Here is a 106,147-nt window from a genome sequence, read left to right on the forward strand (position 1 = left end):
GTCCTACCCCGCTCTCCCTGGATGGCCTGGGCGGCCTTCCCGGGGATGGGCGCTCTGCTGCCGGCCTTGGCGCCTTCGGCAGCTCGGGGAGGCGGCGGGGCTGGGCTTTGCTGAGGAGGGGCCGGCCTAGGAGCCGCTCACAGCACAGCTGGGTGGACTTGGGCTCGGCTGTTTTGGAGTCTGGCTGCTTTTCTTGCCTTACTGACTGGTTAAGTGTTAACATAATTAAAAAACTCCCAGTGATATGTTTGTACTTGAGGAGTCTAAACCTTTGCTGCTTCTTCTAGCTACCTTTATTTCCCCCTATAAAATGAAAACAATAAAAGATGCGTCGCAAAATACCGTAAGTAGTTATGTTATAATGAGGGTGTGTGGTTGAGGTGCTACCGTTAGAATTTGGGTATCAGTACTAGTTTTAAACTTCAGTAGTTACCGGGCCCTTGATACATCTTTAAGCTTTGCTTATGCTCCACATAATCAATGACATTTGTGTTAGCTCAGTAAGCAAAGGATCTGTCCTTCAGTCTTGTCTCTGATTCCTTGGGAAGTGTTTCTAATTTAAGATTGGTGTGAGGCAGGAACTTGGAACTGATCGGATTTGAAGCCCAGTGTTAGCAGTGATGCTATTCTATTCTATGGGAGTAACTCGCTTGCCACATCTGCGTTCTGATGTTATTATCAGTGCCTGTTCCTCAGTGTTTTGAGGTTGGCACACGAATGTTTGCAGATGAGCATTGCCTTCAGCCTGTGGAGCTGCTTCTGCCTGTGGCCTGATAGTAATGGAGTTTGTAGAATTTCTCACAAGGCTCTAAAACTCTGGAGGGTGAAGTTTCCATAACACAAGGTGCAGTCTCATATCTGTGTTATGTAGGGTGGTCAGTGCTTTAATCTTGTTTTGCATATTTATTAATATTATTTGTGGTTCTTAGTGGGTTTAGGATAAGTGTCATTTAAGGTCTGCAGCCTTTATATGTCTGGCTGAATTAACTGTGGATTAACTTTGCCTCTGTTGGAGGAAGAGTAGAAAATTAAGTAACAACACAATTATGTGGCATATGAGGGTGAGACGGTTGTTTTTTTCAGTATTCACACAGTTTATAGCACACATACTGAATTAATACATTGTTCCTTTAATACCTCAAACTCACTATGTTACTCCCGTCTTTGGATTTAACTTACTGTAGTACTCAGCAGAACCCAGTGTGAGACAGTGAAATACAGGAGCTGCATAGAGCACTGCTGGTCATAAAGGTCTGTCAGTATAGCACACTGGACACGCTCTGGTTTCTTGCCAAATTAAACAGTGGTTATGCTCTTAGGAAGTACCAGCCTCTAGATAAGATACAATTTTCCTGGCCAGCATTAGTTCTCCCACTATACATGCAGGATTGTTGCTGATAAGCACCAAAAGGACAGTAAGAAAGGCTGTTCATAAGAATTGTTGCAAAGCGCCTGATGACAGATTTTGTGAAGTGTTTCTACTAACCAGCTGCAATCTCTGTTTCTTTGGAGCACAGCCTTCTACAGCGCTGCAGCCCCTGTGTAGGCAGTAAGTCCTCACTTAGCCACAGTGGTTCTGTAGTTTACCAAACACAGAACAAGTATTTACTGAGGGCACAACAATATAGTGATGTATGGCAGGGTGATAGGCAGACCTGAGCTGAAAGTTTTATAACTGACCCAAAATCTGAACTGTTTTTATTGTAGACTGTCTGTGAGATCACAGGATACATCCAGGATAAAATGAATTCCAAATTCAGTGCTGAAATGGCAGAACTCTTTTGCTGTGTCATCAGTAATGCCCGAATACCCATGCATGCAGATGTACTGTATTAGGCTGAAAGGAGAATAACTCTGAATTTAAGACTATTGTTTCCAACTTGTCTCCCTCCAACTCCAAAAGATATATAGAAAAAGCTTACTAAATATTTGTAACTAGTATAGAGTACAGACTAAGGCTTTTTGCCAATGATTTACTCAGCAAGAACGTTCCTCTTGAGTGTATTCAAATGGCATCTTCTGCTAGTAATGGAGATCATCATCAGAGAAATAAATAGTGATCTTGTGGTCACCCCAGGAGCAAGGAAGTCCCAGCTGCAGGTGCTTGGTGCAGGTGCTTGGATGAGGCTCTTCTCAGATCAGCTCTAGCCCCTACAGGGAAACTAAAGCACAGTGCAACAGGTTTCATCAGAGGGTTGGGTAAATGCAGAAGTTGTGGCAAAAGAATTGCTGTTTTGCATGCTATGGTTGGTGAAACTGAGAATAGCTTGTTTTGAGTTTGAACAAGAAATTGAAATTAGTGAAGACATTAAAAGTGAGGCAGTAGTTGAAGACAGCGAAGAACAACAGCGATGAAATTATGATGGGGGATGTGAGGTGTAAAATCCAGAAGGCAATAGAAGTAAAGCATAAGAGATGACGCTAACTTTAGGAGATCATTAGTGAAAAGTATGTATCTGTACTGCATGTTCAGTACAGGTAAGTCATAAAAAAATTCTTATATACAGTGTTTCTGGGAGGGAGGGGAGAACTGTTCAGTATTTAAGGTCATTTTGGGTTTGGGTTAAATCTGTGAGTTCAGCTTACCATTATTGTTAGGGCTAACACTAAAATAGGTTATCTGGCAGGTCTAAAAGTCTGAGATCTTAAATGGCAGCATTAAGAGAAGTGCAGAGTTCCTTGGGCTGTCCATTCCCTGTCCCTACCAGCCCTGCGGCCGCAGTCAGAGCTGTCACCCGTTGCAGTGTGCTGGTGTTCAGCAGCCACAAGTAGGTCACGCACAGATGGTCCTGCTGCCAGGGACATGCGGAGTCTGCGGTGCCCTTTGAGGCTATTCCCTGTTTGCGTTCTCTCCCTTTCACGCAGTTAAGTTAGAGACAGTGCAATGAATTCTGATTGCTGCCAACTATTTGATCTTGTGGTCAGTGAGGCTGGAAGCATAAAACAGAGCTGGTATAAATACTGGGGTGAAAGTAATGATGGGGTGGTTAGAAGGGAGGCTGGACTGCTGCTTTATGAAATAGGGCATCACTGTAGGAGGGGTTTTCGTGTGCTAGATGTCTACACCCAGACTGACAGAGGCCCTGCTTCCTGTGGAGCTTGAGCTCTAAGAACAAAACCAGGGTTGATGTTGTCACTACACGCAGGGCATTAATTAGTTCTTGTAGCATCATAGCACCCTCCATTCTTCATGTATTTATCCACAGACTGGGAGGTACAGTTGTGCTGATCTGAGTTAATGTTATGTGTCCCATTTAAAATTTCTTCCTAAATATAATGGCTGACATAACACATCCACTCTCCACCAGCACACTGCCATCTCCTCATTTATTTCCCCATCTCCTGCCTCATCCTTCCTCTCTCGTTAGCATCTCCAGTAGCTGCAGAGCACCAGCAGCTCACCAGAAACTGTCTGGGTAAATACAGCATGACATCTGCCTGCCCTGTTACCTGAGCACTTTTATTTATGGCATTTCATTGCTTTTTACGTTTTCATTAAGTACGTTTAAAAGTTGGGGGTTTTTAATGCTGTCACACGAAATTATAAGAAGCGTGCTGTCTTAGTCTGCAATTAGGAAATTCATAGTGCTAGAAGTGAGGCAAGTCACAGACCATAGTGACAGAGTAGCTGGAAAGATTAATTCCAGCTTTTGCTACCAGGATACTCTAGTATATATTTACAATTTTTTTCTATAAGCACCTGAAAATACTTAAAAGAGTGGATTTAGATCACTGCAATTTTAAGCCAGAGAAGCTTTATGATTTTTATGCATGTGTTAAATTGTAAGTTGTCCAGTGCTTTACTGGACAGGTGACAAGAAAAGGATTCAGGAAAAGTGACCTGTTAGTCCTACTCTTCCGATCCTTGGATGCTTAAGACTAACCATGTAATTGACATTTCCCTTTGTTGTTTTGTTTTTTTAAAGCACATAATAGAGAACGAGTGTCCAGTACAGTACAAGACCAGACGTGTGGTTACAGCTTCAGGCAGTAGAGGGAGCATGGGCACCTGTGTTGAAATCCACATAGGGTCACTCGCGACAGCCAAGAGAATAGACTTTCTCCTAGAATTCCTCCTTTGTCTGCAAAAAAAGGAAAATTCTTTAAGCATACGTTTACCCTGATGTCGAAACGCAGCTGTTGGCTACTAGCACTGTTGAAGCTGGAAGTGCAGGAGAGGGGAATGATCCTTTGTGCCTGCCGAGCTTTTCTCCTTGCAGCAGTCACCTTGGGGGCGCTTGGCTGCTCTCACCTGCAGGCCGGGATTGGCGTGGAGTGGTATCTTTACTCCCCCATGTCTGTGGAGGAGTCTCGTGTCACTGTGGCGGGGTTCTGTTTGCACTAACGCCTGCCTCTGGGGAGGGCACAGGCTCCCTCTTTTCGCTGAGGAAGCCATTGCGTGCACAACTTCATTTGCCAAATGTAGATGTTGCAAAGAGCATCCCGCAGCAGCAAGGGCCTTGCTAGGGCTCCCTTGTGTATGAGGAAGGATCTTGATAAACAAAGAACCTGATGGCTCTGTGAGCCTTCAGCCCTGAGCTGGTGCAAAAACCGAGGAGTGATTTAAGGGGTGTGTCAGCTAAGCTCTGATGAACAGTACCATCCAATAGTTTGAAAAGGAGGTAGACGGTCTGGGTTCATCCATTCTTTTACCAGTGTGCCACTTAGTTTGTGTTTTCAGATATAACACTTTGCCTCCGTGGTGTCCGTTTCCCATTAGAAAGGGAATGTGGACTGACTTGATTGCCGTTTATTAGAAACTTCAAAAGAAATTTATAATGAAGTTGATACTAAGTAGATTTTATTTTTTTAATAGTTACAGTATTGCTTGACTTTTGGTGAGGCACAGTGCTGCCATGATATAGCACGGTACTGTTTAGTGCATCTGGCATTTGTACTTTCTTATGTTCGTTCCTTACGTCAGCGCTCTGGTAATATTCTCCACTGACTGCTCCTAATTGGTACTGCATGACACTGTGTAATCCATTTCAGCTGTATCCAGTCTCTTAAATGCTGGGCAAAACTTGATCCGAGACCTTGTTTGGCTGAATGCAACAAAATAAATCTTAAATAACATTAATTTACACTTATTTTTTGTATGTAAAAGGTGAAAATGCAATAGTAGTTGTCTATCAGGAGCCCAGGAATTACTATTTTCTAACACCCTGGATTCCTTCAAGTCTGCAGAGCATGGATTTAGAAATATTGGAAGGAAGAGCTGCAGTATGCCAAACCAATAAGTTCCTAAAGCATGATGGAGGAATTTAGCAAAAGATTAAGGTAAGGTTTGAGTCTGGATTGACTGTAGAGTGCTCAAGGAAGTGACAAAATAAAAGTGTGGTTGTTATCCTCAGGGATACACTCTGTGTATGGGTGAGTTTTACTACAAATGTTTCGTGTGGTTTTGCCTCAATATGCAATAAAAAAATAGGACTTGTGCTCTTAAAATTTGTTTTAGTGGCTGCATATCAATTTGGGAGTTGAATGATGACTTGGTATATTAAGTCTAGTAATACCAAAATATGCACTTCAGACTTTGTTTGTTCCAAGAGAAAATGGCTTGTGAACCTTCTCTTAGTCTGGCAGAAAAGGAAAGGAAACATTCCTGCATTACTGGGTGAAGGTGTGTTCTGTTTTATGGGGCTAAAGGCTGGCAAGACTCAGGTGCTGCACTGGCTGGCACCATACAGTGAGAATTGGCCACAGGCCAGCATGGTGCCAGGTCAGCCCTAGAGCTCCAGGCAGCATCTTTCAAATTAGATGTGCCAGGACACTCCTGTGGAGGTAAACCTTTGGATGGTAACCCTGCAATCCAGGCTCCATTCCACCTGGGCTAACTCCCTAAATTTCAGGCTGCCTCCCTAAATTTCCCTTGCCTTAATCAGGTTCAGTATATCCTCTGATTAAAGACATTTTGGTTTTGTTCATAGTGCTACAGTGCTGAAGTTATTACAGAAGCCTGAAAAATGGGAGTGAGGAGTGAAAAAGTTTCTCTTTCCTGTGTTGGTCATCTGGGTTTTGCCCCTTGTGAGCAAACAGGTCCCATCAGAGCATGCCTTATTGAGACTCACCTGCCGGTTTGAACATAGGCTGGAGTATCGCCTGGTGTTTAGTGACTTCCTTGAAAGTACCTGATTTCCCTGCAGCTGGGTTGGTCTTTTTCTACTGACCCATTGAAAGGTGGTGATCCTCTGAAACACCAATTCAAAAGGAAAGGGCAGTAAGTTCCAGTGTTGAGAGAGTTCCGGTGTCAAGAGAGATCCATTTAAGCAGCAGAGTAATTTGTCATTTCATTGATATGGCATTTAAGCACTACGCAGGAACAGGATATTTAAAAAAAAAAAAAAAAAGACAGTTGGCCTACCTTGTGTAGTGTCCAGTAAATCTTGCTTTAACGGTGAGTCAAAGTAACAGAGTTAATCTAATCAGTTAAAGTTAAACATTAGCCCATATATCCCTTCTTTTGTAGGTGTTGGGTTTTGGGGTTTTTTTACCTGCAGTTCCTCAAAGCAGCTTTAACTGTAGCAGGAAGGGAGAATTCTAGCATGTCTCCTTTGTTTCATGCACACAAATCATTTAAGAGCACTTCAGCTGCACAAAAGCTGTGCTTGATCAACTTCCTTGGTTGTTCCTATGGCTTTCATACTGCACGTCACAGGATAAAAAGTTTCTGTCAAAGTTGGCTTGGAGAAGCCTGAAATCACTTCTTACATATGGATTGTTTATTATATTTTGGTTGGTAAATTGACAGGCTGTCTTTAGGATATATCCAGATACTTATAAAGATATGCTTATACATTTGCAGGTTTGGTGTCAGCTTTTTGTAAAATGCTTTTGGGCTCCCTCTGGATAAGTGTAAGACCACTATAATCGTTACTAGTCTTACAGAGGCTAGACAGATGCCACGGTACAGCATACCTAGCATAAACATTCGTGATGTGAGGATTTTGCTCACCTTTTATTTAAATGTTTATTTTCTTAATAGTTCAATTTATAGTAAAGCTTTTAAAGAGCTTTGAATTCTAAAAAAATTCTGTTTTGAGTTGGCTTCTGGTTAGAGCACTTAAACTATTACTTTATTCTGAGAGTTTTTAAAGTGGGTTTGGCTTGGGGTTTTGGTTTTGGTGTTTTTTCTTTTTTGTAATCTCTGTTGTAGATATTTGTGGCTAAGTATTGTTGAGGGTGAAATTGGGGTGCATGCATTGGTAAGGGAGAAACTGTCAGTAACTGCGGAGCAGAGAAGCATCCCAGCTCTGAAGGCTGAGGTTTCTGATAGCAGCCCAGAATTTGCCTGCCTAAAGTTCAGTTTCCAGTGGGCTTTGTGCATTTGCATGCTGGAGGCAGCTGGATGTATGTGAGTGGGATTTTCAGAATAAGCTAACTAATAAGAAGTGAATGTAGTCCTAGTCCTATGGCAGTGCAGGGAAAAACTCCCACGGATTTGAGTAAAACCAGGATTTAATTTAGGGGTGGTCTTTAGGGGGTTTTGTTGTTCTTAAAATTTCTTTCTACATCAGTAATCTTAGGTGATGCTTGCACTGATAGAGAATTATTCCTTCTTCCCCTCATGCTCTATACCATAAAAAGCATCTTAAATATTAATTTATTTTTTATTTAATCCCACCACATGCCTTATTAATCCATATTAATCCAGCACCCAGGAAAGCTTTGCAGATAAAATGTTCACATTATTAAATGAATGTTGGCTGCTGCATCCTAGGGTGCATTTTTCTGCTTCTCCTGATGTGTGGGGGTTTTTATTGTCTTGTTTTTTCCCTTTCTTTCATTCTGACTGCCCTGCTATGACTTGTTTCTCACTTGCTCAGCCCTGCAGGGGAGATATTCTGAGGGCTAATATTCATTAGATGGTAATTAAAACAATGAAGGATACGTGTTAATGTAAAATGCTATATTTCTGTTGTAATTTTCAAGAAATAAATCTTCCCCTGTACGTATCCTTTTATAGAAATCTGTCAGAAAGTAGTAGGTAACTTCTTTCTTGCCCTTCAGATTCCACAGATCTGCAAGGAGGAGTTCAGGCTTCTCAGAAAGGTCGTCTTACAGTGTCCTGTGCAAAATAATTAGAGTTCAGAAACAGTCAACCCTGATGGTAAGGCTTATGAAATTAGGAACAGCCAGTGCTGTGTGTTAGATCTGAGCTGCGAGGGGACTGATGGTTGTTCCTTTGCACACAGAGTTCACAGGACACTTCTGTGTCTCCAGTTAGTGGCCAACACATGACATCTGCAGCTCCACATCAGTCTTCTCAGGAAAATGAAGGACTACAGGAGATTGTTTTCTCTAGCGATATTAAGGAGACACAAGGAAGTGGAAGAGGGTTGTCTGGCTATGTGGGAAGACAAGATCTCTTTTCCCACAAAGATGCTTATTCTGAGCTCAGGTGTTCTCCTATTCTGAAGGCACATGGAAAACAGCCTTTAGGGTGATGTAGTTTTAGGACATGAGAGAAGTGTAGCAAAGTGGGGAGAGAGATGACCTGGAGAACTCAAAGCAACAGTTTATGCAAATAGCTGGGGTAATGTGGTGGTGCTATTCCTCCTCTCACCTCTCCCTGCTTGGCTGCTTGGTGGAATTCCAACTGCTCTCCTAGCCACACACCAGCCCAGGGCAGTCTGGATTGCAAATGGCAGCAGACCAGAGCATTAAGGCTCCCCCTTGACACGCCTGGCTCCTGCTCTGCCTATCGCTTGGGAGTGGTGATAACAATCCATCACCTCCCGACAGCCTGGCACTTCTGTGCCTGGGATGTGGCTGAGTGCGGGCAATAACAGAACCCACGTATCGGCCTCTCCAAAGCAACCCTTGGAGGGATCCCATCCCTCACAGACAAGGCATTACACACCCCTCTGCCAGGCAGTGACTCCCTGCAGGACCCCCGCTACAGGACAGCGGCTGTGTGTTCCCTGCTGCACTGGGTCAGCACCCAGGACATGCAGGGTGCAGTTTGCCCTTTGGGATCCTCCCTCCTACTGTCCCAGGAAGGCCGGTGGGCAGGGAGCCTTCATCCTTCCACCCCCTGCCTCTCCTTCTTGATGTCCTGGACACTTGCCAGCTTGTGACCAAGTGCCCCCAAGAAATATTTACTTCCTGTTTTTTTGCTTAGACCTCCAGAGGTCTCATTTTTCATGAATAAAATATGAGCTGTTCTCCTGGAGCCATGAAGGGAGGAAACCAATGCCAGCTGGTGTGGCCACCTCTTTTTATTGCTGTGGTTGCTGATGCCTCCGCCCTCTCGCAGGCAGGGAGACCAGAGAAGAGGGGAAACAGCCACAGGGTTTAGTCTAGTGACTCCAGTGTGAATTGTGCTGTCTGGAGCCAAGGCTTGCTTTGTGATACCTTGTTTCAAGCAGTTTGAACTGAGGATTTTAAATATTTTAGTTTGAACTGAAATTATCCCTCATTTATCTTTTGCTTAGAGCGCATCACTGGCTTTAGTTTAGTTTTCAGTCTGTTGTAACCAGTGGATATTTCTCTAGTGTTCACTGCTCACCACCCTCTTTTTAAAAAATTTTTTGTATTTGTCCATCTGAATGTAGAGTTGTACAATCACTTGTCTTAGCTGAATCATATCTTGTATTTTCCGTTTCCATAGTTTATCAAGATTGTTTTGCACTAGCTTCGCTTTTCAGCTTTTCTTGCAGCTCCTCTTTTATTGGCATCTTGTTTGGATTTAATAGACATAATATGCAAATAATAACGTTAAGTAATAGCATTTATCCCCTTGGTGACTGTGCTTGTGCTCCCATTCTTTGAAGACAGAACTTAATGGATGAGGGGAAGGGGTGTCAAATGCCACTTTCTTACCTATATGAGTAAATAGCAATGCGTTGTCATACCCACAGCACTATATAGTATGTTCTTTCTGGGCTTTGGGAACTATTATCTCCCTAACCGTCATTTGTCCTTGAGATTTCCAGGCTGCCAAGCAAAGCTTTACATGCAGGTATTGCTTTTGACTATTCAACAGGTATCAGAGCTGAGAACAGAGACTGATTTCTACACCGTTACTGGTTCCCTCTCTTGATCATTCTCTTAACATAGTTCCTGAATTCAGTGCTCATATCAGCTGAGAACAGGCCAGTTTGCACGATAGAAGTATATTTTTATAATCGTTTCCGACTCTACTCTGGGATTTAGCTTTCCAGATCTGCATGTATACTTGCTCGTAATATTTTGATAGAATCTTTAACTGAATGGCTAAAAACTTCATTCATCCGGGCAGCACACTTGCTGGAAAAATGATACTGCCAATATACAGATGGCGAAACTGAAACAGGAAAGCTTGAAATGTCTTGCCTAAGAAGAGACAGTTTTGGCCTAGAGTGTGGCCTTTGTCCACTATATTGAGTAGAATTTACTTTTTCCTTTAATTACTTACACAATTACATTTGTGCAGGTTTTGCACATGTTAATAAACATGTCTATATGCAAATATTTACATGTTTGTATATGCGGGGCATTTGTGTATGACACTGTATAAGTTGACTTGGTTAAATACCAATTGACCAGTAGCTCAGAAAAAGGTCTTAGACGTTGAAAACCACTTTTATCACCTAACCATGAAACATCAATTCCCCCACCCCTACAATGGTTATTTGGTGAATTATTTGGTTATTTCACCCACTTCTCTGGGTGCTAAAATAAAACAAATGTAGTTGTTCAAGTTATTTGTTCAGTATTTGAGTTGTCATTAATGTAAGACACTGTTTACTGCTGCACTATAGGAGGACTCTTAATCAGGTAAGTTGCTTCCTGAGCAGACAGGACTATACAGATTGAGTGTGCCATAAGTCCTCTGTGACTATTCTGTTCTTCGGAGACATCGCTCTTTGTCTGATCAATGAATTCCTAGTTAACAGCCTCCTGAAATGCATGCTGACGTCAGATGATAAAGGTGCTGAAAGACTAGAAAATCTTACATACTGTCATTAGGGTGAATATGAGCTGGGCTTGAGCTGTTGGCTTTCTCTGCCTCTCAGGGGTTCATCTCATGTAGACAGATGATACAGTATTACAGATGCCACCTGCACTGAATTACTTCAGCTTAGGAGATGTGTTAGAGTGGAATAGAGAAAGACAGAGCTGCACTCACAATATTTGTTGTAAAATGGATATATAGCAACTATATGAAGGGGTTTGACTGCACGGCTTATCCATCAGCCACTTCATTGGGTTTAACTGTTAGTGGATGTGAAGGTTTGATACACTACAACCAGAATACAGCAAAATGCTCTTTATGAACATCCCTTGTTTCAGAGCATTGTAATATATACAACTGTGCTTAGTAAATCTCTTCTCAGAATAGAAATATTATTATTACTTATTGGAAATAACCTCATGATAAAGGTGCTACAGGATGTAGGGTGCATACACATGCACACTGAGTGAGAGCAGTACAGATAAACTAGACATACCTCATCTGGCAGGATTGTAGGTTATAAATCTGTTTATTAGAACTGGAATTTTATGGAAATGAATGAATGAAAAGACATCTCAGCTGCCAGAAATAGTCTTTATTTCCCCAGTACATCAGTCAGTGTAACCTTGAGCAAGGCATTTGACTTCCTTATGCAGCTGTAAAACAGGGTAAAAGGCAGGAATATAATTGGAAAATCAAATGCTGCAGCAAAGTGGATCTTTATTGAAGAAGTAAAGGATTTACAAACTAAAAGCTTAGTGCTGTCTCTAATGGCATCCCACTGTACCTGTGTTCTGCTGCCTCAAAGCCATATAGTGCAGGGAAAGGCCTCATCCTGATAGGGGGCTGTGCACCCCCAAGCCACTGTACAACAGTGCGTATTTGGTATGGAGCTGACTTTCATGCTGTGTCTAATCTAATTATTTTCACAGGGATTGCTCCTACATGTGAAGTTAAACCTGTACTTAACGACTTTTGCTAAACTGGGGCCTCAGTTCCCTGTTGAAACCAGCAGCATGACGTGCTTCCCAGCACTGGGGGCTTGGGTGCGATTTCCTTACAATGGATGACGAAAACATCTTTCTCATTGATACAATCATATAACCTGCTGTAGGCCAGGGGGTTGTGGAAATGGAAAAAGATGGCAAATAATCTTCTGCTGAAGAGATCAGAGACTGACTTCCAGTGGAGTTGGGTGGGAGCACATCCTAGCTAAATCCATGGCTTTGGCAGTCTGCAGGCACAGTTCCCATGAAAACAAATGTTAAAATTGTTGTGGGATAGCTCTTGTTTTGTGTTGGGAATGGCACCCACCTCCTGAAAGCCTACTCTGGTATGGGAGAAGTATTTCACCTTTCTGTCTGCTTCTGTGATACAGAATTACAATAATTTTTATGCACTCCACAACTCTCAAAACAATAGAGTCTCAAGGCAGCAATGATGGAATGAATCCAACAACGTTCTAGTTTCTTTTCATCTGCTGCCAGATTGACTCGTTTACATACTTTTAGATCTACCAGGTACATGAACTGATCTTTAAATATAGTGATACTGGTGTTTTGCAATGTGGGGAAAGGGAGAGTGAAACTGCCTTGGAAGTTTGAAGTGCTGTTTACAACTAATATTCTCTTTATTTTCTATGGAAACAACTGCAGGGCAGAGCTCTGCATTACAAATCTCCTTGGCTGTTCTTCTGCAGATCAGTCACATCATCGCTGTGAAGGGGGATCTTCATGAGCTGGGGATTATAAGTGGGGAAATTGTCAGACTACAGCTTCTTGACTGTTAGGACCTGAAGGTCACTGCAGTATGTATTTTCAAGGCAATTTTCTCTGGAATTGCAATATGGCCATGGATTTGTTTTATGACCTTGATGTCACAAAGTATTAATAATGTCTTAAAACAAGCCCACTTGCAAAAAAGACCCCAGTGAGATTTGATAATTTGTTAGGTTTTTTGGTCAGTATTTATAGTCTGCTTAAATATCAATAGCTTTTGGTGTGATACATAGGTATGGATGTGAGTGGGTGGGTTTCTCTACCATACTTGCCTGTATACAACAAGGAAATGCATTTTCAGTCTGTTGAGAGGGCAGCTGTTTCCATGACATTTTAAGACCAGTTTGAAAATATCTTAATCTCTTTTCTTTAGCTATGCATATAATTTGCATGCCAGATGTGTGTGACATAACTTAATTTGTATTTTAAAGTGTTTTTCACACAAAATAGGCTATTAATTTCTTCCTTCCTTCCTTTCTTCAATAAATATCTTGGATAGTAATCTGCTATTTCTGTTCTTTTGCCACAAGCATTCTTAGATGTATTGCAAAGAATATAAAATGAAAGGTACAGGTGAATTAACTACTAGAACAGACCAGAAGCCCGTTCAAGCGAACATCCCCTCTGAGAAGCTGACTGTTACCACAGGCTTAAAGAAGAGAGGCAAACAATCAATTATAGAATCTGTTCAGAGTTTAAATTTCATCAAGAGTTAAGGATTGTCTCATACTTTTTTTATTCTAATCCAAAGCAACATAGCTACTGCTGCAATATAATTATCTTAATTACATTTAATATATTCTGGCATTGAGTTCCACAGGTTAACTTGCCTTAATTGCATTTTTCCACTTGTTAACTTTTTATTTGTTGCCACTCTCCTCAGAGTCTGATTCTTCTAGAGGGGATAAAAGAACACAAAATTTACCTCCTTTCCTTTCATTCTTTTCTATATTCACAGCTAACAAGTTGGCATTTTTCACCAGCCAAATCTGAGATGTGTGTAGTGCATTTGTGTTGTCTGAAGCCAAGACTGCCAAGCACACTGGCGTGACTGAGCTCTGACATTTGCAGAGAGGGACAGTAGCTCAGTCTTGTCAGGAAAATTGGGCATAATCACTGGGCCCCTGTTTCTAAACACAGTTCTTGCGTGTCTGCGTGCCTTTCGTTATGAAATGGAGTAAGCGTGTGTTTTACGGGTACTGTGAGGACTGTCAGGTCAGTGGCTGTAGTGCACAGTGAAGATCCAGGCTAGTCAGTTCTGATGGGGCTGAGAAGAACTGAGCATTTGCAGCATTCATTGAGCGCATTCTGTGAGTATTTAGGACTGAGACAAATATTAGAGTAGGCAGCATAAGCTATTTTAATGTGTACCTTCCACGTCTAGTATTTTAGAGATCTTTAGAAGTACTTTAGAGATCAGGTTGTTGTAGGATAGACTGGTTTGGGTTCGAAAGGACCTTAAAGATCATCCAGTTCCAAGCCCCTGCCACAGGCAGGGACACCTTCCACCAGCCCAGGTTGCCCAAAGCCCCGTCCAACCTGGCCTTGAACCCTTCCAGGGAGGGGGCAGCCACAGCTTCTCTGGGCAACCTGTGCCAGGGCCTCACCCCCCTCACAGGGAAGAATTTCCTTATATCAAACCTAAATGTGCTCACTTTCAGTTTAAAACTGTTCCCCCTGTCCTATCCTTATAGGACCAAGCGTCACTCCCCCCTTTCCTGCAGCCCCTTTCAGCCCTGGGAGGCCGCTCTAAGGTCTCCCTGGAGCCTTCTCTTCTCCAGCTGAACCCCCCAACTCTCTCAGCCTGTCCTCACGGGGGGGGGGGGCTCCAGCCCCCTGAGCATCTTTGTGGCCTCCTCTGGAGGTCCATGTCCTTCTGATGTTGGTGCCCCCAGAGCTGGACCCAGCACTGCAGGGGGGTCTCACAGAGCTGAGCAGAGTGGGAGAATCCCCCCTCACCCTGCTGCCCACACTGCTCTGGGTGCAACCCAGCACACGGGGGGCTTTCTGGGCTGCCAGCACACATTGCTGGCTCACAGTCAGTTTTCCACCCACTAACACCCCCAAGTCCTCCTCCTCAGGGCTGCTCTCAATCTTTGTCCAGTTTGTATCTGTGCTGGGGATTGCCCCGACCCATGGGCAGGACCTTGCACTTGGCCTTGGTGAACTCCATGAGGTTCACATGTTCCCACCTCTGCAGCCTGTCCAGGTCCCTCTGGATGGCACATCCCTTCCCTCCAGTGTGTGACTGCACCACACAGCTCGGTGTCATCAGGGAACTTGCTGAGGGTGCCTCAATCCCACTGTCCATGTCCCCAACAAAGATGTTAAACAGCACCAGTCCCAACCCCTGAGGACACCACTCATCACTGCTCTCCACTCGGACATCGAGCTATTGACCACAACTCTGAGTGTGACCATCCAACCAATTCCTTATCCACTGAGTGGTCCATCCATCAAACTCATGTCTCTCCAATTTAGAGACAAGGATGTCACGCAGGACAGTGTCAAAAGCTTTGCACAAGTCCAGGTAGATGATGGCATTTGCTCTTCCCTTATCCACCTGTGCTGTAATGCCATTGTAGAAGGCCACCAAATTTGTCAGGTCCAATTTGCCCTTAGTGAAGCCACGTTGGCTGTCACCAGTCACCTCCTTATTTTCCATGTGCCTTTGCATACTTTCCAGGAGGATCCATTCCATGATTTTGGCAGGCACAGAGGTGAGACTGACTGGCCTATAGTTCTAGTCAGCAGGAACTTCCATGGACTCCAGCAATGACCACGCTGACCGAGAAGGCAACTGCCCCTCCTCATCTCCCCTGCCTGTTCTTCCTGAAGAGCCTGTATCCTTCCAAGCCAACACACCAGTCATAGTGGCCATCCCACCACATCCCCGTGGTGCCCTGCAGCCGCACACATGTCTCTAGCTCCCCTTGTGTATTCCCCATGCTACCTGTGATTGCATAGAGACAGCTAACTTGGGCCCCATGAGGCTGCAATTCCTCTGTGCTGCTCTCCAGGTGCTCTCCTGCTGCCTTGTGACCCCTCTCCAGGCTCTGGGCAGATATTGCTGGCACTGGCATTGATCTGATAGGAGTAGGATGGGTTAAGGGTTCCCTCCCTCAGCAACTTTAGTTTAAAGTCCCCTTCCCCAGCTTGGCAAGATGCAGATGCTCTTCCCCTTCTCTGACAGATGGACCCCACCAGTCCCCAGTAGGCCAGGCTTCTCAAAGTGAGTCCCATGGTCTAAGTAGGTGAATCCTCAGCTGTGGCACCAGTCCTGTAACCAACTGTTGATTTACTAAACTCAACTGGCCCTCTCAAGCCCCTTCCCTTTGACCAGGAGGACTGATGAAAATAACTACCTGTGCTCCAGAGTCCCTCAGCGCTGCTCCCAGGGCTCTGTAGTGCTTCTTGATACTCCTCAGACTGCTCCTGGCTGGATCACTGGTGCCCATGTGAAACAACAGCAGCAGATAACAGTCAGTGGCCTGCACGAGGCTCAGCAGTCTCTCAGCAGTATCATTGTTCCTCTTTCACCGTTAGTCAAAACAGTTGTTGAGATGGAGGGAGTTTCCATTTTACACCAGCAGAAAAATCAGAAACGAGATAAGTCCAATTGTCATGTACAGTGCTCTATAGAAAGCCACACTGGCAGCATTCGCGCAGTGATTCTTCCTTATTGGAACATGTACTACAATTTATGTAGTGCAATTAATAAAACTAAATTGACAGGAGACTGAAGACGTGTGTGTAAGTTCCTGGATCTGGGTTTTATCATGGCACTTGACAGACAAAATCCACATTATAAAGGACTTCCTGTAATAAATATTCTAAAATGAAAACGAACATCTGGTAAAAGATCAGGCTTTCTCAACCTTTCTATATGGGTTTTGGTAAGACTGGGATTTTTGGGAGTCAAGACTGCCCTTTCTGCCTGGCAGTCACTGCAGCCATATTCAGCTGGTGAGTGAGGTTCTTTGGGACATCTTGCTACTCTGCTGTCATAAGACATATTATTTCTGTGTAAGTAAATAATCTCATTTTTATAAAGATACCACACTGATCCTTTAAACCTTTTATTGTCATACTGAAAAATGACAGCTAGGAGGATGGTTGAATGGGTTGATGGTGGAAACACACTATGGTGGGAAAACTGAAATTCTAACATACAGTAGATAGCTCCCCCGTAGCAGAGCAGCATGCTTCTGTTGCAGTGGACATTTCTGTGAAAAGAAAACAAAATGCATTTTAATTACCATCCAGTGCTCTCCTGGAGACAGGACAGCAGCCACTGCCCCGCATCAGTGCTGAAACGAGATGTGCTGTGGGTTTTGGGCTGTGTATTTATGCTGTGCTCCTTACTGCGGTATTTAAGTTAGGTCAGTCAAGGTCTTGGGTTGAAACCTCTCCTTAATTAAAAACATACACGTGTTTGCAGGAAGTAGAGGGCAGCTAGTTGTACTGTCAATGGCCTCCTACCTTTTCCATATTCCTTGCCTGACACAAGAAAATTGCTAATATTCCATGCCTTGCTATGGAGCCAGCACAGCTCTGGCAGAGCTCATTAATGCAGGGTTACATCTCATCCAGTATGCAAAGCTGGCTGGGAACAACTAGCTTATGGGCGACTTTAATGACTGGAAATTAGTGGAATGTAGGTGATCCTGCATGGGACTGTAAGGCATGCAACTGTCTTTTATGCTTCAGTTTTCTCATCTGCAGATTGTTACAAAGACTGTTTCTTGTGTGCTTTGGGATCTTCTGGGAAAGTGTGCCTGCTGTTAAATTACAGTGTCAGTGCCTTTTTGGGGAGAGCCTTGCTTTTCTGGAGAATTAAAGGCTAAGAAACTGAAGTGGCAGGACTGCATGTTTCAGTGGTCAGTGCCCACATACAGGCCAGCTGTCCAAACCACCTCCATGTATTGCCTGCTGAGGACATTTTAAAAGTCTAGCTTTTATCTAAGTGTCAAAATTGGAGCTCGTTTCTTTCCTCTTCCCCAATAAACACAGCTTTGATTGTAGGTACTGAAATTGTTTTTCAAGTTCTAGGCACAGTTAGGAAGCTTTTTTGTCCTGGCTCCCGTCCCTCATCTTTGATCTAACACACTCCAGTTCATGCAAAGGAAACAGGACTCTTTTGCCTCTCACAGGCGCTGCACATTCTGTTACTCTGTTAGAAAACATCTGGCGCTTCTATTTGGTCTGAAATAGTGTTTGTGTCAAGGCCCAAACAACAGGGAAATAGATTGCTTTTTTTTTCATAAAGTACAGGCTGGCTCCAATTTGTTACAGACCCTGTTTGACCAGGTCAGAGAAAATAATAGATCTTCACACCCCTGGCAACAATGAGAGAGGTCTGGTGGCACGTACTTGGAGCAGCAGCAGAAGAGGGGAATAATTTTTTGACATACAGAAATAGTAACCAAGCCAAAAGGGATTTTGATTTGCAATGCACAGAGAGAGTGCTTGGATGGTTTGCAAATGGCTGGTGCTGGTATACATGATGCTTTAGCAAATGGGAAAACGCAGAGTTGCCCCATTTTGAGTGATCTTTGTCTCCCTGTATTTTCCTGAGGATACACTACAGAGAGGTATACAGAGAATTACCAGAGGCTTGATAAAATAGGCTGCAGCTTCGCCTAATGAATAGAGTATAAGAGACCGTGCTGGGAGCTTTAAGGCTGGCTTTCTTCTGTGCCTTGAATGTGTATAAAAAGAAATGCATGAACGGAATGAAGTACAACATGATAATGCCCAGAGTCTGGCCACCTAGGTTCTGCACCCAGCTGTGCTGCTGCTTTAGAATGGGTCTTGGGAAGATAAACTAATCCCTCCCAATTTCAATTTCCATGTCTACAAAATATAGGCGATGCTTGCTCACCTTTGAGGTCAGTAGGCATAAAAGTCCCTTTATTTGTGCAAGCCTGGCTAAGTGCAACTGTTAATTGTTCTGATCTTTAAAAAATGGACTAAGCAAAGGACAGCCTGCTCTTTAGTCTCAATTCAGACGAGCAACAAGCTTTTGGGCAACAACAAAGGAAATGAAAATAAATACGTGGTACTGTGCTGGAACAGGAGGGCTGCTTAAAATGGCTTACCCACTATTTAACCACTGATCCTTTGCCACCCCCACCCCCCACTCATGAATATGATGTTGTACTCATTAGTGCCAAATCTCCCTTCAATCTCTCCATGATCTTCCTGTATTACTTTCTTTTGGTCACACTTAGTTGTAGGTGTTCCACACTGAAAGGTAGATGTTGACAACCATATTTCTTTCTGTTTCAGCTGGATGATCACAGATATGTTATTTTTAATCTCCATGACTCATTTACTTAGTCTGGAAAGAGAAGCTTCATCTTCAGATAAAAGATTGGCAATAATATACTGACTTTAAAAAAAAAGAGGTATTTCAAATTTTCCCCTACCAGTGTGATCTTGTATAGGTCATTTGGACAAACATTGTATCAGAGGACAGAAGGCCTCCACTTAATGGATGCTGAATTTCTCTGAAAATCCACTTGCCTTTGGGCTCATGGATAGGAAACAGTCTTAGTGATAAAAATTACACTATTTCTTCAATCATGCAGTGTGGTCTATTTTATTGTTTTGCATTTGTGCTGTCCCACATTCCTCAGAATCATTGCTACTGCCACAAGGTAGTTTACTTTAAAAATGTAGAACAACAGGAACCAGAGTGTGTTAATGATTGAATTATACTGATGGTTGAAGTTTAAGTAACAGTTAATGCACTAATTTCAGTATAGGAAATACACTAAAAAAGCAGTAAGAGCTCCTCTTAATCTTCATAATTAATGAGAACTGCCATGATGCTTCAACATATTTCCACCCACACTTTCTTTTATGTTAGCAAGTGTGTAGGAATGCACAGCAGTCAGCCAAGCAGAAAGCCTTCTTTCAGAGCACATTCCATCACACTGTGCAAGCCACGTGCGCTCCCCTGAAGGGTCCTGGACCCAGATCTTGCCCGTGTTGAATCCCAGCCAACAGTCTAATTTCTTTCAGTGAAAAGAACAAAGTCAGGCCTTCAGACAAGAACGTACCTGACACCCATGTCTGATCTACATGCACCCAAATAAGCATCATCAGCTGTGCTGAGCATTTCTGGAAGGAAGACGAGTGGAATTCATATCTTAACTTTAGACATCTAATTTGGCTAATTCTTGACTACCCCTATAATTCACGGATGGAAGTGAGCATGGTTAGAGAGCAATTAATCCATTTTAGGTTTCTGCAATATTGGGAATAATAATAAGGGGAATTGCACCCCAGTGCCTGTTTCTCTGCACTCATTATGTAGGAAGTCTAGACAGTTGGCTCAGATATAGATGTCTGAAAATAGATGAGAAGTTTCTTTCACCTAAGCAGGTACAACAGAATCTGCTGGATATGAGAGGCTTTGCAGTGGCTCTTGGTTGGATATCAAATGCCTGAAAACATGGTGCCACTTGGCTGAATTGTTGCAACTGTGCAAGATCTTAATGGTTTAAAAACTGTTTACAAGAAGTTTCTGAACTTTAGTCTTGGCCTAGAATGGGTAAGGCCTAAAGCAGTCACTGATCTTTAAGATAAGTTATTTCAGCAGCTCTATAATCAAAGGAAAAAAACAGCTTTTCCTTAAATCGCTGCTTTAATCTTGTTTCTCCCACCAATGCTGGAATTTTGTGCTCTGCCATCAAATGCAGCAGGGTATTTATAGTATCAGCTTGAATGAATAGTAAGAACTTAGGCTTCTGTTGTGGCTGCATCTTTGAGACGATGGAAATCACATAACTGTAAATTGACAGTAATGAAGTTGCACAGTATTTTCAAATATAGTTGTTTCTGCCATCACTCAGTTCCCACAGTACATTGGCAGGGTAAAGGGATATATTTGGTAGGAATTTATAGGCAAGTGGTAGGGAAAAGTCTGAAAGGATTCAACTCTAGCACTTTTGCTGACTTCTGGGGTCCTGATGTCACACTTCATGTGGCCTGTATATGGTCTCTGCAGCCTTTAGAAGGTAGCTGTCTTTGGGGAACAAGTGCAGGATCAGGGCTTTAGGAAGGGTAACCTACTGGTACGTGACAAATCAAGTGTCTCATCAGCTCTTTGCAGAGGTGCTTCATCTGCTGCTGGGTAATAAAATGGAAAGATACTTGAACACATTGGCCATTTCTTATCTGCTGTCTTTATTCAAACAACATAGATAACAGCAAAACACAAAATGTTTGTTCTTTTTGTTTCCCTAGATGCTTGTATGAATATTTCCTTGGGTTTTACCTTACTTTGTCTGTGTAATGCTTCAGGATAATTTAAAAGAAAACAGCTGTGAAGCTTTTTAGTGATCCCAATAGCTAATGCAAATACTTACCAAATCAGAATAATGGATCAGTCAAGTGGAGACAGTTTTGGCTATCTGTAAGAAGCCACTTTTTGAAACAAGATGTGCATCATACCACATAAAATAGGAGGGCACTACACAGCAAGAGGTTTATCAGGCAAATACGATAGCCCAGAAATGTCAGAGATTTCATACCAGCTTTCTACACGTAATGGTTTAATTGAAAGTCATGGCTTTGCTCACCTGTGTAAAATTAACAAGTCCTCATACATTCATAGGTTTAAACTTAAGTGTCTCCTGTGCTTCTTTGTGTCTGGGATCATCAGTGCAGGGTTGTTTGTCTGCATGCAAATAAATAAATAAATACATACATGGTTATGGGGAAATAGTAGTGGCACTTTGCGCAATGATGGGATTTCAACATTTCTTTCTACCCCAAAGCTTTGTTTGTGAAAAGCAGGTAGAACAAAAGCTGAGGGATAGCTTTGTGGGAGAGCTCTTGATGGCAAAGACACAAATTCATGTCTATGGGTACTTCAGCCATCTCACTGCGAGAGCTCTGACTCCAGATGATCTCTCCTTCTTTCCCTGGAAATTCCCTTGAGAAAGTTTAGTCAGAGAGGCAGATTTGTTGAAAGGATTCAAGGAAATAACTTAAGAGCTGTGAAATTTTTCTAGCTTCATCTTACTGAAGCCAGTGGGCTCGATTCTCCTCTTGGTTTTGCACCAGATTGAAGAATGCAGGAGTGTGAGGGAAACCTGGCCCTGTGGTGTGCAGGTCTGCCTCTTCTTCAGGGAGTGTGCAGTGCCTGGCACAATGGTCTCGGGTTGCAGGATGCCTTGAGTCACTACTGGAACATAAAATATAATAGTCATTACAATATATGACTATTTGCACACAGAGCCCTTGGGACAACTGAGTTCTAAAGAAGAAAACAAAAGCACTTGTAAAATTCAAGACTTCTGCTGCTGAAATGGAGACGCAATGAGAAAACGTGCCAGCTTGCAACATAGTGTGTCAGTCCTGGGGCCCCATCCTGCAACAATTCAAGACTGAAGCCGGGAAATTGTGTTGAGGTGCTGTGTGTACCACAGACTATTGGCAAGCAAAATATAACCCCAGACTTGCAGACCTTCTTTGTCGTAATGCAGGCATAGGGCTGTAAATTAAATGTTTATATGGAAGTCTTTTTAAGGAGAACAAATTAGTGTATATAAGATACAGCATAAAGTTGTGCAGTTGATCAAAAATGAGGTTTAAGTTCTGAGCAATACCAGATTTGAAATCCTACCCTGAAGCACCTGAAAACATTAAAGAGGGGTTTTTTTTTTTACAAAACATCTTTAAATTTACACTCCTTCTTACAAAATGCATGGCTGCATGTAACACTTCTTATTAATCTGTCTGGAACTTGCAAAGGGAGGTCAGCATCGTTGCTCCATCACCATTTTGATAAGGAAAAAAACTTGGACCTAAGGATACAAACTGGCAGAGCTGGCAAACCAGGTGTGGGGGAGCGCGGCGGCTGCACCCCCGCGGTCGGGCGACCCGCACCCGCCGGGGCACGGCTGGGGCTGGGAGCGGCTGGAGGGGCAGGGCCCGATGCTGGGAAGATGGAGATCGGAGGGGCTGTCAGCATCGATCGCGCCGTGCCGGGCGAGTTCGGCTTTTGGAACGGGAGGAGAATTTTCTTTTGTCTCTGGGAAGCTGGACTGCTTGCTGGGCTTAGTCGCCTCTCAAGATTTTTGTTCTTTAATGATCCAGATATCGATGTTAACCACATACTGCGGGATTTGATGGGTTTTGGTGGGGTTTTTTTTGTCTGTAGCAAGGAGATGTGCTGCTGAGGAAGGCCCCGCTGGGTCGGGCTGCGGGCGCCCGTGTACAGCTCAGGCTGGGAATGGCAGGGCAGAGCCAGCGGGTCTCTGCCCCTTACATCTCCTCGTACAAAACAGCAAACGCTCTGTTTGGGGAAGCATCCAGGGATGGAGGCAGAGGCACGCGTTGTTATTTCCAGGGTGTCGAGGCAGGCTGCAACAGCGTTTGGGAAGTGCTGGGAGACAAAGCACTGTGTCAGCACTGACTGTTATTCGTGGCTCTGCTGAGCATCAGTCTTTACAGGCCTACAAACCTTGTCTCAGGAACTCATCCTGCTGGACTGGATGTCAAGTTTCACCAGCCCATCTGTTACTGTTGGCTAGAAGCATTTCCTTGAGGGTGACTTGCAATTTGAGGAGAATTGCCCTGTGTGTGGACAGAAACATATTTGGGCTGCCTGACCAGCCTTGTAGGCATTAGCTTCTGCCCTGCCACAGTTCCTCTACGCAGTGATGCTCTTTGAGAGCCCCTTTAATCAGCACAGGTTAGTCCTGACCCATCACTGTCGGGGAGGTGATGCTTTAAACATGGTGCAGCTGCCCATTCTTAAACATGGGGCTGGGATCTGGCATTTTAAGAGATTACCTGCCCGCTATTATAGCATGCCAGGGCTAGGAAGGAGAGAGTCTGCATCAAACAGCTGTGTGCTCATGAAAAGATGTTGCTGTGCCTGCCAGAAATCACTGAGAGTACAGGACTTCAAAGGCTCAGCTCTGAGAGTTAAAATATTAGCATCAGCCATTACAGGCATGTTAGAGAGAAGCTGTGCTGGAACCAGTCTGTCATCTCAGGAGTGCTCATGTGTAGGGCCTGCCTTCAGTTAAGGGAAAACCTGTGTGTTTCAGGAGATGCTCTTAGGATAAGTATGGACTAGATTGTGTACTGAGGCCAAGGGTTGGTACGTGCTCCTCTTCTGCTTGGCTTTCTGCCACCTCTAGCCTTAGCTGATTTACTCCAGCAAGTAGCAGTTCCTGGTTTGTTTCCTCTTTCTCTCCACTTGTGCTTTTGCTGTGGCAGAAGAAACGCAGAGGAACCCAAAGGGGGATTTTCCAGTGCCAAGGCATGCGGCCATGTTAACGTGTGCCACTGCTGCTTCCCTTCTGTGGCTGGGTAGTTAAAATGGGTAAGGGCATGGGTTCCACCTCCTCATCAAAATGCCTCCTCTATCCATGAAACTAGGGGAAATGAATAAATTTTCTTGGGGGTGGAAGGATGTGTGGGGGTGTGTGATAACTCTGCTGAGGACAAGAAGCAATATATAAAGCAAGTTCTAACCCTCAGATACGTGGTGTCGGTACCACTTTGTGGAGTGTGTACAGTGCGTGGCAAGGTTGATGTACTTTCAAAGCTCTGGCAAAGCCCAAGTACAGGTAGCTAGACCTGAACATGACCTGTTGCTAACCTATGTTAGACACTGGTATGCATTTCTTTATAGAGATAGCTATAGGTGTTTATAGAGAGATCTATTTTTTCATAAATACCTTTTATAAATACCTTATGACCTATTTCTCCCTCCATCTCCTAAGGGGTCTGGGCACAAGAATGACCAAGGAAGCTGCTGATGTGGGGTGAGAAAGCCTATTTTCTGCTGCCTGTAGTTGAGTTTAAAGACAGCCAGCAACCCCTGGCTATTCTTTTACTGCTGTTCTTGTGATATTTACTGTAGGTTTTGTTTGCTTGGGAGAGCACCTTGGCTGATAGTACTGGTGATGTCAGAACCCAGCAAGAGTGGGGCTTTGTTTTACTTGTTGCTTTTCTAAAACAACCAAATTAGGTAAACTGCCAAACAAAGACAACAAACTGTCCAAGGTCACTCCAGAAGCCCAGGTTAGAGAAAGAAATTGAACTTGGTCTTCTTGAGTCCTGCTCTAATCCTGCTTTTTCCATGCAGCCGTCCTCCCTGTCCTGCCTGAAAGCTCTTGTCTCTGTGCCTGATGCTGACAGAGAAACACAGAATTCTGTTAGTGCGCCGATGTACAAAGTCTCTTTCTGCAGTACCACTGTGCTCTCAGAGCATTTCATCCTGCTCTGCTGAGAGGACCCTGTGTGCTGTGTTTGTCGCTTGTACTTTGCTGAACTGTGATGCTAGACAGGACAAAGCAAATTCACTTTCCTCATAGTTGTATTTAATTTCTTTCTCTTAGATTATTGTGCAGTAGTTCTTGCTGTAGCTACCAGTGGAAAAATGACTTCATTGCATGTGACTCTGAGTCTGGCACCTTAAACTGATACTTATTGCTATTCCTGAAAAAAAATCCCAAAGAAACCTATTTAAACCAAAACAAAAACCCCACAGTATTCCTGCATCATGCTTTTGGAAATCATTCCTACGTGGTGGCATGGGTTTTGTTACCTCCTTCTAAATGACTGAAACTGTGTATATGAAATAGCCATTGTTGTTTCAGATGCAGCATAAGCAAAGAAAGGTGTGTGAAGAAATAAAACCAAGCATTGTCATATTGTTGCAGTTTAAATTTTTTTTTACTTCAGTATGATGGAATAAAAAATGATGCTGGCTTGAACTGGCACTGAAATTAGGTGGTACTTCCCTTTCAGTGGTTTATTTTTATTATGCTAATGTTTACCTACGTGGATAGTTGCAGAGGAGTGTGGCACAGACTGGTGAAATGCCCTGCTGCAGATTCTGAGCCAGCAGTGAAGTTCCCATCTCCCCATCTCTGTCTGTACTGAAGCACATAGGGAATCTGGAGTTTGTTTGGTTTATTTTGAGAGTTGATGTTCTGAACTCTGATGTTGACTCCCTTGATAACTCCTTTTGTGCCTGGGAAAGCCAAATGATTATTTTTGAAAAGTATTTATATTCTGTGTCTATAAACACTTCAGAAAGATTTCCCATGTCCTTTGATGTGTTGGATATTCAGAGAGATAGTAGTGCCTAATTCTGTCTCTGGCAACTATTAATCTCTGAGGCTGTTTTTTGAGTAATCTTAGGAAAAAGATTTTCCTCTCTCTTCTGTTTCTCCCAGGTACAAAATGGGTGATGCAGTTCTGACCTCCTTTGAGGTCTGTCAATGAAATGCTCTATGGATGTTGGATATCTGGGTCTTGGAACTCTTTAATCACTTTTTGATGATTTTTAATCCCTCTACTGTGGTCCTTCACACTGTTCCTTTGAAAAGATAATGCAATTAAAATTGTATTGCTTGTGCCAGAGCTCTTGGTCAAAATTAATCCTATTTTATTTTGGTAAATAACCTGCCTTGTGTAATAAAGGTTACATAGATATTGGTTACACTGAGAGGACTTCACAAAAATTTTGGAGTGGCAGAAACCTCAAGAGGTCATCTGATCCACCTGCCTGTTCCAAGCTAAGTCTGTCTTCATCTCTGCCATTCAAGGCAGAGGTTTGAAGATCTTGGGTTTTGTCTTTTAAAGGATAGTATGGGCAGTGGGGGAGTTTCTACATCCTCTCTGGACAGACTATCTCAGTTTGAACTAATGTAGTTATAACTTCATAGTATGTGTCTTCCCCATTGTTTTGTTGTCATTGTCACCCTGTGTGTCTGCCTGTTACTGTATAAAGGTGTTTCATTGACAAAATCAGCAAAATTTCTTTTGCAGCGTGAACTTCCTTTGCAGCACATCCTCTGGAGAGCCAGTGGAAGGTTTCCAAACCAAGGCACCAGCTTCTGGCATAGTCACTAACAAAGGCTTTCTCTGGCTGGTCTGTTCTTTTTCTTCCTTTGACATATTCCTCCCCCCCTTTATTTATTGCATCATGCTCTGAAAAATTCTGTGTCCGCCAATTAGTGCTGGAAACTTTTCAGTAATCCTGACAGGAGCAAAAAGCAGCTGGCTGTCGAAACAAACAGCACTTTCCCATCCTTTGCAAGTACACCCTCCCATTCATGGCCTGCAAGTGTATCCACTGGATGCAGAGGCAGTCCCAGCCGGGGAACAAACCTCCCTAGAAAGAGGCCTCTTTTGGAAGATGTGGAGAGGCACTTATGTCATGAGATGTATTTAGTGGACTTTTTAGCCTCAGATTTGGCTGTCATATTTATTGTGTATTATACTACCTCACTGGCTCCTGTTAGCTCTTCTGCGTGAAGCCTATCCTGGTGATTAAAGTTTGCTCCTTAGCTATTATTAGCATATAGCCATTTTGTTTTATAACTGAGAACCTTACTATGCAAACTGGAGTAGGTCAGTCTGCAACCTTGAATAAGTGATTTTTTTTTTCTTCTGGACTTCTGTTTCCCAGCTGGTACGTTTGGGAAGTTTTAGCTGATGACCAATCTGCCAGCCATTCCTGATGGAGATTTAATGATGGACAACATGGCACAAAAAGGCAGGCTTGTGTGGAATATGCTGCTGAGGCAGAGGAAGCTGTTTTGCCTTACCCAGTTCGTATTTTACACATTCATTTACATAGGCTTGGATCTACAAAGTAGCTTTCTGAACTTGCTAAATCTCTCCCCCATAGGAAAAATTTAAGTTTATATTTGTATATATATTTCTCATAAATGATACTGGCAGTAAGCAGTGCCACCTGTGAGCTTACTCTTGATGTCTCTGAAGCATCTGCAAGTTTTGTTTTTTTTTCTCTGAATCTCCACTCGAAGCACATTGGCTAGATGGTAGGAAGGTGTGGGAGCACTTCCAGCACATTGACATGGAAATGTCAAAGTCAAATGGTGCTTTTGGGAATCATATGGTTCAGGGTTGTGGAGTGCTATGATACATGCTGCCTTAGAGTGCCAGAAACATTGATTGCCATTGTTAGAAGTGACAACTTGGTTTTTGCTCTTCCTTTTTGGTTGAAATAAGACCAGTCTGCATTGACGACATCACGCCAGCACTCTGCATTGTAATGTGCTTGGGCTGCTGTTTGTAACCACTCTATACTTGGTTGGCTAGATTAGATTATATCTCGATCTCTACAAAAACATAATTGTGGTCTTGCCTGCATTGGAGGAGAGATTAACAACATTTGCAGTATAAAACCAACCCATTTCTGTGAGAAATAAAGGAGCAGCTAGGGACACGTGGTGGCTTTGTAAAGCTCTGACTAGAACATGTAGTGCTGTGATGCTTCATGAGAGTAGTGGGCTGATCCATCTGTCCTGCCTACCTGCATGCAGGCTGGATTCACCCCATCAGCATCACTCTTATCTCCAGAGATATGAAACGTTAAGTCCCATTTTTAGCACTGATCCATCTAGCCAAATCTGTTCCTTTTGGCTGCCAGCATCTATACGTCAAGCATTGCTGTATGTGTGCTTCCCAATGGCATGGTAGTGTATAGATAGAAATGCTGATTAAAACCAGGCTGTGGAGCAGTACAGCTCTTGCAAGGTCTCTGTTGCTGCTGGAGGAGGCAGGGATTGACAGCCTTTCCCAGATACGTGCAGCCTGTGCTGTGATAGCCTCTCTGGTTTTGGCCAGCCCAGCACGTGGTTTTGGTGGGAGCTGTGTAGGTATGTCGGTGTCAGCTGAGGTCTGGGGGAAGTTGCAGTGTTTGTGGAGGCTGGGGAGAAAGCAGCAATTAGTGCACGTAGCCCAGAGGTCAGCTGCTTAAGTGGGAGGCTGAGTGCAGGGTGGTGAATCCCTGGGGAGGAGGAGGAGGGTGCTCCAGGGAATAACTTCGTCCAGCATTGCTCTGCTGGCGCCAGCGCAGCGATGGGAAGCAGGATGCTTGTGTGTGGGTAGAGGGGATGGGGCTCACACGGTACCCTGGTGTTTCAGAGAGAGTGGGCTTGCTGCTTCCTCCCTAATATCTTTGGTTTGGTGATCTTGGACCTTTTCATAGATTCTGGTGGTGTAACCTTCCTGGTCTGCCACCCTTCTGTTAGCAATCTTGGTACCATCGTCATCCCTCTTTATGTGGCAAGGAGATTACCGGCTGCTGTGGGAGAAGAAAGCAGGAGTGCTGCCTGTCAGTGCATTCCCACTGTGAGATGATGGTCAGTATTTGCTGTTCAGTTTACCTCTTCTTGTATCTTGGCTTACTCTTGGCAGTCAGAGTCTGAAAGTGGGTTAGTTATTCTTCCAGCTTTTGGGAACAGTTGCTTTGTTTGAAGGAACGAGATGATGGTAGCTTACAGTATTTAGCATAGAGTTTGTTTAAAGCCTGGTGAGATCGCCTGGGATGCTGCATGCATTTTTGGATTGGCCATGTTTAAACAAGACTGAAATCAAGTGATGGAGGTTTAGAGAAGGTCTCCTAAGATCAACCAGGAAACGGTGAATCTTGTGTCTCAGGATCTCTCAAAGGAGACCACTGCTTGTTCAAAATGACATAGTGAAGGTGGAGAAAGGGCAAAGCTGTCTCATGGGGGCTGGCCACAATGGGAGAATGTCAGAGTTGTGTAAAGGGCAGAGTAGGGATGTGGGCAGAAGGCTGGCTTGAATAAATCTGGGCTGGCAACTGGTGGGGGGGTTGCCAGCCAGCAGAGGCTGAAACTAACACTGGTGGGCTGCAGGAATGAAAAATCTTGTAAGGTGGTTTTATAACTAAACAAAAGGATTGCATCGGTGCAGGGTGGGCCCTTCCTGTCCTGCATCCCTGCCTGAAGTTTCAGCAGCTTGTGGAGAGGCAGGGTCAATTTTTTCCTTAATGTGACATTGTTTGCATTGGGATTCTTCTGCACTCTATGCAACACCTACAGTACCAGTGGCCCAGGGCAAGGCTTTGCTCTTGTTCCTGCTGTAATGGCCAGGTCTCCACTGCATACTAAATTGTATTAAGTGTGTGACTGTTAATATGATGTCTTTTACAAGTGTGCTTGAAGGTGTGTGTAGCAGCATTAGTGGAGCACAGTGGGGGCTTCAGTGGCAAGCTCAGTGTGTCCCAAGGTATCTTCTGTTAAACCAGAAATGTTGCGTTGCATTCCATTCCTGTTTTCCTTGCTTTTAACCATATCAGCTGCAAGTTTAAACTGGTACAACTGCACTACCATCAGACAAGCTGTCATAACACTGCACTGAAAATGAAAACAAAATTTCTAGTTTCAAAAAACTTAAATGTGTAAAGAGAAAGAGAAAAAACTTGCAAGACCAGTTGTTTCCTATTTTCAGCTCTTTGTTGCTACAGCCTTTCAGTTACAGTATACAAACCAAGGCTGGCCTGCAAAGAATTCTTCATTGCAGGTGTAGGTTGTAAAAGGTGGGGAAGAAGTCAGGCTGGGAGGGACCTGGGTCATGTTTTTGTTTCATAATCGAAGTCCAGGGCAGAGGTTGGATTACATGAGTGCACAAATCAAAATCTATATGTTAACCTGAGCTCTAGTGAATAACATATAAAGTGCCATGTTGAACTTTAATGCTACATTAAAGCAAGCAGTCAAAAGCCAGGAAATTCCCAAAGTTCAGATTCTTCTGCAGCCCTGCACAGGGTGCGTAGTAGCATGGCTGAGTTATGGTATAGCTCATATTTAATTAAATTGTTTCTCTAATAGTAAAATACCAAACCATTATAATGGAATATGTTTATCAGATATCACTGTCTTCCCTGCACTTTGCCTGTTCTCTTCATGTTTCTTTTCCAGATACTGCTTATGACAAATAATACTTTCTGTGAATAGGAAACTTGGATTTTGTCAAAGCTCCTTGAATTGTAAAGAAACCTTTTGTGGAATTGAGTAACCATTGGATCAAGCCTGAACTGACCTGGAGGACAGCAGTTCTGATATCGGTGTATATTCTGATCCCTTCCCATCTGAGCCATGGAGTTGTGGTGTCATGCTCCTGTATATTTCTGTGCCCTGTTCCCTGGGCTTAACTCTGGAGAGCAGAAACCCATGTAGATCCAAGTCTATCCCAAGGATTTTTCCCACAAATTAGAGAAAGTTTTGCTCTGCAATTAGTGCAGAATTGTTGCTATCTACTGTGTCAGTCTTCAGTAGGCATTTTGCCAGCATGGGGAGTGTGAGCTCATCAGCAAGCCCATAATTATCTCCCCAGTTATGATGACTTCCTTGAATATCCTTTGGGTTTTTTTCCCTCATTTTGCCTCAGGTTTTGCATTGTGGTTTTTAGTTAGTGCAATGGCATGTTTTTACACATTCATCCTTTAGTAACCATTGTTTTGTAAGTAAATCACAGGGTGATTAGTCTGTCATGGTGGTAGCTAGAACTAAATTAAGAAGTATCTCAGTTCTTAAATGAAAGGCCTCTGGGCTTTTCCTTTGCATTCTGTGCTAATTATTACAAAACTTGAGTGAGAGAGAAGACTAAAGACAGGCTGTTTTAGAGAGCTAACAACCTTTCAGATGTGAGGGGGGCTACACAGTAACAACAGAGATTTATGGCTGAAGAACCTACTGAATTCCACAAGTGCAAGGGAGAAGAAACACGATGGCTGACAGAATATACCAGGATCCCCTGGTCTTCCCTGTGTGTATCCGAAGGCAATATTCTCCTTTATTTCATTCCTGTAGTACCCTACCTCTATTCCCTCTATGGGAAGAGGAAAGCTTTGCTTGGGAGAGTAGTCTGACCTTAATTAAGAATGTCTCATTTCCTCTGTACTTCAATTAAATGAAAGGATTTAATCCTAATCTGCCATGTCCTTCAGAAATGGATTTCTGATTGCTTGTCAGAAGGAGTAACTAATCGGAGAAGTGAGAAAGTGATGGTATGATTACCTTGGATTGTATGGAACATCTTAAGGAATTAAAAGATAAAATTGCCTTTTCTTCCCAGCATAATCTCTGCCTCTATTAGCAAAACTGCAGTTTGACTTTATCTGATCCTGTCTCTGTGTTGATCAGATTCATTTCCTGTCCCTTTCACAGACTGTAGTTTGAGTCTGGCCTTTGGATTTTGTTTTCAAGGCAAAATTCTGTTCTTAAAATCCCTAGCCTGTCTTCGCAATATGACCAGTGTTGTGGGGTTGTGAGCTTGGGGCACCAAATCTTTACCTGTCCTTGCCTCTGGCATGCAGTCAGTTGAGCAGTAATGTATCCTAGAGTAACGACTCTAGCAGATGGAGCTTTCTTGCTTGAAAATCTCATTTTCCCGGGGGTGGGGAAGGTGCAGAAAAACTTGGAAATATGAAGTGGATGCAACCAAATGCTCAGAAACAAGGAATGAAATAACTTTACATAACTTAAAAAATAAATAATAAAAAAAAAAATCAGTGTCTTTAGGCCAGTAAGGGATTTGTGTCAAGCCTAGTAAATGAGTAAGAGAGGTGGCACTGAAAGCTTTTTACCTTTATTCTGTATCCTTATTGTTGAAGCTCCTCCAGCGATCAGTGGACCAAAATCTTTTCTAGCAGTTTGTTTTCAGGGAGATGCTGGGCTTCAGGTATTGTTTTCAGCATTTACACTGGCTGACACTGAAGGTTTCTGCAAGCAGTAATGCTCTTTTCAGTGAGAGATTCTGCATGGGGAGTGTGACACGTGTGAGAATGAATTGCTGGAACAGTCAGTTGTGGGTCTCACAGGGAGTAGGGGTTGTTCTCGGGGTCTGCTAAGGCAGGTCCACTCTTGTGCAGAGTCCCAGGGGTTCTTGAATGACAGAGGCCGGCGGATCAAACCCAGAAACCTCTTCAAGGCTCTCTACTCTTTCTGAAATACAAAGACAGAACATGGGTAGGAAATTAAATTCCAACTTTTTATGTATAACCCTCCTGAACATGCATGCAAAGGATTTGTCAAAACCAAAATGCTGTTGGACTTTCCCCAGCTGCACATTGTGTGACAGCCTGTGGGATTGTTTCTCTTTCCTGTAGAGGGATGGGGATTTACCTTGCAGGCGTAAAATGTACTTTCCATTATTCCATATGGAGTCGCTGTTATTACATTGTCAGAGCAGCTGCAGGCAGAATTCCTGGTCTTTCCAAGCTGTGACTTTATTACTAATGCAAGAGCCTTTGTGCAGCTTCAGCCACACCACCACATCTTATGATAGCCTTGAAAATGGCTGAAACTGTGCTTGCAGCCAGACTGCCATAGAGCTGCTTCCCAGCCCCTGGTGTTCCTCATCCTTAGTATGAACTTGAGGAAAGCTGGCATAGTGTTTTAAATGATGGTACAATTGCTTCTCAAAAGATTTTCTTAAATGACAGTAGGTAAAAGCAGACTTTATTGTGCAAACCTCTCCCTGTCCAGATAGTTGTTTTTGAAGTCACTGATCATTTGCATGAGTCGATTGTTTAAAAAAAAAAAGTGTTTTACTGCTTCTCTGCATTGTCTTTGTGTATCATTAACCTTCAATAGAACATGGTAAACTCGATTTCCTTCAGTCTGATAACTAGATAGTGTTCTTCACCATTTTTTTGGGGCCTTTGTCCTGAAAAGGTCCATTCATGACTGACTGAAAACTTCAAATTTAATATCTTACATGTGGATTTCCAAATTCGGAAAACTAGAAACCTAAATTTTGGTATTTGCTTTTTTTTCGCTGTATATTTAATTTTAAGAAATAAGGAGTTATTTCCCCACAAAATACTGTATATACCCAACTGTTACAGCAGTGTTCAGCTGGTCTAAATTCCACTTGGGTCTGCATTCAGAACAAAATCCCTGTGCCTTGCCTAGGGTTTTATGTTGGGTAAACACCTCATGCATCTAGATCCATCCAGAAGGAAGCACCAGGTATAGGATGGGATTCAGGCCAACTCAATCTGGTGTTTGGAAACCTGTTCTTGTGTCTTGCAGTTGTTTCACTCAATATGTTGAGGTGAACAGAACCTTAGATTGGCATATACCCACGTGGGCTTTCTTCTGGGGAGGGTGCTGAATGTGGGAGTCTGTTTTGTTGCTTATGTCCATTTGAATGGGCTTTTGCTTCCAAACCTTGTTTTGTGTTATTCCTCTACCACATTTGAGAAATAACTGAAGTCGAAGCACCTACGATTGTTTCTCTGTTTTAATGTGTGCTGTTCTGATGCCTGGCCAGCATTGCAGATACTTGCGTATCCAGATATATTGCTCCTTGTGAAAGGTGTTTTTTGGATATACAAAAAATTAGTTGAGAAGTGTTCCCCTTTTTTGAATCTGATCTTAGGCAACTCAGATCCAGCTGTCCCCTTTTCTGATGAAAAGATGGAGAACAGAATATTTTGGTCATTTGAAGCAGGCTTTCATATTGTGCATTCCTGGGATGCTTTTCTTGGTTGTGGGAACAGACAAAACCATTCATCCCAGTATGAAAAGATTGCAGGAAGAATCTAGTGGAGATCTAGAAAATCCTTGTAATCTGTGTCATCTTGGAAAAGGAAGAAAAACAAAATAAACAGAGCTGGTGGCCCCAGAGTATCCACAGGGGCAGATGCTTTCTTTTGCAGTGTCTGGAGGAAAGTCACATTTCCATGAAGTTATGTGGGAAGACAAAGCTTATGGCTTGTGCAGGTACTGTAGGGAGTAGGAAAGAGAAAATAGCTCGTATTTCTTATGCCACATATGGCCTCATATTTGCCTGTGTTCAGCATCTACTGTTGGAAACAGATTTTTCAGAAGAGCTCTGTTAATAGAGCCTGTTGGGATGTGAGTGTACAAATACAGGAGCTCAGGGCAAGTTGTTGTCCCTAATGGAGCAGGGCAGTGCACTGTGGAGATACTGGCCTAGGTCCCAGGTTGAGTTGTTCTGGGTGATGAAGATGACCTTATGGTGTCATTCAGAAGAGCTCTGTGCTCTTCATTCATTCATTCATTCATTCTTCATTAGGAAGCATTCAGAGCTTCCTAAAAATCTGCTCATATATTTTTTATGTTGAAGTGCGGAATAAACTAGTGACAGAGGAGGAGTATCTGTCCCTAGCAGCAGGCATAGTGATACTTGTTTTGAAGTTTTTGAATCTGGTGTGTGGCGTGGAGACTCCGGTGAGCATGGCCATGACCAAGTCGTGGTGACTGTATTTCAGGATAAAAGAAGCTATCTGTTTCAGCGGGTAGCTCAATTAGTAGCCTGTGGAGTTCATTTGTTTTTCAGCATTAGTATGTTGAATGCAAATGTGTTTGCATAAAGGTTTCTGGCAGAAATCTGTATGCAATGGGAATGTGCTTCCTCTTATTTCTCTCCACTGCATAAAAATAAAATCCATTCATCCTGAGAAGGAGCAGAATATCACAATGTCCTGTGACTTGTGTGGCCAGCTGATCTTCAGGGGTAATGACTAGAGGAGGGAGAATGAAATGAAGTTCCCTCTCTTTTCATAGATGAGCAGCAAAACAGAGGAACAGACTAAACTCACTGTCTCCCCAAAGTTTATGTGGCTCTGACAGAGTTAGGGATCCAGGGACTCTCTGTAACAGAGGCCTGAAAAACTGTGAAATATTTTTATTCTTCTGGCACTCCTTCCTGCTTAAATTCTTCTCTACCACTGTTTTATCCTTTCCCTGTGTCCTTTTATCCTTCCCCCACCCACATTCCTGATTGTGGGTTCAAACAGCCATCATGTTCTGCCTGGAAGAACCAGCATCCCCAACTTGCTTAAGCACATGTATAGTATCGAACCTTGTAGCCAGAAGGTAGGGCCGGGCAATGAGATGTGTAGATCTAGGAGTAAGGGCATATTGTGAAGAGCACAAACCTTCAGGTTGAAGGTGATGGGGATGGGGTGGGATCTCTTGGTAGAGCACATCACCTGGCAGCAGAAGTGCTAGAAACCAAGTTGCTCTGTAAAATCAAAGCTAGCCCTGGGCAAAATGTGTTATATGAGATGGAGTGGGTGGGAGGGAGATGTCTGATATTTTGACAAGTAGGATGAACCAGGCTGATCAGTGTTTCTCACCTACAGATTCTGTTACTTGTCTCCCTATTTTATGCTAAATAGAGCAGGAAACTGCAGCCTCCTGTCCAGCTCTGTGACAGTGTGTGGTCTGGTGTCCGGTCCTTGCTGGCTTTGTCACAGGAAGGCTGTTTTCTCTCTTCCTTAACAAGAACTTCTTGCTCTTGTCCATTGTTCCTGGTGCTGGTGATGCAGTCTGAGCATCCCACTTCTCAAGCAGTCCTGACTCTGTAAACTAAACACTTCCCAGTTAGTGCTGTCTTCAGGTGTCTGAAGCCACCCCAGTGTTGAACACCCTTTGTGGGGTACACAGGGAAGAGAAGGGCCTTGATTTTTTGGATTGTCACTCAGGTTTTCACTTCCCTTCCCAGGCTGTCTCTGTTGATCCTTCCTTTGTCTTTCTAAGCCGGTGTGTGATGAGTGACTCTTACTGCTGAAACACTCTTTGGTGTCTTAGATATTTGTGAGCCCTCAGGAATACAGTTTTGGAATTCTCCTTGTGGTTTTTCCTCCTCTGTCTCTGCTTGCAGCTTTCCCTGGAGCCCTGCCAGCCCTCCCCTTGCTCTGACCCAGCCTGTGTTGAAATCCTTACTCATGCCTTAATCACTTCCCGTCCTTGCTATTGCAATTCCCCCTTCGAAGCATCTGTAAATCTTTGCTGTGTTAATTCTCCAGAGTGCTGCCTGCAGCAGGCTGCCTCCTTCCTTGGCCCAGGAAGCAGGTCTGGGTGTTCTCCTGCTTCTGGCTGATCCTTGGTTTGCTCTCCTTGTAATTCCCTTTGCTGTTATGTTGCTGTTGTTCCGGGCTCACTCTGCTGCCACCTTCTTCCCTCCGCATCCCAACCTCCTCAGTTAGCCAGCTTTAGCTTCCTTTTGGCTGATAATCTCAATTTTTTGACTTTTTTTTCTTTATCCATTGGGAATGTTTTTGCATTTTTTTAAAGTAACTTAGTAATTTCCTTTATTTTTCTTTTTTTGTCATAAAATTTTTTGCTCAAAGAGTTGTGTGCTTAATGCAACATCCTTGTAAGGAATCTGGAGGTTTTATTCCGTTTGCCTACTGAGAAGGGAATGGCATAGGGGAGGGTTATGTGACTTCACTAATGAGTAGCTGATAGTCATGCTTAGGTCTTGAAGCTTTTTTCAGTCTCCCTGCATATCCGTGGGCTCAGATGCTCTTTTTTCTGTAACCAGGTTTTGGATTTGTTCTTAAGGAAAGGAGCTGAAAGTCCCATCTTGAACACTGGCCTTCCTCTCAATTTGGAGACTGTCCTGAAGTCTTGTGAAAATGGGGGTCATGCACCAAAGGCCTGGTTCTGAGGGTCATTAGTGTGCCTTGGTAAGGGCTCTGGCCACAGAACTGGGTCTTGGCTGTTGCATGAACTGAGACTTTAGATGTTAAACCAGTCAACAATCTCAGTCACTCCAATTCCAAACTGAATTTAAATTCTTGTTTGTCAGCTTTGGTCTAGGACTCCAGGATTAAAGAGAGACTCTGAGACAGAGGAAAAGAATGTAACGTTAAGGTGGGAGTTGAAGGAAATGATCACCTTTGTTTTACAGGAGAAGAAATGAAAGATCCTGACTATCATGGGGATGTGAGGAGGGAGCTGGGCACTGCTTTCAGGGAGCCTGTTTGTGCTCTCCCACCATTCTCCGATTTCTTTGTGCTCTTCTCCCCCAGGTCTGTGACAATGGAAGAAGAGGTCCATCATCGAGAAGCCTGAACAGTAATACCAAGACAGCTCTTTGAGACACTGGCAATACGAGCCTGAGATACAGGAGGCAGCAAACATGCTGAAGCCAAGTGGACTTAAAATCCCCGGCAGGGCTGGGAAGCACTCCAGCCCGGTGGGACGGACATCAGGGACCACTGCAGCTGCTGTCACCACTGGTTCGAAAGAAGGTAAGGTCTTGATTTGCCAGGGGCACAAGCTGACCCAGGTAATTACCTGGCTTAAAGGCAAAGGTCTAGTGGTGCCAGTGTTCAGTAGGATGTGAAATTCACCCTCTGTACATAGATTGATTACGAGTATGGATCAAAACAAGTGTAATGGGCTGAGTAAAATGGTCTCCCTCTCCCAGCTAATGTACAGACTGGGCAGGTTGTGGAGTGGGTGGGAGACAGATGGATCCTCTGGTGTTAAGGGTGACAGAGGTGCTGCTTCCTGACTGACTTGTCCGTACAGTTATGCATATGCAAACACTAAAATTTGAAGATCTGGTAATAATTAGGCAGATGGGAATCTTGCCCATGACCTTCTTAAATACTGCCCTGTAGCCCTTGCTTCTTGCCTGTGATAATGCAAGAGTAAGAACCAGGCACTTAAGGGGATTTGTCCTGTGCTGATTACCTCAAATTAGTGCCTTTGTTTGAATAGAATAATTTCAAGCACTGGAATTTGAATGATGACTTACCTAGACATACATACAAAAAGCTTTGCTGTCTATTGATGTATATCCAGTGTATACATAAGTTATACAGACTGCCAGTGTGCAGTATAGTTAACATGCTTGAGTTGTGTTTTCTTAGGACTCATTTCTCTGAGTTCTTTGACTGCTGGGTTGTTTTTTTATTAGGTATAACTTAAATATTCAAGGTTCAAGTTCTGTACGTAGTATTTTTTACTTTGCTGTAAAAGGCTTTCCTCTTGGTTCTAGGAAAAACCATCAGGATGATGTATAACCTGTCAATCACTTGTGCATTCAGTATATTACACTTTCATTTGAGATTGTAACTGGTTGCTTCTCAAGATCTGTCAACCTCTTGTTCCATAATAGTTCAGGCCACTGCCCACATGCCTGGCTACTTTGCTATATGTTTCAATCACAAAAATACGTAATGTTTGGGAGAAGCAGGAAAGCCTTGTACCTGTCAGACAACGTTTTTAGCATGGGGATAATATTGGACAAAATTTGCTTTAGCATGCTATGGCAAAGTAGTCTGTGATGGTGATACTGCAAAAATGAGGGTCACCAGACAATGCTATCTCTTGTCAGAGTAATGCAGAAGTATTACTTATTTAAACAAAACAAACAAAAAACCTCATCTCTGAAGTTTCTGTTGTGCTGGGGCATGTGTCCTTGTCCCTTATCCACCCTCAGTTGTGAGGGTGGCTCAGGCACAACCTCTGCACAGGGCGTTCATACACAGACCCTACCTGCTCCTGAGTGACCCTGACTCTGCTCCATTACTGCACACCAGGGGCTCTGCCTTGCTCATGCATTTCTTCAGCTGAGCTTTCTCTTCTTCCAGTGACTGATAGTGTATGCATCATCTCCCCCACTCTGTAAATTCTTTCCTTGAACAGTATTGTGAAAGTCATAGTTTCAACGTGGTTTTTTGCACATGTGCAAGGTCTTGTTTAAGGGGCCAGTCACTGCATGAGATCATGGGCTGAGTTCCAGATCCTTCGGTGTAATACAGCACTGTAGGGAGTGGAGTGGCACCGTTCTTCCTCAGCTGAGGATTTAGCCCTAGATGTGGACATAAATGTTTGAATTGCACTTTTCAGTGTTTGGGTTTTAATATTAGAAAGACTGATTTCTTAATGTAGTATCCACATCAAAGATGCTGGAAGTCTCCTATCTGCTCACTAGAGGGAGGCCTGAATTGACAAAGGAAAATCTCAGGATAAGGTTTACAGACCTGGCTGTTTATTTTGAAGTATTCCCTAGACTTATTTCTGTATTTTCCCCCTTGTTTCTCCTAGCACCTAGCTGTGAGAAATGAACTTGAAGGACTCCAGTGAAGTGACTATTTAGCTACCAGTTGTGAATCTCTCAAGGTGATTTACGTTGGATTTATAATTGCAGTGTGGCATGGAATTATTTCCAGTTGATTTTTATCACTTAAACCCCAAACAAACAAAATGAGGGAAAAAATCCGAGGCCCGTCTTCCCCTCGCTGGCTTTGCACAGAGGCATCGGCAAACATAGTCAGCGCGTGTGTTGCGGTATGGAAGAGTTAGTCAGCGCCGAGGTCCAATGCAGCCTTTCAGCTGAATGCAGGGCTTGTTTGCTGGAACTTCTTTGTGCCTTGTTCAGCTATAGTCATCTGTCACTGTGATAGATGTGCAGGAAAGCTGGCTGAGCGTGGGCAAAATGGGCACCAAACTGAATTTGATATTTGCCCGAGAAGTTCCAAAATTAGTCTTAATCCTGCAAAAATGTGTGTATGGAGAAGGGGGAGCGCTTTTGGGATGGTGAGTTGGTACTGTGCAGCCATTGTGCTGTGAGCTGTTTTGCTGCTTCTCTGCCTCTCAGGATGGTGCAGGGGGCTTCTAGGAGTTGCAGAACTGCCGGGGCATTCACAGCATTGAGTTGTTCCTAGCTGGAAGGTGAGAACAGAGCACAAGGGAGCTGTTTACCCAGCACGTGCTAGGTGGATAGCTGTGATAAGGCTTGTAGCATCATCTTTGACGTCATCTGTAGCATCATCCTTTTGCTCTGAGTCCTGCACAAGAGCTACTGCTGTGTCTGTGCATGGTCTGTACCTGCTCTGCCTCCATCAAATCTCTGCAAAGGCCTGGCCAGCCCCTTGCTGCCTCCTGTTCCTCTCCTCTCCAATGATAATCTGAAGTGGTGAGCAAAGTGTACATTCCACAATCCTGATGACTTGCCTATCTGCCCCTCTCTGAGAGCGGCAGCATCTGTGCTGGCAGTGAGGCCCAGCTGCAGCACAATCATGAGATTCAGCCTTTGGTGGGGAAAAACTCCAAGAGAAAATATTTTTTTTTTTCCCTATCAAAGTGGTTTAATTCTATTTCAGAGCCAAGTGTTCACATCACTAAAATTCTGACCACAGCATTTTGAGGATGCCTGCAGCCAAAGGATCTGGTGCTAGATGGCTGTAGAGACTGGATTTCGTTGCCTTTCCTGGGATTAATCAGGTCTGGGCCACAGGAAGGTGACGGAGCTTTGCCCTGTCCTCCCTCTTCTGTCTTGCTAACCTGCATCACTCAACTTTTGGCCTCTAAGTACATCACTGCTGTTCAGTCACAGCAGTACTGATAACCCAGCTTTATCAAGAGGAGGTAACTCCTGCCAGCCTGAGGGATGTTAAAGATCTGGTAGTGTGCAGCCAGCACTGAGTGCTTTCCCCAGTGTCACAGCTTTGCAGCCCCTCTGATGTACAGAGAAACAATGGCAGAGATGGAGAGGCTGAAAACAATTTTCTTTTGTGTTTAGTATGAATACTGCAAAGGGCTTTTTCTGCTTTGCTTCCCTCTTCTGTCACTGTCCAGGAAAGTGCCTTCATGTGATATATAGTGTGTCTGCTGGGATGGAAAGATCTTCTAAAGATACCAAGCTTTACATCAGGTCTTAAAAAGTTGCATGAAGGAGGCTGTATGTGAGGTGTTTGGAAAGCCCTGCAGAAACCATGAGCTCTGCTCTGTGCCTCCTTTGGGTATTTGCATGAGCTCTGTGACCTGTCTGTGCACTGAGAGTGCTTCCTGGGAGACTGTCAGGGTTTGCCTGACTCCAGGGGGATCTGAGCCTATTGGATTTTTCTGAACTCATGTGTATCTCCACACTTATGTGCCTCTTGCTGGAAATGTCAAGATGGGCTTCTCTATTTTCTTGGGCATTTGGTGAATGGCCTGTACCCTGCAGCTTGATGGAAGAAAACCGGGGTGGTTTGGATTACAAAATACAGAGCTGCAACATTGATCTCTATGAATTTGCTACCTTGGAGGAAGACAGAAGTCTCAAAAGCTTGAAGTATAGTTTCAAAAAGAAAACATAGGTCCAATAAAGTGCAGAATTAAACTGTAACAATGTAGAGTCTGTTGGCTCTGAGCTGTCTCTTGGCTCTGGTAGCCTGGGGCTGGCGCAGAAAGACTCCACATCGAAGTTATATCTTCCAGACAGAATGTCAAAAGGAGGTGCTCATTCTCAGCTGTATCTGAGAGTTGTCAGAGGGCCTTTAGATGCAAATGAATTCTGAAAAACTTCACACGCTTTTTTCTTCCTACCTTCCCATAAGCTGATCAATCCTGTCTGCAAAAGTGTAAGTAGATATACTTTCCTTTATTCTTAGTCTGAAATACACGAAGATGCTTTGATTTCTTCTCTTCCCCAGCACTCTGTTCATATTATTTTGTAGAAAGTTGAGCATCTCTTTTCCTTTCCCAGGCAGTGGAAATGCACCCTGTTAAACGTTTCCATGTACTCTTGAAAACTTGCATTTTAAGTAACAGAGCAGAGGATTACTGCAAATGTAGGAGGCTGTATATGCATGTATATATGATTTCACAGTTCATGGCTGTAGGTTTCTATAGAGAACAAATAATGATGTGGTTGTAACGTGGAGTCAGCTTGTCACACATGCATCAGAGTTATTTTTCCTGAAAACTTGTTTGGAGCCCCTGTTTTCTACCAGGTTGTGGAGTTTCCTCTTTGAACTTTCCTAGACTGGAGAGTTACTGTGTCTCCTCCCTGAGCTGGCACTTTCAAAGACCCATGAGGTATAAGGGCTTTTTTTGGTGGTATTCTGGGTTAGGTGAATTGGCTTGTTGTGAGTAGGGGGTGCTTTTGTTTTTTGTGAAGGAGAGCTGTCATTTCCACTGAAAGTCAGTGGAGGACTGGCACCTGACATGGATCACTGGAAAAACTTAACCTCAGTGAGTGGTGTCCAAGCCAACTATGCCTCTCCCTTCTGTCCCATAAAGCTGGATCAATGGAAAAACTAAGTACTGCTGCTTTGTGGTAACTATTTTCCTTAAAACCAGACTGAAAATTCATCTTTAGCTGTCTCAGGAGAAGATTTCCCACAAGTGCATTGGCTTATTTCCCATGCTTCAAGTGAAGAAAGTTACTGCTCTTAACCCCATGTGCAAGAGAAGTTTCTGTGCCAAAGGTATGGGTCACTGATAAAGGGCTCAATATAATGCTTGGATTTTTTGTTACTTAAAAAGCTCACATGTTGGTTTCTTTCCCACCCTCCTCCTGGAAAAGCCTGCTTTTGCCTGGAGTTGCAAGATGAAGAGAGAATGGAAGCTGTGATGAATGGGTCCACACAGCCCTCCCAGCTGGTGGAACAGGTGAAAGCCACTGGGAAGGAAAGTGTTCACATTTCAGAGTGGTTTTTGTCTGCTCAGAGCAGTGTTAGAGGAGAAAGTCTTGACTTTCATACTGCATTTTCCTGTCAGCTGGCTCTAGCATTCATTTACAGTGTTTTTTATGCTTCTTAAATATCTTCTTCAATTAAATAATTCTGGCAAAAGGAGGAGGAAAAAAGGAAAATTAGTATTTGCAGATGGAGCTGGCCAACACTGGGACTTCAGCGCTAGAGGCAAAAAAGCCCAGACCTGTTAATCTTCTGTGAGACTTAAATGCATCCAGTCTGAATCCAACCTACATCTTGAATTTCAGATGGATCCTGTCTTTCTGAATGGGCAGGTGCAAGTATCTATGACTTCAATATCATATTTAGACATGGTTATGAGTATCAAAACAGTTTTTCAATGGGTGCTCAGTTTTATTGCCAAAAGCTGTAGCTTGATAGCTAAACTATACAGCATTGCCGGGAACCTGGGAATGCCTTCTCATTTTCATAAAAGTGTGAATACATTATTTTTAATGAAAAGTAAATGCACAGAACTATTAATATTTGCTGGCATAATGTCCGCCTTTACAAACACTGTATGAAGCTTGTTCACTAAAAATAAAAGTGAAGCAGACTGGAGTGCTCACAGGGCCATTGAAGAGCACTAGATTGCCTCCATTAGGGTAGTTAACTAAGTCGGTTGTAATGAGGGTTTTATAAGCCTGAGCTGTGCTAGTTATTGGAGCAGTTAGTTGCACTTGGTTTCTGGTTGCTAATCACAGAATCAGGTAGGTTGGAAAAGATCTTGAAGATCATCTAGTCCTTTAACCATTAACCTCACACTGACTGTTGAACTGTTAATGGGCTGAGGCTGGTTACATCCTGGGGGATGGTTGCTGCTGTGCTGAGGGAATGAGCTTCGTGTTGATCTGGCAGCGGCTGGGACGGGTTTGCTGGGTGCAGTTGCTGAGTTTTCATTAGGTGAGATGTGTGATCACAGTTGTCACCCCAACCTGAATGTGATAAATCACTCTTAGCATCAGAGAAGAGGCCAACAGAGGGTTGGACAGACTGGACTCCATCCCAGGTCCCTCTTTGCAGTTAAAGGAGGTTTCCTTTGAAAATTGCGTGGCATAATCTTTTTTGTCAGGGTTGAATCTGGTTTTGAGTCTCCTGGGGGGTAGGGAGGGAGTTAACTTTCTGATTTGTTTTCTAGAAATGCAGTTACCTTCTGATGGCTGCTTCTAGATTCCGAGACTCAACAATACTATATGGATGGATCTTTTTGCATACATCTAGGCCCCATCATTAATGAGCTGTATACCCACATGAGTTCTGCTGGAGGAGTCTAAATCTCACCACCACCTTAGCTCCTCTATAGGATTACTGCCTTGCTCTTACCTTCCTCAGTGGGTAAACTTCATGCCTTTTTATTTATCTGCAATAGGGTTACAGTTACATCTTGGTAAATTAACTTGGAAATTAGCCCCTCAAGTTTCTCAGGATATTGTTGGAGTAGATTGGCTGGATGCATAGCAATAAGAAGTAATTTCTGTTGCCTCTAGGATTATTTTGCAGTAAAACAGAGGAATGGAAGATGTCCTTGATGAGAAATTCATGCCTTGGTAATAAGAGAGCTTGGGCAGGTTATTCACAGGTAATCATTGATGGTTTGTCAGATCTTAACACAGGCTTTTTTATAAAGCTGCAAGAAAGAGTGCTGAGGCTGTCTGGTTTTGTATCAATCTATTAATTCTCATTCCCAAATAAATATGAAAGACACTAAACTACTGTTTTGCCTGAAACAAAAGAAATGGGATTGTAGTGTCCAGAGCAGCTGATTGACTGGCACAGACAGAGTGAGCTAATTCTTGTCTATTCAAAGGCTTTGTGGTTCTTGATTAGTATTAACTTGGGGTGTTGTGCGCTGGTGAATTGAAAGAAAAGGCCCCACATCGTGGGGCCAGAGGCTGCTATTATTTCTAGCAAACATTTGGTTTTGTTGTTTTGCTTCAGGCCTCATGGAGCAATCGGTATTGTCAGCTCTCATCTGATCACTGTCCTCAGTCAAAGCCATGCTGCAAGCGGGAATGGATATTCCTCCCTGGAAATGCGTCATCAGTGTCTGAAGTTTGATTAGGTCTTGCTTTATCTCAGTGGGTCTGTGTACACATCAACTTCAGTTCCTAGGGGAATTGGGAGGATGAAGTGCCAACGAGCATGTTTTAAGATCAAATATCTCTGACTACTACAGTATCAGCAGATTATCTATCAATTAGTAGTAAGAGCTACAGTATCCACCTACACACAGGCAGTTATTTGTTTGAGAAGTTAACGGATATCTGAAAGAAAACAAGAGTGTGTTTTCAAGGGCTGCACAGGAAAAGCTGCAAATGAGAATTGCTGCTTTGCTGATTTAGGATTGATGTACAGCTCGTACAGCTCAAATGGACAAGTGAGGCTGGCAGGGAAACCATAGCGGCTGATGGTCAGTACAGCTGAGGTGTAGGAACTGCGCCAACCACCCGAGAAGCTTTGCTGAGTGGTTGTTAGAGCTTGAGCGTGTTTATTCATCCTTACTGTGGGGTGACTGAAGTGCCCTGCATGTAGGTCATATCACTTTATACAAACCCACTCGCTCATGGACGCGGATGCTCTCGTGAGACCCTGCATATTTGCTTCTAATCCCCACGGCGTATCCAGAAGCCAAATGTTTTCTGGCATGGGTGTGGACCAACTGTTTGACTATTTGCATAGGGCTCCTATTCAGCTTACATGTCCCTTTCATGAGCCATGTGGTCTGCCAGCCTGCAGTCTGAAATATGTTTTGTATTGGGGTTTTTAGGGGCTTTTTGGAGGTGGTGGTTCCCCCCACCCCTGATTCTGGTTCCCCTCTTGAAGAGGGGAAGGACTTTTGTCAGCATTCCTCTCTCAAGGAGAAGTGGTTTGATGCATTCCAAGCAATATAAAAGAGCATTGAATCAATTTGATTTAATCAGCTTTATAGGTGACATCTAGGGACAACTGAGAGTCTGATTTTAATTGTCTTAATCATTAGATGCTCTTAGAAGGATTTGATATAGTTAATCCTTAATATTCAGCGCACTCATTGTAGAATGAGATGCAAGTGCACACTAAAGGCATATGGAGGTCAGACGCCCTCCTGCTCTCTCTGTAGTTCCTTGCAGAACAGCAGAGAAAGAAAATCTGCTTCCCACAGATGTTCAGTTTATGGTGGTTTGAATATAATGAACCGAATCCCATTCAGATGGGCTGGTGTAAGTCTGCAGTAACATTGGTACACTTGTGGTTACACCCATTTGAGTAAGGGTGAAGCTCCTGGGCAGAATCTGCTCCTGCATGTTCTGCCTTGAACAATTGAACTGATCCTGCAAGAGCAGATTAATCATTAGAGGCCTGAGCCAATATTCATTGAAATCAAAAGAAGGATTCCCTCTGGCATAGATGGATTTAGGATGAGAATCCATAGGATTACAGTGGCATCAGGCTGTTGTTACATAGTATTGGCTGTTGGTGGGATTTAACTATCACACCTTGACCTTGCACGGGAACATTCTCCTTGCAAGCAGTTAAGTAGGTGAATTGGTCTCCACAAAAAGCCTTAAAATATTTAGAATATATATTTTTCTTTAATTTTGTTTCAGTAGGATATTTACTATTTTAAATAAAGATGCTAGAAAGTAATATCCCTTTAAATATTTTTTTTTCAGTAGAGAGATCTGTAAGAAAACTCCATGTATTGTAATACTCCTTATTTTATAAGGAGTTGTCAAAATTGGGCTGTGATTTAAGCGGCTCCATTCAGAACACAGTTGATGGCCTCTCTACTACAAAATGTGACTGTTTCAGCAGTGCTGTTTTACAGCACAGTAAACGTGTGTGCTGTGAGTCGTGGATGGCCTAGACAATGCAGCAGAACGCTTTACTCACGTGGTCTTGTTTACAGATTTCTTTGTGAGAAAGGAAATATTTGTGCATGGGGATTTTAAATGGCTGTAGAAGAAGGCAGTGATGAACTTTGCCATGAGTATCTTAAAAAACAAACCTAAACTGAAAATTCAGAAATTAGTGTGAACTAGCACACTGCTGGTCCTTTAATTTGCAGGGCAGCATTACACAGGAGTGCTTCCAGGCTGCTTTATGACTTCCTACCAAGCACAAACTGCAAGTCCTTATCACTTCCTGTAATTATAAGCCCGCTATGCACATATGAAACTTCTCTGTTTAGACACTCCGAATGCTTCATCACTACCTGTGAAGCTGTGAGGTAGGTCAGTATTATCTGTGTTTCACACACAAGACAGCTTGGAGAACTAAGTATTGCCCTATGTCATCCTGTGTGTCAGAGGTGGAAGTGGAACAGTTATCCTGGCCAGCAGGTTTTTCTGTCCTTTTGCCCTCCTGGTCCTGGCACCAGGAGCAGCAGCTTCCCTCTCTTGACACTGCTTCATGTAGTCCTTTTCATTGACTGAAGTGCTGTGTCTGTAAACGTTAGTGCATTTGTAATTTGACTGCGGGTTTGCGGTCACTGAGCATATAGGGCGTCTCAGCCCTGCACTTGGGGTGTGCTTGTCTTATTTCACACTGAAACCTGTACAGTTGTTCAGGATTCACATCCCTGAAGGTGACAGGAGCCTTATGTGTTGCTGTACAATTTATTTAATAGAATTACTTATTGCAGGATGTTCTATTTGGAGGTATTTGCCCAAAGAAACCTGCCAGAAGTTAGAAGGGCTTGATGCAGACTTAGAGCAAAAAAATTTCAGATAAGGATCTTGAGAAAGTATCTAAAAAGGGCTTGGGGACATCATCCTCACTGATTGACTGCTGTCCTGGCCAGGTGTGTTCAGAGGATAAAAGCATAAAACTGATCATCTGATAAAGTTCTGAAGAAGTTGCATAAGAGAGAGGGATAGTTTGCATGCAAGTCTTTCAAACCAGTAAGGTGTACTGGGATTGGGAGCATACTGTGTGCTCAAAGGTAGTCAAGGTGCCTGTGGGACCATGTGCTGAGACTTTTGTACTGCTCAACTGGGCAACTTCCACAGCTTTGTCCTTGATCTCTCACTTCACGTTATGGATTTCACCACCACTGCTTCTCCCTTCACCCATCACCACCCCTGGAAAGCGTATAATGTGTCATTGCTGGTGATCACCGAGACTGCTGTTGGGTTTGAGATGCCTGCTATGGGTTTCTACATTCATATCATAGCTCAGATATTTGGGGGGGGGTCAGATCTGGATCATAATCATCTCTTTTTTTTTTCTCAAAAAAAAAAAGTTAGCTACTCACTGCAAATCATTGCTTTGGGTTTTCAGCAAATAATTCCTGTTTATGTACAGCTCATTGCCTTTTGAATTGGATACTTAGCTGTTCAAGACGGCTATTTGGAATAAAGTAGATGACTCAATGTTAATCTGCTCTCAAATATCCTTTTTATTAGATTAGGCAAAACAAAACCAGCCTGACGAACTCTGTGTTCTACGTAGTGTGGATCTGTGTACAATCAGGCTATTGTGTGACCTTTGCGGGAGATGTATAGTCTGTGTGATCTGCGCATGGATGTATGGCTGCAAAAGTAAATGGCTGATGAAGTAATGAATCGAAGCTGTGTTCCAGCACAAGCGCAGCCCTGGGGTTGTGTGCAAGTTTAGCTATTAAAAGATGTTGGATCTTTACCTTTCCTATAGTTCCCCTGGGATCCTGGGAATGCTGCAGACGGCCGCTGAAGTATCCCCCTTTCAGGCAAGTTGGATGGATGATTCGAAGGGATAGTATAATTGTATTGCTGTCATATTTCTGCTGAGAAGGGGAAAAAAAAACAGTGGCTTAACTCTGCTGTCTTCCAGGATAGCTGGTTATACTGGAAACAAGCCTCTTAGCATGCTGATAAGGAGCTAACCAAGCATCCTCCTTCATTGTGATGTCAGGTGTTAAATTTTTGTACTTTATCTCCCAGGACTAGCTGTAGACAGGGCATGAGAAAGTACATTTCATGGCTGCAGGCTGTGAGTTCTTGTAAAGAGCAATCACTGTGAAGATTAGCCCAACTCCTGCCAGAGGGAAGCAGAGCAAAGTAGTATTGGAAAGTCAGAGAAGAGCTTGTGCTTGTACCTAGGAAATGTTTCTGAGAATCAGCAGGTAAAAATGAGTTATCAGTCAAGAGAGAAAGAATAGGGAAGATCTTACTGATGTGGTCTGTTGCTCCATGTCTAGCCCTTCACATAGGGAACACCTCTCAGGTGCCAGCAGAACATGTGCTGCCTGAGTTCGTAATTTCCAGCTGCACAAATGCACCCCTGTCTTAAATTAAAGGATGCTTTAAGCTCGAGCTGGGCACATGCGGGACTCTGAAGTACTGCTGGTCCTGGGTGGAGCAGGAGCACAGGTATAAGTGGCATGGCTCATCAGCACTCATGCCAGGCAAAATGCTGTGCTACAGTAGAGCTGATCTGACTTGAATGGGGTAACCAGATCATCTGAGTAAGGATGTAATAGAGGGTTATAACGCTCATTATATAGCTGGAGTAAGTACTGTGCTCAAAGGCAGTCTATGCCAAAGTCACAGTCAAACTAGGCTCTTTCTTGGCCATTTAAACTTCCTTTCCTGTGGATTTATAGAGGTATGGCCACTCTGCTTGTGCATGGCTGCTCATGTTATATCCTGTGAGTAAATACCCCGAGTTACATGCACACAGCAACTTCTGCATCACATCCCCTGTACAGGATGTTCATGGAGCTGCTGATCCCCTGGTCTGGCTCCAGTCTGATCATAAGAGTAATAATTACACTCTTGATGGATCAAGCCAGGCTATTTAATTAGTACCTTCTCTTCTAAATTTTATTGGTAGTGAGCTAACTCTATCATTTATGAGCAAGTGGATGGCCTTTGTGTGTACCCCTGCTTGAGCAATGTACTGCTTGGCTGCTCATCTCTTAGTTAGTGCTGTAGCTGGTTAGGAACATCACCAGAGTCTATCTTAGTGGGTTTTATGTGGGAATGATGCCTGAGCAAAAATCCTACACTTAAAAAGGCTGTGAATTGATTGCTTTTCTGGTGGAGAGAAAGCACTATGGTTTGCTTGGCTGCTCTTTACAATGTTTGGTACTCAAGATAAATTTCTCCAGTTCAGAAGGTGTCCTGAGACTGCTCCTTTCTCTTTGCCATTGCCAGTGCTCTGCCTGGGAAATTGTTTATAAATGTCTCATTAAAGACCTGTGTCTGCCTCCTTTTCTTTCTTTTTGTCATGGGATCAGCTCACTGAGAGCAGCTGTCTTCACTTCCGTAATAGCAGCCCCAAAACCACGCTTGTGCCTTAAAAGTTCCCACAGCCTAAGAAACCACGGACAACTGTGCACATATGTATGTGCCGGCGTTTGCAGACATGGTGGGTTTAGACTGAGCTCGTTCCCAAGCTTTTCCGTGCTTCGTTGAAAAGAAAAGACTCAAAGAAGTTAGCTTTGTGCTAGATTGATAAAGAAGCTGAACATATGGTGTGACTACGGCTTTGCAACCAGAGGGCTGGGGCCGTGTCTGAGCGCGTACTGGTGATTCAGGGGAAGTTGTGTTACGTGGTACATCGCTTGGCTGCTGGAAGGAAGATCCCCGTGCCGGGTAGGAGCCATCCCTGTAAGTGCATCTGCCCCAGTTGGTGTTCTCGCTCTCGGAGTTGTCTCTTGGGCTACCTCACTTTCTAACTCTCCTTTCTGTCCTGAAGTCTTTTAGCAGTTGCAATGGTCTGGGTAAGTTAACCTGGTTTGGATATGGGGCGGGGGGGGAAGGACATAAAATCTTTACAGCTAAGTGCTTGTTTTAATGGAAAACTATATCCTCTAGTTAGAATAAGCTATAGTGAATAAAGCAAATAATGCTTCCAAGTGGAATATTCTCTATCTGAAATGATTGTACTTATTTATGGAAGAATGAAGCCTGTATTATTCTGTAATACACCAGGAGTTACTACAGCATAGTCCTAGTTTTTCAGATGTGTCTGACTTACTTCTAGAGGCAGGGGTGGCACAAGCTGGGGAGGAAGGCATGGGTGCTCTCTTCCTTTTGTCATACCTGAAGTACCCTTAAAATTATGGGATCTTTGTTTTCACTATTTTCTGGGGAAACAGGCTGCTGCTTCCAGAGGTGTGATAGATGGGTCCTGTGTTCAGACTGGAAAATGTTGAATAGTGTATTTAAACATGAGTGCTGAAAGAATATACTTATGGTTTTAAAAATAATAATTATGTAAAAATTAAGACTGTAATCTTGAAATTAATAGATCCATCCATATGCTGCGAGTTAATTATCCCTCAGTGAAAGAAACCTTGTGCATTTTCTACTAGTCACTTGCCTCTCTAGTGCCCTGTGCTGCCAAAACCTATCTGCTTTGCATATTTTGTTGAATACCATTGTTTATTAAAAAAACTTAAAATCCTCACGCATAACATACATCTTTGCTGTTTGTTCTTTTAAGAATTACACTGGATCTGACCTAGCATAGCTGGTAAGCCCCCGGCTCCTCCATCCCTCCCATCTCCAGTGGGCACGAAGAATGCACGTCTCGCCTGTGGCAGAGCAGATTTCGTACCAGTCAGCCTCTTTAATGAGACCTTTATAAGAAAACCTTTGTTCAGTATGTCTGTCTGAGGCTCAGTGCCCTTCCCAGCTGCCCTTCTGAAGACAAATATCTGCCTCAATGGGCATCTCCTTGCATTCAATGCAAAGCAACTTTGCAGTGGTACTCATTTGATTTTGCTTGCTCGTTCATAATTCTTGCTCCCTTACTTATTGTCCTCTTTTCCTTCCTCCTCATCACAGGTTTCTTTCAACATATGTCTCCTCCCTTCAAAGGAGGTAGAGCCAGTGATGCTGAAGTTGCATTGCGTGTTAATATCCATGCCATGGGGGTTATTCCAGGGAACAGCAGGGGCAATAGATTTCCAGGGTGCCAGATGCAGAGTCTCTGTGCCAGATTAAGCCTTAACTTTACAGCTTTGAACTTGCACAGCTTTCAGTTGTCGTTTCCAAGTCAGCCATAAATCTCTTGGGCTGTTTCCTCCCACAATGTGCTGCCCAGGCATTCGGCTATCACCTGCAAAGCATTGCTTTCTCTTGAAGTCACCTCTTCCCTCTTTATTTCTGCCTTATCCTGCAGCTTGAAAGGGCTGTGATAAATCTTGCAGAAAACAGCTGCTTCATTGCTGGGCTTGATAATTTAAATTTGGGTATGGCAGAGTGGGCTGGTTTTCACTTGATTGCCGACAACATCATGTTTATGTAATCCAAGCTGCTCTGAGAAGCTCCAATCCCTGTGTGGGAACCTAGAAATAACATGTGGTGAGGCCTCACCATCACAGAGCCAGCCCTTCTCCCATGGGAGACCCCGTCAGCCTGTGTAGCTGGTGCTGCCAAGCGAAGCCCCATCTCCTGCCTGTGCTGGTGGCAGCTCCTGGAGGTGCAGCAGACTGTACCTCCTCATCTCTTGCCTGGTAGATCAGCTACTGTGGTTGATAAGGACTGAGGCTTGAGTCTTTGGCAACAGATGCTCTGGACTGTCCTTCATTCCCTTCTCTCTAGAGGAAGCTCTAATCAGCTCTGCTCTCCGTTGGTTAGTGAATTTCTGTAGTGTTATGCTTGGAGATTAAATGGTATTTCAGACCCAGAGAAGCTTATAGGAATTGCAATGTAGAAGCAATAGGTAACAAACACAGCCAGGAGCTGATAGAGACTTGGTTTTAAAGACAACTCACTGCTATTCTATACCTTCAGCTTGTAGTAGAGAGTGGTGGTCTGTTGAATGGGAAAGTATCATTCACCACAAGTGTTCAGTGCCCTGAGTACAGGCTGCAGCTTGAACAGGGGCAGTGTCTGACGTCCCAGCTGTGGCCCCATCCCCATGTCATCACCTGAGCATTGAACCAAACAGCGAGCCAGGCTGCTCTAATGCCTCTTAGGCTCTTACCTAATCCTTGTGGCAGTAAAAACATCATTATTCCTTTTAGCTGGCACCCCTGTGGCCAGCAGTGGGGCTTTCCCGCTGACAAAATCTGTCAAATAAGCTTTATGGTTCCCTGGTCACGGGACTGTCTTGGAGCCCTGCCCAGGCTGGGAGGGAGTGGAGCTGGTACCAAAGTTTTTTTTGAATAGTTAGTTTGGATGCAAGGCTGCACGTTGAGAGATAGGAGCTGGGCAGAGGTTAGTGGTATCTACAGCATGGGCCAGTGACATGAGCATGTTGTGTCTTCAGGTCTTGTGACAGTGACACTTCTGCCTGGCTGGTACAGGTTTTCTTGGAGGCTAGTGAATGAGACGTTTATTGATTACCATGGAGAAGGAACGCAGCCCAGGAGTGGACAGGCAATTCTGTGCTGCATGTCAGGCTGTCTTGTGAAGTGGTGGGATTTGACGGTAAAAACCTCTGAAAAATAAAAGCGAGAAGGAAGAAGCCCTCTCCTAGGGGTACTCTTGCGAATATCATGTGTTTTCTCACTTTTCCCTCTCTTCCTGGCATGAAGTGCTACTCTGCTATATCTCTTTTTCTTTTTTTTCTTTTTAAATCTAATGTGCCTCCATTTTATCAATTAACTGCCTGTCTCCTAATTCCCATGGCAACACAACAGGCTGTTGCATTTCTGATTCCTTTGGCAGCTGGGGTGCCTGGCATGTGTCTTGGGAGCAGTATGATTACAAAAGGGTTCTGCAGGGAGTAGGAAATACATGGGCAATGCTCACTATGCACTGCTTCTCATGCTAAACTATTTTTCTCTTCATTTCCCTTCTCCCCTTTAGAAACAAGTTTCCTTTCCCCTTTTGTTTCAATTGCCTGGTGATAAGAAATGAGCAACTGTGGGAGGTCAAAAGATGTGGAGGGAGTGAGGGAATGCATGGTTTTGCTGGATGTGGATGGCACTTAAACATAACATGAGGTTGAGCATCTCATCAGGGGTCCTGCAAAGAAGGTTTTTCCAGCTGATGCAGCAGAGCAAGCGCTCAGTTCCTCCTGCTTTAAAACTTTAAACTTCCAGAGCTTGCTTGAAGAGTGGTTTCTTACCCTTGTACTATATGAAGCTGTCTCTTTACCCCTTCCTACAGCAGATGTTTTCAAGAGCTGGAAGGGTCCATCCCACATTTGCAGCAGTCCTTGTGCTTGCAGGGATTTTGGATACGTGGCTTTCATTAACACGTTAACAAGAGCCATGTGAACAGGCTGAAGCCTCAGTTAAAACCTTTAACCTTTCCAGCTCTTAGCTGATAGGAATTTGACTCCTGAAGTATTGGTGCCTTATCCGTGTGGGGTACCCTGTCACTGATGGCCCCTAAAACATGTGGGATGAGTCTCCAAAAAGGGCCCTCTGCACCAGGTCTGCCATGGTGGTTATTAATGCATCATGTGTGGGCTTTACTAAAGCTAAAGGGAAAACAGAGATTTAGAGCTGGATAAGATGTGTATGTAGCGGGTGCTGTGTATGACTTTGATTTATAAGTTGTTGTTCAGCCCTGAAAGCTGTGACCTACAGGAAGACCATTTAAATTGAAAAGAATGAGCTGGCTAATGAACACAATAGGGTTGTAAAGTTGGAAAGCCCAAGTGGAAGAGAGCCTGCTTACTGCTTGTTGTGTCTTGAAGCCTGGTCCTGGTGAGAGGGAGGGAGGGAGGGAGGAGCTGCTGCCGCAGTCCTGTCTTGCAAGCGAGGTTTGTGTTGGGCAGAACAGCAGTGGAATATCCTCCTGGACCAAGGAAGAAAGAGTTTTCCCTATCTCTGGCTTCCAGGTGAGCTGCTGAGTTAAATGCTGAATAGTGACATGCAAAGAGTTCCTGTGGCTTCTTGACTGGCATCACTAGATAACAGCAGGGTTGGAGTAGGAAATAGTCTACATTTTGTTGGGTTTGCTTCTCTTGTGTAACTCTGTTCACGATTTCGTACCTGAAATCTGTACCTTCACTTTGCTGTTAGCGAGTTTCTTGGAACTTCTTGGTGTTTAATCGGGGAGTCTGACTAGAACAAGACGATTTTTCTTTTCCAGAAACAGCAAATCTAAATGACGCAGGCATAGACCAGTTTAGTTTGCCTGTAGGCTGGAGAAAGCGCAGGGATTCTGGACACTTGGTTGACTTTCCCCAAAGCTGTAAGAGCTGCTTGGAGAGTGGATACTTCCCTATGTCAGGTCATAGAGTAGTGCTGTCAGCTGCTCTCTGGTTTGGGCTATCCTCAGATACTCATGGGGTTGAAGACAAGTTGTTCATCGCTGCCTTTTGCTTTCTGAAGGGCTGGTGACTAGATACCTATCTGGGAGGGTCAGAGCTTAGTCTACTTGGACTATTCTGGATGTTGTCTGGCCATCTAGTTAATGGGTCCATCAGACCTGAAGGCAAGAAGAATGAGTTTAGCTTGATCATAGTAACTCATGGCTTTTCTGAAAACAGTGCACAAAAAGCCTGTTAGCTGCACTGTAGAAGGTGCCTTAGTTACTATTTTATATGTGGGTAATTAAGGTCATGTAAAACACCAAGTTTCTATAACATGGCTGTAGTAAAGAAGGTGAACCTTCTGGCAGTTCCTCACTTAAATCCTATCTTTTTGAATAATTCACCACATGCTAAAGAATAATAATCTGACTGCACTGCTCTGTTTGGGAGCTTGTAATTAGATTGCTTCCCTGAGATGCTATAATTACTGTAGTTTGGTAGCCCTGCCTGTCAGACAGGCACCTAAAAACAAATGGAATGTATGAAGTCCTACAAGTTTTGGCTGTTTGGGGAACACAATGTTGTACGAAGAGTCCAATGAACTTTTTTTTTTCTGGTTCAAGTCAGTTTTTGAAGGTGTTTGCTCTTGCAGTGAAATATAGTGTGTCTAGACATGGTTTTAAATCTTGCTGCGTTGTTTGTTCAGCTTTGGGCAGCTTTCCTGCCTTTCTTTGCTTGAGCTTCACTGCTGAAGGGTTCGCTTTATCCCAGCTGTGTTGCAGAGGTGTTAGAGAGCTAACACAACCTGTATCTTGATCGTTAACTAACAGCCATAATAAAGACTGCTAGTGTGCTGAAACTCAGGCTCCAGTAGGACTAGAAAAACAGCTTTCATCTTTTGTGAATACAGATGCAGGACCCCCCCCCCCCAAAATTTCTGTGCTTACAGTTCCCTCTACAGCAGAGTTGAATTCAGTATTCTGTGTGGTGCGTTGTGTATGTGTGTGGCAAACACGAGATCTGTGTGTTATGGCACTCTGTGGAGCATGAAACCAGGATGTAAATTGTGTTTCTAATTTTATTTATCCTCGTACCCATGAAAGGAGACAGATACATACCACAGATGTTGATGATAAACTCCTGTAGCCACCCCTTTTTAAAATGCAGCTTGCTGGTTCCTAATCTGGCTGCTTTACTATCTTGTGCTATTAAGCATTAAAATGAAAATGGTGGCCTTATTTTCTGCTTATAACTGTTTTTATGGTTCACGTGGATGGAGCCCTGTTTCCTTACCACTCATTTTTATATAAAGTGCATTTTAAAGGACAAAACTCTGACCATCCTTATAGTCTTTGTTTTTCAGTTTTTAAGGTGAAACTGGTTCTTGGATTTAATGCCATCCTTCTAATGGAGCACACTTTGATGTACTGTCTTTTATAAGACTGAGGGTAACACGGGCTTGAATGTCAAATATTTGCCCCCCAAAAAAGTTAATGAATAACAGGTGAGGTTGAGGAAACTTTCAGAGCAGGGTCCAAAGGCCAAGAGAAGATTTCTCCCAGGGAGCTGGCTGAGCTCTGCCAAGAGCACTGCAGTCTCGGTTGCCACTAACCTTTTCAGCTGGGAACAGTATTTATGGCACTGTCCTTCCTGTGCCCATCATGGGATGGACCTCTTGAACATGCCCTGTGTGTTGTCCTGTGCATGCCTCGTTTGGCTGATTTTCTCAAGAGTTGTTCCAGCTCCAGCCCACCAAGCCTAGTGAGCTGAGCAGATTGGAGTCAATTCTGTTCGTAAGAGGAGTTTGTATGATTGTGTTTTAACTGCTGCTTTATCCTTCAGATCAGGTTCAGACCAGCCAGAGGTACTGCTGGCTTTCAGGAGCTACAACCTAAGTGGTGCAATTGTGCCATAGAGATTTGTCAAGAGTGTTGACTCAGGAGCCTAAGAACTAAAGTGTCAGTATTAATCCCTCTTAACACAGCTGGTTTAGCAGGAACTGTACATTTTTCATGCGAGTGCTGAAGCACTGGTGCTCTTTTCTTTCCCCTGACATTAGACCTTTAGCAAAGCTTTGAAGTATCTTGGTTTGAGAGCTTTTATGTTCTTCAGTTTTTCTAGGAGCTGAGCCTGAACTGTCAGGCCCATTACTTCTGAAAGCTGTAGAAATGGTGCAGGCTGAGCCATAGTGATGGCTGAGGCTGAACAAGTTTCACAGTTCACTGCAGATAAGCGCTCAAGTTTGGCTTTTCTCTGTCAGCTTTCTCTGGTAGCAGATAAAAATTTATTCCTGGGTGTGCTTTAGGCTCTCCTGGTTGGTGGCACTCAGAAATTTCAGCTTAAAGTTTGGCTAAGAGTCCAGGTAGCTTTCACTGAGTGCAGGCTGTGTGGGACCAAGTCTCATGTGCACAGTCCCTACACCAGGGAGAAGCACACTTGGGACCTCCATGCTACCAAGAGCTGAGGATAACTGAAGGTCCATGGTATATGACTTGCTGGATCTTATTTTGCAACCTTATTTCCTCAGTCTCTTGTGTGGTTTCTTTTAGGGCTTTACTTAACTTCCCCCTTAAATCTTCCAAAGTTTTAATGAAGTCCGTATGTCCTTGTCTTTCCTTCCCCTGGGCCCTAGGCTGAACACCCGAAGTTTGTGGTAGGAGTTTGACACAGAGGTCAGCAAGAGTGGTGTCACTGATAAGTTGTTTGCTTGGGTTGCCTTTATTCCTCTTCAGATGTCAGTCACATATTTAAGGGCATCTCTGTGTGTTACAGAGAGTTTGGCTGATCAAGGGTGTGCTGGAGAGTGAGGGGACAGTGAATTTCCAGCATCACCTGCAGTTTTCCTTCTCCCAGTGCAGTGAAGCATTGCTGGAGGTCTGGCTTCCGTCTGACAGGCTGATGTTGGAATAAAACTGTTCTTTATTGCAAGTTTTATTGAGTTCATTGCATGACGTGTCAGCCCTGGGAAGGCTGCAGTTGGGTTTGTGGATGCTTCCTGTTTATAGATATGCTGTTTGTATGGAGCATACCCTGGGTGTCTGCTCGCGGCTGGGTTCTGCTCCAGCAAAGGGCATAGCAGCAGCTGGGAAAACTGAGTAATTTGCAAAGGCAGCTGCATGGTCCCACAGGAGCTATTAGTGCCCTTGGTGGGACTCTCCATGCTTGGACTGTTTGTGTCTAAACAAGTGGAGTTCTCATAGTGCCAGGTACTAAAACATCAGTGCTTCACTCTTTTTTTTTTTTTTTTTTTTTTTTTTTTTTTTTCTTAATTTTTGGATGAAAGGATGAATTTGGCATCTTTCTTTAAAGCATCAGGGCATTGGTCTCCTTTTGATTCTTAAGCACTACACCACTCCTGTCCTTTGAGCTTATTCACACTAATGCAAAATCCCCTTTGGTGCTGATGGGACTGGGGGTGAACGAGCATTGTAAAGGGGGATGAAGACATGGGGTTGGTTCGTTCTTGTGTGAAAGACCTGCAGAAACTGGGCAGCAGATGGAGATTTCTGGGCAAGATTGCTTTCCTGCCAAGGAAGATGTGTAAGTAAGGGGGTCGCTCAGGTTTTAACCTTCTCCCGGTGTAAACCTGCAACCTAAGTAACTGTCCCAGATGTTTCCTTTTTGTAAATGCCCTTTCCTGGTGTTTTGGCTGCCTTTTAGGATTTCTCCTCATACCAAAACCTCTTTTCCCTTGATTCACAGGCTCACCTTTACACAAGCAGGGTACCACCTCCACCGCCAGCGCCGAGAAGTCAGGTTCAAAGGTTGCCGAGGTGGGCGATGATTTCCTGGGAGACTTTGTGGTGGGCGAACGTGTCTGGGTAAATGGAGTGAAACCAGGTGTGATCCAGTATCTTGGGGAGACGCAGTTTGCTCCGGGCCAGTGGGCAGGGGTCGTTCTGGATGACCCGGTGGGTAAGAATGACGGCTCTGTCGGTGGAGTACGTTACTTTGAATGCCAGCCGCTGCAGGGGATTTTTACGCGACCATCCAAGCTGACGCGGCAGCCGGTGGCTGAGGGCTCGGGGAGCGACGCCCCCTCCGTGGACTCCCTGACGGCTCAGAACTTGTCGCTGCACTCGGGGACGGCCACGCCACCTCTCTCCACTCGTGTCATCCCCCTGCGGGAGAGCGTCCTGAACAGCGCCATGAAGACAGGCAACGAGTCTGGATCTAACCTCTCAGACAGTGGGTCTGTGAAAAAAGGGGAGAAGGACTTACGGCTTGGAGATCGCGTGCTGGTGAGTTGATCGTGGGGTCCCACAAGAAAGGCAAAGGACAAGAATTTGTTCCCTCCCTAAGTGCTCCTGGCAAGGCTCAGGACAAGGCAAAAGGAGGACAGAGTTGGTGATGAGGTGTGGGACAGAGCGTGGTCTTGGAAGGGGGTGCCTGGACCAAGCAGGCATTGAACTTCTGCATTCACTGTTATTTGGGATGCTGTGTCTTCTGGATGTGTTTCTCTCTCTCTCACATTGATGCAAAAAACCATAGTCCAGAGTGTTTCTTGTATTGGAACAAGTCCTGAGCAGTAGAATGAGGTCAGAGAGAGCAACTCAAACATGAGAGGGAAATAGAAGAAAAATCATTAATGATTATTTTCTAATCCACTGATATTCCCTATAATGTGTGTATCAGGGCTTTCGAGGAATTTGCAACAGTGTCTTGTTGCATGTGGTCATACGTAATCTGCAAGTATTTGCGAGAATCAGTCCTAGATGCTCACTCCTCTTTTGGTGCTTCAGATTTTACATGTTGGATATCACACCAACTCCTTTCCTATACAGAAAGGAACTTTCAATTCTTTTTATTAAAGGACAGGAGTTTGGGAGAGATCACTGTACTGATGGATGGGTCCTCGACATCTGATTTCTGTTGTTGTTTTCATTATCTAGAACATAGTACCTGATGACTTCAAACTAAAATGCCACACTTGCACTGAGAATGTAAGTTTTCTGTCAAACTTGTCACAATCTGTGTCCTAACAAAGGAGTAGTGCTTTCAGTGGAGGTGGAGAAGGAAGAAAACATGGAAAAACTGCATTTAGTCTTTCAGTTTTGTAAAAGAGAGTTTAGTTTTGTTAGTGTATATGATGCATACTGTGATATCAAATATTGGAAGAGCCACATGTTTCAGCACAGATCTTTTGTGACTGTATTCCCAGTAATATCCCTGGATCTAAAAGATAAAGGTGACTCTGACCAACAGTGATGACAGCTGGCAGAGGGTTATTCTCTGCGCATCCTGGGCAATGTGGCTCCCATTTAAAGTTGGCTATGGAATGTTTCCTTTTTGGGACATCTGGTTCCAATACCAATAGTGGTGGCAGGGAAGTGTAGACAGACTTTATCTGGTTAATAACAGGGGTTTGGTAGAACTTGGCTTCACAGCTGATGTGAATCAGGAGGAGGGTGTGCACAGGGGTGTCAGAGGCCTTTGCAGCCTTGGACAGCAGGTTTTTCTGCTGGTGATAGCAGCAACCCTGGGCAGGCAGCAACCTAAGCTGATGGAGTTGATTCCTTTGCTCCCTGCAGACCTGTGGGGACTGTGGGCAGCTGGGCCATGTTAGAGCAGCCCTAGGTGGCTGGGGAGCACTGAGCAGCTATGACAGACCATGCATGTCCTCCGAGTTAAAACTTTACATAGCACAATCTGCTCTGAGGGTTTCAGGATCTGCTGTGTCCAAATGTCAGGCATCTCTGGCATTACAACTGCACTTTTGAGGCTAGCAATGCATTTGCACACCAAATTGCACGCTGTTGGATTGTTCATTAGTTTTCATTTTTATTTAAATACAAATTAAAACAATTTAAAGTTTGTTAATTTTCAGAGGAAAAAAGTGAAGATGGGATCTGCTTGTGCACACTGGATTTGATGCTTGGTAAATTTAGTGTGAATGTGTGGGCTTGTAGACGTAGATGTAGAGGTGAGACAGTTTTATATTCTCAGATTTTCCCCAAAATGTGCATTGCATTCTTTATTGGAGCAGGAGCTGACAGCTGCTCAAGGGTTTGTTGCTTATCTGTCATCTTTCTGACTTCACCAGAGTTTGCCTCCCTTCCCTCCCCATCCCTACTGTCAGCAAAGCTGCTGCAGACCCTGCTGGTCCCAGGGGCAGGGGTGGGCAGGGGAAGGTGCAGAGACATTCTGTGTTTACACATACACTGATGCTCATGTTGGTGTGTTAAAGCAACCACATATGGGGAAAAATTAATGTCGGTAATCCATCCTCCTTTTTTTTAGTTTTCTCCCATTTTGTCCTTTACCTGTTGAAGGGAGTGGGGAGAATGCTCAGGTGAGAACTTCCCATTTTAGGAGCAGCAGTCATAGAAGGTGAAAACTGCAGAATATAAAATCTACAGTAAACTTGGCCCTGTTCTTTCTGAACCAGCTAGGCAATGGAATGGCATTCTCCAGACTTAATTGTTTAATCTCTCTCTTCTCCTGACTGTAAGCTTACTGAGGCGGGGTCTGTCCACTTAATAATACTCTGCTTACCTCAGTGGGGCCCACACAGACTGAGATTTCAGCATACCCATGCAATATAAACTGCTAGCATCACTCCCCTTGGCTTCTGTTGAGTTGTTTTGGGGGTGTAGTGGTGGTGTTGGTTGGTTGGTTGTGAAGGTGCATCCTTAAAAGCCCTCCCTCCCTGCCTGCTAATTTATCCACCCCAGATGTTATCAGATAAAATTTGTACTATGATTTGTTCATGTAATAAACAGCTCCAAAAGAGTGAATCTGGAATGAGCTCAGCATCTCACTGGCTCTAGCAGGAATGCTCGGCTTACAGAAACCTCAGGAATTGTTTGTGAGCAGTAGCAGAGGTCCAGGAGAAGAACAGATAATGACAACAAGAAGGAATAATTTGCTGTTACCGCTAGGTAACATGTGCTTAGCTTGGCAGATGGCTTTTTTAGTAATGGAGTTGTCAGCTAATCGTGATTGGTGTTTGAATACATAAACAATAATTCTGGGTTAACCTGAGTTGCCTCAAATTCCCTGAGTAAATCTTTGCTCTTGTCCTCTGTAGATTGGTACAGTTTTAGTTGTCTTTATTACTCCTAGTCTATGCTTTCCTGAAAGATTATGTTTTTGACAGTGGCTTTTAGGCAGATGGGATCCACCAAAGGCTTTTCAAGTGAGGGAGGACTCTTTTTTTTTTTTAATTGCTCAGTGGATGGAGTACAAGGTTGCAGGGGTCCCTTCCAGGTCTGTAACACCAACACCTGACTACTCTGCATTCTGGTCATTTCCTGCTTGTGGTTTTCTTTAACTTCATTAAAGTCCATTATAGCTTGAAGACATTTTTGCTTTTCAATGACTTTGTTCTGAGATGCTTTCTGACTCTCTAGCAGTTATAAAAAGTGACTTTTAGCTTTCCATTAGAAGCTTTCCATTAGAAGAATTAGATAATATTTGCCTTTGGCACTTTCTAACTCAGATTTTTTTCCAGAGATGCCAGAATTGCATTAAAGGTATGAAGAACTCACCCTAATATTGTATAACTCATCTCTTGAAGTCTGATAAATGAATGTGGAACAATTAACCTTTGCTTTAGTAAGAATGGGGCTTCCCAAAGTATAATAATTGCTGGAGTGCTGCTGTTAATGTGAGGTTGGCTTGTTGCCTTTCTGCAGGGTAGGAAGAGATGGAAACAGAGCAGTGGAGCAGTTGAGCATTTTCTGATTGGGAGGAATCTCTGCTGTATTTTTCACCTAAGAAAATGTGTTTTACATGCTTTGGGGGAGGCTTTCTCAGCAGCTGAACTCATTCCACCCTGGATGTTGTTGCTTTCTTAAGAAGGGTGGGAAGGAGGTGGCTGTTCTCTGTATGTCAGTCTAAATAAAGAATAATGTAAAAAAAAAATTTAAAATTCCTCTTAATAGAGGTATTCTGCCCTTCAGCCATCCTCTGTCTCCTAACTGGGATTGCAATCTTCAGTACTGAAATGTAGTAATAAACAAGACTAAGGGCCAGGTTCTGTCCCAGTGGTTGATTGACTCTATTGCTGTGGAATGTGCCCTAGATACCCTTAAGATGGAATCTAGATTTGTGATTTTGCTAGAACTTGTAGGTGGCCAAAACCAGAGTAGATGCTGGAATAGCAGGAGCAGTGAGGTTCCAGTGGAGTGGTGCCTCAGCTGACGGAGGGGCAGGACTGCAGTGGTGGGCTGCCTAGGCTGGGGGAATTAGATTCTGGGCTTCCCCCAAGCATGTGATTTTAATCATTTTCTCCTCTGTATGCTGTGAAGTGTTTTTGCCTGTGGTGTGTTGTCATTTGCCAGGAGCCAGAGGTTACAAAAAATTCTCAAGAATAAACTAACCGTATCCTTTTCTTTAGCATCCCCCTTGCATGCCCCAGCCCATTGCTCTGCCAGCCTGAAGCTGCAGAAAGCCTTTAACCACCTGAGTGAAAAACCATTTCCATCAGAAGCTCCCCAGTGAGGAGATTTGCAGCCTAAGCCCTTCTCCTTGGGCAGAGACAACTTGCTCTGCTGCTGCCAGCTCGCTTTGAGCTATTTCGGTGCCTGAGACTGAAGCTTTACTGCTGCAAAGACATGTGAGGCGTTATGAAGGAAGGATTCATGCTCCTCATTTTCCTTGTTAACCATTAGATTTCTTCCAGCTTGCTTAGAGATGCAGTGATGCTCTTGTATGGGCTTTACAGCCAAAAAAAGAAATCACAAGACTTACTTCCTTATTGCAAACCAGGCAGTAAAGAGAGAAGGATCCTATTCTGGAGGATACCAAGGTGATATTTTCAGGGAAGGTATTTTTATTCCATTGCCTGCTTTCAGCTCAGTCCATAAGGAGATCAGCAATTGCTGTGTCATGACTGGAGAGTGTAGTGTACAGCAGAGCTCAAGACCTTGCATGGGAGTTTGGGTATGATGGATCTCTGTCCCTATGGAGGTTTGTGATGGGCAGTGGGAAGTCCAGTCTTCCAGTTACTTGTAGGATTCAAGAGACAGGAAAACATCTAGGTCTCCTAGTCCAAGCTCTTTCCTTGCTGTATAAGATTGTTGCCCTTGTGTGGTGTGAAATACACTATGACTCCAGTTGTCACAGGAGCAAGTGTTCCCTGTCACTGCCATGAAACTAAGTGGAAATAAATAGCCAAAAGCAACTGTCCTACCCTGCTCCTGCTGCCACATTAACCCTTTCAGGCTTTTTGTGCTTGCACACACCCTCCTAAGCATTCATTTGGGCTGGTGTGTTGGCCAGTCCTTGTGTGTAGTATCTGTCATTAAATAGGAGTTGTAAGTGGCCTGTGGTGGAGCAAACCATATTATTAACATGGGTGGATTTTGTATCAGAGTGCTCAGGAGGGGATGCTGTAATTCTAAGCTTTCCTCTTACACTACATCCCTAGGATGTTATTTTCTCACTGGTGCCTGGAAGATAAATGTGCACACATCTTGCATCAGCAGCGTTGTCGCTTATCGCCATGCAGTGCTGACTTGTGCTGTGGGGATGGGAAGGCACAAAGATAAGTGGTTGAGTTAAAAGAAACTAAAAATTCATGTAACTTCATGTAGTAAGGACTGTCCTATAGTTCCTGGCTGTCTCTCTTCTCCCCTCACCCTTAAAGCTAGTTCTGGCATTCACAGATGATGTAGTGAGTATGTAGTCAGATGAAACTGCTGATTGTCGGCTGCCACCAGCATCCACTAAGTTGCATTTACAGACAAACCTGGCCACCAGCCAGCTCTCCACCTTACCTCTAGCCTGCTGAATGCTGTCCCTGGCAGTCAGCTGGACACAGCCCCAGTAAGTGATAGCATGCATTTCCCATAGGTGTGCACGTTTACCCCATTGTACTTACAGATTGTTATTTCATGGGATATGTAATGGCTGGACCCACACCCCCATGCCGCTGTAAAAAGCACCTTCTGTAAATCAAGTCTTGTATAATAATCTTCTGTCATCAGTGCTTGGAAGAGCTAAATTACATGTGATGGGAAAACACAGCTACTACCTCTCTCAGCTTGGGTGGAAATAGGCTCCTTGTCTGGGTGGATGAGTGTAAGGGGAAAAAAAACACAAACCACTTTTTCCCCAAGGGAAAGGATGGCTGCTTGCGTTTGCATGCTGGATACCATCTGCAGCTACAGCTCATATCAGAGCAAGCAGCACTTGTCCAGTAAAGATGAGCTCCAGTTTCTTATTAGTATCATGCAGGAACAGGGTAGAGTAAGTTTATATGCAGCATGTTAAAATTAGTTGAAGGTCCTCAGGGTAAAGAAAGTGTCCTGTGTCTGTCCTTTGCCCATGATGTATCTCCTTATGGCCCCGCCAGGACCCAGCATGGGGCAAGGGAGCCCTGCAGAGGAGCCATGTCAGTGTGCTGCACTTGGGCACTTACTGTTCCCTCCTCAACCTCTGGTCAGCAGCACACTGCGATGGGGAAATCAGAATCTTAAGCAGATAGCACCGCATCATCTCAGTGGTTTCTGCCTGGGGATATGCTCAAGCAGGCATCTGCAGCCACTGCTGACCCCTGAGCCATGCGTGACATGGTGGGGAACACCATGGCTGGCCTCAATGATGCAACTTTATTATTCTTTTCTTCCTCAGCATTATTTGGAGTGTATTGCAAGCAGTGCATTGCCCGTAGGCCCTGGGTTGAGGACAGCTGTTAAGAGGTTCTTGTTGAGAGCAAGAAACTGCTGTGGGACAAGCAGAGAGGACACGCAGGGCAACGAGCAAACTCAGGCTGCAGGGAGTCTGGCTTGCAGCAGCCAAATTGAGATACAGCCTGTTGCTAATTTAGTAAATTGTTTAAATGATATATTAGCAGCTCTGATGAAGACAGTGTCTGGAAAGATTAGCATCATTGTCTTTTCAGCACTGGAACACTGGTCTGGATCCAATTTTGTCATTTTGATTAGGAAACCATAGTAAAACATGATGTCAGTGATACTACAGTTAGCAGGGAGGGCATGTGGATGTCCTTCTTCAGTGAGTGCATATTACTTTTCTGACTCACTGGTTGGGATACTGACCTGTTAAATGTTCCTGGATTCATTTTGTTGTGAAGGTCAATCCCAGGACTGTCTCTTGAGACTATTGGAGATCTTTTGCTGAGGAAAGGCCAGGTCAGGAAGGTGGTCCTTAGTCAAAGGCATGAAAAGGGCATCGGAGCTGAGTCAGAGAACTTCCATCTGGAACTGAACTTTCCAAGAAATCAGAGGCTTGTGTGGCTCTGAGGCTGCTTGGATCCAGCTGAAGAGGGTGGGCCACCATGAGCTTGTTTAAAGTTAATAATAATTGTTTTCACCTGAAGAGAGAAATTTGGAACACTGATGCTGGTCAAAATACCCCCCAAAAGAAAAAAAATCCTGTATCACTATGTCAGTATTGTTTCTTGGTTTTGGAGCTTCAAGAAAGAGCTATTTTTAGCTGCTTTTAGGTGCCTTGTTCAAAAATTTCTATAACGAAAACCAATAAAACTTTAAATTTTAAAATCCCATTCTCTTGGACATGAATAGCCTGAGTAACCATTTTGGTAAGGTAACTATTAAAGGCTTCTCAGAAAAGCTTTGGGAGTTTTGTTCATTTTTGAATGAAACTTGCCAACTACAAAAGCTATGGCATATCTGAATTGCTGGGGTGTAGCGGAGCTCCCTGGCAGCCTTGTTAGCTCTGTGCTGTCTCGTGCTTCAGCAAAGAGATGGGTTGCCCTGTCCAGTTTTCTTTGCTTAACTCCGGCCACTCAGCAAGTTGAAGGTGTGATTGTGGCTCTGATTAATGTGCCAGACTGAGATGCAGATAAGATTTCCATAGAGGAACTCCTGACTGGGGGTGGTACTGATGCTAATGGCCGGCTGAGCTGTTCATGGGATGGAAATCCTCTCGTCTCTGGCATGATGGTGACAGCTGTGTCAGTGCAGTAAGGAGCCAGCTGTGCTCGGCTGTCACTTGTGCCTGCATTGTGGAGCATGGTATCAAAACTAGACTTGGGCAGGAGCGGTGGCTGTGAGCTACCATGAGTTATGCCATGGAATTGCTACCCTCCCTTGGCTTTCACAAGCTGCCTTTTGTCCTCCTTCCAAGGCAATACGTCTGATTTATTTGAAGTGTCTCATAGAAACAAACGCTTCTGTTTTGATGAGACTGTTTCTTGCACTGGTACGACCTGCCAGCTGGCTTTTTCCAAAATGCATTATTTATTTTAGCAGCATTAGCAGATTATCAGGTCTGAATAAATCTGCATGTCTGAGTTGGATGAATTTTCTAGGCTCTCCGTCCACGGGAGTTTCTGTATGCCTGCCAAAAGATGGGGAGCTCAGCAAGAGGGTTGAGCACTGGCATGTGAGTGTGACAGCCCGATATTGGCTCCTGACTGCACTGCCAGCCCTGTCAAGATGTGGGGAGCCCAGGCTGTCAGAGAGCAGATGTGTCCATTCTGGCTTGGGGGAGAAGGTAATGCTGTATGGTGAGGGTGTATTTTATAGAAAAGATGGCAGAATCATTCATGCTTGAAAGAGAAAATAAAATACGTTGCTCTGGAAGCAGAGAATCACATTGCTGTCTGGGGGATTGTTAGACCTGACCTGCGCTGAGCATCTGCACTGATGTATGGCTTTTGGGTCAGAACGTGACCTGCTCTCTGACTGCGCAGTTTTGGTGCTGGCATAATGAGATAATGTGTGTATGGAGTCAATAGGGCTAGTTATTTTGCCTCCTGTTTGGAAACAGCTTTCTCAAAACAAGTAATATCTGTGGGGGTGTAACTGAGCCGTCCTATTGTGTGTGTGGATGCAGGAGTGTGGCCCTCCAGCAGATGCACCAGAATAGCATGGTAAGGGTTATGCTGATGCAGGGACCTCATCAGGTTAAGGTGTTTACACAAGGCTCTGTGGGGTCAGGATCATGTGGTTTGGTAAAGGAAATGTGGCTCAATATCTGTAATTAAAACTCAATAAAAAAAAATAGAGGGAGCAATGGTATGGTCCTATAAATGACACTAAGATGAATTACACCTATATTGAGCACTTGCAGCTACACTTGCAGATAAAGAAATGTATTAGAATGGCATTAAATCATTGCATTAATATTAAAAAGCTATATCTGTATAGATTTAAATCTAAAAGGGGACTGCCATTTGACTGTGAATGATAGCTAAAGAATTTTACTGCAACTGTTCAAACCTGTAACTTGCCATGTACCCTAATACTGAAATTGAATCATCTTTTTACTCCTGGACACAGTATAGGACCAGGAAACTTTCTTGTGATACTTCTCCTGCTGCCAAATATTTTCTTCCTGCCTATAGCAAAGAGAACAACATCAACAAAGCTCTTTGCATAAGCAGCACTTTGAATCCCTAGTGAGGGAAATTACAGAAGAACTAACTCGAGCTGCGTGTTGTAGCGCAGCCTCCCTGGGCTTGAGGTAGGACCCAGGCTTCAGAGCTGTGTTCTCTAGCCTGTTCAGGTGCAGTTATTTTTAGGCTGGAAAAATTTTCTTATCTGCATAAACAATTTTCAGAATTTTTACGTATTCAGAATTGATAAATCTGTAACATCCCTACCCCAGAATACACAAAACTGAAGATTTCTGCATTTGACTATCGCTGCTTTTCTGTAGGAGAATATTACTCTGATACCCGATTATGTAAAATTTAAGATAATTAATAACTGCAAGTCATTCAAGATAAAGCTCCAAATTGAATTTTAAACTTTTTTTTTTTAAGCTTTCTTCCTTGAACCTAGGCTTTAGCAGAGATAGGCAAAAAACGGTTTAAATCATATGCTGATTTACTTGAAGTATGAACCTGTAGAACCACCCTCCTACTTTTTCCCTCTTTCTTTTCTCAGCACAAGTATCTAAGTAGGAGCTTCTAGGGCAAAGGCAGAGGCGGCGGCTGCTCTGTGAAATGTGCGCTCATAGCAGTGATGAAAACACAAGTTTATACATTCCTGACATGCTCTTCTAGAGTCTACTCAGCACACTGAAAGCTTAAAGTGTACATACAGGAGCAAAAGGTGTGATTTATTCTTATTTCTCCATGGAAAGAAAAAAATGTGTGCTAGTGGAAGCCTAGCAGTGAGATAAGACCCTTTCCCATGCAGCACACTAGTGCCATGAATTGATGTAGGGTGTGTAGGTAAAAGCAGAGGGCTTTTTTTTCTGTACAAAACACCTCTATTTTGAGAGATTTGCTGGGAGGGCTGTCTGCTGTGTCCCAACAAGCCCTGCATAGGGACACGCTGAAGAGTGATGAGTGCCTTCCTGGCTCAGCTTGTCCCTGTGTCCTGTCCTAGTATTGCTCAGAACTGCCGGCTAAAAGAGCACAGGACTGAGACCCCCTTAGTGCAGATCTTGGTTCTTTACAGAAGGCAGGAATAAGCTGTACTTGGAGGGCTTAAACTCCTTCATGGCCTCACAAGTAACTTTGTGCAGTTAGTTGGCACCTTGAAATATGTTTTTATTATATTTGGTCTGACATCTTCCAGGCAGGCAGGTCCAAAAGTGTGAGTCTGTCAACTTGCTTGTATTTATTGGAGACCTATTTTTAGAGCTAGGACAATTTAATATGAAAACTATCTGTTCTGGTTTGGTTAGATCTGAAACAGAAAATACTGATTTCCCATCCCCCCCCTTCTCTCTCCATAACTATCCTGGCCTTGTGGCCATGCCAGTGCTGCCAGCTCTAACCCTCAGCATCTTCTCTCCAACAGGTTGGTGGGACGAAGACCGGCGTTGTACGCTACGTGGGGGAGACGGATTTTGCGAAAGGAGAGTGGTGTGGTGTGGAGCTGGATGAGCCCCTGGGGAAGAACGATGGGGCGGTTGCTGGTACAAGGTACTGTGTGCTCTCAAACCCAGCCTGGGGTGTGTAGGGCCCTGCTAGGGTGTGTACATACCTCCTAGGGTGGCTGGGGGCCAAATGCCATCTGGACCTGGGAGGAAGAGTTTGGTGGGACATTGTCAGCTGGAAGGAAGAGTCCAGGTTTGAGTCTTTTAGGCTTTGGGATAGCTTTGCAAGGGAGATCAATAGAAACCTCATCACTGGAGCATTTTAAAGCAGGATCAGATAATGTCTATGAAGTAGCCTGAGTGGATTCAGGAAACAGGAGAGAGTAGGGAGAGAAGATACTTATAGTGGTATTTAGTTTTTGCTAGAAATTGATTCTGTGATTGTATTAGTTCTGCTTTCTACCACACAATCCCTTCATAAACTTTCTTCTTGCACTACATCTATAATCCTCCCTGTCAGAACTATAGAAAATAAAGATCTGGATCTCTTTATCTCTGCTTAATGTTATTTGTTCTGTTCTTTCTGAGGACAAATTTCCGGAGATCTGAAAAAAATAATTGGTGATCATTGTCTGTCCTTGTACTAATTCTGTAGTATGATCGCTGTCTGCTGATTGATCTTACCACCTCTGACTCCATAGGCACCTCCACTACTTTCCTTTTCAAAAAAAGCCCTTGTTAGTACCTATAAAACTAGGCGGGGGCATCTCACAGGCTTGCTGGGCAGCTGTTCCTGTTCATGTGGAAGTTAGGTAAAGGAACGACCCTCAGACTCAGGTCTTCAGCTTGGTGTTGTTCAAATCTGAGTTAGGCAGCAGCACTTTGACCCTGCTTCAAATTCAGGTGGAACTGATTCCTTGTCCTTCACAAGTTCCTTCAGTGGGAAATACTGTTGATTTCTTGGAGCCTCTTAAGGGAATCTTGAGTTAGAGGTGAGATTTAACTTTGAAATGGAGGAGCGGAGAGTCCCTCCCTTGTTAGATCTCAGGTTCTGTCATAATGGTTTCTTGTGTTGCGTCAGCCTTGTTTTGTCCAGGAGCCATGTGTTTTCATTTAAAATAAGAGAAACACTGCCTTGTTCAATGTCAGGACAAGAAAGCAGTAAATGATTGGCAGCAGATGGCTGAGTTCCAGCCTATTCTTAAAAGAAAAGAACCAGGATTGTAGAGAATAATTCATGGAGTGAATCCAAGTCCCTGCTTTTTTTTATCATATGCTACAAATTATCTCTAAGCTTAATCTTTAGGGTGCTGAGAAATGATTTATTGTCTCTGCATGTGGAAGGGCTGGAAAACACATGTGAGCACAAGGGTGCTCTCTCTGCCTCTTGTCCTCACTTCTCTGTTGCTGTGTCTCGAAAACCCAACTTTTGGAAGTTGTCTTCTGAAACTACTACATGTTGGCTGAGGTATATGCCCTGTCTGTAAGGCTTTTTTCCTTTGTTTTACACTTTATCAAGAGCAGGAAAAATTGAGCTCCACAGCAGGGATTAGGGACCCAGGAGTGAATGAAGAGATTTGGATTAAACAGAGGAGATCGAGGGAAGTCCATAAGGGATCCCTGGCCCTTGCAACCAGGCTGACTGTGCAGATCTGACAGTAATGGATACTAGCCAATACAGCAGTGGTACCCATGGACTCTTCAGTTGAAGGGTGCTCTGTCCACCAAGCATCTGGCTGTAAGTTTGCAGTGTTGTCCCTGTTTGTCCTTTGAGCCTTAATCCAACCTTTCCACTTTTACAGCATGTGCTAGTTTCCTTGGTAGTCTTTTGGAGAAGCCAGTGTAGTAAAGCCAACTCCCTGGGTGCATGCAGGCGTCCCTCAGGCAGCCTCCCCATGTTTGCCATGGCCACGGGGGATTCCTGATACTGCCCCGAGCTTGTCCTGCCAGAATCAGTCTGGGCAGATCGTCCAGGGCTCTGGAGTCTCTCTGCTTTGGTGGTTGTTGCCATCTAGTGAGCATCCGTGGCCTGGCTGCCCGAGAGCAGCGCTCGCTGCCGCAGTGGCAGTCTGCTGCGGGAGCGGGGTTGAGTCCAAAGAGCTGACGCTGAGATGGTGGAGGCTGGGGCGAGTGGGAGAGGCAACATGTGGGCAAGTGAGCGAGGATATTGTGACCATCTTCTCTGCCGTGGGCTACTCCAGTTGAGTTGGTGGAGAATTGGCTGAAATTTGTGGATGATCACTCTGATTCTCCTGCAGGTTCAGGAAGGGGCTTCAGGTCTGGATGTGTGTCAAGGGAAGGTTAAAGGGCCAGGGCTTCCCAAGCAGCTCGTGGCTCTCTGGAGGCTGCCCGCAGGCTGTGGTTCAGTAGCAGAGCCCGCAAGGACAGGACATCACTGCAGTGAGCCCCTCTCTGTATGTCAGATGAGTGCTGCTGTGAGACACTGAGGCTTGCTGCATCTGCTCTCCTGTCTGCACAGGAGACTAGGGAGGTGCTGGTGTAGGGATTTTTTGGTTTTTATCCACAAAGCCAAGCAAGTTCCACTTATCTCTAGTATATTAACCTTTACCTTATTTTATTGCTCTTCCTTCTCTGCCTCTGCTTCTGTGAGAGTCTTTGCTCACTAAACTGCTCATACCTTTGCTTTCACATAGCCTGAAACGTGTCAGCCTTAAATGATGAAGACTTTTATCTGTTTCAAAATTTCCTGTGCTGCAGTTTGCATTGCCATCACAACACCACTTTTCTTCCCTGCTTCTTTTCTGTAATGTAAGTGTAGAGCTCCTTAGCACTCAGGGAGAGCAGCTCTTGGTTTTTGAGCAGGTTTATTTTTTTAATTGCCAAGTGTTCTGGACCCAATTCCTGCTTCTGAACTATAAAACTTAATTGTAACCACTTTCAGTCTGGACTAGAAGCAAATGAGCAGACAGTGATGTGAGTTTGAACTTGCTAAGAGCTGTCAGGGGGCTTTTGAGGGACTTAACCTTTGGCATTGTTGTACAGCCACAAGGGCTCAACTGTGCTTAGACCAGACAGACCTAGGGAAAGGGCTGTGCCATGCTCTTTGTCTGCCTGTGCCTACTACAGTTTGAGAATATGATGCTGAGCCGGGCTTTGGCTGGTTTGTAAGAGGTCAGACTGATTTATTTTTATTGTTTTTTCCTTGGGTCCCCACTCTGCAGCACGGTCAGCCTGCGGTATGGCTGGTTTTCCAAACCCAAGGGCCTGTGTTGGCAGCAAGCAGAGGAGACTAAGTGATTTTGGGTTGTAGAGGGTTTTTGTAAAGATTGTTATAGAAAAACTGGGCTTGAGCAGATGTTTGAAAACTAATCACTTTCTCATCTGGCTGGAGATCAGGCTGTTCTCTGGCCTCCCAAGCACACAGACACAGCCCTGTTGCTGCCAACAGTTTAAAATAAAAGGGAATTGGGGAAGCAGCTGCTCACATCTGGAGAGAAAGGACTTGTGCTAGCAAAGCTGGATTTGTGTCATTTATTCATTAGGACCTGTTTTTTATGCTAACATAGAACAGACATGGCCTAGTATCTAGTTCTAGCCTTGCTACAAAGCCTGTGAGAATTCTTAAAGGAAACAGTTTTCTGTGTTGACTACTCTCTTGAAACAAGGGGATGCAATACCTGGAGATGATCTGGTTTTACTTGCTGCAGTGCAGCTGGCTAGCAACAGATAAACCCTGGCTTGAGCCAGTCGGCCCAAACTCTGAAGGGGTTTCCAAGGTTTGACACTGTGGGTTTTGGCTCATTTGTATTCTGAAAGAGGGCTCCAGAGAGACATAATCATCAGGCTCGCTGCAAGTGTGGAGAGAACTTGCACTGTAATTATCTGATCCTCCCTTTTTTATGCTTGCTTCTTTCTAGGTTTGTTTGCGTGGGAACCAGTTCCTCTTTCTCTGCCACCCAGAGGAGATGGCACACACTGGAGTTTGCTGTAACAGTATTTTTAGCTTCAGAGTTAGGAGCTGCCATTTTCCCTTTCTGTTTAGGAAGGGAAGATTTTTACCCTATAGAACATTTATAGAGAGCTGTGTGATTCAGATCTTTTTATTAGACACACTTTGCTACATGACTTTCTTGCAAAACAAAGAACACACACAGGTTTTGGGGAGGCTGGTATGTTGGGAAGCTTGGTTTGTAAGGAAGGAGCGTGTGTGCTGTCGCTGTGTTTATGTAGTGGGATCTTTGTGCTATCTAGGCTACCAGATGGATCTTTCCTGGCATGTCGTCAGTGTGCAGCAACTAGTGCATGACAGTTATCTTGGGTTTTCCTGCCTAAGCACCATGAGTGAAAACATGGAGATTGCCACTACTCAAGGTGGCAATGAAAGGAGAATAATCTAACCACTTGCACACGGGAAAGAATGTCACAGCAAAGAACCAAGAGATGAGCAGAGGGCTGGGGTTGTGTATTGCTTAGCAGTGCTGTTCTGTGAGGCTTGGGTGAGATGGATGCTTTACCACTTCTGACTTGATGCATCTCCTGTATTACAGATATTTTCAGTGCCCTCCCAAGTTTGGCCTCTTTGCTCCCATCCACAAGGTGATCCGGATCGGGTTCCCATCAACCAGCCCTGCCAAGGCAAAGAAGAGCAAACGAATGGCCATGGGAGTGTCTGCCTTAACCCACAGCCCCAGCAGCTCCTCCATCAGCTCTGTCAGCTCAGTAGCATCATCTGTTGGGGGCAGGCCCAGCCGCAGCGGGCTGGTAAGTGGCTCTTTCTACAGACTGTGCATCCTCAATCCGCTTCTGTGACCCAGCTCTACAAAGTGGGAGGGTTGGGGTTTTGTTTCAGCAGCTGCACTGGGGCGGCTTCTCCTTCACTGTCAGTGAAATGAGGGGAGTGGGGTGTGGGATACTGTTACCCACCTTACAAATAGGACTATCCATGGACAGAAGAGTTGTAAGAGACACAAAGCAATTGTGACCGTTAAAGAGCCTGAACTGCGATTTACAATGGGAGGAATCTCAGCTCCATTGTCAAGTTGCTTGTATCAGCAAAAGCATGGCCAGCAGGGACAGAGAAGGGATCTTACCCCTGTACTCAGCACTGGTGAGGCCACTTACTGTGTTACTGTGTTCAGTTTTGGGCCCCTCACCCCAAAAAGGCCATGTAATGACTCGAGTGTGTCCAGAGAAGGGCAACAGAGCTGGTGCAGGGTCTGGAGCACAGGTCTGCTGGGGAGCTGCTGAGGGAACTGGGGGGGTTTAGTCTGGAGAAGAGGAGGCTGAGGGGAGACCTCCTGGCCCTCTGCAACTCCCTGACAGGAGGGTGCAGAGAAGGGGGATGAGTCTCTTGAACCAAGTAACAAGCAATAGGACAAGAGGAAATGGCCTCAAGCTGTGCCAGGGCAGGGTCAGGCTGGCTCTGAGGAAGGATTTCTGTGCAGAAGGGGCTGTTGGGCATTGGAATGGGCTGCCCAGGGCAGGGGGGGCGTCCCCATCCCTGGAGGGGTTGAAGAGTCAGGTTGACCCAGTGCTGAGGGATCTGGCGGAGTTGAGAATGGTCAGTGTGAGGTTAATGGTTGGACTGGAGGATCTTCTACGTCTTTTCCAACCTTGATGATTCTGTGAAGAGCAGGTTTTCTGTAGGATCCCTGCTGAAAAATGCCATTGCTGTTTGTTCTGCATGGTTGTGTAGCAGTGTGCTGCTGTACTGAACAGCTATGCAGAAGCTCCTACAATGACTGCGTTTCCCTGTGGAGGGGTAACACTGTCCTGGGTCACATGCCTTGTGCTTTGGCAAGTACTCAAAGCGGTGGACGCCAGAGCAGGCAGAAATATTATTAAAAGCCCTGCGTCTGCCGTAGTGTGTGCTGCATAGCTCCTGCAGTTGTCTTGGCTGGGGATGAGGGTGCATATCCATTACTGGGAGTGGGTCCAAGCAGCCCATACCAGTCTCCAGTTGAGATCAGTCCTCCTAGCTGAGCTCACTGTTTGGGACTGCACCAGTGCAGGTCATCAGTAAGATATATCTAAGAAGGCAGACATAAACTTTACTGACCCAGTTTGTACCCCACGTCCTGTCCTTTGGGAAACAGTCCTTTCATTGCAATGTGGAAGAGCTATTGGGCATGTGAGCAGTGTCCAAATGTTTTGTAGACTTGTTAACTCCACCTGTAGAGTCTAGAACTGGATCTGCAGCTCTGTACAGCCTAATAAATGATCTGCAGGTGAGATGCATTCCAGATCTAACAGGGACTTCAAGCTATTCTAGACTGGGAAGGACATAGCTTTATACTTGTCTCTTTTCAACTCTCTCTCTAGCTGACAGAGACCTCTTCTCGATATGCCCGAAAAATCTCTGGCACCACAGCTCTCCAGGAGGCACTGAAGGAGAAGCAGCAGCACATCGAACAGCTACTGGCAGAGCGTGACCTGGAGCGGGCTGAAGTTGCCAAAGCCACTAGCCACATCTGTGAGGTAGAGAAAGAGATTGCCATCATGAAGGCCCAACATGAGCAGGTAGGAAGTGACATGGCTTTATCACTAGCGCTGAAATACCTGGCATCTTCTGAAAGTTTCAGATCATAACGTTATCCCCATATAGCTTCCTGATGTGAAACCTGGGCTCTGAATTCTGCCTTTTATGTGGAGACAGCTTCTTGCATGGTGGGTTAGGCTGAGGCTCTTTCTCCACTCCTGCCAGTGTCACATGTGCTCTTGCCCCAAGCCAGGAGCAGAAAAAGGACTGTGCCAGAAAACGGACAGTAAATAGTTTGTGTCTGGTGGGTCAATATATTTGAATGCTGAAGTGCAAGCAAAGGGCAACCTTGTTCCCCTTAGCCACCCAATCTGACCTTGGCTGTGATTGCATTGCAGTGGTTTTCTGGTACTATTGGATACTGCCGGGAACATCAGCTCAGTTCGTATGTCACTGCTTTCCTGCCAGAGAGGATGTTTTTATCACATTAATGAAGTCAAGAGATCTGTAAGGAAAACAGGCTGATCATACTAGCTTTTATTTTTTTAGAAGCATTTGTACAAATTATATTTTATGCATTTAAATGCTTATAAAGAGGAGTTATGTTTGTGCTGTTTGTCAATACGTGGCTCTCCAATGAGTGCTGTTGCCCTAAATTCCTTGCTCACGTTTATAAACCCCGGTCTGTGACTAGGGAGCAGGGATGGCACTGTATATATTTACATGGTGGGCTGCACCTGCCTGTCAAATGCAGGAGAAACTGGCAAATCAACTGCAAGCTGATATCATCCCTGTGTATAGTATTTTCCAGTAATTACCAGTAACAAATGAATTAACACAAGTCAGAAATGTCTCTCTTGCTTCATGACCAGGTCTGAATTGCACCTGGAACCTCAGACCAGATTTTCAAAACTGTTCAGGTTTCAGGTTCTTAACTCTTAATCAGAGCTGGGTTCCTTAGAGGGTTCTGGTCAGAGGGGCACTGAAACATGGATCGAGTTTACAGCTGCTGGAGATTGAGCAGCTTTTTTCTTTTTGATACCTACACACTGGTTCTTTGGGAAACCTACCTTTTTACCATAGCATCCTCTGAAATAGATCATCAAAACCTTCTGTTCATTTGTTCTGATCCTTTTTTAAACAACTCTTGTACTTCAAACATCATTAAATTTTGTGGCTTGGGCTCTTTTTTTGCTGCAGTATGTCAGTGAGGCGGAAGGAAACCTCCAGCGAGCACGAGCCCTGGTGGATGGGATGCAGAAGGAGAAGATCGAGCTGTTGAACCAGCTGGAAGAGGAGAAGAGGTAAACAGGAGTGGATGGGTGTGGAGGAGGGGAAGTTATGCGGGAGATAAGGCTCTTGTCTGAGAATATCATTCACTGGATCTAAGAAGAAAGCAACTGGGAGAGTCATCTTTGGATGTCTCCCAGTACTTCATATATGCTGTGTTTCACTCTCCTGGCCACTGTGGTTTGCCTGCATGTAGGGGAAGGGTGTGCTGCTTCAGGTAATGGGAAGTTTAGAACAGTTTTCCTTCAATTGCACATCTGATGGGACTCTTGTCTAGGATTGGGCACCCAGTACTGTGATTGCCCCCGTTTGCTGACCAACTGCTGCTAATCACAGCTGGACAGTGAAGTATTTCCAATTAGTTTTGTACATTCCTATGTCTTACAGCTCCTAGAGGAGAGTCAGTGCTATTACCGTTCAGTGGGGTTGCAGTGAGCTAATTTTTGTGATGTGACAAGTCTCAGGTTTTTTGAATACACTCAGCTGAACCTGCCCTGCTGTTGCAATGCAACTGAAAGGCAGAAGACAACCAGCCAGCCAGGGCAGCAAATACTTTGGATAGGGGTAGCTCTGTTTTGTTGCCAAAATGAGTTTCATGAATTTTCATGCTTTCCTGCCAATTGCATGTAGCACTTTTTAAGAAAAAGACACCATCAGCTTCCATTCCTGATTAGGACTGAAAGTGATGGCACTTTTATGATGACCCTGATAAATATTTGACAGGCTGCTTGCATGTCCGGGAGCATGTGACCATGGCAAATGTTGCACTGACAATACAGTGGTGGCCAACAGTTGATCTACTACTGCCAGTATAAGGCCAAATAGTCTTGGTCTCCTGTGGGGCAGTGAAGTTATTTAGAGGTTTCAGTCACCTGCCCTGTTTTTCAGTTCCTGACACAAAGCAGGGAGAAGCAGCATTATTTGCCTGAAGGAAGAAGGGCTCCAGTAATATCAGTTACTCTGAGATTTGATACCCTGACCAAACTCAGCCATGTCACTGTGTAAAATGGAATTACTCAGTAAGGATGGGATTAACTCATGGCAGGGGTGTGGACAGTGAAAAAGCCTTGCCTTCAGATGTTGGCTAAGGAAACGGTATAAAATAACAGTACTGGATAATAAACAGAACTGTGCAGGCTGGGCCATCCCAGACCCCTAACCTTTCTCTGCAGCCTGGCTTTGCTAAAGGCCACTTCTTTCCCCTCTATTTGTGATGTGCACATCTTAAGGATGTTCCTTCTGAGGAAGGGAAGTCAAACTGGAGTACAGCCTTACTATAGTGTGATTCATCGTCTCCCCACATCCCAGAGGCCCCATCCATGTAGATATGATGATGCATATATTTCCTTTCTGGATAAAAGTGAAGATCTGCTTGTCATTTTTGGAGTCCAATTGCTCCATATATATAATTAAACTCCTTCAGTGGGAAGAGAAAGACATTTCTGTTTATTAAATAACTGAAAACAGTGTTGATATCAATTGAATGATGCCTCTCCTGAGAACGAATTGTTCTTTTGTGGACAAGTCTCCCTGTTCTCCTGGTAGGCAGCTCACTTTCCCAGCTCCAGGAGGCCCTTTAACCCGAGACAGCTGGGTTCTTTCCTAAATATCAACAGATGTCTCCTCTAATTAGAGGAGGTTTAGACAAGGAAGCTTGTTTATGAAGTTAGATATGTATATTCACAGCTATTTTTATCTGTAATGGAATCAGAGTCCATACATCTGGCTACCAGCTCAACATCCTCATTATTGCCCTTTTTTTTTTAAATCAGTAAAGAGAACAAAGAGAACCGAGTTTACCAGAAAATTGAATTATTTTTCATCATTATTGGATTTTCTCGTCAGACTTTGCAAAAGAGTGCTAGGCATGTCTGCATTTGTGCGTGTGGTTTTATATGCGTTTATGCATGACTGGCCTATACAGTGAAGGCTTTTCTGCCAGGGTAACTCACCATTTCCATGTTGTGGAAACTTTAAGCATTGCCCACCCTTTGCCAAGGAGGCAGATGTCCTGATGCCCTTGGAATATTCTGTATGGACCCTGTGCATTTGCCACAGGAATTGCACAGTGCTCAGCTGCAGGATAACTACATCTAAGTAAAGCAGTGAAACCTGATTGTGATTTTCATGTTTTTGGGACTCCAGTGTCAGTGAACAGTAGTTGTGCTTGCTGAGAGGTGGTGCAGCAGAAACAGCATGTCTGTGAGCATGTACCTTGCATGAAGGCAAATGTTTGCAATGTGGAAAGTTTGCTTATTAACTGTCTTGCAGTTTATCTTCTGCTGAGGTGTTTGTATACAAAGGTTGTCTGTATCCCTCTCCTCTCAGACCTCACTTGTGTCGGGGGGACATGTGCAGTGGCTGCTTAGAACTGGGATGCTCATCTCCGTGTTACTCATTGCTGTTTGTGTCTCTTCCCTTCCCCAGGAAAGTGGAGGACTTACAGTTCCGTGTGGAGGAAGAATCCATCACAAAGGGGGATCTGGAGGTAATTCCTAACAACCTTACCAAAATGTGGGGTTAAAACCTGGAAGTGCATGTGGGGCCTCACTTGAGTAATTTCTGCCACCTTTTGCTCAACTCTAAACAATACTTCATCTTTACTGATGGCTTTGGACCTGCTGCGAACACAAGGGTATAAACTGTGAAGATTAGTCTTTGGTATGTTGCCCAATGACTAATAATGCTAGGAGCTGCCTAGAATTAATCACACATAGCCAGCCTGGCTTTAAATGTTGCCATGAGTTGCCAAGCCATGTTGAAATCTGACTGTATCTGAATCATTTCAGCTTAGATTTTCCCCTGTAGAAATGAACTGACTGCTCAGTCACTGTCCCTGCAGTGTCCTGCTATCAGCAGCTAATGGACATGCACAGTCTCCTTGTCAGATGCTGTTCTGTTCCTGCTGAAATGCTGTGTACCATTTGACCTGTGGTAGCCTTGTGTGGAGTCCTCTGCCTGCCAGCATGAGGGTTGACACTAGGATGCCCTTTCAGCTGGAGGGGCTGTTGCTCAGTGCTGTTGCAGTGAACATTATGTAAACTGGAAGTGATGTTGGGAGCTTGCCCTTGAGTGGGAGGCTGTTCTGTGGGGGGGGAAAAAAAAAAGAAAAGAAAACATTTCTGTGAAAGCAAGGCTCTGCTCTAGATCTGTAAATTAAGGGACTTTCCCTTATCTTTAGCTTGAGTGTTAGGTTACTAACAGCCAGAAATGTCAAGGGACTTGCTCCTGTGCTTCACTGTTGGTCATATCAGTAGAAGCCCAGGAAAATGGGAAAACTAGGCAATGGCATAAACCTCTCTTCTTTATCCAGAAGCTGAGTAATGTGTTAGGGTATAAATCAGCAATGCACTGATAGTGGACCTTTGCTAAAGGACAGCAAGTGCAGTTTCTGCATATTGTGTGGGTATAGAATCAGGTTTCTGTTGATTCCTGAGCTTAGATAATACGTTTCCCTTTAGTGCTTTAGAGCAGGGTGGCTGATCATCCCTCATTCCCTTTGAGAGCAGCAAATTGTCCCTGTGTAAGCTTTAAGTGTTTAAGCCTGACAGTGTAATAATGGCAATGGGACCAGGGCTAGCTAGCTAGCAGGTATATTTACATATATTTTCTTAAAAAGCTACTCCACTTTAGCAAGATGGTAAGCTGCTGTGACATAAGTGCTCCTGTGACTGCAGGTCCAAACTGAGGACAGATCTGATTTTCATTTGGGCTGGGAAGGAGCTGCTTTGCAATGGGAATGTGGCCAAGCTTCTTGCATGCTACCAGGGTCTCATCCTCACTTCCATGTTCTTCTGTACTGAAGAACAAATAACTTCTTAGGAAAGAGTCATGGAACAGCTTGGTTTCCTGTGATCCAGAGAACTGGGATGTTCCCGATGAGTCCAACACCAGTGACATCACAGGCATTGACAGAGGGCTTGACTGTGGTCAGTTTTTGTGTTCTGTCCTGCCAGATTTGGGTGCTTGACCCACTGGAGTTAATTCTCACCTTCCTGCTTTGTTCTGGAGACAGACAGGATTTCCAGAAGCAAGTAATTAACTTAAATAAAAAAAATCTCTTACTGGAAACTAGGGGGATAAGTGCTCTTTCATGTTGCAGTGTGTTTCCTGGGAAATAGTTGTTTGGGATACTCTTCATGTAAAAATCACAACAAAGTCAACCAGTGGCTGCTTCGCATCCCTAGCCAGAGCTGCAGTAACCACCCAAGTACCAAAAGCAAAACCCAGTGACAGTCTCCCCTCCTCAGGTCCTGTAGTCCTCTTACACAAGCAGCCCTCTTCTGAGTAGAATGATAAGACAAATCTCTGAGGAGAATGTTTATCTTGTACTTCACAGCCAGTAACCAACATGATGGTAAGAAACAATTCTCTCTGCTGTGTTCCCTGGATGTAGTGTTTCTGCTGAAGGTTAGGCTAAATCCCATGGTATTTCTCACAATATGTAGGTTTTGAACAAATCCAGAACACTCGGGTGTTGAGCGTGGCAGGCAGCATCCCTAGAAGCTCTTTGACCAAATAAATTAAATGTACCTGATATCTGGACATATGGATTGAGTTTTTGCACCTCTGATAAAGAAGGAGCTGTGGATTTAGCCTTGAAATGTAGCTATGAATTCAACCCATTTTTGATCCTGGTTGGCAGTGTTGATGCTGTAGTACTTTGGAAGCTGAAAAGCAATTGCAGGAAAACAAAGCCTTTTAAGAAAGGCTTTTTATGGTGGAAGACCGTGGTTTGTAGGAAGTATTAACCTCTTCAAGGATTATCTCAGCTCATCTCCTGGAACCTGCATCTTTCCTTGAACACCAGTTGGGAGTCAGTTTGTAATTTGTCAATATTAATTTAAGGCTAATAGCTAGAAGTAAGTCTAAAATTCAGATCTGAACTTCCTCAAAGTGCAGAAAAATTTTGGATTTGAGGCTCTGAGTCATTGGCTAGGCAAATCAATTTGCATGAAATAAGAAATATTACAGGACCTGATGCAAATTTAAAATTTAAGGACTGTAGAAAAGTTGATATAAATTTCTTCCCTGATTATTTTTCTCCTCTCTTTTCATGTGTTTTTCCAGACTTGGAAAACAGCAGGATTGTTAGATACTGAGCAAGAATATCAGATGGACTATGATAGTTTGGCTGGGAACTTGAATGTCAACCTCAGGAGCCTTGAGAGAGTTTCTTTGGGAAGTTCACAGATTAGTTTTGTAATAGGTTAGCAGCTTTAGGTAGCCAAATTCTGATGTGCTGCCAGCACTTAAAGTAATTGCAAAAGTTGGTGTTGCTGAAGTTTCACTTGGGGATTTTGAGCTAGTGTAAATTGAGGAACATTCATTGGTATCAATGGAATAATTATCCTTGTAAATAAAATTAAGCCTGGAGCTCTGTCTCAAAATGTGAATCTGAGCTTTGCAGAGAGCGGGAGAAGCCACTCAGTACAAAATTAAATTTCTTTGTTTTTCTTATTAGGACGCATTCAGCTAACTTTTGCACTGAAGTGATATTATTTGGGGGGTTGGTAATGTTTGGGTTATTGAGTTCACATCTTTTTTTCCTCCTTCAGGGGTCAAATAGACCACATAAAATATGGAGTAGGCTGAATATATCTGGTAGTTGAGATCCTGACCATCTGTAAATACATGTATAATGATACCTTTCAAGCTATAAGAGAAAACTTGGATTTTTACAAACTTCAGTTTCCATTGTTTGTATGCAACTAACCAAAACTTCCTTTATTGTAGGAAAGGGCAGAAAATCCTTAAAACTGATTCTAATAGAAAGAGGGGGAAGCAAATAATTATATGGAAAATGAAAGGCAGAAAATGGGGATAAAAAAATGGTTCTGATCAGGTTTGTTTGCTTTTTGGTGGATCCAGTTTAATTCAAAGGAAAATAATGGGTTTGTAAGCTAAAAAAAGGGGGAAGGTCAGAGTCTGCATGCATTTTTCCCATGCTGCCTCTTCTCTTTTATTTATGGGAAGTTTTACATGATATTACAGTGGTTGTTATGGAGTCCTGAGGTTTGCCACCAGATGCAGTTATATTGTACTTCTGCTTTAAAAGTGAAGGGCACTGAAGCAGTGCCTTGAAGTCAGTGCTCCTAGATTTGGGCTGGTTACATAAACTTCCTTCACTTAGTTTAATCATCTGTCTGAAAAACAGAAAAAGCAAAACCAAAACAGTCCTGTTTTCTTGCGTACAAGGCTATCAGAGTTTTAGTGTGAAAAAATCACTTTGAAATTCCTAACAGCTCTATTCAAACCTGTTTACTGGTTTAAATCAAACTGATTTATATAATGGTTTGGTATCTAAATTTCTCTGATTTGCTTTGTGCTGTATATTTTGGGTTTACCAACATGCTCTATGCAGTATGACCTGCTTTTTTTCCCCGCTTAGTGCAGGTTTCAAGCTGTCTTCGGAGCAAAAAGAGGATGAAAACTTGCAACTCTTTTCAATATACCTTGTGATTCTTCTTGAGGAGGGATGTGGAGAATCATTGCAAGGTCTTTGCATTTTCTTACATGGTGCAAGGATCTTGTACTGGTGGTCTGCAGCAGTGGGAGCTTCGCTTTTTAAGAAGTGTCTTCAGTATAGTCTTGATGCAGGGAGTCACTGAAGCAGCTTTCTAATGCAGAGGGATGTTTTCCCAAATTCCATTTTTTTTGTGAATAGCCACTACGAGTACCATGTAAAATCCCGTAGTGACCATTTTCTGTTTGGTTGGATTTTTCCTGCTTGTTTGGATCTTTATTCTCCTCCTGTTGTGAACTGCCTTTCCTTGTCTTGTACACTGAAGATAATGTTGCAGCCTTCTCTTTCCCTCTTTCTCTCTCTTTTTCTCTCTCTCTCTCTCTCTCTCTCTCTCTCTCCCTTCCCCTTCTCCCATCTCCACTGTTCTTTTTTTCCTTATGTGTGACCAGACTCAGACGCAGTTGGAGCATGCCCGAATACGGGAGCTCGAGCAGAGCCTGCTGTTTGAGAAGGCACAGGCTGAAAAACTCCTCAGAGAATTAGAGGACACCAGGGTAATCGACCCCCACTTGCCCTGCCTGCAGAACAGTGTGCTTATCCCCTGCGTTGATGCTCGTGACACCTTGCTTTGGGTTACTTTCTTTTAGTTTTTTGTGGGGTTGATTGATTTTGGCTTGAATGAGGCTTCCCCGATTTTTTTGTTGTTGTTTGGTTTTTATTTGCTCTCTCTCCTGGAAATAGTAGAACGATATAATTTCTAGCTTTGCTTCTTGTGTGGGGACTTGTTTCTCAGATTGAGTTTGCTTCTCTGCCCCATGTCACCATTTGACATATGAGCTCTTCACAATTCATCTTTCAATTAACATGCCCGAATAATATCTGCACCGTGCACAATTCATTCTGCCTTGAGGCTCCCCCAGGCAGTGATAGGAAGTAACATTGCAATCAGCATTCCCTTTGCCCCTCCTCCAGTTGTGGGAGCTGCCATCTGAAATGGAAGATACTGGTGAGTGCAGGTGGACCAGCTCTGATCTGTGGCCATGCCTGCACCGGGACAGGCTGCCCAGACGAACAGCGCACTGGATCCTAAAAGCAGCCAGGTGTGGGAAGGGCTTTTTCATGCTGATGTGGTGTGGGAAGCAGCAAACTTGCTACAGTGAGCTTGCTTCTCACCAGTGGGTTTTAGAACTACAGAAAACACAAATGTGAGGTTCTCAAAAAGGGCTACATGGTTTGAATGCCCCCGTACCTATCTGAAATAAAATCCATCCAGCCTCCTGGGCTGATAGTTAATGGGGAAGATGACAATTGAAATGAAATGGAATTGATCACTTGTGTTTTGGCTTGATTTTCTTGCTTCTGCATTTTCTAGTATCTCATCTAGTCAGATCTCTTCTTCTCCATCCATAGTTGCAGCACCCTGAACTCCCTGTGAGTAGCAGGTAGTTCAGCCCTGTTAGGTTACATTCAGATCGTAAGACATTGATCCATAGCCCCTATGCTCAACGTTAACCATGGCCAGATTTATTGTTTTGCATCCTCTAGCCTTCTATGTTATTTTTACTTTGCTAATAAACTCTAACATGTACTCACGTGTAAAAATCCCTTTTCCTTTTTACACCAGGGTAAACAAATTATGATGCAGAAGAGAGGTCTGTAGGCTGAGGATTGCTGAGCAATAAAGGAAACATGATATGCTTAATGCTGGTTTCAATGCTTGTGATATTCCTGCATGTGCAGTCACATTTCCTCTGTGCATCATCTGGCAAGATGCCTAGTCTAGAAATATAATGCCCTTTCAGGACATTATTTTTCATAAACCACTGTTGCTCTCTAGCGAATTTCAAGGGTTGTTTTGAAGATGTGTGGTTTTCTGTGGAAAACAAGAGGTTCATATTAGAAAAAACAAATTGCAATTGGCACAAAGACGTAACTTCTAGAGTTACCAGTGATGGTTACCCTGGTGCAAAACTACTCAGACTGGAAGGTGCTGGGTATTCTTTTCCTGTTTATTTGAACTTTGACTAATGTACTCTGGATTTACTTCCACTGGGGCACACTTAGTAAAAGGAAGGCTGCAGCAGTGAGCGGTGGGGACTGACTTTGTCTTTTCTGTCATGTTGCAGTTAACCACGGTAGCAGAGAAGTCCAGAATCCTGCAGCTGGAGGAGGAGCTGAGCCTCAGGCGCAGCGAGGTGGACGAGCTTCGGCAGTGCCTCAGGAGCTCTCACCAAGCAGAGACCCCTGAGCATAACCTTGGCTTGCAGTCAGAGGCTCTTCGACTACGAGATCAACTGCTGTCTGCCAACAAGGAGCATCAGAAGGAGAGCAGCCAGCTAAAGGAGAAGTATGAGAAGACATTAAAGAAGTACCAACAGGAGCTGGAGAAGCTGAAATCTGTCAATGAGAAGTACTCACAGGAAATCGTTGACCTAAAGCATAAAGTTCAGCAAGCCACTAATGAGAACATGGGGCTCATGGACAACTGGAAGTCCAAGTTGGACACGTTGGCTTCTGACCACCAGAAGTCTCTGGAGGACCTGAAAGCCACATTGAACACAGGCCCTGACACCCAGCACAAGGAGATTGTGGAACTGAAGGCAGTGGTGGAGAGTATAAAGATGGAGCACCAGCTTGAGTTGGAGAACCTGAAAGCAAAGCATGACATTGAGACAGCTGTTCATATAAAGGAGAAAGAGAGTCTCAAACTGAAGTTGCAGGAGGCTGTAGATGAAGTGGAAAAAAGCAACAGCAACTGGAAAATGCAACTGGAAACAAAAAGCAATCAGCACCTTCTTGAGCTCCAAGATGTGAAGGACAAGTGTCGAGATGCTGAGCTGAGAGTGCATGAACTGGAGAAGCTTCATGGTGAATATAAAGATCAGACACAAGCGATAGCTTTCTTGAAAGAGCAGATTTCTTTGGCTGAGAAGAAGATGTTGGACTATGAAACTTTACAGAAAACAGAAGCCCAGAGCAAACAGGAGATCCACAGATTGCAGGAAAAAGTGCTTGTCTTAGAGAACAAGCTGCAGTCCATGGAGGCCCTGCATCCTTCTCAGCATGCAAATGTATGACTTCTGGGCTGTTTTTCTTGTTTATCATCACTGTTAGTAACCCTTCCTAGGAGTAGCCCTCAGCTGCTAACTTGTGCAATTTTCTGAGGCTTTTATGCCTCAAAGTATCTGAACGTTTTTATCTTCCATTGATAGTCCTTTTTCTACACTGCATCTCCCATGCTGAAGGTGTCTTCCCACTCCTGAAAGCCAGTACAGTGGCACAATTAGAAGAAATAAGAGTCAAGAGAAGCAAGTGGCCACATCTGGGCTTGAAGGCACACGAGAGCTGTGGCAGCAGAATAGGGCTATCGTAGTTTGTTAGTGGTCGGCTGTCATCCTGAGCAAGCAGCACCCTTAGCTGAAAAAGCATCATTTTTGTAATACAAGGAGCTGCAGCAGCCTTAGTATTACTGAGAAGGCCCTTTAGGGGTGGGTGGAGGACAGGGTGGAAGAAGAGTCATTGCCTGGGCTGAGACAGTGTGTAGCGTGGTCAGAGCGCCCCGGTTAGGGGCTGAACTGATGGGCTTGGGTGGGAGGTGTGTACCAGCAATGTGGCGGAGGCAGCTGGGGAGGCTTTGCAGCATATACAGGAGACAGGGGAATGTTGACTTTAAAGATTATAGTGGAAGAGCTGCTAGCAAGGGTCAGGATGGCACCAGGCTGGGGAAATAAAATGCTTGATTGAACATGAGTCCTGAGCCTCCAAGGGAAGGCTAGAATAAGAGCAGTAATAATATGAAGAGGTCAATTTTCTGTGGCCTTTATGTCTTTAAGTCATCCTCCCTTTTTTTTTTAATGACTGTTTGCGACAGGATGCCATCCTGCCTTTGTGCACAGCACAGGGACACGGGGCTGGCTTTGCACTAGAGTGAGGGGAGGGAGATGGCTACTCATGGCTCTAGGCTCGACCCCTGTTTGTGTTGGGTTTTTGCTCATTTCTCATGCAAAATCCAAACTTACAACTTGTCCCTATGGGGATGCAGAAAATGAAAATAAGCTGTGAAACATGCGCATTTTAAGAATACTCATCATTAGCGATGTTCCAGGCTAACTTGGCTCAGTGAAGTGAATACAGTGTCTGTGTTTAATTTGCCAGCATGAACAGCCCCACTGATATCAATTGCACCTCTAGGCAGCACAGTCAAGCCCATGAATTGCTGTTGGCCAAGTCAGAGCTTCATGGCTGCAAAAAGGTGCATGGGACAGGAGAGGCAAAAGCCTGAGGAGGAATCTACACCGTTAATGGTGTTTCAAGGGTTGCTCAACATGTTTCATCTGCTACAGACAGTCTGTACAGCCAGGGCCCTGGAAAAAGTGGGTTGTATTGCAACATGTCACATGTTATAGCCAATAATCAAACAGGAATGAATGTAAAAAGCTGGAGGCTTGTTCCAGAGCCCTTTAGATAAATGAGAGGGCTCTGGGGGATATTGATACTGGATTAGAACCAGGGAGTCTCAAAATAATTATTTTTACTATGTTGATCAAAATCAGGAAGATGTTACTCAAAGGCTTGCATTTAGTCTATCACAGAGCAAACTATTTTTAAATATGACTGCAGTATTAACTATCCAAATATTTTAAACAAACAAACATCTCCAGTGACCATCTTTCCTAGACCTTCAAGTGAGAACCACAACTGAGCTTCCAAAGAGCAGTTAAAAATAGTTTTTCCATACCAAAAGTACATCAGGCAGTGTATTTTCCCTCTGGATGTGCTCCTGCTTCTGTGAGAAGTATCCCACAGCCCACTCAAGCTCTTGGGGACTGACATGGGGGCTTTCAGGTGTGGTGGTCACAGCAACTGATGTGGGGCATGTGCTGAGGTCCCACCAAAGGCTGCTAGATGTGAAGAGGCTTGAAGGGCTGAGTTTTGGTCTCTGTAATGGAAAGCTTGGCCGTGAGCTCTGCAGTCTCTGTTTTTTCATTGCAGTATAGGCAAAAGAGGATGAGGAAAAGGTAGAATCCTCTCTATGGACCAGCATTTTCTTATTATTTTTATTAATGTATTCATTCTCTAGTAATTAATATTTTATCAGTGTTTTATTACTGTTTTTATAACTTTGAGCAGTTAGATTCTTCAGAAGTTGTGGAACTTGTTGTCTGATAGGTCTCAGGCTGAATGCCAAAGGGCATTTGCAAGTGAGTATTTGCCATGATTAACAAGAAGAGACTGGTCCAAAGGAGAGCAGCTCTTCCATCACTCTGCCCAAACCCTGACTGTGTGAAAGCTGGAACCAGAGCCTGTGGGGAAAGCATGGTCTCTCTTCCCTCCTGGGTGAATCTTGCTGTTGTGCTCAGCTGCCTGTTGTGTGTGGGCACTCACAGATGGTACTGGTTAGCCTTCAGTAGTACCCAGCTGTAGAAATGACTCCTCAGAAGCCTTTGTTTCCCTCTCAGGAAGGATGTAAAACATCATAACTTGGGCACTGGATACACTTCTGCTTTGAATGGGGCTTTATAGTTGGTAACTTTGCTTTGAATCTGTGGATAAAGGGTTGTTTTACATAGCATATTTTACATTTATTTCAGATGATTGAAACTAACGATATTTCAGAAGAAAAGATAAAGATGAAGCAGACTTTGGAAGGTATAAAATTTTATCATTTTTTCCTGGAACACCCTGGTCTAGTGACTCATCTGCCTTCTCTTCCTCTAACTTTCTGCTCTTGCAGGGAGGGCTATGTGGAAGGGCTTAGGAAGCTGTTTCTGGATGGCATTTGTTATCTGGCTTTTTTTTTTTTACTTCTTATCTGACTGAGTGTATGCAGGGGTGGATGTTTTTACTTGTTACATGCTCACCATGCAGATGGTGCATGTTGGAGGCAGATCTGGGGAAATGGGCGCACTTCCATCCCATAACCGATTTTTACAGCAGGTAAAATCCAGATGTTAAATATAATTTGTTCATAGGAGAGGACTGCTAACAGTAGATATTAATGTAACTGGCTTAAAATAACAGGAGTTACTTTCTTATTATTAAGATTACTATAAATCAAATAATCCTTTTAACAAAACAGAATTTATGCACTTGGAAAATTTGTTTAAAGTATCTTTGAAACTGAATTGTACTTGGTCTCCCTCATAAAGAGAATGTCGTAATCCCTCGTCTGAGAAACAGCAGACCTGCAAGATTGTGTCTGAAGGATTCAGGGCAGTTCCAAGACACTGAAGGTGCTTCCAGATCACATCTTCCCTTGCTTATTCCCAGGAAACTCATTTCCTCATTCTTCCTTCAGGTTGGGGTTTGTTGGGGGTTTTTTAGCAGAAAACATTATCAGTGTGGATCACAAAGGGGATTTCTAAATAACTAACGTGCCACCTCCCTTTTTGAATGGCATTTGGCTTATGGTGGCATAATTTTTTTCTCAATTATTCACCTCTAAGGAGTCTGTTCTCTGAAAAGCCCTTGTTAAAGTCCTGCTGAGATGTAGCAGCCTAAACAGAGGTTGCTGAGGACTTTTACTGGCCTAAACTCCACTCAATAGAAACGTGGTTTAGTTTGAGTGTGCCTCCAGCTGTTTGTGGATTCATAGAGGTGTTTTATCCTATTTCCATCTGCCCTTAGTGCTAGCTAGGCACCGTCAGTCGGCCTTATCGCTGTCTTTGCAGGTACAGGATTACATGTATGTTATACCATGTTGTATGCTGATGGGCAGGTAATTCCTGCATAGTAAGGGCAGAGCAAAACCAGGTCCAACAGCCACTGCTCTTAAAATGGCCACTTGGTCTGTGTGTGTTGTTTCCACACTGAATAAGTCGTATAGAGATGTACTAAAACCCACCAGTTAAGGCTTGAGCCACAAAAGCACTGTACTTCAGATCTACAGCTCTGAGTGTGGAAATGCGTCAGTTCCAGAAAACACGTCTTTTAAAACTGTCTCTGCCTTCCAGTGTAGGAGGTAACACAAAAAATGTGCTGAAAGTTCCTTTCTGTGGTTTTTATTAATGTCTTCTTTCCCTTTTTCCCCCCACTCCTTGTGGTTGCTTTCTTAAACCTGTCTGATGTGGCTTCCCAGCTGTGTATCCTGCCTCCTAATGCCTGGGTGGTGGTGAGATGCAGTGAGAGGTACCTGTTGTGTCTCCTGCTGCTTCTCTGCCCACGGAGGGTACCACCACCACGTCCCTGTTGCACTGACCTGTGCTGTGCACTTGACACCTACCTGATTTGCAAGAGCATTTCCCAGGCTTCTAATATTTGTCTTTTCATTCTCCCACAGACCTCCAAGACAAGCTGAGTAAAAGAGACAAAGAGGTGTCATCACTGGTGTCCCAGACTGAAACTCTAAGGGCCCAAGTAAGTGGTAAGTTTCCCTAATCCAGTGCTGGTGGGAACTAGGTATTTCCTTGCTCATCCTCTCTACTGGTGTTAAACAAGGGCCCAGGTACCAAAATGGGCTGGTATAAAACATGACACTGTCTTTTAATGAATATCATTGGTAAAAATTGGTTCAGGACTTTCAGTCTTTTTTCAGGAGTTGAGCACAAAGACTGTAGAAGATACTTGTATCCTGTGAGGGAGGGTTTGGGCTCACTGCATGTCAAAAGCTGAAACAGGCAGAAGTAAACGGAGCTGGGTGTGTTGTTTCTGAGATCCCCCCCTTAAACAGGGCCAGATCCAGAGCTAGCGAGGTCTGTGCTGTTAGGAGTGGGAACTGGGAAAAGGCAAAAAGCAGGAATATAAATCAAGGATTAAGTGACCTTTCCTCTCCCTGTGTCCTCTGCTTCTCATAGCTCTGGAAAATAAATACAAAACAGTAGAAAAGAAGGCTGATTCGCTGTTAAAAGAAAAGAAGAGGCTGGAAAGTGAACTGGAATCCTTGACCAAGAAAACACACGATGCTTCAGGGCAACTGGTCCTGATTAGCCAGGAGCTGCTCAAGAAGGAAAGGTCAGTCTGCAGGTCTGAAGGACAGAGGTGGAGACGGGGCGCTCTGTGTGTCTTCATGTTTGTTCAGGGTGCTGTAATTTACCACCAAAAGAAACCTAGAGACTGAATTGTTGAAGTCCAGCCCTAGCTTTCCTGTTCTTTAGAGATGTTAATGTAGGAATTTGGTTAAAATTAGGGGCTGTGAATTATCTAAGGGACTGCCCTTTCACTGCCTGCCAGGAGCTTCGAGATGCTGACTTAAGTCATCTACAAGCCAGCTAAGCTGGCCACTGCCCCGCTCTGAAATGGGGTGCAGGTCCCAGTCTCTTTAAAGCTGGCGCTGTGGGGAGGACAGGAGATCTGAAGCCCCCACAGTGCTGGGAGTTGGGTGAGGTTTGCTCGCTAGCCTTTCCTTGGATCTGTAGCAAAGGTGGGAGGGAGCTTCACAGGACTCCAGTGATGTGTGAGCTCCAGAAATGTCTTCACCTTTTCATGCTGCTGCTTCCAGGAGCCTGAACGAGCTGAGAGCGTTGTTACTGGAGGCAAACCGGCACTCGCCTGGGCCAGAGAGGGACCTAAGCCGGGAAGTGCACAAAGCCGAGTGGCGGCTGAAGGAGCAGAAGCTCAAAGATGACATCAAGGGGCTTCGAGAGAAACTGGTTGTGCTGGTGAGGGCACCAAAACCCTTCCTGGCCTTGGCCTGGGGGCTGGAGGGCTCTGTGTTGCTCATGGGGGGGTTCTAGCCTTTCACCCTTGCTCCAAGTCTTCATGCTTTGTTTTGTGCTACTGAGCATCTGATGGAAACTTCCTTATCAGCCCCTGTGAGCTGTGGCCTGGCTTAGTGGCACGTCATTAAGCAGCATAAATGTCCATGTGTCCTTCTCTAGCATTTCTCTGTTCCCACAGGATTTAGATCCATAAATAGAGCTAAAATTTGTGAGAGAAACTGAAGATTGATCAGCTACCCCACGTTGTTGTACACATTCTCTGATCTAGGAATAAGTAGTGTCCTCTAAATCCTGTGTACTTCAGTGTCCCCCAGTGGTTGAAATGTGAATAATTTATTTGAACTCTGCTGGGAACAAATTGGAGCTTTTGTTGATTGCACTTAATACGATTGCCTTCAGAGTTGTGCTCTGACCCCACCTGCTGTTGATATCAAAACGTAGTTACAACAGTGAGTTACTGTGGATTTCTACTTCACTTAATTTCTGTAGTTACTGCCTTTAATCTAACATGTTCCTATTTTTCCTTTGCTGTGCAAGGACAAGGAAAAATCAGTAACAGATCAGCGGCGATACTCCCTGATCGACCCCTCGTCAGAGTCGGAAGTGATCCGGCTGCAGCACCGGCTGGTCAGCACGGAGGATGTGCTGCGCAACGCGCTGGAGCAGGGCCACCAGATGGAGAAGCTCATGGAAGCGATGAGGCTCTCCTCTGAGAAAACACAGGTATCAACAATCAGTTCCCAGGTCGTTCAGCCCCCAGTGGTCATTTGTCGTGAGCAACCTCCTGGGACCTTGCCCTGTGCTGTGGCTGTAGGGGGGGTGATGCAGTCAGCTGGGTCCCTTTCTCTCTGCTGGAAACAGCCTGGCAAGACTTTGTTCTGTCAGATGTAGCTTAAAGCTAAGAAAAGCCTTGCTAGCTGGTAATTACAGATCCTTTTGTGCTCTGCAAGAATGGTTGCTAAATGTGGTGTTTTGGGGAAGGTTGCAGTGTGAGTAACTGTTCTTCATGTGTGCAGTGATGTGTGGCTGCATATCCTTGCAATACAGGTACTTTATAATACGAAAACTGAGAGTTTATGCCATCCCTTTTCTTTGAGAGGTTTATTTCCTTGCAGTCCATAAGCAGAAACTTGGGAGGTGACTCTGGGAAAACATTTTCCATTTCTCCTACCAGGTCCTGGAGGCATCTGTATCCAATCTGGGTTTGCTAATGGACCATGAATGTTCCCGTTCCAGTTACTGTCTTCTCTTCCCAACTTCCTCTGGTCTCCATTTGTTTCTTCTGACAAAAGCAAAACGCTTCTCTTGTTTGTCTTGCATCCTTCTTTGTGAAACTGAAGGCTGTAAATAACTTGACTCTCCACATTTGGCTTGTTCCATCTCATACCTGTGGTGTTTAAGCCCTGACTGATTCCTCCTGCAGAGTGACCCTTGTGCCAAGCTTTGTGCTTCACGTCCTTTATTGCTATTCTAGCTGTATTTTCTCTTGTGTTTGCAACTACATTTGTGGGTTTCAGTGCCCAGATGCACCAGTGCTCCATTCATACTTGCTCATTTAAATTCTTAGCTGAAAAATGTCTTTCTCTTGCAATACTGAGCTACAATTCACATTCAAGCAGACTCCTTAGGATAGTACAGAACAAGCCACTAGACACAGAGAATGGGCAGAGAGCTTGTTTTCCCTGATGCAGATCTGTTGTGATAGGTAATCTGGGGGGTATCAAGTCTTTGCCTCCCATGAGACTGTCTTCTGCATTTTGCAGATACACCAAATTGCTGTTTGCATTGCAGTGGTCTTGCAGGGAGGCAGTCAGGAGTAGGGTGCACAGTAAAAATTGCAGCCCTGAAAGCTTTGCTGGCTCAGCTGAGCATCTGTGTGTTGCAGGCAAGTCTCTTTATATCCCGCAGTGCAGCGGCAGCAGCCGTCTGCCAGCACCAGACAGGACAGCTGTAGTCGAGATGACAAGTTTGTGGCAGTCCAAGACACGCTATAATCCTGTCAGTACCTCCAGAGTGACTTTAGCTTCTGCTGTAATTGCTACGTGTCAAATGAAAATGCATCATGACAACCTTATCTGTTAGAAGCAATGGGAGGGGTGGGGAAAGTTATTCTCCATTTGCCTTAGTGCTAAGCCCCTTGAGAAAAGGAAATCTTCCCTTTCACATTCCTCTCCAGAGGTGGTGCAGGTGGTTGTTATTTCTTCCCCAACCATAGAAAATAACTAATCTTACATAAAGTGAGTTGGAATGAACCTTATGAGGTCAGCTAATCTATCCTTGGTATTACTTTGATACTTTCATGCTTAAGAGATCGTAGAGATACGACAAGATAGTATTATGCCTTCAACTACAAACCGTGGTGCTGAGAGACAGAGGGAGGATTATTGTGGAAGCTAGGCTTCAAACTTCTATTGATGTCAGATTTTTCAAGTGCCTAGTTACAAGGAAGGCTGGATCAAAGCTCCCTAGCTTTGGTGTGATATCTGTTCATCCTTCCCCTTGTGAAGGGGAGTTGTTAACCGGGGCTTTCAGGCTGAGCCTGAGGACATTGCTGGCCTAAAGAGACCTTGGTGCAATAGTCAGGGAAGTGATGGTTCTTCCCCAGCAGCCCCGTTCCTGCTGTGACCCATTCTGCACTACCTTCTGACCTCCCATCTCCTCTCTGACAGCTGCAGCTGTTGCCCAGGATCTGCCTTGGCAATGCGCTCCCTTTGTCTGTAAAACCTTCACTTTGCAGCACGCTCGAGAAGGAAATCTCCAGTTGCCACAAGCTGCTGCTTAGTCAGCCCCACCACGCTCTGCAGCCCTTGGGGTGCGTGGCTGGCCTTGCCGTTGGACAAGGAGATGCAGGAGTGGGGGGACCGTGATGGCACTGTGTCTTCGTCTCATCATTGCATAATTGCTGCCTTGCTCTTTCTGTGCCTGCAGCTGCAGAGTATTTCTCCTGTAATAGAGGAAGAGGATCTTTGCCATCTCCATGTCTTGGGAGACCCTGATCTCACAGCTTTGCAGGAAATAACAAGGATTTGCCACTCAGGCCTTTTCTTGGAGAATTTGCACTGATTGCTCTGGGAGCTTTGTTATTTAATTTCAAGTGAATTGCACCACTTTGTTCATTATTGTGACCACATATTAAGACCAAATTTCAAACCTAATTCCTGGTATCTGGTAGCTGCTTAGTGCACAGATTGGGTGTGCTGCAGCCAGGGCAGGATATATTGCCTCACGCAAGGTCTGAACTGCCTGTTATTGTGGGTGCAGACCCCAAGGATGTGTTGCTATAGCAGCACTATTCTTGCCATCCATCCAGGTGGGATTTGCTGCCTGGCAAACAAGTCAGGCTCTCAAAGCAGAGTTCGGTGGGTTTTTTTTCCTTCCCAAACTAAACCTCTGTCCTGTATGGTTGATTATGCACCTTTCATGGTCATGGTAAGAACGGAAGCTGGGTAGCAGGGTTTGCTCTAATGATGACTTTTAAACCTTGCAGTCTTGTCTCCCCATAATATCTGGTTTTGCTGCCATCAGCAATTCACCAACAACTGTGAATCTAATTATCAAGACCCATCTTGACATCTGGCATACTGTGACTTCAGGCTGCAGCTTTCTTCTGTTGTCTGTGCCAGTTGTATTGTCATTTTGAAGCTGAAGGGCTCTATATTATCCCTGCTAAAGAAACATTATAAATGTTTAAAAGTTCTTGTGCTTTCTAAAGATAGAACAGCCTGTCCTGGCTACCAGACTTGTCCCCAGAGACAGGAAATGGGGAATGGCAAATGTCCTTTTCACTGCTGGGATGTTCACTGGGCCGTGTTTTGTAGCTAACGCTGCCCTTGGCTTGAAGGTTTGTTTATCAGGATTTAAGAGTCTGAAGTGAAGAGTGGGTCTGTGTCCTTAAGGAGCTCTGGGGATGTTTTGTGGCTGGGAAGGATGCAATCTGGCATGTGGGTATTGGGCTGGGCTGCAGAGGGCAGGAAGCTTCTTGCCAAAAGTGGGGTGGGATTTTTGCATTCTCCTTTCCTGGTGTCGAGTGGGCTGCTAAGGAGGGAGATGGCAGTCCTGCCAGGCTTCAGCACTTGGAGACTACTGGTTTTGTCTACGTGTCCCTCTCCAGTAAGTATCATCCATTCTCCATTGCAGACTGTTGGAAATTCTGGGTCTGCTAACGGGATTCACCAGCAGGATAAATCCCACAAGCAAGAGGTAAGTTAAGCAGAATGTTGTTCAAAACAGTGACTACTTCATGTGATTTCTTGCTTCCTGTGCTGGGAACAGTCCTTGAATGGAGGCAGTTCTGCCAGCAAAACGTGACTGTGTCACTCCCACAGCGAAAGCCAAGGGACTTTGCACAATTCCAGTTCCCAAGCATGGTGGGAACTTCACCTTAACATTAAAACACTTGAAGCCATCAGGAAGGTGCCAGTGAGATGCACATGGAGGTGCAATGAGTGCTTGCTCTGGGAGAAGCAGCGGGAAGGGAATTTCCCCTCAATGCCTGTATGACTTTTCCTGGCAGCCCCAGTCAGAACTTGCTCGGTCTCAGATCTCAGCTCTCCCTTTTACATGGGTGGTGTGTGTGGGATGTGCTGTCCTGGTCTCTTATGGTTTTCATAATGTGGGGCAAGACCTGTAGCCTCAGGCTTCCTCTCCTCACAGGCAGGATGGAAGAGGCAGTCAGAGGAAGAGGCAGTGTGACTTAATGGGAAGAGAGGGGGGTCAGGATGTGGCAGGGCTGGTGTCATTCCACTCCATGCCTCAGTCTCCTTTTCTATAAAAAGACCTCTGTACTTGCCCTCATTTTGCCTGACAAGGTCCCTTTTCTTCCAGGAGAAGCTCTGATAGCGAAGAGGTGAAGAGGATCATTTTGCATCAGTATCAGCTCCTGTGCACAGTCAGGAAAAATAATACTACATCTGGCTTTAGCACCTCCAAAAGACCAGACACAGTATTTTCACTTTAAAGCAGGACAATGTTTATAATATACTAACTGATGTAATCAGGACAATCCTGGAGTCCAGTTTTCCAAGACAGCCATTGTTCCAGGAGGAAGCAGAAAGGTCTCTCTGGGTTTGGTTTCTTACTTGTATTGGTTTTGACTGTGGAATTTGTATTGCTTGAGCTGCTCTCGTCCCACCAGCTGACATGATCTGGACAACAGCCACCCCGACTGGCGGCTGAAGTGTCAGCAAGTCCCAGTAGCCCCACAGGAGCTCTAGAGGGATTTGCTTGTGGTGTTCAACTCCAAAGCATGTGCCCAGAGGCTGCATTTCCCACGTGATCTGTCCCTCCCTTTCCACCCACCCTGGTGTCTGGAAGACCTACACAAGCGAGTGAAACCTTCTGGGCTGACTGTTCACGCTGGCACATGTAGTCTGAGGAAGGCAGGGCGTGGGGACGTGTTTCCCTCCTCACCTTGTAGAAGACATCGTTGTTCTAGAGCACGGAGGCTGCACTTAGTATTGTGTCATAGCATGTTGTGGGAAATAATCTAATTTCAGAGGGCTATTTATTCTGTTTCTCACCCACTGCTGTTTGGAGAAGGAGCTGTGGTGGCTCTGAGTTTAGGGACAGCCACACTTGGTGCAGAGGGATTGCTGAGCAGGCCTGCTGGTGCCCTGGGCCACATCCAGGCTGCCCAGCCTGGTCCCCCTCACTTTTGTGTGTTTTATGGGGTCTTTTTAGAGCACAGGATTCCACCGGCAGCTGGATCTCAGCATCGCTGGCCTGAGAGCTCTATCCTGGCTGCAGTCAGTGTGGGACAGATGCCTTGAGGAGATGGCTCTCTCCTTGCCTGTTTAATTTAACAGCTAATTGGGGATTGCCTGGCCGTTCTGCAGAGCTATCCTTGGCCCTTTAGTATGATGCCCACCACCTACTGCCAGGAATGAGGTGGCAAAGGTGCTACTGTGAGCATTCCTGCAGTAGTGGCTGTCTGTATTTGAGGGGTACAGCAATCCTCTGTGTGTGACCTGAGCACGAGCATTTGGAGCAGAGTCCAAGACTGGAGCCCACACAGCTCTTGTGTCCATACACAGCAGGGCAGGCCCAGGCAAAAGGTCTTATTCCTTCTTCTGAAGGCTTTACTCTTCTTTTTAACCTTGCACCACAGCTTCCAAGGTACATTAGTAAGGTGGAGGAAGGGGACAGTAAGCTCTTAAAGATGTCAGAGTCCAGTTCAGATTTACTGTTCAGTACCACAGGGAAGAGTCACAGCAATATTTTACCCAGCTTCCCCTAGTCAGTGCCTGACTCCAGTCTTCAGAAGCTCTTGTGTTACGATGGGGCATCTGTGAAAGAGGGTAAGACAGAAGAGACCACAGAGAGGAGATGTGAGCCAGGCCACAGCAGATGAACATCACAGCATGTCAGCTGCACTCCTTTTTGCCCTGCTTTCCTACAAACTTGTGTTAGTTTTTCATAATGGGTTTCCAGAGTCCTACTTCCTTGAAGAATGGGCAGTCAGAAGCAACCTGGGAAAGGCTTGGGCTTTGTGGCTGTAGTTCTGCCATGAGGAGGATGTTGCTGAATCTGGGCTGTGATACAATACTGGACCCTTCTCACTTGATTCAGGATTGGTGATCTCCCTCCGTTCAAAGGGAGGAAGAGAGAGGAAGGTGATGTCAGGGGAGTAAATCAGGTCAGAAAACAGAGCTTAAATCTGGTGCATGGCAGGGGGAGCCAGAGCTTGGGGTCTAACTGGCTAGAGATAATTCAAGTGGGATCCATCCTGTCTTGTAGAAGTGTTTCTTCAGCTCTTACTAATCACCAGAAAGATTGCCACATCTCTGCGTAGCTCTGGGGCTTTCCCAAGGGATCATAGGAGTGGTCTCCAGAATCCTCCTGGCTGATGTATTCATCTCCTAAGTGATTTAGGAGAGTCCCGGAGGGAGTGTTCGTTGTTACAGCCTGTGAAAGTGATACCTCACTGGGAGCTGCTGTTTTTAAGAATTTAGGGCTGGTGTTTCCCATTGCTCTCCTGTTGTCTGGATGGTCTATGAAGTCACTCCTGCGGCTGCTACTGCCTTGAGTGGAGCTGTCAGAGGTCTGCTTGCAGTGCCGCCTGTCTCCAGGCCCAAGGCTTCGTGGGCACCTCCAGGTGGGAGAGCCCATTCTGGTTTGTAACTTATTTTCCCTGATAGGTCTTCTAGTGACTTGTGGCCTTTGTCTACAGAGGAAAGATGTGTGCATTTTCTGCCTGCCTTGATGAACCTCTGGCTCTGCACAGGGCAGGATCCCTCAGGAATGGTTATGGGGACTATGTATTTGGTTCTGTTAATCAGATCTGAAGTTGTCAGATGGCAGTGGTTCAGGCTGGAGGAGTTTCTCCTCCTGTCTCCTCCCAGGGACCATCCCCTGTGAGCGGCTCAGACCTGTGACTCTTCCTGGTCAGTTCTGGTGGCCGTGCAGAACAGCAGCACATAGGCCAGAGCAGGTTTAAAGTCAGTGCTGATGGTCTCCTCTGGCTGTAAATAGCTGTGCTGGTCCCTAAGGATTGGCCAGGAGCTGGCAGCACTTGGCTTTCTGCAGAGGCTCTGTGGTCTCTGTGTTGCAGGACTCTACCGAAATGGGTGGCAGAGCGAAGCCAGGCCCCTGTGTCCCCCCCTGCTTTTGGGTGCAGGTCCATGGGAGCTGCTCCCCAAACAGGACTGACTACAGTGCTGGCAGATGTGCTGTCACACATTGTCAGGGTTTCAGCTCAACCCTCTGAAGTGGCCAAGAGGGGGTTTGGACACCAGACACATCCTCACTCTCCAAAACTGGCACAGGCTTCCCAAGGGCACCTGCCTCTGGCTGCCCTTCTGAGGTTGTAAGAGACCAAACTAGGGACAAACTTGGAAAGGACAAGGAGGAGATTCCCCAGCCCCTCTATTTATTTGTAAGTTTAAGTGCTATTTTTGCCTTTGTGGTGGTGTATAAAGTACTTCACGATATTTGGTCTTACTGGCTTGGTTCTTCGGGGGAGATTTTCAAGGGCATTGGAGCACTGATGCACCCATCTCCTGTTGTTGGTCAGGGGCTGGTTCCTGTTTGTGCCTTCACTCCCCCTTTGGCTTCATCCTTGCTCGATCCCTGAGAGCTGGTCGGGGGGGGGCTGAGTCCTCACCAGCCCCTCTCCCAGCTCCTGCGTGCCATGCTGGCTTTGCCTCTGGGAGCCGAGTCCCGAGCATCGAGCCTCGGAGCACCAGGGTGGGGAGCAGGAGCTCAGTGCTGCTGGAGCCCCCGGGGCCGAGGGCAGGACTGGCAGCCTGCCCGTGAGGCCAGCCCCCCCGGCCGCCTGCGCTACCCCAGTGGTGGGCGATGCTGTTCTGCTGACAGCCGAGACATTACACAGTGAAAAAAGTCTTTGGAATAGAGACTGCTCCATGTGTAGTGATTTCTGACCCTCTAGACCAAAGGGAGAAGAATCAGATGTGGTTGTTGATTTCAGCTTTATCCCTCCTGCGGCATCCAGAGAGCTGGAGCCAGGGGCAGCACCGTGCCGGTGCTGATACCAGCCCAGGCTTTACAGCTCTCGCCTCTCCCCAGCCACCAGCAGTTCCTCTGGCTTGCAGTAGGAGATGCATGAGGGTTTCATTAAAACGAAACGATGCAAATGACACTATAAAAGTCTTAACAAAAATTCCCATACTCCGTTGTTCGGCAGCTTTAGCAGCTCAACACTATCTTGTAGGGAGTTATTAATACACTAAGATCCTATAGGCCTCATGTAAGTTACCAGAATAAAGATGATACTAGATGTATAAATGGATGATAACCTTTTACCCGTACAGTATGTATTACAATTTTGTAGCTTAGTCATTTTTTGGCTATCAGATTTTGTTAGTACGATATAAAAAAAAGTTTGACTGCTAATGTCTATTTTGTTATTTGATTCATTTTATTTCTTCTTCTGTACAAAAGCTGTACAAATCTCAGTCTGTGTAACTACTACAGATATGTATTCATGTACCATCCACCCGTGTCCTGGCTTGCTGGTGTGGTGAGCTCGTTACTAAACAATAAAATCTGTGGCTGGAGTCGGGCACCCTGGGGCTGCTGGGGGTGTGTTAAGGGTGTTTTGAAGTCCTTAAGTCCTGATGGAAGTTGCTGGGGGGGGCTTTAGCAAGTCCCTCGCCCTGAGCCCCAGCAGGGACCTGGAGCCATCAGCGTTTGGGCAAACACCCCCGAGGCCACAGACCCCTGACCTGGGATGCACCAGGAGCCAGCACCCCGTGTTCCCTCTTCTGCACCCCGTGCAGGGGGCAAGGACCAAACATGGGCTGCCTCCTCCCTGCCTGCTGCTGTTGGGTATCTCCTGAGCTTCACAGTGACGGTGCTATTTATTAATCCATTATTATTTTCCCTGTGTTAATCTCTCCTGTCCCTCTCTGGCACATCCCCAACGCCCTGAGCTGAGGAGTGTTGCAGTGTGCTGTGCTAGATCCACCTCACCTCAACACTGGCACCTACTCCTCTGAGTGGTGCCACCTTGATTTTTCAGAGGCAGAGATGGTGTTTGGGTCATCCTCATCCCTTCCACCTCGCTTACTGCAGCCCTTTAGAGCACAGGGACAGGGAGGTTGCTGTGGGTCGGTCCCAGGAGGGAGCTGCAGTTGCTGCCAGGGTCGATGCCAGCCCCACGTGTGGGTCCAGGTAAGCCACGCTGCTCCCCAGTCCAGCATCCTGCCCCTCTTCCTCCATCTTTCCACCACGTGGATCCTCTGAGCATCCTGGGGTTACGCTGTCCCCCATGGGGCAGGGATGGGGGAATTTACTCCAGGGCTTGCTGCTTTTTTCACGGTACAGCATCAAGGTACAGTTGGGAATTTTCTTGACTGGCCCTGGCCTGTGCTCTGGCTCAGCAGCACTCCGTACAGCAATGAAACGTCCCTTTCCCACCGTGTTTTCCTGCACCCATGGCCTGTAGATCCTTTACAGAAAGGGAGGGGTTTCCCAGCATTGCCGGATACAGGAAAAAAATTGAATGTTTTTTTTCCTTCCTCACTGCTGCTTTTCATGGACTTAAAACAAAATTGTCCAGGGATTACCTGAAAGTTTTAAACTCTTTCCAAACAGCTGGTGAGGTTTGCAGATGGTGGGGTTGATTCCAGAGTGAGGCCCCAAGAAAATTACAGGTGACTGACAATAGCACCATGAAAACTGGCCATGAAGCCTTACTCCAGAGCTGTAACATGGTTTGTACAGTGTGATCTATGGTATCCTGCTCTTTCTTTTTTAAGGTGTTTAAAGAGATGTCAAAACCAAATAACGTGAGACTTTCTGTTTCTTCACCAGCTCCCTGGCCCTGTGCACTGCAGGGTCTCAGGACAGGCAAGAACGGCGGATCCCTGGGCCACTGTGCTGCTTATTTCTAGAGCCAGTGCTGGTGGCATCTGCTGCTGCCGGATGCTTCACTGTCCTCCAGTGGCTGGAAGGAGAATAATTTATTTGAATTTGGAAGACATGTCCGGGCCCAGGAAGATCAATCTGGGCTCAGCCCAGCAGCGGTGCTGGGCAGGGAGCTCCTGAAGCTGTTACTGTCCTTGCGCTTCGCTTTCGAAGGCGGCTGCTGCTCACTCACATCAGGTCCTAAAATGCTGGAGGGTGGGATCTGCTCCCATCCAACCATGGTGTGGGGAGCGGGGTGGTGGCTCCCGTGTGTGATCCCGCTGTCGTGGCTTGGCCCTGGCCCCAAATAGCTGCCTGGAGGAGGTTTGTGACCATCCCTTGGTCAGTCCCCTGTTTGCTGCCGAGGCTGCCAGCGAGGGGGAGGAGCACGCCGGTGGGGACGAGTTGTCCCCACGCTGGCTGTGAGGTCACCAAACAAGTCCCCTTTTGCAGCTCACACTCCTGGAGGGAGACGCACCTGGGAAAAGACAGGGTTTGGGGACAGGAGGCTTTATCCAATACAGCTGGCAGAAAAGAGTAAGGTTTCCATCAAGCCAGCCCTTCCCTGGGCTCTGGGTAGGGGCTGGGTGCCCCAGGCGGGAGACAAAGGCCATGAGCACCATGTCCCTGCCCAGGGCAGATGACTCCAGCTCCATCTTTTACATAGTTCCACTATATAATTCATTAATGTGCATATTTACAATCAAGTGCCCAAGCGCTGGTATCTCATAGAGATAACACTGTAGCACATGCCTTTGTTTGCAGACATCACATTTCGGTGCCGTTAATCGTACGGTAAGGATTAATAAAACATGAAGTTTAAAGATGCCTAAATCACAGTGGGGGAGCTGGTAATCTCTGCCAACGATAATATTTGCACTTTATTTTCATCCTAGCATCCAGCCAAGGAGCAGAGCCTGGGCTGGGGAGCAATACCGCTGCCTGAAAATGGGGGAGGATGGCACTGGGATCCCGATCTGCTCCTTGGGCATCATGGGTGGCTCAGAAGAGGCGACGGGTGGGACATCCCTCCTCATCTGTGTTAGTGGCCTCCTTCCCCTGGGATGCTGTGCTCGTGGCCAGGGTTGGACAGGTGCTTCGGGGATGGGTTTAATCCAGTGGTGAGGTAGGGATGTGACAAGAAGTGGCCTCTCTGCGTGGGACACGGGCAGAGGGGACATCTCTGCATCGATGGGGCTGCCCTGCTCTAACCACACACCCTGCGGCCACCCGTGGTCCGTGCTGCCCCAGGACCTGCCACCCAAGGGCACGTCCCTTTGGGATGTCCCGTATGGAGGGGGAGGATGTACCAGGTCTCTGCTTGGTGCTGGAAGACCTGTGGGCCACCAGTTCTGCTTTTGCAGGGGCTGCCCACATCCCCTCCCTGCTGCAGCCCCAACACCAGTGAGCCCAGCTTGAAGGGGCACCACAGCCCAGCAGCCCCAGTGCTGGGACTGGGGCTGGGAACGTGCTGCTTCCCTGGCACGGCTGTTTCCTCCCCATCTTTTTGCTGCCTAACAAGCATCCTTGTCAAAATAGCTAATTTCCTTCCAGAACAAAAAGTCACCTGAATACATTTGGAAGCTGTATTGCACTATCAGGGTAATCAGAATTTAATTTGATGCAGTCAAGGCTCTAAAAAGATGTTATCAAGGGGAACATCAAAGCTGGATTCCTGCGCTTGGAAATGCAACTGGAATGCTTAGTCCAGATTTCTCATTTTATCGGAGACTTTCAAAATATCAGTCTAAACAACAAAAAATGAATATTAAGAGTATTTGCAAATTAATGTCTTTTGTAGCTGAACAAAGGCCACTGTCTAACCTACTTCTTTTGCATGTCTGGGACAGTCTTTTATTAAATCCTGCTAATTATACAATTTTGTTGTGTCTAATCATTTCTGCACTTGCAGAAATTAAAACTGAAGCTCATTTCCCCATTTGTTGCACCACGCTGCTCTTCAGGGTCCCAATCCTGCAAAGTGAGGCTGCTCCCTCTCAAGGCAGTGCAACCCCGTGGGTACAGAGATGGGGGAAGGTGGGATGGGGACCTGGGCTGCTGCTTTCTCTCCTGTCTCTGTGTTAGATCCTTGGGGCTTTGCCTTGTTCACAGCTCTCAAGAAAGCTGAGGAAAAGCTCCAGCTGTTATCAGTGAATGTAGTTGTGTGACAGTTTCAACTTTTAAGTACAATTTCAGAAGGAAGAAAGGCAGCTCCGGGCCTTTTGGGTGCTAAGGTTGAAAATGTGACCAAAATGTGACCCTGGAGACAGGGTGCTCCTTTTTGGGGAGGTTTCTTTCAACCTGGGTGGGCCAGGCTGTGTTGTAGCAGCAGCTGGTGCTGGGGCAGGGGATGGTGGAGCACTTGACCATATTCACTTCAAACGCCATGATTTCTGTGCCAAGCTCAGGCTCTTTTTCTGCCTGGTGTGTGCCAAGCTGGCCAGGGTGGCGGGTGATGGCACAGCAGCCCCTGCCCAGTGCTGCAGCCATTGACCCCTTCTCTTCCCTCAGCTCCCGTTTCTGCAGAGCCCAATCCCAAACGCCCTCATCCCCCCACGCTGGGGACACGGGGCCAGACCCGTCCCCAGCTTTAGCCCTCGGAAACGTGGCAGGGGAGCTTTGGGGGAAAGGAGGTTCAGTCAACTTCGTTAGGGAAATAGCATGGATCTTGTGTTCAAACCTTTGAAGTGTTAATTAAAAAGAATTATGCAAAGGAGTGAGGATTTGAAACATTCATTTGAATCTCAATAAGGCATCTGTATTAAAAATAGCAGTGGGATCAACGAAAGATACAGCAGTTTTGGAGCGAAACAGTCCTGGCATCCCTGGTGCTGTAGGGCAGCGGGTTTCTGCCTGCTCCCTGCCCTGAACGGGCGATGCGGAGTGTGGCACAGCGAGAGCCTGGGAAAACACTTCTTGCCTAATATTTAAAGATCTTAAAAGCCTCTTGTTTAAAAAAAGACCCAGTGGGGTCCAATGTGGCGCTTAGCTGTAGTACATGGGGAGGGAGAGCGGGGTGCAGGGCTGGGCCCAGCCTGGGGGCACCGGACACAGGGCACAAGGCACGTTATGCAGACAGCAGCCCCCTGGACACCCCCCCAGCACAGCCCCTTCCAGGGGAAACCAGGGGGATGCGCTTCTCCAGCACAGCTCTTCATTAAAACCCCCAGCATGTCCTGGCCCTCACTCATTCCAATAAAAAGCATCCAGGGTATTAATTACCAGATCGGCAGATAATGTCGTTAAGTTTACTTTTGCACTGCGCAGACCCAACGGGAATGTCAATGCCTCCTGCCCTTGGTGTCGGGACTGCAAGGGCATGAGCG

General features: G+C 44.8%; 1 protein-coding gene across 3 annotated transcripts; it reads left to right on the forward strand.

Annotated features, from left to right (window-relative positions):
* Positions 1-37,327: 37,327 nt before the first annotated feature.
* Positions 37,328-101,478, forward strand: CLIP2 (CAP-Gly domain containing linker protein 2). 3 transcript variants are annotated; one of them, XM_026861463.1, is made up of 16 exons: positions 37,328-37,549; positions 58,601-59,139; positions 69,586-69,710; positions 74,113-74,326; positions 75,887-76,084; positions 77,244-77,347; positions 79,761-79,821; positions 84,249-84,353; positions 85,926-86,870; positions 89,391-89,448; positions 91,079-91,162; positions 91,593-91,749; positions 92,237-92,396; positions 92,994-93,179; positions 96,594-96,656; positions 97,281-101,478. In XM_026861463.1, the coding sequence occupies exons 1-16, from the start codon at positions 37,438-37,440 to the stop codon at positions 97,290-97,292; spliced, it is 3,123 nt and encodes a 1,040-aa protein (XP_026717264.1). In that variant the 5' UTR covers positions 37,328-37,437; the 3' UTR covers positions 97,293-101,478. The 3 variants fall into 3 exon arrangements, with proteins under 3 accessions (XP_026717264.1, XP_026717265.1, XP_026717266.1); XM_026861464.1 differs by lacking the exon at positions 96,594-96,656; XM_026861465.1 differs by lacking the exon at positions 84,249-84,353.
* The last annotated feature ends 4,669 nt before the right edge of the window (positions 101,479-106,147 follow it).

Source organism: Athene cunicularia, assembly GCF_003259725.1.
Source record: "Athene cunicularia isolate RWA chromosome 19 unlocalized genomic scaffold, athCun1 chr19_part1, whole genome shotgun sequence".
Lineage (NCBI taxonomy): Eukaryota > Metazoa > Chordata > Aves > Strigiformes > Strigidae > Athene > Athene cunicularia.

Excerpts from the sequence above, each read along its gene's own strand:
- CLIP2 (XM_026861463.1), top strand. The coding sequence starts at position 37,438 with ATGCTGAAGCCAAGTGGACTTAAAATCCCCGGCAGGGCTGGGAAGCAC. Across the intron at positions 37,550-58,600 it reads CACCACTGGTTCGAAAGAAG|GCTCACCTTTACACAAGCAG; the intron begins GTAAGGTCTTGA and ends CTTGATTCACAG. Across the intron at positions 84,354-85,925 it reads GAGAATTAGAGGACACCAGG|TTAACCACGGTAGCAGAGAA; the intron begins GTAATCGACCCC and ends GTCATGTTGCAG.